At 45.0% G+C, this 140,073-nt stretch overlaps 13 protein-coding genes and 1 long non-coding RNA gene across 20 annotated transcripts in view; 7 read left to right on the top strand and 7 right to left on the bottom strand.

Moving 5' to 3' along the window:
• Positions 1–3,688: 3,688 nt before the first annotated feature.
• LOC131207518 (probable G-protein coupled receptor No18) lies at positions 3,689–9,037 on the bottom strand. The gene is made up of 5 exons (XM_058200134.1): positions 8,650–9,037; positions 7,375–7,477; positions 7,160–7,285; positions 5,392–5,569; positions 3,689–4,381 (listed from the first exon to the last, which is right to left on the bottom strand). Exons 1-5 carry the CDS (start codon positions 9,035–9,037, stop codon positions 3,689–3,691), a joined length of 1,488 nt encoding a protein of 495 aa, XP_058056117.1.
• A 10,969-nt stretch (positions 9,038–20,006) lies between these two features.
• Positions 20,007–44,730, bottom strand: LOC131211936 (serine/arginine repetitive matrix protein 1). The gene is made up of 16 exons (XM_058205625.1): positions 44,615–44,730; positions 44,393–44,509; positions 41,602–41,692; positions 40,286–40,348; positions 37,210–37,352; positions 35,016–35,162; positions 33,873–34,173; positions 31,161–31,242; positions 30,875–31,049; positions 30,699–30,814; positions 30,237–30,628; positions 29,931–30,167; positions 26,878–27,327; positions 25,448–25,675; positions 25,261–25,374; positions 20,007–24,434 (listed from the first exon to the last, which is right to left on the bottom strand). The coding sequence occupies exons 2-16, from the start codon at positions 44,447–44,449 to the stop codon at positions 23,998–24,000; spliced, it is 3,033 nt and encodes a 1,010-aa protein (XP_058061608.1). The 5' UTR covers positions 44,450–44,509; positions 44,615–44,730; the 3' UTR covers positions 20,007–23,997.
• A 7,300-nt stretch (positions 44,731–52,030) lies between these two features.
• On the top strand, positions 52,031–54,082 carry LOC131210241 (uncharacterized). The gene has a single exon (XM_058203454.1). The coding sequence runs from the start codon at positions 52,031–52,033 to the stop codon at positions 52,880–52,882; it is 852 nt and encodes a 283-aa protein (XP_058059437.1). The 3' UTR covers positions 52,883–54,082.
• A 17,744-nt stretch (positions 54,083–71,826) lies between these two features.
• On the bottom strand, positions 71,827–75,601 carry LOC131207517 (uncharacterized). The gene is made up of 5 exons (XM_058200133.1): positions 75,542–75,601; positions 75,347–75,465; positions 72,635–75,125; positions 72,464–72,567; positions 71,827–72,382 (listed from the first exon to the last, which is right to left on the bottom strand). Exons 1-5 carry the CDS (start codon positions 75,599–75,601, stop codon positions 71,827–71,829), a joined length of 3,330 nt encoding a protein of 1,109 aa, XP_058056116.1.
• Positions 75,602–78,219: 2,618 nt separating this feature from the next.
• On the top strand, positions 78,220–79,312 carry LOC131207516 (L-dopachrome tautomerase yellow-f2-like). Its single transcript, XM_058200132.1, has 3 exons — positions 78,220–78,258; positions 78,319–79,095; positions 79,172–79,312. The coding sequence occupies exons 1-3, from the start codon at positions 78,220–78,222 to the stop codon at positions 79,310–79,312; spliced, it is 957 nt and encodes a 318-aa protein (XP_058056115.1).
• Positions 79,313–80,363: 1,051 nt separating this feature from the next.
• Positions 80,364–94,849, bottom strand: LOC131207515 (mucin-5AC). The gene is made up of 7 exons (XM_058200131.1): positions 94,676–94,849; positions 87,651–88,965; positions 84,994–85,264; positions 81,449–83,105; positions 81,224–81,382; positions 81,008–81,142; positions 80,364–80,917 (listed from the first exon to the last, which is right to left on the bottom strand). The coding sequence occupies exons 1-7, from the start codon at positions 94,847–94,849 to the stop codon at positions 80,837–80,839; spliced, it is 3,792 nt and encodes a 1,263-aa protein (XP_058056114.1). The 3' UTR covers positions 80,364–80,836.
• Positions 94,850–96,328: 1,479 nt separating this feature from the next.
• LOC131212849 (protein penguin) lies at positions 96,329–98,515 on the top strand. The gene is made up of 3 exons (XM_058206897.1): positions 96,329–97,772; positions 97,852–98,054; positions 98,125–98,515. The coding sequence occupies exons 1-3, from the start codon at positions 96,329–96,331 to the stop codon at positions 98,479–98,481; spliced, it is 2,004 nt and encodes a 667-aa protein (XP_058062880.1). The 3' UTR covers positions 98,482–98,515.
• Positions 98,046–99,377, bottom strand: LOC131212851 (putative peptidyl-prolyl cis-trans isomerase dodo). Its single transcript, XM_058206898.1, has 3 exons — positions 99,200–99,377; positions 99,048–99,130; positions 98,046–98,952 (listed from the first exon to the last, which is right to left on the bottom strand). The coding sequence occupies exons 1-3, from the start codon at positions 99,255–99,257 to the stop codon at positions 98,611–98,613; spliced, it is 483 nt and encodes a 160-aa protein (XP_058062881.1). The 5' UTR covers positions 99,258–99,377; the 3' UTR covers positions 98,046–98,610.
• A 348-nt stretch (positions 99,378–99,725) lies between these two features.
• LOC131210963 (uncharacterized) lies at positions 99,726–115,697 on the top strand. The gene is made up of 3 exons (XR_009156877.1): positions 99,726–99,832; positions 100,793–101,415; positions 115,178–115,697. It is a non-coding gene; the product is annotated as an uncharacterized LOC131210963 (long non-coding RNA).
• Positions 115,698–116,122: 425 nt separating this feature from the next.
• Positions 116,123–126,913, top strand: LOC131211836 (ecotropic viral integration site 5 ortholog). 5 transcript variants are annotated; one of them, XM_058205470.1, is made up of 10 exons: positions 116,123–117,273; positions 117,356–117,715; positions 117,814–117,972; positions 118,063–118,299; positions 118,532–118,546; positions 119,000–119,173; positions 119,254–119,844; positions 119,915–120,013; positions 121,640–121,732; positions 126,887–126,913. In XM_058205470.1, the coding sequence occupies exons 1-10, from the start codon at positions 116,671–116,673 to the stop codon at positions 126,911–126,913; spliced, it is 2,358 nt and encodes a 785-aa protein (XP_058061453.1). In that variant the 5' UTR covers positions 116,123–116,670. The 5 variants fall into 5 exon arrangements, with proteins under 5 accessions (XP_058061453.1, XP_058061452.1, XP_058061450.1 ...); XM_058205469.1 differs by lacking the exon at positions 118,532–118,546; XM_058205467.1 differs by lacking the exon at positions 126,887–126,913 and having other exon boundaries at positions 118,523–118,546; positions 121,640–124,161.
• Positions 126,914–129,811: 2,898 nt separating this feature from the next.
• On the top strand, positions 129,812–135,368 carry LOC131210803 (glutamine synthetase 2 cytoplasmic). Of its 2 annotated transcripts, none has more exons than XM_058204095.1 (5): positions 129,812–129,994; positions 132,759–132,940; positions 133,018–133,550; positions 133,637–133,880; positions 133,989–135,356. In XM_058204095.1, exons 2-5 carry the CDS (start codon positions 132,760–132,762, stop codon positions 134,135–134,137), a joined length of 1,107 nt encoding a protein of 368 aa, XP_058060078.1. In that variant the 5' UTR covers positions 129,812–129,994; position 132,759; the 3' UTR covers positions 134,138–135,356. The 2 variants fall into 2 exon arrangements, with proteins under 2 accessions (XP_058060078.1, XP_058060079.1); XM_058204096.1 differs by lacking the exon at positions 129,812–129,994 and adding an exon at positions 132,575–132,582 and having other exon boundaries at positions 133,989–135,368.
• Positions 135,369–135,436: 68 nt separating this feature from the next.
• Positions 135,437–137,258, bottom strand: LOC131210802 (beta-parvin). Its single transcript, XM_058204093.1, has 4 exons — positions 137,114–137,258; positions 136,418–136,779; positions 135,637–136,342; positions 135,437–135,563 (listed from the first exon to the last, which is right to left on the bottom strand). Exons 1-3 carry the CDS (start codon positions 137,229–137,231, stop codon positions 135,725–135,727), a joined length of 1,098 nt encoding a protein of 365 aa, XP_058060076.1. The 5' UTR covers positions 137,232–137,258; the 3' UTR covers positions 135,437–135,563; positions 135,637–135,724.
• A 329-nt stretch (positions 137,259–137,587) lies between these two features.
• Positions 137,588–139,477, top strand: LOC131211075 (vesicle transport protein GOT1B). Its single transcript, XM_058204425.1, has 4 exons — positions 137,588–137,909; positions 137,977–138,068; positions 138,144–138,443; positions 139,181–139,477. The coding sequence occupies exons 1-4, from the start codon at positions 137,885–137,887 to the stop codon at positions 139,199–139,201; spliced, it is 438 nt and encodes a 145-aa protein (XP_058060408.1). The 5' UTR covers positions 137,588–137,884; the 3' UTR covers positions 139,202–139,477.
• Positions 139,478–139,833: 356 nt separating this feature from the next.
• Positions 139,834–140,073, bottom strand: part of LOC131211073 (ADP,ATP carrier protein 2) — a 3,597-nt gene continuing 3,357 nt past the window's right edge. For both annotated transcript variants that reach the window (XM_058204423.1, XM_058204424.1), the window contains exon 4: positions 139,834–140,073. This exon is cut by the window's right edge and continues 381 nt beyond it. The gene's annotated coding sequence lies outside the window, so the exon portion shown is untranslated.

Below are 140,073 nucleotides of genomic sequence, written 5' to 3'. Positions count from 1 at the left end.
TATTCGAACAATTAAAGCCAAATGGTTCCGTTTGTCATTTTCCTTCAAAGTGGTAGCATTTTATGTGCTGCGTTTTTTCAACAATGTTGCAAAAATGTATGTATCACTTAACCTAGCTATGCCTTCGGCTCCACAATAGCAATCATCTGAAAAGCTTTGACGTTGGTGGCACAATATTGAGTGTGATTGTTTATGGTTGACTTGGGAATAAAACTAGAAATGGCTGTGCAGAAGTTTTCCAGCAGTTTTCCGTACCGGAAGATTAGTCTTTAGTTGGTGGCATTTGTTGTTGAGTTGCGCATGAAAAGTACGTTTCACTCATTTCTTAGATTAGATATAGAAATTTGTTTGTCTGATACTCTTGTTGTGTTATATTAAATAAATTTCTTGTTTTCTAGTCTCCAATCCAATCACATCCATCCTAAGATGGCAGGATAACACAACATGAGTTATCAAACATGAGTTAACAAACATGAGTCGTTGTATATGGAAAACAAAACTGAATAAAATGCTATGTTCGTAAGATAATTTTTGTTTTTACATTTCGTTAGCCATCGATTATCTGATTTTCATTTTTTTCTGAACCCTATGACCTGCTAATTATTGTTTACCATCAACCTGTTCCTTAGGCACGACTCTTGCGCTTTCCAACAATCACCGATCAGTAACAGGATAGGAATGCCCAGCCGTGCACCTAACAACAGCAAAGTGTAATAGCCAAGATGGAAGTTTTATTATGATTGATTATCGTGTTCCGAGTTTTCTATCGGGTCACCCCGTAAGGTGTTTCCGGCTCCATGTCATGTTGCCTATCGTGGGCGGCGGCCACCAAAGGGCATATCCGCTGTTCCGCCGCAGTACGTCACGCAGCTTCGACCTGTTTGACGACGGAAAACTAATGCAATAAAACTATAATGAGGTTATGGAAGAGTCATGTTTTTTCATTGAAATGAAATGAACAGAATCCATTCCAAGTCTTACCTTGACCACGGTCGAAGTTTAGTGCACTCAGTCTATAGACATGCAGCAGATGAATCACCAGTAGTTACTGCAAACCATTGGCCCTGAACATGCTAAGAAGAAGCAAACGCTTTGATACTACTTTTTTAGTTGTACAAATAAACATTTGTTGTTGTTTTTTCGTTGTTGGCGATACATAAAAAATCTCAAGCCATTAAGAAAACCTTAAGCAATTTAAGTAAATGCAAATTTCTCGCACGTGATTCAGCATTCCGAAAGTTATTTATTTGAACTTCATTACATTATACCGAATCACGGAGATGTAGATGTTTCATCATGGAAGAGTTTCGCTTCTTCAAATACGGAGATGAGTTATAGAAAAAGTCAATGGTTCTTTACAGTCAGCACGCTTCCGTCTCGTTGCGAGTTCATTTATTGATAAATTAACCGTGAACGGTTCCGAGAACTATCTCGCTTCGTGACAAACTTCGCGAGTACAATGAAACCCTTTAATTACATGGCCACAAAGTGGAGTATGGCGGCTAATAAATTTATAATTTGATTGCCTGAAATTGATTACCACCTTACAGTGATCCTATCTGCCAGTAAATGAATTATGTGCTATAGATATCACAGCTGTTGGGTTTTTCACAGGCAGACTTACTCACGAGCCACGTTTTGCTGCAAGAAAAAGTACAAAATGTTAGAAAATATTCCTAACGATGATCGAGTAAACCTCCTGGGGAGCACCAAACAGGAGAATGACTGAGTTGAGAGGAAAAATTACAGACCATTGTAAAACCCATACGCAACTGCAGTGTAGGTGAAAGTTGCCTGTTGGTTCGGCATTTTTCACTCCATCATTACTTTTTTCGTTTTTCGTTATTTCGGTAATTAAAAAGACATTTTGCAGCAGCAGAAGCCTCTTTGTACAAATGTACAAAACATTCTTCAAAAGTAGCTGGCGCGAAATTTCATATTTTTGCGATTGATCCACTGACTGATTGGTCTACACTAATTGGGTTGATTGCCGATGCAAAAAACACACATTTCGCCAACAGTATTGGTAGAATGAAATGGAAAAATCATAAATGCAAGCAACAATGGGCTAATGAACAAGTGTTTATCAAAGTTCGTCGAGAACAAGGAAATTTATTGTGATGGTTGTTGTTCTCTGCTTAAAACAAACTTACGTCATTGTTCTATTGTCCGCTGATGTTGAAACATAACTTTATTGTGGTTTCTGCTGTATACAACATTGGTCAAACATAACTCGGATTGGCATTTGGTATGTTTGGGAACATTTTTTTATACCTGTCACGTTACTTGTTTACGGTACAGTAAAGTTTCGATGAAATTTTACCGTGATTACAATAACAAGCTTTTCAACAGGGTTCTTGTCAACGGTCCTCTGCTAAGATCCCTTCCATGTCGTCAGACGTACTGGATTGTTACCATTGTTTGCCGCGAAGTTTTTGCTGTTGGTGTAATGAAAGAGTAATTAAAACTTTGACTTTTTCTGTTCAATTCAACTTACCTTCCCGATTGGTGTTGGCAAACATACCGTAATGTCAAAGCAAAATATGAACTCTAGTTAAATGATAAAGGTCCTCAATGGTAGACAGTCGTCGTTCCGGTAAGTTTCCGAGAAATGAAGATAACTGAAAAATTAGGCTGGATTTTCTTTTACGGAAATGTTATAACTCATCAATATTTCTATTTTTTATACATATTTAGTTTGAGATACTTTAGTGCAACAACCAAATAAAACTGTTCCAAGTTTGTCTAACTTCTTCAAAGATTTGATACTCACTAGGAATATTGAGTGGAAAATCATCCAACTTACCCTTATATTTCACGTGTTGCCATCTCTTACCTAACAAGCAATCAAAGACCGCATTGTTTGCTTTCAGTCCATATTGTTTTCTTGTGTTTAAATAATGACCACATAATTTTCGATCCTTTTAAACTGAAACAATTGTGGTCTGTGGGAGCTATTGGTTGCCACGAGCAACCAGGCGCCTCCATCAAAAGCGTGATGCTTGGGCGCGCAATATTTTTGTTATTTATGGCACTTGTACACAAGTTCAATGAGTCGCATGAAAGTCGCATGAGCTTTCGAAAAATCTGAGCTTTTGGTGCGGCAAAATGATTTATGAGTGATGTGTGGCACACCGTGACGGAGTGAAATCGTGATTTCGATTAGTTTTCATTTTCTTATTGTGAATCAGAAGATAATATAAAAAAGGCGAATGTCGATGTCGAAAATCAGGGCAACATACACATGATCAGTTTTGGCTTCTAATACAGCCCGAAGCTAGTACAGAATACCATTCAATGAATAACCTTTTTTTTGATAGAAGAGCAGCCGTAGAAGGGTAACCTAAAGATGGTCTTTCTTAGAGGCTAAAACCCTGTTGTACTCTGTTGCACTCGAACAAGGAGCGTGTCAACCGATTGGAATTGCTGTAACAGGTCTTTATTATTTTAAAGATGTTTCGATCCATGCAATACATTCTCGCACTCGTGGACTGCTAGTATGATCATATCAGACCAATGTCTGAACGGTCCGCGACTAGTTGGTACTGGTAGTTGCAGCAACGCAAGCAGCTGAACCAACTTCCGAAACAACATCCCAGATAAAGAAACATGCCACTGCTGGTTGAATGTGTTTGGTGGATGGGATGTCTTTTAAATTTATTTTAATTTTTAATCTGTGACCGGAAGTCTACGACTTGATAAAGGTCAGGTTGTGCTTGTTCTTGAAAAATTTCCGTAAAGTCAAGCGCCAGAACGCAACCCGGAAGTCGACGTTGTAGAATGCGTAGATGAACGGGTTGATGGCGCTATTAATCCATCCGAGCCACGTCAGGAACTCCATCAGGTCGTCACTCTTCGACTCGTCCGGCAAGAACGGCATCAGCAGGTAGTAGACAAAGAACGGTAGCCAGCAGGCGATAAAGCCCCCGACGACCATGCTGAGCGTCTGGGCGGTCTTGGTTTCGCGCTTCAGCGACGAGATGCGAATCGGGATCCGCTTCCCGTGCAGCCGCACCTTGGTGGTGTTGGTCGTCACGTTCGAGGCACACGACTCCGAGAGCGATATCTGGCTCGCGCTGAACTGCACCGTGTTGATGGGCCGCAGCTCGAAGGTGGCTCCGGAGAATCGGGACATTCCGCTGGCATTGCTGCCATTGCGGGTCGTGGTCTGCGTGCGTGACAGCGCGTTCGGAGTGTTGCGTGCGGAACTGAGGAACTCGTACAGTGTCTGGTGGGAGTTGTTGTTGCTACTGCTGCCGTTCGTGTAGTGTGCGGTGGTAAGCTGTCGGCCTCCGTAGGCACCGGCCACGATCTGCCGCGGGCTGCTGTCGACATCCGAGGTACAGTTGTCCACTTCGATGTCGCAGCTCTTCTCCGTGGCCTGTAAGGTAATACGAAAGGGAAAGCGCAAAGGCAGGTTAGCGTGAGAACCAACCATCGGGGCAGCTTCAATAGCAAGAAAAACTCCTTAAAAAGGCCCCCAAAATCATGGTTCAAGCTTTCCACAAACACACCCTGGGAACCAGCAATCCTAAGCTAATATTGAATGAAGATGGCAAGTGTCAGATAATGAGCGTTGTTAATAGCTGCCTTCAAGGGCCGTCACTGTCTATCAGCGAACCACCTAGAGCAACAGAACGCTTAATTTGGATGGACAGCAGTAGCTAGGTAGGCTGACCGTTTACTGACACCACCGCGGCGGCAGTCGGCCCCCAAAAGGATGACACTAATTTGAGCTGTGATGGTTCATTTTAATGTTTAGAATGTACAAAAAACGAATTATATACCGGATTCACTTACAGAGACCGCTCTTTGCGGTCGGCGTGCGCCCTTCAAATTAGCGGGAAAATTAACAAATGGAATCGTGTTTTCGCCAAACTCCGTCGCAGCTTCTAAGGCGGTTTACTTGGGGGCCACGCTGAGCTTTAACCGTAAGAGTGCCGTGACGTCAGTGGTGATGAATAATTTTGATCGGTGTTCTGGGCGGGCACAATGTAGCGAAACACGCAAATAATTAGAGATGATTTGGAATGCTCCACGCGTGGTCTGCGTTTCCTGGCGCCACTTCGCTTTCCAACAACCGAGCTAAAAGCAGACTCGTTCTCGAACCGTTCATCCATCGAAAGCCACTGTGAACGTAAGCCGTTCCTAAGGACACCGAGTTACGGAGGGATTGAAGGTTACATTCTTTAGGATTAAATTCATCGCAGAATTCGGAGAAACGACGTTCCATCCACCCCAGCTGTTTAATCAAAGACAAACAAAACCCATCGGCCGACAGGGGAGCACAGACCTATCGCGAGTGGTTTGTAACGGTCGAATAAATGAATCAATCATTTATTACCGCACGCAAATTAACATAGCAAAACTGACTAATCGATGACCACTTACCTCGGTTTTGGTGATTCGATTTTGGCGCGATGTAAGCACGCAGCATATCTTGGAGTAGACGTACAGCATGACGGTCATCGGGATGAAGAAGGAGCCCATGGCGGAGAACACCACGTAACCCTTGTTTTGGTTGTAATGGCACTCGTAGCTCTGCAGTGTCCTTCGGTCCTGATCGTACCTGTAGCATGAAGGCATTCGAATGAATTACTACGACCGGCCGTCGTGGTTAAACAAAGCCCCCCGCCGGGTCGGACACCAAAGTTGGGTGTATAATGTTTAAATTATGAATCTCTCTCCTAAACCGCCGGTGCCGGTGATTACGGCACGGAAGGGATCACTTGCGGCACACACATCGATGTCGCTGCCGGAACCAAGCCGTAAAAACCGGCCGGCCGGCTTTTACGCCCGCAGGGATAATTGATTTTGTTCAGATTAAATTTTCAAAGTGAATATTTATCTCCCAGCCACCGTCGGCCCTCCCGCGGGGGCTGTCGGGATTCCGGTTTATGAGTCCGGCTCCACCGAGTTACTTTTGAACTTTTGAGCAAACATTCAACATTTTTGCGGAGTTTGTTTGCCCGCGTCCAGCGCTGTCAATAAACGCGGGCATCACGTTTGGCGGAACGCAAACATTGGAGAAACGAAACGAAAAAGGCGGTCGAACCACCGGGCCAGCGACACCGAACCAAACTTATGTGCTGGTGTAATGGCAAAGTTTTAAGTTGCTGGTTGCGGCACCGAAATCAATGGAAGCCAATATTGTGCGTAATTCGGTTTTTAACGGTTCACGGGAACCCATTTCGGTGTCCGTCAAACTCCGGCCGTCTGACGACGTGAGACGACGGACTACGCGTTGGCTCGGGCCCGGGGAACCGTGACACGATCCTTCGGGCGCCAAACAACGGGACCCACAACTTACCTCCGAGTTGCTGGCTCGAAACGGACATCTTATTACATTTTTCTGCACGTCCGCCCATCGTTAAAGCGGGTCGTGTGAGACCACAGGACGGACCACTTTCCCACGAACACACTGGGGCAATGATAGATTTCTGGGAAGGCAAGTTCTTTGATTTCCTAGCGATGGTTGCTAATTTTGTTAAAAGGGTGTTCCGCTTCCAGCTCGCAACGGTTGGCTGGAACGGACCCACGGCAAATTCCTGTTTGGTTGTAGTAATTGCTATCAGCAAGGACCCGTGTCGCCAGACAAAAAAAAACGAGGGCCCGGTTCAATTCTCCGAACGGACGGATTCTCCGATGACTGAGGTCATGGATTTATGAACGGTATGGATTCGAAATCGTACTCTCAGACAAACGGATCAAACCGGAAGTCTAGACTGGCAAGCAATGGCTTAGGGTCAACCCAAACAAACCCAATAGTTGTGCTGTGCCATTAACTATTAAGTATAATTTTTATTTTCAGCATCTGCTTACGGCCAGACGGCCGATTTGCGCTGCGAATGGGTCGCGTAGGACACCTTCGAGCACCACGGCTGACGATCTCGTCAGCCGTGACGCTTGCCATTTTGTGACCACGTGCCCACCGACGCGTAACGACCGCTAGCGAAGCCTGTTCTAGATCGTGCTCCCGTTCTCGGCACTTTTCGCCGGCTCATCAGTGTATCGCGCCACCTAGACTGAAGCTAATGCGACTGAAATAAAAACAAACGACACGACAGACGGCGAACGTGGTGACATCAGCCGGGCCCGGACCGAGCCCACGGTGAGCCTAATTGTCTTCGACCATCATCCGGGTGCCGGAAATACCTACCAGCCGAGAATCGGTGGGCAAGTGATGGCCAGCGCGACCAGCCAGACGATAAAGATCATCACCAGCGCTAGGCGCTTCGAACGCCGGCGCTTGGAGTAGGTCAGTGGCTGTGTGACCGCCAGGTACCTGCAAAGACAGAGACAGAGAGAGGCGAATCTTGAAAGCCACCCGTGCTCCTTCGGAAGGTCCTACACGCCCTACCCCACAAGCCATACCTGTCGACGCTGATGGCGCAGAGGCTAAGTATCGAGGCCGTGCAGAGCAGCACATCGAGCGATATCCAAATGTCGCACAGTATCCACCCGAGCTGCCAGGACTCTGCGAATGGTAGCGAGGTGTCAGAGGGCATATGTGGAAATGGGAAAGTGTGGCGAGTGAAAGTGTTTTTAGAGGGTTACGCGAACCAGCCAATAAATTCGCTCTGTTTATTCGTTGGATTGTTTTTAATTCCACCACTCCGACTCACAGGCTCAGGACGGGACGGAACGCGAAGGTTGAGCCAATTTGCGCAACGTCGTAGCCGGCGTAGAATTTCCCGCTAATTTTGTTTGCTCCTCGAGTAATGAACTTTTGCGAGAATGGTGGAAGGTTCGAACGGCCCAACGGTTTCATTGCCGGAGTCGCCGGAGAGCAAATATGGCGGATGCGATGGACCGCGGATGAGCTTCCCACATTTGCGCCCAAAAGATTGGGGCCATGTTTGCTTCTCGTAGGATGGGAAACAACGATGTACAAATAGATACACAGATTCGGATTGGTCTCTTCAGGCGAAGGCGAAGTTCTTCGTTCCCATTAAAGAACCGTCCGCAGAAAGGAACACATAGAATGTTGGCTGCATTCGGAAGTAATTGAATGTTACCCGCGAACCGAATCGCATGTAGGCGCTGCGCAATCGGCATAAGTGCGCGTAGATGGACCACGGGCGCGGGAGCTGTGAAACAAGGAACGAGGGCATGGAGCGCAGGATTTCTGGAAGATATGGCAGGCGTACGACGATTCCTACCCACTGCCAGTGATCACGATTTCGGAAAATCGGAACCCTGCGGGACGAAAACCGGGTTGACAGTATCGCTATCGCTTGTCAGCCGCTCGCCGTAAATGCGCCCAGGAAGTAATCCGATACACTTCAAGCGTGTCGAAAATAGACCGAACGATCGTGTGTGCGTGTCGCTTTTGGTCCCATTTTCGGTCGGTATTTTCGTGAAAAAGAAAACAGCATGTCGTTCTTAACAACAACAAGCTCGAAAGCGATGGATCGTTGTTTTGGGGGTTTACAAACCGGTTCCGGTACCGAAATTGCTCGGCGGAGCGGAAAATCTACGCCGGTTTGGATGTTTATGCCGTCCATACAGCAGCAGCATAACGCAAATGGCAACATTTTCGTGGAGGCACCGCGAAATATCGCAGTGTCGCGAGCGTGTGTCCAGGGAAGGAAGCGGATCTGGATGGAAGTCTGGTGAGGAGCACGGGGCGTACCCGGTTGGACGTACCGACGACGAACACGATAACGGCCGGGGGCATCACGAAGATGCCGACGAGCCAGTCGGCCACGGCCAGACTCATCACGAAGCAGTTGGTAACGGTCCGGAGCCGACGCGTCGTCACCACGGACAGTATCACCAGCGTGTTGCCGACGACGGTGATGACGATCAGCAGACAGAACAGGGCCACCAGAATCAGCTTCTTCCAGGACAGGCAGGCACGGGCACAGCCGGGCGACGCCGCGGGCCCCGGACGCTCGTCCAGGGCCGGACGCTCGAAGCCATCGCTGAACTGCACGCTGACGTACTGCTCCTGGTAGCTGGTGGCCAGCGATGCCGTACAGTTGATCACTATCGACGCCGCAGTCGTGGCCGCAGCACCACCATTGATGGCCATATTTTTTGTTTTCCAACGGATTTCGGTTGTGGATCGGTCCCGCTTCGGTGAACTGAGCCGGTCTCCCTCGCTCTATCACACAAACACACACTTCCTTAAATTATGTCCCTCTCGTACTTTGCGTCCTTTTACGTCTGTACGTTCTCCAGCGATGTAAGTGACGACACCTACCAACGTTGCCTCTGCACAGTGTGGGAGAGTTATTTCGTTTCAGTTTGATTAAACAAATTCTAAGCCATAAACCGAAACGAACGGCCATCGCTCGCCACCATAGTTGGGGCCGGGAACGTAATCTCACGGCTCAGCGATCCGCGTGGGTTCGGGGAAAAACGGTCGCTCGCCGAATAATGAGGAAGTGTGCTACTTTCCAACCAGACCACACGCTCATATGCTGCTTCCGCATTCCTTTCGCGTCATATCGCTCGCTGACCTCGGACGGCTACTTTGGTGACTATGCTGGATGCTGAGGCGCGGTGCGGGTTAATTAAACGGACGTTTCCGCGACCGCTCGGGATATCCTTTCGGGTGGTGGGCGAGGCAAGTCTGTCAATAATCAGAGTGCAATAGGAGAGACAGGACATTAGACACCAGAAATTAAACTCACTTTGCAGGGAATGTAATAAAAACGGTCGTTTTTGAATGTGGCTGAGGTGGTTGCCTGTGGACGTTAAATTATGCATCGTTCGCTATACATATCGCTACATAGCCCGTAGTTTAAAGACACCGATCAGCAGTACGATCAATTTCGTTTTCAGTACTTCTCGGCTCGTATTGGTTTAAAAGATTTAACGAGACATATTGTCGTTATCTTTTATCATTTCTGTATGAACCATATGTTGATGTTGACCGTCACAGTACGTTGCAGAACAGAAAATCGAGCACATCCCGTGCGGATTGCTTCTAGCACCGCGAGACAAAAAACTGCCCATGTTTTCGGCGATACCATTAATTAACTACAAACCCACCGTCGGTAATGGTCAGCGTGGCTATCCATCGGCAGTTTTGGCCACATCAACGATCTGTAGCCCACTCGACAGGAAATACCCAAGGTGGCCCAAAGCGAGCATCATTAAATCCCACTGATCCAGCTAAGACCCGGTGGGAAAATCTATCTCTTCTTGACCATACAATATGGCCACCCATGTTACTTTCCCGTGCATTTGTGTGACCAAACAACATCTCACCGCCTACTGACAGATTGTTGCTTACTTTTTTCGTCGTGCAACGGTTAAGCCTGAGCCAATCAACGTATGCTCCGCAATAATAATAATAATGATAACGACCAGACTGCTCTGCTTTGCTCATCTGCGCGGCCCTTATTAATAGCCGCCGGAATGGAATGTAAGATTAATCATGTACGATGATTCCGAGGGCATTACATTCCGCCGTCCATTACTAACATATTTTGACAGACTAAACTGCGGTGCGCTGGAATGGGAGAGGATATGGTCGCTGCTAAGCCGAGCAATGGCGGTACCGGGCCATTTTTATCGGTCCGTCAAGACGCGTAATCTGCCCGTCTTATGCCGTTAATGGTACAGTTTTCGACAGTTTCATTTGCTCAAACGCTGCAGTTAAGCTTTATGCTCACGAGGACAACGACGGTGACGACTGACGACTGACGACTGATATTGAATGTGGTCGGTTTCGAGTTCTGTTTCTTTTTCCGATCCTCCAGCTTCTCGATGCCTATTGCGCCTCGTAGGGATAGTACTTCACCCGAGGATGCTTGTCAAGAGCCTTACGACGACGAAGGCTAAATTTACATAAAACCACTATTGTGGGGTTTAATTCTGCCGCCTGCCGCCTTGGGACAGCCTGATTGCCTGATGGTCCTTCTTTCTGACACACAGCGCAGGAAATCCCGCTTGACGTTACATGGCAGCAATCAGCGCAATTGTCACATGGCTGTTAATGGTGATAAGGAGAGCTCGGTTTTTCACAGCCGTTGCCAGGTTTTTATCGCTCGGTTCCTTTGTCGTGTGTTTACACGCAGCGTAAGACACGGCCGCCGGGTGTCTTGTTTCTGAAGGATGCCAGGATAACAGCTTGCCAAAATGACTGCGCTGTCGGGCCAGATCTCATATCTGGTGCCCGTGTTAATTGCACTGCGGTTTTGTTCGATACCCTCACATGTTGACGACATGGGACAACTTGGAAAGAATTGTCTGTTCCTTTTAAATCAGCCCGAATACTTCTCTGTGGGCTCGTAGGTTGGCGCGCTCACATGTGGATATTATCCAATTTTAAATTGTAGTTTCATCTGAAACGAATAGAGGAAAACGTTGACTACGACATTGGAGAAGGATTTTCATGTTTTACAGTACATTTTGCGTTCAACAGGATGCCAGATAATGGGCCAAAGTTAGTTCACAACAAACACTGACTTTCGCCCAGTTCACTTATTCATCATCCTTTCGCTGCCGGAGCAGTACCCCCTGGAGTGCCACCCAAGGGAACGCTACACAGAACGGTTGTTTTCAGCCAGCGCCTCCACAGCGCCTTCAGCAACAAAGGAGTGCCCGTGGTGCTTCTTATGCATTGCCCAGTAATAAAGGTGTGACATCGACACACCACCCTTGTCAACGGTCGCTACCCGCGGGCGAAGTCATTAATCGATGTTAAAATACGCGATGCAAGAATTGAATTTGCGGTTTGGCCTTCCGGCAGCTCCCGTTGGCGTGTTCCGCACCGAAACGTGTAGGTGTGCAAGCACAATCGATTAGATTGATGGCCGCCGTTTTTCCTTCACCCGAACTGCCCTTTCTCACCAATTAATTAGCCCTTCCGTCTTATCCGATCCGAACAGCGCCTGTTTGCCAGTGGGTGCTCCACCCAGAAGCATAGCAAAACCACATTAAACGAATGCTGTTGGCGACAGCGTTAGAATTTGGAAGGCCTTTCTATTTTCTCGTTTCCCTTGATGTGTCTTCCAACATTGGCATTCTCTGGCGCCAGTTGGCTGTATGTATCGTCGCGCTTTGTTTACGATTCTTGGTCGTTTTGCCCAATTTCGATCGTGCTTATGGTCTTCCAAATGGGTCAATCTACTGGGAGTCATCGCCCCACACGTTCGCGTTGATAACTGGCACATAAAAAACATTCGAACCCTGTATATGTCATACCTCACCTAATGGATCACACCTAAGCGTGATCGACGCTATCACCTGGCAACCTAACGTTGCCTGTCGCAGGAGCTCTGAAGTGGGCAGTGGGAAAAGTGGCTGAAAGAAATGGCTTATTTTTTCATTAATCACATTCTAATCCACTCTTCAAATCTGCGTACTAACTACCAGGACAGACGCCAGAAGTGACAGGAAGAATGGCCAAACGAAAGACTAACGGCATGGTTTTCTTCATTGACCGAAAGCTAAGACGGAAGGAAGAAGCGTTCTGATAAGTCACCTTGAAAGAGAATGGACAGATGATGGTAACAATAGAACAAGAATGATGATGGCGGTGCATAAGACCATCCTGAGAATGTTAATTAATGTTTCTTCTTCAAACGCTGCCGGTCTTATGCATCATTTTTGCATAATTACAATATCTTCAATACAATGGGAGTAATTTGATGTGTTGCACCCGAGCGAATGAACTAAGTAGAACATAAACCAGCCCTTGTTGGCAAGTTTAGGCGCTGCTCGGTGCGGCTGACATTATCATTTCATCGTCTGGCCTCTTATTTGAATGCTTCTCAAAAACGGCACAAATTTGATAGCTTTCCCGTTTTTGCGGTGCACTGCTAGGCGTTTCTTTTTCATCACGTTTTGCTTTTTATGTACTGTAAAACGGTTCCGAAAAGCGCAAGGCTTGTTTCCTTCTTCTTTAGAACGTGATAATAAATTCCAAACCATCACCCCTTTTTCTCCGAAAACTCAATTCTTCTCGATTCCTTTCTGGAGGCAATTTGCATCGAGCCCTGTCGCGAATCACCTATTTCCCATGCTTCACGGACAATTGGAGAGGTTGAATAAAAGGCTCGCTTAAGTAGCACTCATTCGAGTATGATGTAATGGATACATTCTGCGAAAGGAAAACGAAACATCGGGTTACTATCGGGCGAAGCATCATTCAAATTTTCAAATGTCATCAAAAACACCACCTCATCGTCGGTTGGGCGACCCAACCCGACCCCTGGACCATGGGGCCGAAAATTCGCTCAGTTTTACGCGCTTCAAAGGCCCGATGGAGACGCATGGTGATTTTCAAACTTAAATGTTAATTATGTCAGCAAACACTAGACTGTGTTGTGCTCTGGTGGCAATCGGTGGGGCTGCTCTCGAAAATAATTGTGAACAACTTTGGGAAAGACCCTTTGGCTTTAAGTTTAAAATTTATCTTACCGCACATGGTTCCATCGTCGGATCCCTAGAGTGTTGTTTTCTGCGGTTCCATATGCTCAGTACATTCGTTTTCCAAAGCCTGGCGGCTGCAGAACCGTTACGGTGAGTGAACTTAATTTCCTGTCATAATTCACTAATATAATTACCAACAACAGCACGGCGCTCCTGTGAAGCTCATAAACGGTAAAAGAAAGCCGCCAAAGAACTAAGAAAAACAATTTTCTCGAAATTGAATAGAGTCCTGGTCCTGGTTTCTGGACAAGACAGTCAGTGGAATCCAGGAGACATGTGTTACCATCGCGCCAGTGATCAGGCGGATTGTGCAAGTTAAAGTTTCAGCGTCTGTTGTCAGTTGTAATAACATCTCCTCAAACGGAAAGGACAGATGGATACTTTTTTGGTCTCGTTCTCGTTCTCGCTCTCTTTTCCGCTTCTTATTGACCTTAGCTTAAGATGTTTTTTTTCTGGCGGCTGAAAAGTAGAAAAACACTCAAAGAAAATAATACGAAAGCCTTCTCAAGGACAAAGCAAACGGGAAATGGAAACAAGACATTAGGGCAGCAGAATGTCACTGTAAGCACCTTAACGGTACTTGTGAGTTCGGTGCACGGAGTTGGAAAAGCTCTCTTGGCGCTCCTTGTCGGACAGTCCACTCCACGGTTCCGGTCGACCTCTTCCGCTGGAAGTGCGACAGTCAGTCAGCCTGCGAAGAAACCCGTCGGGAATTGGCTCATTTTAGCGCGCCACTTTTATCGCATCGATAGCAATAAATGTCCTGGTGGCCTGGGGTTGGTAAAGTAATAAAGTCTTCCAGCGCCATCAATGGCCACCTTCGGTTGCCGGGCGCTGCGAGAAGTGAATAAAATTATTCGCTTCCATCCACTGCCGCGGTGACTGGCAATGAACCACTTCCCGTTCCAGTGGGTCGCATGTGCAGCGGATGTTATTCATGGATGAAATAGGTCAAACTGCTATCGAAAACTAGTACTTCCGATTCGTTCGGCTATTTACCGAAGGTCGCTTGACGGAGACTTATGGAAGGCGACAATGCATCATGTCCACCTGAATTACGGTATCGTTTAGCGAACGCCGGCCCCAAAAGTACACACGTAGAGTGAAAACACACAATAAAGGCAAAGGCACCACACCTTTATGAATGTGTTCCATTCAATGTTCCGTAACAATCCTTTGGCCATCTTTGCTTGGAAATAGAAACCGTTTTGACTGTCTGACTACTAAAATGCAATGCCCCACACGACGTATGTAAGCAGCGTCAAGGGACGACAACGGACGACTACCTCGGGTGGCAGCGATTACATGGTCTTTCCTGCGAGATATCACGTCATTCGCAAATCGATCCAATCTTGCCAATCAGGACGGGGCTTAAATTTTCACCATGGCGAGCGTTGCACGTGCCTCATGAGCGTTTCTGATAAGCGACCATACACTTAATTGCGACCATACACCACGCGTACCAAGCAGGAATCAAAGGCTAATAAAGTGAATAAACGCAGGGGAGCGTACAACGTGTTAATTTGTAAACAATGTTTATTAAACGTATCGAGCGACGTTGCCGATGTTAGAAAGTTCCGCTTCGTCGCAAATCAGCTGCTTAATGGTTTCAACATGTCTGGATGCCTTCTGATTACCGAAAATGAAACCAACAAACAAGAAGAGAGTAGAGAGTTTGACTTGTGTAACGGTTAGTTTCACAAACATACCAGGCGTCGTTAGTCGATCTGTTTTCTGGACAGAAAATTTAGCGAAAGGGACTAAATCCCCATGATTTTTGCAGCTCCCTTCACTGAATAATTAATGCACTGGTCAAAATATTTCAGATATCCAGTTCAAGCACAATCCATTGAATATTCAAGATTAGCTACGAACGAACAGAGCTCGGCGTTTGGGTTTATTTGAGTTGCTTTTCGAAGATTGAGCGAATTCAAGCAAAAGGTGGTAACAGGAAAAAGAAAATCTTCGATCTGTAATCAGAGATAATCTATTTTAGGCTTCGCCGAAAGTTTGTCCATGTAATTGATGTTTGTTTAACGTTTGTGCTCTCGCTCTACCGAACGGAGAAAGGGCACCGAACAATCTAAAGTATGTCTCCTGCGGACGTGACAAATCAAGACACAGTACAACGATTCGTTGGACATTTTGATAACTTGTTTTAATTTATTTCAATTTAGTACTTTGCAGAGAACAAAACACATCGAGCGAAAAGGCAAGGCCGGGTTCACCAGAGAAGAAACACGTACGTCTAAACTCTCATACCTTTCTGGTAATCGATATTTCTTTTCCAATAAAAGTGACGGTCATCCCAAAAGAAAGAAAGGTCGTGATCCGGGTCGGTTTCGACTATCGTGAACATGTGGGAAACCTTTTGCATTTCATTATTTGCTTTCATAGAATTTTCTTACACTTGATTTATGGTAGTTTAATATCAAACGAAACCCGTCGGGCAAACTCAGAGATTAGAAGCAAATATCTGTTCATTTCTGTAGGCTAAATTGCACAATGGTGAATGGAAAATACCACGCTTGGATTCCGGTGCACAAAATGTGCAAAAACAAGTATGTTAAGATTCGATGTAGTTTAGTAGGAAGCGGAAACTAGAGTTTGTTCTATATTGTACACTTGAACTTTTATGCACGTCACCCTATATGACAATAAGTATGTCAACAACAAAAGATTTTTCCACCCAGAGCCAATAAATGAGATTGACAGAAGGCGCTATAAAGGGGCCAACATTAGGCTGATTAAAACAACTAAGACCCGTTGCTAAGACTACATGTATAAATATTGGGTCCAAAGAGTAACATAAAAGTATGTTGAAAGGGTTTCATTTAGAATATTGTCTAAGGTAACGAAACTTGCCTTCAAGAAAGACACCGGAAAGAGAAATATTTCATGCAATTACTAAAAATGAATCAAAGCTCTTGACGATGGGCAGATTCGGCTTGGTAGGGATAAAGTATCCATTTTATGTCGCAATTAACATAATTAAAAAGATATAACGAACACACACGAATTGATTTTCTTTCTAACGTTGAGAGATTTTTGCTGCTATGGGGACAATCTAATTGAACACTAAACGTTTTCATGGCACTCATCTATAGTTTATTGCAACTTCGAATACTAAATTACTTTTAATGAAACCAATAAAAGGTAGAACAACATCCGTTGGAAGGGATGTTCCAAAGTGTGATACTCTCGGTGCGTTGTGTGCGGCGTGGCGGCAGGACACGTTGCTTTATTGCCTAGGGGTTTTCATATGAGCATTTAGGATTACGCCCCTGGTGAAAGTATCCGGCCAACTGCACACCAAAGGTCACAGCAGCAGTGACGAACGTTTTGCTTTCGAAGAAAGCTCTTTAGCGCTGTTTTATTGTTTTCCCACAAAATCTGCGAGTTATTTCGAATCCTTCGGTGCTACGTGTTTCGTCTAGCTTTGTTTTATGTTTTCTTTTCGCTTCACGCGTGAAATGTTTTATTCAGCACGAACGAGTGTGTAAGCAATCTTTATTTCTTTCCCAATAAAAATTAAACAGAGCTTTCGAGTGCACAACTCAATGGTCAAATGCAATGCGCAAAAAATCCTTATAACCCAATAAAATTTTTCAGAATTTTTCTTTATAATCCTATAGTACAATAACTTTTACTATCGTTTGTGCGATGGAACCGAAAATCGGGTATTATTTTTTACAGAACCATCCACGTGGACAGGCTGGTCGACGCTTCCGCTGTGTATTCCATCGATTTTTTTAAATTAAAATAGGTTCTCCATTTCCATATTCATAAATTCAAATACTCACCCAAACGGTTAGTCCCAATGTGTTTGAATCCATGTTTGGTATTTCGGATGCGTTGCTGAAGTGGGGCACTGTGACCAATATTTTTCACACGGCCAACGTCTTACGTTTCTCGCATGAGCACTTCCCAATTCCGTCGGTCGGCCGGTTCGTCGTTTTTTTTTCTTCTCGCTTTCGCCAGGAAATAAAACGACCCAACATTCGGATTCGACCTCACCGCACCAGCAATGCTAATAACAAGCAATAACGGTTATGAGTTTATCAAAACCTCATCTCATCCGTATCGCCAGATCATTGGGATTCGCGGCAGGTACCGTCGGTGCTTTCTACTCTCCGCTTCGTGGTGAACTATTGTTTTTGATCCGTGTTCAGGACATCCTGCTGACAGCGAATCGATGCGATGGGATTAACTAGGCTAACAATGTCGTTCATTACACACCCGGTGGCCGACCATCGTTAGGCTTAGCTTGGCACCGCTCAACGAATCACCAGCATCAGTTTTCGGAGGTTGGTCGTTAAAACTGACGGCTCCCGCTCCACCCCCAAACACACACACACCACTCAGGTTGCCACTAATAACATTTGCCAGCAGCCACAAACAAGCTGCCACAACATGATTAACTCTTGCGTGCCCCAGCCCGCTCAATTCGCTTCCTCGCGCTGTGGGTGTTCATTTTTTGTGGCGCGATAACGAGCCCGGCACGGTGTAATTGCGATCGCCTAATGTCACCACATCAATCGGGCCGATCCCGAAGATCCATTGCCAGGTCCGCGCACACACAACCGGAAGCCGGATCCGGATCCGGAAGGCGACCTGTTCAGTAGCCTGGCCAACGACGGACTGACAATCCCGACTCGCGGTCCGAGGTCCGATGCACGGTCACCGGCGCGCGCCAAACTCCCGCGGTCGAGTAGTTCAGAAATTCGAGCTCGAACGGAGCGAACGCTTCCTGCGAAAGCTTGCGCACTCGACGGGCCAGGCCGCAGAATGCGACTATCTCCCTCTCGCACGGTCGGGCAAGGAATGGGCAATCTCAACTTTTCATTCATTATCGTGCCGCGGTGAATGAACGTTACGGCACTTTACGGTCCGGAACCGGCGGCGCCAATGGCGGGCTGATCCGCTGGTTCCAATAACTTCGCATATTTGGCCTATTTTAATTTGGACCAACATTTACCAACCCGATCCCGCACAAGCCGCCGAGGAACGCTGAGACTATTACTTTATTGGCGTGTCGAGAAAATCATCGTTAATTAACTTTCAATGAACGTACGGCGCGGGGAGACCGGCAAGTTCGCAAGGGCAGGTGGAGGGCAGATTGGTTAAAAAGTTAAGACCCGGGTTTCGCTTACCAGCGCCGCCAGGGATCCTTTGGCGGTGGTCGAAGGGTGCACGGCCACGATGCCACGGACGATGGGTGGTAGTTAATAATTGATCACTTGAGAATGGATGATAGCCATCCGGGGGGTGCCGGAACCTGGTGAGACTGGTCTTGGAAGAACTTCAAGTGTTCCCCATCCCTCGGCAACATGGTGCGCTGGTTGTTCGTCAATTTTGAATGTCGGTCTGTCCTGCTTTTCATGTTACTCCTTAGAAGCTCCGGTCTCTGTTCGGTCTGGAATCAGTAGTCTGGAATGTTCGCCATAGTCTGCACTGTGCTGATACGTGAGGAATCATCGCTTCGCAGTCGATCGATAGTGATTGACATTATTTTATCGCTAGCAACATTCAAAAAGGAAATTGTAGTCTCAAAGGCTTGGCACTTTCGCATAGTTATCATTTATCTTATTAACCGTGAACGGCAAGGTTTAGCGATTTGCACCTAACGCACACACCTAACTACTTTCCTATTGGTCGAAAATATCGCTTCGTTGGCTTCAAGCTCATTATGCGAGACTTAGAACACCGAGCGAGATCATGGGAAAGTAAGCCGCTGCCAATGAAAAACGGTTTTCTTCGGCTTCGTCCGCACCCAGAAAAAAGCCCTTCATCAAGTGGCGGCTTTCCACAAACCGCAGCCCTCAATTACGCTGAGAAAAGGTTTCCCAAGCGTCTCGACGGTGCGTGGACTTTCGACGGTGGTTTTGTGCTGGAAATAGCGTCCCAAAGCATGCGCCACGTTCCGGTAACCGGTGCTAAATTCTCATGCCGGCAATACGCCGGTAGAAATCCTTCGGCCCTCCGTGCCCCATCGACAGTCAATCATCATCGGTTTTGGGTATTGGTTGGCGAAAGTTGGCGAATCCCATTTCCGCCAAAGCGGCTTCGGTTCGCGAAATGCGGCCCAACCGGTGCCGGCACCCGGGAGTGTGAGCCTCATAAAGAAAGTTAGGCCGCAGCGCAGCGAAGGGCAGAAAGTGAGCGAGAGAAGAAAAACCGTCCCCCCACAAGGTGTGAGCAAATCATCGTTTCTTTCATCCTGCGGATGCTGATTGTGTTAAACGGTGTTACGTTGCACGCATACGCAACCATATTACGGAACCCCCGCATTGGGGGTGTGTATGGGTGTGATCTGATTGCCGGATTCCACGTTACATGATCCAGTGTCTGGCGGTTTCCAAAGTTGATTTATTTTTAAACCAAACATGTAATAACTTGATGATGTCCGCATTGTGCGATTGAATTAAAGTAGGAACTTGCCGCAGAACTCAGATCGGCAGATCTTGGCTCTCTTCAATAATTTCGCTTTGAGCGAAAAACGCGAGGATGCGAGTGACTTTCGGATGTGTTTCTCCAACGCAGAGAGAGGCACAGTTTTATGTATTTTTTTCTTCTTTTTCATACTTGGTTCAGTTTTCCTTTAATATTTTGTATTGAATTTTAAAATCTAGACTTGACATAATCGTAACTCCGGTTCTGTGAATTTGGTTTGCAATGTTATGACGATGACGATTTTCGTTTTGTTTTATTTGCTCCATATATTCGTGTCTCGTCAGTGATGCCTCCGGACTGTGTATGGTAAATTGAAGTGTTTCTGCTGCATTCTGTGTGTTATGGTAATTCGTTTGCGCTGCCTTTATTTTAAATAGTTCTCACTCGTTCTACTGCCGATGGCTTCGTAAGCAGAACGGTGTAATTTCATTGTTCGGTCCAAGGGGCTATCGTAAAACAATATCGTGTCGGCCATCAAATTTGACATAGTTTCACTCCTTTGTTTCCCGATCCACAAACGGTGTTTCGTGTCACGAATTAGCTGAATTGTTTTTGTGTAGTTGTCTGTGTATGTGTTTTGTTTTTGTGGTTTCTTATGCGCATCTATCACACCGGTACTACGGTGCATCGGCACGGGTTCCCCTATCGTTGCACTAGCCATGGTCACCTTTTCCCTCTAATTTTCCGTTAAGCATCGTAAAGAGAGTATTAGTGTTTATTTCATAATCAATATTGTATCCATTACGTTGCATAACTGGCATTACACGTCCACTAAATTGTTAAACCCCACCGAGAACTGTCCGGAATACCTTCCACCAAGCCAATATAAAACCGATAACATAGACAACCGAACCGGTTACACTCCGGCAAACTAGCTGCAGCACGCACGATTATCGATCAATCCCTGTTCTCAACATAATCGTCTATCAAAAGAACGGTTCCGTTGTAAAATTTCGTATAAATTTTCCCCATACCAAATCACAATCGTTCCTATCAGCATCATCATTCCTAGCAATTTTCGTTTGTGTGTTATCGTCTTCGTTAGCGTTTTGTAATACCCTCTAACCATTCTCGCAACCGGCAAGTCTATCTGTGTTGGAAAACCGGTCGTAAACGTAATTGTCGCACAAAGTAGAAGCATTTAGCTTTTTGTAATCGCTTGCAGCAGTTTATAGCATGAAGTTTATGACATAACTGCCACCCCGGGTCTCCTCCGGGTGGCCCTTGGTAGTAATGCTAGGTTTCCTCTATACATCACTAAGGACGCGCGCGGCCAGTTGAGCTGCGTTTCCTCTCTACTCACAGTTCGAACAGTTCAAGTATCTCAAGTAACAAAACTACCTTTTGCTTCGCACCTAAGCGTCGCGGCAACGCATTCCTAAACCATCAAGCGCGATGAGAAGCGGCGAACGAGATGCAGATTGTTGCACAATGTGTGTTCATCGTAACCAATTGGCAGAAAACAGTAAACACAGGCGGTACGCAACACAGCAACAATCGGATAAATAGAGCTTATACATAGAGCGGTTTTTACGTGTGTGTTACATTTTTGTTTGTTTGTAAGTGTTTCAGTTTCTCTTCTCTTATCGAGTAGTAATCAGCACTGCCCCTAGTAGTGTAGTGTGTTGTTGTTTGTGTTAAATACTTTGTTATTAGTTCGTCCATAATTTCGCAGCAGTTCTGTCGTCGGTTGCGACAAAACCCAGTCCCAGTCCCCAGGTCCTTTCGTAGGTACCGGTACCATTCGTTTCATTTTTTTCTGTTAAGTCAAAGCCATGGTCTAGCCGCGCATCAACTAACGGAATCGATTCGTTGCGTTGACTTCCGGCGCAACATGGCGCATGGCAATGGTACGAAAAGTGTTCTGGTTAAAAGTGGCTAACAAGGTGCCTTGCAATTTGCTAGAATGTTTATGTATGGGCCTCACTTCATCGTGTCCTAATCGTGGGTGTGTGGTGAAAGCTGTGGTTGTGTGTTTAAGTTATGGTGGCGTACATCACGTGCGTGACAATTATCCTCGTTCGGTTTACACTATATATGCTTGTTGTTGGGTCTTGTTCGCCCCTTTTGCGGCCAATCGGGACATCACAGCTTATCTGAGCGTCCCGTCTTCAGCAAGTAAACGCTGGCCCAGCTCCGACCGTTTGTCCTTAATTGGTAGGTCAATACACGCGTTTGTAAAGAGGTTTCGTGAGAGCCGCATCTCTATCGCCTTGCGTTCGTCCTTCGAGAGAGCTTATATCGTCTAATCGTGAAAATGTTTCCCGAAAAATAAAGATGGCACGGTTTGCGATGCTGTTTTGTTGTTGTGGATGTGGAACAAATTTCTTCGGCGAGACACCGGCACTAGCCATTCGGTCTCGTGGTCCGATTGAACTACATGGCCAACGCCTGTGGCGGAAACTAATAGTGTGTCTCTATAGCGCCTAGCCTACCCCAAAGATGTCTGAATGGTTATGTTGCAAAATCATGGACGGCCCGGGGTCAGATCAGTCCCGGGTTTTGTGGTTCGGTCCAGTGGTGTTTAGTTTTGTAGTTTGTTCTTTTTGTCGCTTTCCACCGACTCTGTTCGTCTACGTACGTCTACGAGGGTTGTTGATGATCTGCTGCTCTATGCTGGTATCATGCTACTAACCATGCTACCGTATGCTCCTCACGACGAAACAGGAAACCCATTTCAGACCACTTACGGCTCGGCTAGTAACTGAGTGACGCCGAAAGCGACATCAAGCGAATGAATACCTCACAAATCTAATCTGGCGAAAAAGCGCGAAAAAGCGATTGACCCAAAATACTGCGGGCGCGCGATCAAATGTTGTAAAACATTGCAGACGGATGATGATTTGTTGATCTGAGACGGTTCGGCTGCACTACTTCGGTTGCCCCACTGGGCCCACTGTGGTGCCCGTGAATGAAAACTAAAGCAATGAATGGTGGTGGCGCTGGCTGCCATCGGGAATCCAGCGTTGCGGTCGCGTACGAGAAACTGCGCAGTTTGGTAGCGCTCGTTGCTAAGCCCACTGCAGGCTGTTTACACATGGGCGCAATTAATAGCTCTATTTATTGATGCAATTATCGTGGCGGGGTCCGGTCCATGTCACGGGCATCGCGTAGGTTTGTTTACCGAGAGCATGGCGTGACGCCGACGGCCTCGTATCCATGCTGCGTGTTAACGAGAGCGCCCAGCTGACGCTGACAGTGGCATTTCCTGTCCATTTTAATTTTCACCACTCGAACGCACCACTCAAGAATAGGGGAAGGGCAGACCATTGCCTACTAATCGCGTCCCGGCTGGGATTTGACATAAAAATAATCCTACAAAGCTGCCGTCACCTCTTTCGTTGATTACCTAACGTTCCCCCAGTTCGTTATACAGTTTGTCTACGACGGCACGAGAAACCTCCCGAACACGCTGAAACGTACTCTTACGGCTTCCCTGAGAGAGATAGAGTGAGAGACTGAGTGAGTTGGTGTATGTCTGATGTTGATGTTTGCTAACTGCTATCGGTGCTAGCGGAGCACCCCGCGGACCTTCTCGAAGGATTGGCCCACCTAGTGGCGCGCGATTGCCATAAGGATGCTGCGGTGGCTGCGGTTCGGTACGGAACGGCCACACTATGGTACGGGTAGTATAGGCGCATAAGATGAAGACAGACGAGGAAAGCCCCGCCCTGCAGACGGCGCACCGGAATGCTGGACCGATGCATTTTACTGCCCCATTAAACATTAAATAACAATACTATTCTGTATGTATGTGGCTATTTTTCCTTTCTTTTTGTTGTGTTCGGCCGAGGTCGGCGACGATCCGACCAACACGTCGTCGACGAAGGTTTCAAGAGAAAGCACAGAAACAACGGAAAAACAATCGTTATGGAACGTTTAGACCCTTTGATAAGTATCCTTCGACCACTCTCTGTTCGCCACTACCCTGTCAAGTTTTCTATGATTTTGTCGCCCTTTATCGCTGTTTATGTGTGTGTGTGTGGTTTAGGTTCCGTTACGGCCGCGTTGGATTGACGAAAGGCTCACCCGTGCGTGCCACCCATCGAATACATTCGACCTTCGACGTCTTTGCGCGGCAGGAGTCCGAAATGCCAAAGGAGCGACAACGTAGACTTTCCTCTCCCGGCTGGTTCCTGATCCATTGACCCCTTACGGTTCGTCCGGCTTCTCGTTCGGATTGCCCCAGAAGCGATCGAACCGATCGCGGGCCTTGTCCAACACTTCCGTGGCGACGCTTCGATTGCCTAGTGGTGAGTTGATGTCCGACTCGAACGCCGGATCGTCCAAACAGCGAAGGGTCGATCCCGGTACGGGTTTGTCGAAGCGAGCCGTAGACTCTGTGGCCGGAACGCTGGCAGCTGCTGCCGACTCCGGGACGCCCGATGGCGGTGCGTCAGCCAGTGCCTTCTTCGGCCCATCATCAGCCACGGCTGATGGTGGCGGTGGTGGCGGCTGCGAAACCGTCATCGGTTCCGAGATGGCGACCGACGTTGGGTTGATCGACGAAGCAACGGATGATTTCGATCTCGGCAAATCATCGTCTTCATCTTCCGACTCCTTGATCGAGCTGGGCTCCAGTTTGGTGTCTAAAACGGCAATGCACAAAGATCATTGGGGTACAACGGTAACTGCCAGCTAGTAAATATCTTAAATTGTTTCGAGTCAGAATTGACCCTTAAGCTGAGGCCTAGGTTCCAAAACTGTATACAAACATCGCACACTTGCTTCGGTTGGCATCAGGTTCTTTAGGTGGTGGTCCATCTAGTGATTGGATTCCAAAGAAACAATCAGACTAAATTTCCTACATTTTCTATAGGCATTTTCCTCAAAACAAATTATCGGTAGCTTACGCCATCGGTTACGGCGGCTCCTTTTGCATTTTCGAAGAAAAATGGCCCGATAATGCCGCCAGACCAAAATCGGCACCAAACGATCAATTGTTGTGTGTGCATTGGGTTTTCTGTACGACGTGTGGGGTTTACGTGCCTCAAATACGATAATTCTACTTACTTACACAACCATCGAGTTGGAAATAAGCTTTTCAAATAGCGTAAAGTTTGAGTTGAAGACTAATTTCTTCAATATTTCCCAAATTTCTACCAACGTATAACGCCTCGCATTTTGTAAATATCAATGTTTTTAACAAATGTTTGCCATTTCCAGAATGAAGTTTGACGTTTTAAAAGTCAAGTAAGCGGTAGTTTAAAATCCATAAACACTTGATCATTCACGCTGCTTTAATCATTGTCAACTCAGCCTCATTAGGCTTTACAGATAAACGTGAATGAATCTTTAAAACTAAAAAAACCTAACGTCCTCGATGCGATATTCGTTTGCCACGACCTTCACGTTCTCTCGTCTGCTCCGTAATGTCCGTCTGTAAAACGCTCCAAATACTACGGGACAACTTACTGGGCATTTTCGATTGCTCCGAAAGCTCTGGAGGTGCCGACTGTGGCGGTGGTGGCGGCTGGTCCACTGGTGTTGACGCCTTGATTTCACTGTGCGGACGAATCATCGGATCGCCTGAAAAGGGGACAGCGCAAAATGGGTGTCGCTGGCGTGGCGTATTCGGTTTCCCAGAGAGCCCATCCCATACCTTCCCGAACGTTTTGGGTGACGGTGAACGTTTTCCCAGTATCGAGCGGCACCGTCCAGTTGACCGGGTCCGGCGAACGCATAATGATCTGCTCCGGTGACTTGACGCGCGTCGGTTCCGGCGGCGATTTGATTATCTGCTCCAGGATCTCTGGTGGCGGCGGCAGCGCGCTCGGTGTGGTACCGGCAACCGCCGGAACGACACTGTCCTTGTCGGCATCCTCGACATCTACACGGACACACGGCGCACCATGAAGCATGAGGACAAGTGCACGTGCGGATGAAAACACGTCAAACGGGACGAAACGAAAAGGACAAAAGGTGACGTTAGTAGCGATCGGCGAGATCGTCATCGGTGCTACCGGCTACTTCACGACTACAGTCTCTAACTGAAACCGGAAAACAACGGAAAAGCACGTGATCACCAACGGAAGAGACAAACGGAACCAAAACGAAGAGACGGAACGGAAGAAAAACAAACACCACGAAGCGCCTCTACGGCTCCACTCCAAGACTTCGGTACCGGGAAAAGGAGCTATTACGCTACCGATGCTATCAACAGAGAGAAAGAGAGAGAGAGAGATGGGGACAGAGACAGAGATACAGAGAGACAGAGAGAGAGAGAGAGAGAGAGAGAGTACACACACTAATGAAAGTAGTTTCAAATGAGGAGCAACCAATGAAACAAACAAAACAGAGCTTGAAACCACACACAACACTACACGAACGAATACAAATCACACACATATAAACACGTCTAGTGGAGAATGGAAAGAGAGAAAGAAGAAGTATTAGTTTTCAAAATACACACGAGCACGAGCATTAGTTGATACAGAGCATCCGTCTAAGTGTAATCTAAGTCAGCTACGATGAGGATCGAAAACCAAAGCAACCATCTAAGAAGGCGTCTGACAGATATGTACAACATCGATGCGAGCCTAGTGCGCGCCTCCGGAAGCTGAGTGACCGGCTGAGTGGCGGGCGTTCACACGGCCGCCCGTGTGAACACCCGGCAGCTAGTATACTCGAATACTCGTTTGATGGTGAGCGCGCGATCGCGATCGTGAGTGGCTTAGAGTAAGTCGGAAGCAAAGCATCTGGCCCAATCTGCCCGTCAGACGGTGGGTCATTGGCCCCGCCTAGGGGGCTCGGAAGGGAAACAATAGAAGAAAAGAACAAACAAAACGATTGTGGCCGGAAAAGGAAAAGAGCGCCAAAGAAACAGAGAGCGATACAGACAGAAAGATAGAAAGAGAGAGCGAGAGTGAGAGTTAGAGAGGCACGCGCGCGAGAGAAAGAGAGAAACATAGGACTGTGGCTCGCAAAACGACGACAAAATATTGAGGGAAAAAAACAAAAACAAACAAGAAAACGTTCACGACGAATGGCACACGACCCCCGGTTGGGTCTGGTCCTGCTGCGCTTACTTACTTCCGGTGGGCAATTTTGTTTTGTCCGCTTCGACCGATCTGGCGGCGGTGCCGCCGCTGCCCCGGCCACCAGCGCCCACGCCGCCTCCGCCAGCGGCGGCCACCCGCGCCCGCTTCCTTAGCGTGCTGGACGCGGAAGAAGGGGCGGAGGAGTCGCTGGCCAGGCTGGTGGGTTTCGTTGGCCGCGCCCCGGCCGGCCCGCCACCCATCGCCGCCTGCTGCCTTCTACCGCCAGGCCCACCACCCGTGGCCAGGGAGAGCTTGGCGCGGGCGGCAGCGCTCGCTACCGGGGCACTGATGGCGACGGCAGCGGATGATGATGGTGATGCATTGGGAAGATGATTGTTGTTGGTGAGGTTCGTGAGAATGCCGGTGGTATGCGGAGGGTGGAGGCGGCTCGCGGGCAGCGTGCTGCTTTTCGAGCGAGAATGATTGGTGGTGGAAAGGGACGCTGAAGGATATTAAAGAGAAAAATAGAAACAGATAGAAAGATAGAGAGAGAGAAACAGAGAGAGAGAGAGAGAGAGAGAGAGAGAGAGAGAAATAGAGAGAACGAGAGAACGAGAGAGAGAGAGAGACAATGAGAGAGTAAGAGAGACGGTGATATGGTGAAACAAGGTCCGACCAGGACAGGGCAGTCCGGGACAGGGGTGGACGGACACCGAGACCGAACCGAAAACCGGGTACGCGGTGTGGGGGTCAGTCAGTGTGGGTGGATGGTGTGCGGGGTACGTGTGACCACCAGTACCAAGAACAGAAACGGATCACAGCGAGGAAGAGAAAGAAAAGAATGATATCGAAAGATTAATGATGTGATGAGCTGCGGTCCTTGGTCCGGTGGGCTGTGACTGTAGCGTGTAGCGGGGAGCTAAACATCAAACGAATGGACCCAAGCCAAACCCAAGGACCCCAAGGACGAGAGAGCGAAAGAGAAAGCGAGAGAGACCGAGCGTGTAATGGAAGTAGATTGGGAAGTAATCAGCCGCCAGCATTGTCTTCATCGGACGTGGTTGGATTAGCATGGCTTTGTACCGTTCCTGTGATGGAGGCGCCTGGTACCGTGTAAATGATTTGCGCCAAAGATGAAGTATCCGAGCGTTTCTTTATGCCAAATGAGGACTTCTGAGACGGATTGTATTTCCGACTATCCGGTGGTGGTTAGCGAAACAAAGTTCATCATTTGAGCATTTGCGTAATATATGTGAAAATATCGGTATCCGTTTTAGGAATTTTGTGGACGCTTCTAACAGTATGATTTTGATTTAATTCCGTGTTGGTCGAAGTGTTTGCCGCCATAGATGCGTTCGAGCGACGCAAAACAAAGTTTGGAACATAACCTTTTCGGGTTTTCTCATCCAATTCGTTCTATTTGCTTGGTTTTAAGGCAACCAGAGTAGCCTTAGTAGTTTAACAGTAATAATAACGTAAAGTAAACAATTCCCAAGTTTTGTTGAAGTTGAAAGATTTCTTATCCTGGGTAAAAGAGCTCTGAACTGAAGAGTTCTTGGTAAGACGCCTATGAAACTGGCGAAACAGTTACTTTTCTGGGTCATGTTGACTCAAGAGCTTACCAAAACCTGATTCAATAAGCTATCATTCCTGAAGGAGGAAGTCTTATTGGCCAGGACTTTACCCTACAACAGCTTTACCGTTTGGACTATCCAGCACAATACCCAGAGCGGCCCGCAACAATATTTGAGATCTTTAGCATAGCACATTGCTTCGCAATATTCAACCTCAAAAAGGAAGAATTATGTAATGTATTATATACGCGACTTACTCGATGTTTTTGAAATAATTTTGATAGATTAAAAGCAAATTTTCTCTTCATATTTCATAAAATCGTTTCACTAGCCACCGTACATTTCACGCGCACAAAGTGCGATAATACAACAGTTATGGCAAAAAGTACCGTAACATTGAAAATCGAGCACGGCTAAGAAGAAGGGATAGTTACGGGGAGTTACCGGCTTAGTTACAGCCAAATTGCAAATTGTGAGAAGCGAATCAGAAAGAAATTCTCCAACAACAGTTTCCGGCGGACGTTTCAAGATTGTGGCACATCGTGTCTTCGAAAGTCTATTCTAGATACAGCAATCGGGAAGGGCAGCGTTTCGCCGGCAGACGTTTCAAATTACCAATCAAACAAAATGAATTAAAAAGCATCCAAGAGAAAGTAATGGGAAATTTTGACAGAATTCTCACGATATTGTTCAGCCTCCTGTTAGGATTTTACCCGTTCCGAGATTCTCGTTAGGAAAAGTCAACCGCTTCAGGCACTCGCCGTTTCATCAAACGAGCCGCCACGAGCGATCAGTGTGGTGTGTGTGTCTGTACGAGTATGTGGGCATTCTATTCTAAAACTCCGATCCACCAACGTCAGCTACGGAACATTACACAACATCGATCAGGTGGTGGTGTCTAGTACTACCTAAACGAGGAAACTCATCTGTTCTAGAGGGCTTTTGGAGCATTCGACGGCGACAACTACAACCACGAACTACACCCATACAACGAGCAGCGCTACGCGGCCAATGACCCGCCGGAGGACAAACGGTAGGCGAAACAGCGTCACGCCAGCATGTTCGTCCTGCGGCAAGCGTTCGGGTTTCGGACCAGTGTGTGGTGGTTTCTCTGTTTTCTCGCCACTCTTTGCTCTATTGGTCTATGCTACAAGTATGCTAAGGACTTCCTGCGCCTTGGGGCCATGATCCTGACCACTGTTTGCCAGCGACCGGCGTGACACAGAAATACATGGCACAGAAAGATAGGGTAACAACACGGAGCGGGATAGCAATAGGGTACGAGGGTACTTAGAACGGACGAACAACAGCGAAAGAACGGGGCTACTCCTAAAACGGAGGGGAGGTGGTCAGGGGGTGTCTAGCGCCCGAAACTGACGGACCGAATGGTAGCAACAAACGGAACGGAAAGGAACGCAGCTAGCAGAACAAGGAAACAGAACGGTAATAACGGAACGCAAAACCTAGCACAGAACGTCCTCGCTCGCGTCCTCGTCCGCTGCAACCGCCCCCCGCGGGGGGCGCTACTCACTCGGGCGGGGTCTACGTTCCGGTTGCGCGCCGGCGTGCGGGGGATTGTGCGCGATGGCCGGCGCGGTCGCCGACGTCGGGGTCTTCTTGTGCGTTTTCGCGGAGGAAGCGGCCGTCGCGGACGCCACCGTGCTGCCGGAGCGGATCTGCCGCTTGGGTGATCCCGGTGCCGGGGCGGTGACACCACCCTCCCCGGCCGTGCCCCCGGCTACGGCCGGTCCGACGGATTGCGATCGACCTGCGGACAGGATAGGACAGAGTAAAGGTACCGGGCGCGCGGATTACATGGCTTTGACCGGCCACTTACCCTTGCCGGACACCTTCTTGGGGCTGCTCTTCTGCGGGCTCCCCTTCTGCGGGCTTCCGTGCCGCGAGAGGGCCGTCTTCGAGGGGCTGCCCCGCTGCGGGCTGTCGGCCTTCGAGCGCGGTATCGTCGGCATCAGCTTCTCGCGGGTCGGCGATGGCAACAGGGCCCCGTCCTCGACGTCGGGCCCTGTCGTGCGTTCCAAGTGATGGCGGATTGCTTCCTTGCGGCTGCGGCTGCCGGCCACACCGCCGGCACCGGAGAAGTTCAGCCCGTCCGGCAGCACCTTCTCGACCGGCCGTGCCCCGCCAGGGACCGGGGCACGACGAGTGGCCGGTTTGGTCGGCGAGCTCTTTTTGTTGTTTTCCTTCTCTTTCTCTTCCTTCGTGATTGGCCTGCGGCGGGATTACGATACGGATTACTCACCCGGTCGCCACCCTGGGCCCCCCGAGCCCCCGTACTTACCGTACGCTGGATGCCAACGAGAGGGCGCTCAGGGAGCTGCGGCGGGACACCTGGTCCCACAGCTCGACCTGCTTGTTGAAGAGATCCGGATTCATCTCGACGCCCCAACCACGGTTCTGTGGAACGCAAACGGGAGTGAGCACTCGAGGGGAGTCGTGGGCAACGGAACGCCTTACCCGGTACTCGCCGGCCTTCTTCCGCAGCTCCAGCACCTCCTTATACCAGGCGTTGTCGATGCCAGAGTTGGCCTGGGCCCTAGCCCGCTCGCCCCCTTCCGGCTCGAAACCAAACTTCTCCTTCTCGATGCGCAGCGCCCGCACCTTCTGCTCGACCACACGCGCCATGTCGCGCCTGCCATGGGAAACAATAGACAGCGAACCAACGTTAGGGACCTCATCGACATGGGGTTGTGGGGGTCATGGAATGGGGGCTGAGGAATGCAATGGCTGCAAAGGACATTACTTTTCGGTATGCTGCTGCTGCTGTTGCTTCTCCATCGCTGGCTCGCAGTCATTGAACAGGGGCTCGAGCTCGGTCGCGGTGGCTGAACGCGGTGGAAGGTGGCCCGTTGCGGCATGAAAAGGAAATTCATTGAGACGCGTGCGGTCAAGACACGGACACGAGAACGGAACGGAAATGGGCGGAAGAGAATCGAGAGAGAGAGAGAGAGAGAGAGAGAGAGAGAGAGAGAGAGAGAGAAAAGGGGAGAGAAACAATATAACATCATTACTCTGCGGGCCTCGTACGGGTGGCTCGTGGCTTTCTTCCGGTTTCTGTGTGGTGGGGTGGTGGGGGGTGGGGCGAGGGCTAGGGGGGCGACAGGGTCTTAAGTAATGAGTGTTGGTGTGTGTGAGTCTGGCGTTTGCCGAAGGCAACCGGTATCGATCGACAGCCGAAACCGGAACCGGACCCAGAACGTCTCACGAACGGGCTGCTTCTTTCCGGGCTCCGGGCTCCGGGCTTAAGCACTTGCCGTCGGCTACGAGTGGCCACCGCATTCTCGGCGCCCAGGAATGCACTCTATTTCAAACGAACAAAATGGCTGCCCTCGAGTTTTCTCCCTCGGCTCGGTTCGGACATCAAACAAGGATGGCAAGCAAACGCCCAAAACCCCGGAAGTGGTTGGCGCGAGTGTTACGAGTGGATGTGGATGAATGTGGCTGGATGAATGATGGTTAACGGTTGTGTGGATATACATGTACCACGTCACGCCGAACAAACCCGGTACCGAAAGGAAACAAACGATTGAGAAGATACGAGCGTCAAACGGGGAGTACGTACGCAGTTGGTGGCGGAATTTATGGAAAACGAGAAATCATTAGCTACGACAACAAGAGCGCCAACAAGGATGCAAGGGTGCGTGGTTTGGGGTGCCGTCGTTGAACTGCGGGACGGTCTCGTGGACCACTTTACCCTTTATTGCTAAACCCTTTTCCCAGGGTGCATAACACTGTGGCCGAAACGAAACGGGAACTTCATTTCTAAGATGGCAACCCTGAAACAAACTTCTATGCTTTCTATTGGTGTTTGCGATACGGGTCCTTTTGTAAGGAGTTAAAAGTGAATTTCGAATTACCTTGAGGTTTATACATTTAAAAAGATGACTATGGCTGTCAACTGGGACCACCTATTTTGGTAACATTAACTTGTTTTAGCACCAGGTAAATGATTTCAGGTAAAAATATGATTGAAAGGTTTGAACCATGCCAACTTTTGTGCCTGAAAATGACGGCATGCGGGGATTATGATTTTGCTGTTACCTCTTGAAGAAAACTGTTTCAGAATCGCATGAAATGCTTGTTGAAGCTTGTTTTTGGAATTTCGCAGTGCTTTAAGCGGTTTGAAAAACTTAAAAAGTAAAAAGCGTCGGAGGACTCCAAAAAGGGTCGAAGACGCTGAACTACAAGAACTTTTGTTCGAAAATGATACGCAAACGCTACAGCAGATCGCCGATTAGAAAACTGTGGCCAAACAAGCCATATCCCTACGTTTAAAGAACCTCGGAAAGTTCCAGTTCCTTCCATATTCCAACGAAATCGAAAAACCAAACCTGCTCTCCAGGTATACAAAGAAGTCATTTTTTCATCCGTCCGTGATTGGGGATGGAAAGTGGAATCATTTAAGGAATCCAAAAAAGAAAAAATAAGTCCAGGAAAACCATCAACTTTGTCTGCAAACCCAGATCTATTTGTCAAAAATATAATGCTTTATGTCTGATGAGACCACAAAGGTGTGGTGTATCACAAGTTCGTAAAACCTGATGAAACAGTTAATTCAGATTGCTAATGACAACAAATGATCAACTGATGAACTTGTCCGGAATCAAATGATCTTGTCCGAAATGGAGGCGCCAGATGGGGCTTAACGTCCACTGTACCTGGCGCCTCCATGACAAAGCAAAACTGGTTCGGGATACTATCAAATCATTTGGATGGGAGCTATTATCTCCCTCCGCCATTTTTTTGGTAGCTTTCTTTGGATCTTTAGAGGAGATAGAAACCGAAATGAAGAACCCATTGAAAGCTGTACCGGAAGAAGACTTTATCGCTTCCGAGGAAATTACTTTGAGGGGGATTAAATTAATTTGCCAGTATAAATAAAGAGTTTGTGAGCTATGAGCAAGTTCCCGCTACGTTTTGGCCACAGCAGTAGGCCAACGACAGCACGTATCTTGGCGTGATGTTTGAAGGTAGAATCGTTCACTACTATTACTCAATGTACTGCATAAGGCGAGAAGCGGCTCTAGGACTCTAGAATGTGCGGCAAGTTGCATGCAACCCATTCGCAGCGCAGATCGTGGATGGTGAGCACCAGGACCACGACTCCACTTTGGGATTTAAGCTGCAGATAGCAAAGGAGCGTTCGGAGAAGGATGGAGAGAGATCCAGCAAGTAAGCAGATCCCGCGCAACGGAGTACTGGTAATAGCAGTGGGTTTTCTATGCGTTTCTCCCAAATCGGGAAAGGACCGACCTGGGGCAAACGAAAACGGGACGCAAAACGCGTACTAGGAAGAAGGAGCACAAGTGAGATAGAGCGAGAGAGAGAGAGAGAGAGGGCGAATGGGAGAGAGAAGCACGAATGAAAAGCGTTGGAAAGAACGGAACGAAACGAATCGAAATCGAAATCCATGGCAACAACGGAAATGTAAACGCGCGCGCCCACGCGATCGCACCTTCTCGCTCGTTAGTCGTTCGTTTTTTGTGTACGGAAGCGATGGTGCCGCCACCAGCGGTTCCGGTCTGAGCCGCCCGGAGGGCCCCCATCGAGAGGGACTTGCGCGGCGGCGCATCGACTGCGTCCGCACCGTCAGCATCGCCTCCGCCGTGGACCGCTGTCGGGGCGCCGCCACCGCCGCCGACGGGACCGCCCTTGATCGCGCGGCGCACGTGTGGCCACACGAACTGAAGCCGATACTCTGTGCTCAGTTTGGTAATGGTTTTTTTGAAAAGTCCACTAGTAGAAGACTCACCCGCCTGCAACGACACAATCGAGGAAGAGAGAGAGAAGAGAAGAGAGAGAGAGAGAAAAGATCATTAGTACGGGTAGCTACCCGACACGGTCGTGGAGATGTATGTGACATTGATTTTGATCATTTCCTGGTCTGAAAAGGGAAAACCCAACATAAACGCCGGATACACAGAACCGAAAATCCCAAACCGGAAACAAACACAAGTGTAACGCAAAAACTAGAGAGAGAGAGAGAGAAAGAGAGAGTGAGAGAGCGAGGGAGAGCGAGAGCGAAATGGTGACAGCTGATGTGGCGAAACGGAACAGATCGAACGACGTAAACGGAAGAAATTTGTTGATGTTGATGAAGGCCTTAAGTAAATCGTTGAGCGGTCAGTCTTGGCCATGGCTGCGATAGCCGAAGCCGGTCCTGTCGGTCAATCATATATGTACACTGTCCAACTGCGTGTGTGTGTGTGTGTGTGGGTGTGTGAGGACGAAAACGAAACGGAAGCTCGTGAGCTTTGCACGCGCTTTCCAATTCAGGCCGAGGCTCGTGATCGCCCGATCGTGGGGCAATGCACGAGAAGTCCTTGGAGTGTAACGGAACGTAAATGTGTTGGTCTTTGGGTGTGCGATCCGTGTGACAGCAGTTTGTGAGAGACAGAGAGAGAGAGAGAGAGAGAGCTAACGCAAGCGATAACGGTGGTGCCAATAACACCTACACACGCGCACACACTTGCGCTACACTGAGTAAAGAAAGGAAAGAGTAAAATAATGCGCACACACACACGAACAAAGGTGCACTCGCAAACACGCACACACACGCGCACACGCACACAGTTGCACGATGAAAGCGCCACGTTACCTGTTCCAGTGCCCTGCGCTCGCTCGAGACCGGCGGCTCGGCGGTTCCGTTCACGTATCCCGTCCCGGTCGGAAGCCTTCCATTGGCGACTCCTGCCGGCGGTCCTTCCGATTTACTGCGACGGGAAGGTGTTCCACGCTCTTCAGACTGTAATTAAAATGAATACATTGTTTCTCGTTGGCACGCTGGCATGTGATGCGTTAGAATTTGTCTCTCGTCCCTAACCATCTTGGCCTTTTAATGCTTTTTTCTCGCTCATCAGCTATCGGCAATTTTTGGCAATCTGGTACTCTGTCCTGTTAACCTTCAAAGGCATCGATTGGCCTCCGGAAATGGAGACCCTAATTCACATGAAACAATTTGCGCTGGCGAGACCAGTCGGAGCCGGTACCATAAATCATAAAACGTGTGTGACAAAATAAGCTCGGCTTGCCAACTGCTCAGGGATTGTACTTTACTCTGGGGAAAGCGGTAAGCTGCACCATACGGAGACGATATGGGTTGATAAGCATTCGTTTGGCCAACGTGTGGAGCGTACTTTTTCTATCTCATTCCATTGAGACGATATGGAGACGAGGGCCTTCGAAAAGCTGATCGTGAAAAGCTGATCGGAAATGTTGTTATCGTAACGAAAGCAACATCCGTAACGAATGAGAGAGAAAGAGAAAGAGAGAGAGAGAGAGAGGGAAGGACGAGCACAACTAAAAGACAACTTCTAAACGAGTGTAATTTAAGAAGAAGAACCAAAGAACCACCGTTCGCCAGTCCTACATCGCATGCATGTACGCTCACGGGACGAGGACTTCTGCTTCATATTGAGCCGAAAGAAAGGAAGAAACCAGCACGGCACCGGGAGCACCGGCTGAGTGGGAGAGGACGGGGACGGTGCATATGGCACGTGGCGAAAGGGAACGGACCCGGGTCGCGCGTTCCGTGGAAGAGTCGGTCCCACCTCGAACGCGGGGATGTGGAGGATCCCTTTTGCTTTCTCGCTTCAATATGAAATCCAATCGAAATCAATCAACGTAACGTATTCATTTTAATTAACATCTTCTACCGACGGGGTGTTGCATCAAGCATCTACTGCTAATCGGGCCATTCCGTTAGCTTCCTACTGGCTGCATTACGCTCTAAACTACTGCAAGCACTATTCTAGAGGGTCTAGAGCTAGTTATAAAAAAATACGAACAAACCAGTAAACCAGCTCCAGTTACACATACTCGTGGATGCTATCAAGTACCTCAAACGCGAGTGAAGTTAAGCGCAAATAAAAACTACAAGCAATCAACACAATCCAACACGGTATTGGGTAGACAAGAAAATGCATTAAGTGGCTTAGTAATAACACCGAGTGTCTTCCTAACGGAGGGCTAATGTGTGGAATGGTAGTATACTTATATTATGGCCTTCATCGATAAGTATATTTACAACGTTGTCGGAACAACTGGTCCGTGTTGTGTAAAGATTGTTGAAGTAGATTAGCAAGCTAATGATGGAATTTCGATTTAGTTTGCGCAGGTCATTAGGCAGGTTCAGTTGCGTGTGGGAAAAATCACCATCACGAACCGCACCAGGCGTCTCCATTGAAGGACAAACAGTTGGGTTCAGTTCATCGTCCTATGAATAATTAAATATTTTGGCCATATGGTAAAAGACGCCAACACGAAAGTCGCACGTTTGTGGTGGTCAGTGGCCAATTCTGTTTCGCAAAGTCCACAGTGATTAATAGAGCTGGCACATTGTAGTTACCAGACGCGCGCGCGTTTGTTTAATCGTGTAGCCGCTCGTGGCCATAACGCCATACCCACGGCTGGCACGATGTACTAATTGTATTGATCTTAGAGAATAATCCTTGCTGCACACACCGGTAAGCTATCGTAAACTATTGACTGTGCGAAAACACCAACCAGAATCGGAAATCGAACACATCAAAACTTCTTATTTTGAACAAAAACAACATCTAACACAACAGAAGCGATAGAGTTAACAAAACTAAACCAAAATCTCTTCCCAGCACCGTTCGGGGATTGCTTAACGGAAACGGAAAGATTGAATTGGACGTTGAAGACGTGAGCGAGAGAGTGAGAGAACAGAGAAAACAGAGTAAGAAAACGAAAGCTTCCTGACAGGTCCCTGACAGTCAGAGAAATTCCCTGCGAGGGGCCCTTCCCCCAACCGGGGGAACCGTACTTACCCTTGCTCTATTCTGGGTCGCCGTATCGGTACGATCGTGGCCCGCGGCATTATTTTGAGCACGAGTAGCCAGAAACTCGTTCGTCCGATAGGCAAGCTCGGGACACTTTTTCCTCCTCGGCAAGGGCGGTTCGTTGATCGAAGCTGGATCGTTTTTTTGTTTTTCGTTACCGGGAATATAGAGAATAACAAAAGGAATGAAGTGAGAATGGCGAATAAAAACCATGGGGAAATATTCAACATCTAACTGTTACTTGAGTACGAACGTTAACTATGGCGACAATAAAAGAGCGTCCGCTAGAAATACTACGATACTCTACGAAAGCCACTCGGGCAACGGGTTCACTTGGAAAGGGTCCGCTCATGCTCACACACTTGTCCAATTCGCCAAAGTTTGTTTTCCCAGAGTGAAAGCCGCCCGCTACGAGGCATCACCCCGAATTTCCGGGTACAAGTATTTGACGTGAAACGGACCCTCAAGTGATGAATGCAAAAACATAAACGAATCAGACGAAGCAACCATCACAATGCTCGCTCACTCACTCGCGTGCTTGGCAGCCTCTTCTATTAGATTTATTTTCTCCCCTTTCGAGAGATTCTTTCGGGAGGTTGGGGCCAATTCTTCTTAAATTGCATTTATGTTTTCCCCCATCTCGGGAAGCAAATTGGGAGATTTCGCTTGTAATTTGGGTCAAATTTGAGTCTAATCTAGAAGGACACGGCAGCGCTGTCCGCGGGCCGGCACAGGCTTAGGAGTGAGTCGAGCTCTAACACTGACGATACGATCTAAGCTATGTACTCTAGAACACGTGCGCAAGGTCAGCTATGCACAGAATAGAAACCAATGCTACCCGAACAAGTGCCCGGTGAGCGGGCGTGATGATAATAACTAGTGTGTCCCGAGAGGAAACAATCCACAAAACGCAACTCTAGAGCCGCCTGCCTGAGGAATGCCGCAGCATAATTTCTATGTTGCTGTTTCGCAATTCTGCCGATAACAGCCCTGGCTGGGGTTGCGAACTGATGAATTTAGGCGTTATCTTTCCACACGACCAGACAAGCGGCCCGTTGGCACGGTTAGCGTTTTGCATTTGATTTCGTGGCTCTCCAGTCAGACATACTCATTTTGGCTGTACAAGTACGGTGTGAAAATGATGATGAGAACCAAGCGAATGGTGTTGCTGTCATGCAGAAACGACGGATAGCGCACTGCCCTGAGTTCAGCAGCATCGACATTAGGTGGATTGAATGAGTCACTCGGTCGCACGTCCCTTTGTTCACTTGTACTTACCCACCCACGGTCAAGGACTCGTCACGCTTCACTGACTACCAGAAATCTGCCCGCCCCGTCATCAGAAGTGAAACGACTTGTAAGCTTTGCCGGAAGGAGCTCCAAAAACAAACCGCTCGACAGACCGCCCATCAGACGGCTAAAAACGCCTGGGGTATGCATATTTCAGTGCTGGCCGTAAGCCGTGTAGACGGAATAAAACTCTTCGCATCGGAATCTATTGAACCCACCGATCCAACTGATCGATTTTTCCTGGGCCGATGGCTCAATCTTGACGGGTCGTCAAACCGTTCACCGAGGATTACATCATCCCGGCGGCGGGTTTCGAGCACGAAAGGCGGACAGCCCTCCAGCCAGAGATGCCGGATCATTTCCACCGCCAGCACCAGCCGACCGTCCGAGTGTCAGACGTTAACATCACTGCACCTAAGCGTTGCTGATGTGGCGGAAGGAATTGGATATTTATATGTAAGGTCCGACGATTCGGAGAGCAATAACGGGTCGCGTGATATAGAATGTGGTTGCTTGCTAACGAGGGAGCAAAGTGTGGGGCTTCCACAAACATGACCTTAATTGCTATTTAAATCTTCTCTCGGGCCAGCCGGTTCAAAATGTCGGTCCCTCGCGGCTTGGTCCGGATTGTTGGACCAGCATATGAGCATAAAAAGATGGATTATCATAATTTGCCATTCCGGCACATGTGTCCAATAAAAGTCTCAGTTCGTCGTCGCGCGTGTTTTCGGCTGATTTTGCTACACTTTTTGAACGATAAGCTTTACGGGCTCCGTGCGGAAGTAGGAACACAATTTATCGAAGCACAGGCTAAACAACGAATCGGACCAGTGGACCGGATGAATATTTTACGATCAATCCGTGGTTCACCCGTGCACACACGGAAAGGAACGGGCTGATCGTGGCTCACTGCGCCCTCGTTGTGTGTGCTTGCGTCATGCCGAATCCTTTATGTGCGGAAAGCGAAAGTATCACTGCAGCACCGGAACACAGGAGCGCGTCTGGAAGTGTCTATCGATCGAAATGCTCGGGCACCGTGGGCCGGTTCCTGGAAAACGCGAGCTTCTGCAGCGCGCCCCGAAAGGGGCCACCAATTTTCATCGAGAAACAAAACCGTCGCATAATTGATGACCTGGCGGAGATAAAAATAATGCGCGCCCAAGCTGAAACGGCTATAAAGTTTGAACTCAACATTTGGGCTGAAGTCAGCGCGTTTGTCCCAGGCGCCCGAGGGGTTGCTCTTCTTGTGGACGTTCCAATTTAAACTTTGCCAACTTGATGGTGGTGATTGGATTTGAAGGCTTAGGTAAAGTGTTAAGCTGCAGCCAACGCCTAACATGCTGGACTTTTGAATCGTACGTACTAATCGTGTTCATTAGATTTTTTGGGCCATCCTTTGGGCGCCGTGCGGGCCGTGTGCCAGGTACATTGCTGGTACTGACATCAACGCAATGCTGCTCACCCTGAAGGTGTGTTTTGGGCAGGCTGTGTACATGTGAACGGCGAACGGCGACCGTGCGACCAGAGTGCTTGGGCATGGCTTAAGAGAATGAGGTCATTTCTGCATTGGGCATCGATTGGAGCGCAAGGATACGGCGGGGTAGGAACAGGTAGGCACACTCGAACAGCAATGACTCGATAGAGAAATAGGGCACGGCCGATACGCGAAGAGCACAAGCCAAAAAACCACTATGAGCCAAATCGACGGCAAAGGAAGCCACAGCCACAGTGGGGGTACGGGGTACGGACTTGGCAGCGAGCGGAAGCAAATCACCTTCGATAAACTTTTCGTCCTCCGTTGATTTCGAGAAAAAGTGATCCGCCTTCGAGCTGGCTGCTTGGAAGAAGAGATAGTACATGTAACATGAAAGGTTAACGGTTGCGGCTCGTGAGCGAAATCTCTCGATTCCAAACGGGAACGAACGTTACGCCGAACACCGCTCCGGTCGTTTGGAGCGAAATGTTACGGCCATTTCGGTCACCCGACCATCGGACCGCTAATCGTTGTGAGACGTTGTAAGTGGACTTTGACGGTTTATTCAACCCACAGCTGGTAGCCGCTAACTAACGGGATAACCAACCTCCGCGACGTAACCTCCGCGTCCTACGCTCTGATGTCCAACAAACGCTAATAATACATGAAGGAAACGTTGGGATCGCTTTTCGTGTTTGGGACTCGTTTCAATTAATTATGGGTCGCGTTTGGTTTGGACGTGTTGAACGATTTTATGGACCACCGAAAGGGAGTCTTCGGTCGCACCGAGACCACTAATTGGATAAAAATGCATTGAAAAACTCACGATCTTTGTTGGTGAGTCTTGTTGGCTATCACTGTACCAAGCCAAAAGTACAGTTATAAAGAGACACGACTTTGAAAAATTAACTAAATTACATTCTTGGCCATTTGAAACGGTACAGACCGTAAAAATCGTGAAACAATGCTTAAAGCTTTCCAGGCACAACTGGAAAGATTTCTCAACAAAAAACACTCAAAGCAATATACATCACTGCTTTGTAGGAACATTACAAACTCAAACCTAAACGAGTTCCCGATAAATTCAATTTTAATCAGATTATTAGGTCGAAAGAAAATTAGACGCTGATAAGCAAGACCGGTGTTAGCAAGAAGCGAATTGATTTCACTGCACGAACCACCAACAGGATGTGTTGGACCACGTTTGGACCACGGACCCGATGGGAAGTTTTACGAATCTTTGCGAAATTCCGTAGAGTCGTAGGCTTCGGTGCGTGACTTCGGAAAATACGTCAGCACGCCATTCGGGCGGCGGACTCTTACGCTAATTGACCACACTACGCACTACGCACATAGAACAAAAAGTGGAAGTGATGAGTGCTATTGATGAAGTGAAAAGTTTGCTCTAATTTGTCTGCTTTCGCGGTTTGTGTCGTTACGTTTATGGCGATTCTGCCCCAGCTAAGTCAATGGCAAGGCATCGAAAAGGGTGATAAGCCGCGAAGAAAACGTATCTATTTGCTGACTAGAGACAGGTTTGAGTTGAGGAAAACATTTTCCCAACTGGAATGGATAAGTAAAGAAGCGATGCGTTTGTGTCAGTGGTCCATAATTACCGAATTGATTTGGCACAGGTGGTTTTCTTACGACATCGGGACCTCCGGTGTATTCGTGCCATCGATAGGTACTTCTATATTCCGAATGGAGCTGCAACGAAAAGAGAAAAAACACAGTTGTAATTTAAAGAATGCACACTCAGGATCACTACACGGAAGGGTACTGCCGGCTGTGCCAGCCACGCTGAACCTCTTCCATTCATTAGGAAACTTTCAGAATGGAAAATGAGCAGCACAATGAGTTATATCATTTTAATGTTAATGACATTGTTTCCCGCACACTCAAAACTGTAGCGCATTGATAAGTGCTTCTTATGAAACTCAATTCAATCCACGGCAACTCTTCCCAGCTTCATGCCCGGCATTGGTAATGCGATGTTGCACCATGTGCTGCAAGCAATGGGGCGTTTCATAACCAGCAGCCCGGGTTCTGCAGACCGTTGGACCGTCGGCCCCATTCCGTCGGGCTGCGGTGCGTGCACCTGTGAGTGGTACCGGCAAATCATATAAGCCACCGCACACCATACAACCACCACACACAATGGCCCGAGACTGGGCGCTTTACAAACACCAGCATAAAATAAGCCACGGCTCCGTGCAGTCGCGCGCGTTCCGATTCACTTCGGCTCAATGCGGATGTTTTCCTTTTGATTTTGCGGCCCAAGGAAAGGCCGCCCGCGGAAAAGCCCTACGGCCAGAGGCCCGGCCGGCGATGGCGTGTCGGCTGACTTTTAAAAGCATGCAACCATTCTGTGAAAAGCGGAGCTTTTTCCTTTCTCTGTTTGTTCCTCTTGCGCCTATTTTCATTCCCCGCCAGGTTTACGAGCGGGAAGGATATTGTTGGAATTTATGTTTCCTCCTTAACAGCTGTGCTTGTGCGGCCGTAATTGCTTTATTGAGCGCTGGAGAGAAACCGAACGCCGCTTTTGTGGCCACGACACACGATACCGGCGGGCCGGCAATGCAACGAACGACCGAAAGTCTGCGATATCCAATGTCTGTGGTCTGTGTTCCGGTTCAGCATTACGTCATTTCGGGGACGGGGAATCAAGTAAATCCTCCCGCTACGCGAGAACACCGAAATGTTGGCGCGAGGAGCTGGCGGGTCCTCGGCGAGAAGTTCAACATGTGTCCCACATCGTACACCACCCGGAACCGGTTCGGGGAGTCAGTATGATTTGCTCATCTTTCTGGCGACGATTACCACCAACAGCCTGAGGGAGCGTAAATGTCACCGCAAGGACATCGGACTCCTGTCTGCATGCGAGGGGCACGTTCATGTCTATGAATAATCTTCGGGCCGGCACCTGCTGAACGGCTGATGGGGCGGCGCTGGAACGGAACTTTGCACGTCCTTACACCGCACCCCTCGCAGACAGACAACCCTTGCCAGCGCACGCCAGCCCGACAGAGGGCAATTTATTTGAGGAACGCGATCAATATTTGTCTTCCATCCACCTTCGCGGCATGCGCCGAGGTTTGGGGTCCCCGGTAAAAATTGTTCCACAATGTCCACTGCCGCCCGAGTAATGGTAGCGCTCGGCAAGGCTTTGGACCACGGCTGATGCTATCTTCTGCCGGCAAGGATCGATGACAGTAGGAAACTGTCTAGGACAGTGATTGATGAAAACTCACTATCCACCGGATTCGGGTGCTTCCGAATGGATGTACGAGTTTATCTGAAATGTTCCGCTCGAAATAGTCCCGTTGGCAACGGTGCCATGTCCGGTTCGGTCGACAACACACTCGAAGCTGAACCACTATTGTGCCACCTGAGTGAAGGACAGCCCATTTAATTGAAATTTCTAAAAGAAGTTTACTACCTGAATTAAGGTAATTAAGGTTCAATAAATAATGATTTTTTTTTAATATTCTTCCTCTTTCGAATGAATCCTATTTCATACCAATCGGATGAAAAATTAAGCGGTTGAGCGCGTTTATGCGTCAGTAGATTTCGGTCCGTGTTAAAGCCACTTGAATCGTTGGAATGTTGTCATAAAATGACCGTTGCATGGCCAATTTGAGCTTAGGGAATAGACACTGGTCATACGGTGACAAATCTCGCAAATACGGAGGACTGTGGACTTTTGGGTGGTTTTAAACATGTCTTTCGAATGTGTTACACGAATATCCTTTTGGTCGTCTGTTAATTTATGCGGACCAAAACGAGCACAAGTATTGCTTTTCTTCGAATCATTAAGTAAAATTGTCTAAATAGTGTCTTTACTTGTATTGCACTCTTCAGCCAACATCCTTGTAATGAAATTGTGGTCTTGTGGACGTCCAGGCCTTCCATCGTCTTCCAAGTCCTCACGATTCTCTTGTTTACTTTTTTATAACATGGGTACTAAACCTATTGACGTATAAACTCGCATAACGTTTTATTCCATCATCCGATTTGTATGAAAGAGGAAAACTGTACCTTGCCAACTATATTACTAATAAATGTGTACAAACCTAATAATATCTAGCTAAGGGGCAAGTTTAACGTGAGGCACAAAGTTTCTCTAATTCAATAACAGCTGACAACAAGGACAACGACAACTTTACATAAAAAGCCAAGCCATGCTTCTCTCGACATGAAAATACTAGGAAGTTCTCCGCAAGTAAAAAAAAAAGAAAACCAGATTTTCGTTTCCATTCGTTTGTGCGTTGCCAAAAGACCTTCTCAATCGATCATTGGATGTCGTTCGATACCTCACCACGCTTGTCACACGCTGGTGGGCGATAGAAAACCAATATCAACTCAAAACCCTCCGGCGGGGGACTCGCTCGCTAGCGACCCACTTACCTTATCTACAGGCATTGATGGGCACGCTCTACAAAGGTTCCAAAATGAGCCGATCATGAAGCCGGGTTTTGGCTGGGATGACCGCCGGTACACTGAAGAAGTACTAAAACTGTCTGTCTGAAAGCGAGAGAGAGAGAGAGAAAGAATGGGTGAAGAAAGGGCAGCATGAGTGATGGGCCTCTGCGAAGGATTCGGACTCGAGTGGGCTGTAACATTGCTTACCGTGCGTTGGTCCCCGGCCGGGCAACCCAACGACCAGCACGTAACGCACACGGGCGGTAAACAAACAACGGAAGGGGGATCGCGGCTACTAACCGGTGGCTCGGCTAGGTGGTACGCTGACCGGTGCCTGAGTGTCTTAAGCCACTCCCGTTGGACTCTCGGCCTGGCTCGGAGGGGTCACCTAATTTACGCTGCCGCTCGCACTGGCACTTGCCGAACGAACACACCCACACGCACACTTTCACGACAGCACACACTAACACAGCGGCTGTGGACGTAGTGAGATACACTTTTGTACTTGTTTTTTTTTGTTGGGTTTCCTTCTTCTTACTGCGGCTCCTGCGGCTCCTGCGGCTTGGGCTATCGATTTTCGGCCCCGGTCGTGTCAATCAGACACCGAAATGGGTGCCAGCGTTGGAGCGATCCAGCGGGCCACTCATGTTCACGATGCGGGACTTCAGCTGCGCAACACTTCGCCGTTTGCACCTCCAAAAACAGCTGGCCGGCGGTTCGTGGGCGTAGGGGAGCGTGTGAGAGTGGGGGGGACCGGGTAATGGGAGCGGAGTGCACAGACGGCGGCGACGGCGTAGTCAGACCACCAGCACAACCTGCCACACCACGCTACACGCGCACGCACAGGTATCTGGCGAGACGGACCGGCAGACTAACGCCACTCGGACTCTAGGAACCGCAGCTGCGAACTGGGAAGGCAAAAAGGGAGCAAACACGGGTCCGTTAAATTAAATTAATTATCCTTCCGGCCGATCCGTGAAACGTGACTCAATGCGGTGCGCCAAGCCCCAACGGAAAAGGAGGAAAAACTCCGCAAGGAGACCACCTTGTGAAAGTGAAATCTTTTCCGAAGATAAAGAAAGAATGGGAGAGAGAACGAGAGAGACAGAGAGAGCGGTCGTCAGTGCTCAACAAAAAGGAAAACTCAGAGCACGAGAGAGAGAGAGAGAAAGAGAGAGAGAGTTCCCAATGAGAGTGCCCGAACGGTTGTGTGCGTATGTTCCGGGATGTGGAACAAATGAGAGTCGGCTCTCCTTGCAGCAGCAAAAGGATACTCAGGAAAAATTTGGTCAAGCAGGCCAACTGCATGAAGAAGAAGCCGTGGAATAGGTGAAAAATCCTGATCCGCAGCGAACGAATCGATGTAAGCTCGAACCTTCGAACATCACCTAGTTTGCTCGGACCCTTTGCTGGTTGGCCAACTTCCCATTTCTTCCCTGGGGCTTCCCCACTATGTTCCGATCCACTTCACTGAACTGTCGAACAAAGCACCAAGGGCCAAAAGGTGTCGAAGCCTACTCTGGCGCCTGGTCCTCCAAAGGTCCTCGTTTCGCGTTTCGCTTAGGTAACGGGAACAACGAAAGGCCCAAGGCTCACTTGGATGCAGAGTCTGCTAGGGCACCAGGAAGGGGAGAGAACTAAAGTAGAACGAACGGTCGACGGTCACACACTGCGCTGCTGTCTGGTCCACTGCTGCACACCGAGCGTAATGACTGCCGAGAACTGTACCACCGCCGAGCAAGTCCTGGCCATGGGGAAAATGACGAAGGAAAATGGAATCCTCGAAAATGACGTTTCCATTTCCGTACGCTCGCGACACTCGGTGTGTCTCTGTCTCTGTTGCGCTGTCTGTCGGGGTCGGAAAAATCGGCACCACTTTCCCGAGAGAGCAACAGGAGTCTTCGCGCTCTGAGAGAGCCGCCATTTCCGTTATTCGCTCTCGCACTTCCCATTGCAATGCGCAATTTGGAGGAGAACTACACCTATGGGAAAAAAGGCGGTCATCAACCAACTTTAAAAAGTGACGGTTTGTACAAAATATTTTCCTAAAAGGGATAAGTTAGCTATGACCAATGCGAAATTTTAGCCTTCTGCATTGCTTAGATTCCGAGAATTCATCTTTCAAAGTCGAAAGAGTGATAAAAATTACTCTCTAAATCCAACTTTTATCAGCTATTATAACGCGATCGTTAGCACAGCTCTGCAACGGTAATGAACCTGTATTACTAGGGGACTACACGAAGCATGAAAACTAGCGTAAAATTAATTTGTAATGTCAAAACGTTTACGCTTCGTGTGGCAGCAAAAATATAAAAACGAAACGTGAAACGTGTTTACGTTCGTGTTTTTGGTCCAAGAAAATAGAAATAGAAGAGAAATTAATTGATTTCTGAATTTTTTTATCTGTTTTTTCTGATTTTGTTGCTATACCAGCAAATAAGAACTTAAATTATCCTCTGTTTGTAAGCAAAGCGTATGAAAAAAATAATTACGCTCGGGTTTACGGCTCGCGCGAGGCGTAAACGTTTTGACAGAGGCGCAGCAGTTTGGCATTAATCGTTAACGTCAAACTTGTTACGTTACGCATCGTGTGTCCCCGCAGTTACGCTTGATGTAGCCCCACAGTTATACATAATTAGAAAAATAATGGACCATTCTTTGATATGAAATAATAAAAAATTCACGTTTGGCATTTTCATCGGGAATTTTTATAGAAAACAACGAAAACATACAGTTTTTCAACTTTGGTAATGTAGCAAAATTTTGGCGTGACCCTAGGCTTTGCAATTAAAATGTAGGCAATTTTAAATTATTTACAGTATATTGTGCATCCGTCTCAGTCCATCCATGTTCGGTAGAATTATTTTGGAAAACACTTCTATGCATCAGGAGGCGCCTTGTCATATTGTCTTTATAAACTTTATGCTTTTTCTATTATTTAGCTAAACTTGATGAAAGAATATTCGAATGTACCCTTTGCATGTAATGATAACATGACTCAATGCCACGTGGCATGTAATTTAAATAGATTTTAATCGAAATATTTTCATTTCAATCATTTTGATACCTTAGAATTATTAAATAGCTGCAATCCCAATGTGGAATATCTCTGTACTCTTGCAAATGTTGCACTCTCCACTCTATATAATCAAGCATTTATGTATAATAAAGATCCAAAAAATCCTTTTAAAAAAACCGAATATGTGTTTCATTTAGGACGTTAAGGTAGTTAAATCTTAATCGTGCAAGTACTGTTCTTAATGTAGAGAAGGATTTGATGGAAAGGTTTTTTTTTTTATTTTGCAAGTAGGGGAATGCATTTACGCACGCCGTGTGGGACTCACCCTCGCTGCCGAGGTCCTACCCACTAAAACCCTCCTTGGTTCTCCATCCTACCCCTTCCGGGACTACCGTATGGAAAGGTTTAGGAATATATTAACAACCATTAGTTGCCAGAGGAGGAAAAGGATCACTTTTATGGCATCCTCCAAAAGGAACTAGATGCCCTAGATATGACGTCAGAACCTTTCGAGGGGCCAACATCGACTCAGATCACTACCTAGTTGGCGCAGTGATCCGCTGTAGAATAACTCTCCCAAGTTCAACAGGCGGGCAGACTCCCTGAAACAAGAACGGTTGCAAACGGTTGAATGGACAAAGAAGGTTAATGAGGTTCCTCATCCTTCTTGTGTATCTTGGAATGACGTAGCAGATTGCATAATGCGCTGAACGCTTTGTCACAGACTTTACACTGGTATGGCTTTTCGCCGGTGTGCGAGCGGATGTGAATCTTTAGGTTGGATGAGTGTGCGAACTTTGATGAACAATTAGGACACTGATGCTGTTTGTCCTTATAGTGAATTTTGGAATGTTCCGCCAGATTTTTCGATGAGTAGAAGGCTTTGTCACACACTTTACACTGGTATGGCTTTTCGCCGGTGTGAGAGCGGATGTGAGTCTCTAGGCTAGACAACCATGGAAAACTTGAAGTGCAATGAGGACACTGATGATGTTGGTCCTTATTGTGAATTTTCGAATGTACTGCCACATTGGCTGATGAATAGAAGGCTTTATCACACACTTTACACTGGTATGGCCTTTCGCCAGTGTGAGTGCGTATATGAACTTTTAACTTGCTTAATGCTGAATATGTTGCGGCACAATGCGGACAGCGGTGCTTTCGTTTTTTGCGACGGCTTTTGGGGTTAGCCTGTTTACCCTCATTGACCTCTTCGTACTCTCTTCAAATGTCCTGTTCGCTTGATGAGCAGTACACCTTTCCTGGTTCAAGTGCAAATCCTTCGCTGCATCCGGTGAAAAAACTTCGGTTTTAATTGACGATCTTCTGCCAACCGTTTGTTCGGCAGAGTTGTCTTGAGTGATTTGTAATTCGCTCTTCGTTCTGTTCTGTTGTTGGATAAATCTATCGACCATATCATTCTTTTCATTGCATCGCCAGCGAAACCGATCCATCTTTTTCAAACGTGACACGCACATCGTGCACAAATACGATGGAGCTCCAGGTAACAAATCAATCTGTAAAATGAAAGTTTCTTAGACCAGTTTTTCTTGTGGAACAAGGTGAGCTATCTGTTTTTACAATTTTACTACCTGTAGACCGGTAAAGTCGAAGATTTTTTGCACTTTGTATTGTCCAGAATCGTCCCGCGTTAGAGCCTCCAAAGCATTATCGGCCGACAGACCCCACCGACATATTTTAGCGATTCTGGAAAATAATTCGCTATCATACCTTTGCATCCTTATTGAACACCAACTTACTCAACACCATCCCTTTTCTTAATCAATGTCTTAGGCCCCATTTTGACTGCAATCGTTTGTTTCAGTACTTTTGTTAAAGCGCGGACTTCGTATTTATTGTTGTTTCACAATCGGTCGGTTTTTGACAGCGCGCGCTTGTGAGTGAGCCGCCGCTATGAGAGAGCCGCCGCTCTTTTAAAACTACAAAAATCAGTTACAGGGTGTATCAAGTTTTTTTGAATTTAAATAATGGTTTCGAATAATGATAAATCATCATCTAGTGTGTAAATAACTTTAAAAATAACTTTATTCAATCAAAAATGCATCAAAAACAAGCGTAAATGATAGTTTTTCTATAGTCTGAGAAACTATTTCGCTCACATTTCGTATCGCGACAGGAGCACATTTCGGAGGATCACAGGAGCATTTTCATAGGGGCAAACTTTTCTCTCTCTCTCTCTCTCTCTCTCTCTCTGCGTTCCTAGTCTCTGTTCCTTCCTCGGCGTTCCTAGTCTCTGTTACCAAATCTGGCAGCACCAGAAACATCGTAAAAAGAAGAAAAAGAAGTAGAAGTAGAGGCCTCAGGCTCAAAATAATCCGTAGATGACGATAATACAAAACACTAGACGTGAAAAGTCGGATCGCTAAAGCGGGAGTGGATCGTGCGGTTTTACACTGACGACGAGAGCGAGAGCGAAGAAGAGATTGGTCGGAAGGAGTGGAGTGCGAGTGAGATAGTACGTACGAGTGCAGTGGCACATTAATCCAGAGGTTTTGCGGAAAAACCAAGCAGCCGTTCGTATTGGAATGATACCTTTTTTCCGTAAGTATAAATCCGAAGTAGGTAAATCGTGGAAAATAGTTTCATGACGTAAGAAACTCCATTAGATTGTGCCTAGCCAACGCAGTCGAGGTCGTTACATGAGCCATATCCTGCGTGGTTACCGTTTTTCCCTTGGGGCCTTGGAATGCGTCAGACTATGCTACTCGATTTCTCTCGCTGCGAAAAAGTGTAGCAATATGTGACCCTGAGGAGGGCGACGTGAGCAGCTAGGCTTTTCTCTTTTACATGATTCACATTGCTTGAACCCTTTCGTATCGTGGTGATTATCGTTAGTATTCTTAAAACTTTAATCTGATTTTATTTGAAATGCTGGCTTCAAAATACTGTTTGTGGACAGTATGGTGCACATAACATATCTCATTGGTCGATGGCCGCCATCTTGTGTGTTTCGATTGCCGTACGAAAACCTAAAGGGGGTTGCGTCGAAGTGTTGGTGTAATGTGCACGAAACGCCAGCCAGTGCTGCCAGATAGTTCAGCATTTTGGTGCTATATTTATGTTAGGACCATCAAAAGCCCTTTAGTGGATGCCATTGGAGTTGAAAATTCATTTTCCCCAACTATTTTCTCATTCGCAGAGTTACAATACGGCCCCGTTATACACCAACATCTATATTAATATTATTACTTCAAATAACTGCGTTAGATGCGAAAGCACAAGCACGCAACCTTTTGTCCTCGGTTCGGCGTCAATGATTATCGCAAGGGACGGAATCATTTGCGAAGTGTGCAGTGCGCGAATATTCGAGAAATGGTGATTGTGTGACGACGATTTATCAAAACAAGAGCCTGGTTCGCGTGTGCTGTGTGCGGGCAAACGATTCACGTAAGAAAATTACTTTCCTTTCCATGGAGCTGGATTTTATTGGTGATAATCTATATATAGGGAAAAAAACTTGTTTATCATTGTATGATGCGACGGTTTTAACCATTGATCTGGGGTACCGAACTGTGGCAGAATGTGAGCACGAACACATGGGCAATGGTTTTTTTTTGGTGAAACTACACGGAGCAATAGGGGTAAAGTAGCATAGCACAGACGAACGAGGAATAGCGAAAGAGAAACAAAGAGAGGACAGAGAACATAGACGGCAGCTGCACATAGCAACATACAAAACGTCGAACGGAGAGAAAGAGCGAGGAGTGGTCGAGCAGTGTGTGTTGCTTTGTGCTGTATCGCCTTTGTCGGTTGCTCCGTTGTATTGCAGGCAAAGCGTTACACATAGTAACCAAAGGTCTGGCTTTCATGAAACTCAGCGAGCAAAGTCCCCCTCAGTCGCTTTGTTACAGTCGGAGCATAAAGCATAACGATCTCTCCCTCATCGACGTGACGTGTGCGTGGAGTGTTTGAGTGAATGCTGTTCGCGTTTACCAATAGCTTGCGCTCGCGGAGCCCGATGTGTTGTGAAGAGAAAGCAGTTACAGAAAAAGCGAAAGGCATGTAATAAACAGCGTTGCTTTGGCTCGCTGATATTGAACATTTAACGGTGTTTATGGCATGTTACAATGGAGAGCCAGAGAGATATATGTATTCTGTGCGACATTGTGCCGTTAGACAGCTGATTGTTAACATTGTGGAAAACAGGATTAGGCTGTGTTACTGGCGTTTGGTGTTAACTGTTGTTTTATTTTATTTTCAAGGCGATAGAAAAATTCAGCTGCCTCCAGGCGTGTCGACGAGTGCGCTGAGTAGCTGAATAAACGGCGAGTGAATCTGACGAGACAATACAGTGGTAGCAGCAGCATCAGCAGAAACAGTGTGTGCAGCGCTGAAAGAGTGGTTCTGTTCTCATCTTTTGTTGTTCTTCGAAAGAGAGAATTAGACAAGAACACGGCACAATCGACGCGAGAGTGTAACGAAAAGGCTGCTGCATTTTTTGCCGTGGAATGCGTACGTGATAATTCTGTAAATAGTGTTACGTGTTAGTTAAGAAGGTATAGGTGAAAAAGAGTCCAAGGAAGGGGAAGTTACTCTATTGCTGCGCTGCAACGTTTGCGAGTGAAACGGTTGAAGACGGCGCGATGACGAATTCGCACATTAAAAACGGGCGAAATGCTGGCAGTAACGCCGAGCGGTACTTCAGCAACCACAGTCCACAGTCGAGTGCTCAACAGCAGCACGCTGGAGGCGGTGGCAAGCGAGGAGGTGGCAACAGCAATACGAACGGGGCTGGTAGCCGTAGCCAACGGTCGCCCAGCTCGAACTACTTCCGTAGTATTTTTTCGTCGAGCGCTATACCCATAGTACAACAACCGCGACTGCCGTCGTCGTCACCAACTGGTGTCCGAGTATCCGGCGGTCGCCATAACAACTACAACTGTGGTAGCAGTGGCAGCAACGGCTCAAACAGCTTTAATCAACGATCCAGCCCGAGTGGCAATGGAGCGGGAGGAGGAGGTTATTCCATTTCCTCACCAGCGTACTCGTCGTCGTTGGGCGGACCTGTATCAGGTTCCCCGCCGAACTTTTCCCACTTTGCCGGAAGCAAGTGCTACGATGCTCCCGCACCCACCGCCCTACCGAAACCACCGGTACACTGGACGGCCAAAAACGGATCGACCTCCGCATCGGCGACCGGTGGTACCAGTTCCTTATCAACAATGATGGCTGCGGCCGAACGTGGCCAGCAGAACAACACCGCCAGCAAAAAGGTGGCAGGATCCTCCGGCAACAACGTCAATGGCGGCGGCGTGAAGCAACAACTTCAGCTCCATTTTCATCATCAGTCCCAGCAAAATCAGCAGCCGTCGCAACAGTCACGTCTCCGGACGAAGGCGATGAAATCGTGTGCTTCGGCAGCAGCAAAAGCCAACAACCGTCACGCTGCCATGTTTACGCATAATCTAAAAACGATCCTCAACGTTCAAGCCTAACAACGCGAAGCAATACGCAACGCAAACAGAAGCAGCTTCGATCGAGTGCTCTCGGGCAAGAAGCTGGTGGCACGAGCGGGGTCGATCACTTCGATTATTGCAACGGAAACATGTCAAAGCACAGCAACAAACAGGGCGTTACGAACAGCATCTAGAGAAGCATTACCAGCAGCAGAACGAAGTTGTGAGAAGGCTAAATTGACACCTCCACCAACACCGATGGCATCTTCACACCAACAACAGCATCTTCGACGTAAGCACAAGAAAACCCAACAGCAGTAGAGCGACATCGTGCCACACGGCATTCAACGGGTTGTAGTGAAAACCCCTACGAAAACTGTCAACAGTGCGCAGAATGCAGCATAGGAAGAAACGCGAGAGTCTGAGATGGTTAGAAACAAGAGAAGAAAATGAAGCATTCGAGAGAACAGTCTAAATGGAGTTGGGATCCAAGCACCATCGACCCTTTCCTTCTCAGCAAGACGGCGATGCGGTCAAACGGCGCACCTGGGATATTATGTTCCTTTTCCACAAAAGTCGTCAAAGCAAAACTGAGAAGGATCGTACAGATAAGAGATGGGAAGCAGGATCGTATAGATAAGAGTAGATAACGATGGTTTCGGCTGTTTCTCAAACAACATCCTGTTTGCTGCCTGCTCAAACGACACTCGAGGAAACTTTCTGTGAGAGGAACACCGATGCTCTGGAATCTTTCTAATCTGATCTGTTGAAAAAAAGCAGATGCTAGAGTCTTCAAATCTCGGTTGTCGGTTCTCACATCCGTGTGCTTTCGACCGTTCGACCGGGTTGATTGCTGATAGATATTTCTCTACCTGTTGTTGGAAGAAGTTTGCAAGACAGAAATTGTTCGTCACCATCGTTTATATGACTGTCTCCGAGACTGTGAATTGCCTAAACCGTGTGTGACCGTCATCCTAATGGTTCCATCCTGTCGCCTTCATCGTGTGTGTGGTGGTGAGCGTCTTTGGATACTGCTGCTGTAATGGCTGGAAAGCGAAAGTATAAAGCATAGTCACCGGTGGAAAAGAGTAGCTGCACAACATCCGGTCGACCGTACGTGTACGTATGTAAAGAAAAATATGTAACTATATTTTATGTTCGGAACGTTCTGTTTTTGTATAATCGACAAGTTATCACTTTTATTTCAAAGATTCTTTATTAATGTATAAAAAAATAAGACCAGGGAGGGAGAAGAACCAGTAGCATTCTGGAAAAAGGACTGTAGGAGTCAAGAGACATAGCGGAAGATACAAAAAGCAAAGGGTACCTTTGCGATTGGTGACAGTTATCAAGTTTGATAGAAGATTCGAGGCCAGATGAGACAGGCGCATTTTAGTTTCATTGGAGCATAGGACAGACAGAGAGCTGAATTCTCGATTATGACTAAAGCTGTCTCAAAAAGAGTAAGCGACATAGGGGTGTTTGTGTGTGTGAGTGCCGATTCGAATGACGTGCATTTTCAAACGCGCTCAATCACATCCCATATCCCATCCTCTTGAGTATCACGAGAACGCTTGAGCGTTTTTCTTTCGTTTTTGCCATACTTGAAATGCTTGCCAACTAGTAGGCATTGAACATTTGTTGATTTGTATCTCGATCAATGAGATATTTGCTACGTTTTTATCATTTTACTTTATTCACGCCAAATTGAATAAGATGTGATTTTTCCTACACGGGCTCAATAGCTTAATTCTTGACTATACTGATTTGCTTCGTTCTTCCGTATAATTTCCGTTCTGTCCACATGGCGGAACTATTCCAAAGAAACAATTCAGACAATTTCAACAAAACAAAGGTTGAATAGATTTACATAGCCACCGCCAAGATATTCCTTCTGTAGACACATTGGCCAACCGGAATTAAAGCGTTTTTGGAATCTTAAAGCTCATCGTATACTTGTTGCAATACTTTCACTATACTCATTACATTTCTATAAGTATAATAATTTTTCAATATTCCTTGCAACTACACCAGATTTTAGTTTCCCTTACAATAGAATGGGAAAGTTCCACCTATTTCATATGGTCTATAACACTAAGAATGCAGCAACGTTGCAGCAAGTCATGGGAAATTGTTTATTTTCATTTTTTAAAAACGTGATACAAATTTGAATTTTAAGAAAACAGAAAACTACACAAAAGGTACAATTCTCGCATATGTGTCTAATATAAGAGTGAAGAGAAACCGAGCCAAGGACACAGGAACAGGGTTAGTGCATGCGTGTGTTTGCCCAGGGCCAGGGTATGTCTTTGTGCTCCTTCGCAGCCACACGGGTGTAAACGCAATTAAAAAACAAATTCAACTAAATTTGGAAATGAAACGACACTTTCTTTCGATCGTATTACAAAATTTGCACACATCTTTGGGCAACTCCAATCGAACAGGATAACGATCAAGTATTATGTGGCGTTTTGTTATGCATCGAAAGAGAAAAAATCCGCTGCTTATTGTTTAAATTTTTTTGATACTATTTGTTTTTGTTCCATGTCCATTGGCAGAATCGTACTTTATTTTTCGTGAATCTGTTCTGTAACGTAGAACTCATTGTTCAAACGACGGGAAGGTAAATGTGTTGCACACTGAGCGCTTTCTTCCGTCGATTATACACTGCGCTCAGTACACTGACTTGCCTATGAAACTATTTTTCCGTATGCACCTTCAAACACAGTACACTACTGTTCCAGCTGCGTCGAGAATACTTGCGCGTTAGTACACAAGCACGTGAGGCGCGCTACTTTCGAGAAATGACTTTCTGCCTATTATCATGCTTCTTGAAAGACGTTTATGGTGTTTGCTGAATACAACGATATCTACATCCACCATTCAACTTCATGTTAATTTTTTTTTATAGACAATAGATTTCCCCAAATCTGAAAATGGTATCAAATAATGGTGTACTAGGAAGTGTGAAGAATGCAATCGGTTGAATTATAAATAGAACGGTCAGTGTCATTGTGAACGCAAATGCAGTACAAAGTTCGAAGTATGAAAATGATTTATCTGATTTGAAACGTCTGCCGAGGAGCGGTACTATGAAATCGTTGGTATGAGGATGAGAATCGCGTGGGTTAGAAGGAATTACAGGCAAGCTGTAGAGACCTGGCTATCAAAATATGTTTGGTTAGATTTATCTTTGGCAAAAATCAAACACCTTGCATTGACACTAAGTGTTGTGATTTCTAATTGCTTGGTGTCTGTGTATGTACGTGTGTGAGGTATGTGTTCAAATTACACAAAACAGCAGGAGATCAAGGAACTAAAGATTAAGTGGCCATGTTTCTAGGAGAAAAATGTGTGATGTAGAGAATATCATATTTTTCACTTGGCAAACCAACAAGCAAGGGAAGTTCGTTTTTTGTATATCGGGTGGCGATGCTGATGAAACACAAAGACGACAAGTGAGGGTTGTCCAATACGCGTTCGTGGATGCTGGAAATCGCACTAGTAGTTTTCCCTTCTTATTATTAACCACTAATTACAATTATGCATGTTGAGAGTTTTTTAATTTGTCAATTGTTGGCTTATTTCTGTAATTCCAAGTGTCCTGCAAATTCTGCCTTTCCATCATTCCCATTTCCAGTGATTGGGCGATTCTCGTAGTAATTAATTTTAAGTCACTTTCGACGGTGCAATGGTCATTGTGAAGGATAACGCGTTTCGTAAAACCTTCCCACTCTACCCTGGATGTGTGATAACATAAGTTTTTTCTCTTTCTACATTAGGATTTATCTTTGGTTGCAATACTTTCCTTACAATTTATCTTCATTATTTGTAGTCTACCTCTGAAGTCGTGTTTTTGCTGATCTCAAATGAGTAATATGTGATTTAGTATGGGTACCTGACAACGTCACGTATCCTGAGCAGAATCAACCAAATTCAACATACGAATCAAGTCATATCAGTTCCACACCACACATACACAGACCGTGTTTTTTTACATTTTGTCGATCACATTTTAGATGACCTTAGGACAGCTACATTTCAATAACTTGCATCCTCTATCCTGTCACGTTTCCTTTTCGATAAATTGCGGAACAAACGACGCAATATAAAACACTCCAACGCACTTGACAAACTCGATTATGTGCACTGAGCATACGAATCATATTTTGGACATACTACTACAAATCTTGCATAGCCTGTGTCCTGCTTATCTAAAATGTGTACCACTGTGTGTGCGTGTGTGTGTCTGTGTTTATTGCTTGCGCATTAACCATCGAATTCTTCCGCAGAGAGTTGCTCTCGATGCTTTCCTCGATGTTTGTTTGATTTTTAAGGAAATTTGTTAGTCAAACTATAAATCCTTACATGCCACACCAATCCCAAATAGTTAGATGCCATTATTACTGTAGAGCGATAGTTTCCTTGGAAGATTAAAGTATCAAAAAGGCAAAGGTAAAAAGAATTTGCGTATGTCTATTTCTATATTTTGGATTGCTTTGCTTTGTTCGTCATTTATGATAAAGTTTAGTTTTTTAAACAGTTTCCAACCCTTAAACGACAGCGGGTCTGACCCATGTTTACTTGCTATTTCAGTGTTTTCCTCAACCAACAACTTTCAACCCTAGAAATAAAACAATAAACGCTATTTGCATCCAACTTTCTACAGTAATAGGGGCATGTATAACGGAAGTTGGTGGACGGCAAACAGATTTTCTGAATGATTTCTAAAGTCTAGGTCCTCTAATTTGCGGTGCAAAAAAGAGTTATCCCCTAGCGTATTGTGCATAACATCAGGACGTAATCTTTTGTTCACGCTGTATTCTAAACCTTTTTTTCGAACTTGTGTAGTCATTAAAGAAAGGCATGTATTGGCAATGTGTCGGAAGAAAAAGAGTGGGCCAAACGCACGTACCAATGCGACACAACAGGGTTAAAGTGGACAGTGCATATAAGTCAATGGAATCGAATACACTTGGAAAAGTTACAATATTAGATATGTAAACCAGGCATCTGTTTTTCGGCGGAGAAGCTACCAGGAATAACATAAGGTTGAATAGAACGAAATTTGGCTAAATAGTCTTTCAACATGTACTACTTCGAAGCGCGACATCCAAGTTCATGTAACATTGCTAACAGATTGCTGGGAACACGACCAACGAAAGGAACTCCCGGCGTGCTCGTTACAATTGACGTCATCACGCGATTATCAAGAGTCGTGTAGGCAGGCAATAGTCAGCTAGTGTGAACCTAGGATAAACAACAACCCACCAAACTACCACAGCAAGGGTATGCGATAAATTGCTATTGCTGTTTTGTTAATGCCTTTATGACACTCTCTAACCACAAAGCGAGACGTAACATGGAAACGGTACGTTTTTAAAGAAGCGAGCGAAACATGCACTGTTCTAAACATTCTACCGCCTCTGTAATCTAACTGCCCAGAAAAGATGGGTATTGTGTAAGCTTTGTTGGGGCCGGAGACAAAGGGAAAATTGTCATGTCAAGTATTAGCACCAATTCGACACATGTGCACGCGGGATACGCGTAACGTGGTTGACGAGGTGCGTATGGTCAATGTGTGTTGCATTTCATTGTTCGAAGTTCGATTGACTATAAGACGAAGTTGTTTAGGCATTGAGTGCATTGTAGCATGCCGTTTCGTGTCTGCGGAGAACCTACTGCTTGGGCCGAATGTAATGACCAAATGAGACTTTGCACACCATGTGAAACAAACCCCTGAGAAAGAGCAATTAAACCGTGGAGCCTTGGAACACAGGTCAAACGACGCCCTCACACACAACACCCACTTTTTAACAAGTCAAGTCAAGAAATAGACGTATGAAATCAGTGCGAGAGTGCGAAGGTCCTGAGAATAAAATAGCAAAATGGATACTGAAGAAGTGGAACACAACTTGTATGATGTGAAGCAAAGGAGGCAAACAAGCAAACAAGTCTTAGAGGTATAATATAAATATTAAATGGACAAAGCTAGTGTTTAAAAGTAAGCATACAAACCGATGAAGTGACGAAGATATAGAAGAGATGAAGAAGATGATGCTGAAGGGAGTCATTGGAAACAATGCATGAAGATACAAGTCCGAGTGGGAGAAAGAGGTATTGAAGAAGATGAAATCAATATTTGCAGTAAACAGAATTAAGAATCGAGCAAGACAACAAAATGAAACAACACTGACACAATGGTAGAAAATGTTTGTAATTGTTCTGTGATCCTCCCTTGAATGATTTAGGGTTTGCTGTCCTTTTTACGGCCATAACACGTGGCGTTGGTCCTCGGTGATCGTTGCCAATTCCACGAACAAGCGCAATGTTGGAGAAGCCTAGGTAACAGCATAGAGTAAGTGAGGATTTTAAGGTTCGTTCGACAAACAGATAAACATCATCACATTTAGAGCAATTGTGGCGAAACAGATGCAAAAATTTAGAAAAAACGCACTGCTTTCTCCATAAAACTCTGATGCGATGTTGACAGTTGGATGACACAAAGAGCGAAAAGTACGAAAGCGAGTGAGAGTGATAGAGAGAAAGAGGAGTATGATATTACTGCTAACGGCAAAAAGGTAAAGGCAAACATGGAACCACGCATTTTCGGCATCAAAAAGGCAGCATTCGTTTCAAATTCTGAATATATGAGAAGAAGGAAAACCAACACAAACAACACCGGAACTTACAATAGATCATCATTGCAATCATATATTTTATATAAAACCTGAGCAAGGGACACTTAGGGACTGTGCTTTGAATGATGAACAGCAGCATGTCTAAGCATAACATTTTAGGGGGCACTGCATTGCTCGCAAAAAGCAATGTGCACAAATTGGGCAGCAAAATTATACAAAACTACAACAGTACTCACACACAACTCTGATATCTTAGCATACACAACCGCATTCTTTGGTACACGACGAAAATTCTACATCATTGATTTAATTGATAAAATACAGTACAGTAGTAGTTAACCCTAAAGGTATCTGAAGTAATGTGCGGATGCAGTAAAATGATTAGATTCCAAACGCAATCAAGGCAAAGTAGTATTTTGTTTTCCTTGATAAAATATTCGAGTAGATGATTAACAAAAATCAAGCAAAATTCAATTCAAACACTTACGTACAAAATTTAAAGTGTTTACATTCAGCAGTAAAAGAAAGTATTCAGCGTTTCCATTAATGAAAATGGCTCAATTTGTGTGCGCTAAAACGCAGATACCAAATAGTAGCTCGTGGGATAGGATTGGCACTATTTTAAACATATTTCTGACTACATTCTAAAACAACCACTAACAATTTCAGACAACTTTCAAAATCATACTCTTCAGGACACCTTTCACCAAAAACTGTTTAAAAGAATTTCTCAATAATCTATCACTACCCCGTCTGTGCTTGCAACGCATGGCGCATAACATGTCAAGTGAATCTTGAGACAGTGGAATACAACGAAATGAAGGAAAGATCATGCATTTTGTAGTTGTTTTTTTGTATTAGACGGACGCTTTCGCAATTGAGACGAGAAACGCTTCTTCGAAAATCCTGGCACCCCATTCAAACAATTGAGAAAGATGGGTGGAAATTAAATTTTCTTTTCTTTCTTTCAACAACAATCGCTTCCGTTGGCGGTATCCGCGCCAGCTGGAAGAACGTCATTATTCCTGTATACATCTAGACACATATATTGGAGATAGCAATTTGACGGATCACGACTACTGATACGTTTTCATTGAACAATACAGCAACCAGCCGGACCGACCGAAAATTAAAAGAACCGCCAATTCGCCATTTGCAAAACTGTTGGTGAAACGAAGATGTAGAAGCGAGCCGTTAACAAAGTAATAACGAGGAAAATATGGCAATCTTTTGGGCTTTCGTATTCGATATACAATGAGTTGTTCCGTCGTATAAAACCACAGAGACAATTACGGACAGGAAAACTAACAACTCTTGTCCGATAAAGTCTGCATTTAGACTTGACACAATTTACATCAAACGCACTCGCGGTTCCTGGATCGAGCACTCAGAATTTGTCGTTCGAGAGCCACCCGTGAATACTGTGCACGTGTTTTTTGAGAGATTCTTTCGACACACTCCGCAAAAACGCAACAAACGTCAAAACCTCGTGCATTTTGTGAACAAAACAAATTGAGTGGGAGCGGTTTGGACTTTCGGAGCTGATGGAGCGTGTTTCGAATTTGTGTGTTTCCAGAGACACTTGTGGAAATTGTGTCAATTGTAAACGCAGAGTCAAATATTATGTTCTTTAATTGTTTTGTTAAGTAAACCCTTATTAATGCCCTAAAACTGAAACAAAATCCGGCAATGCAACAGCAACTGCATTTCATTTTCACAGCCATGTTTGGCAAGTTCTTACTACCTATCGCTTATCGTCTACTGCGAATGTGCGAATTATTTAGAAAGGTTGATGATGGCACAAAACTTCTGCGCTCTGTCCACAGCTTCGCTGTATTTCGGCAATGAACATATATCATCAAATTTGATCCGGAACGGTGCTCATTAGTGTCTGCAGAAACAAACAAGTCAGGCCCAGCCAATCATAATGTTGTAACAAACCACCATCACTCAAACGTTCCGATAAGCACATAGTCTGTATACTTAAAGTTCATAAAAGACGGAAGAATGCAACAACCGATTATCTCGCAATATTGGACAGGCTCGAGAGAGAACAGCACACAAATCGCAATTCAGAGAGAGTGACAAACGACACAGAGAAGATATAGATTGTAGCAGGGAAAAGGATACAATGTAAGATTCAGTTGTAATATTTCCATTTTCAATTTTGTACGAAAAGATCGAAGTAGAGTGCGAAACAAAAATAAAACAAAAAATAGCAGATTATGCTCTACTTCGCAAACACATACAATCAAAAACAATCCCATTCCGTGTTGTGTCACGCCACCAGGGAGCCCCCAAGCGCGCGCGCACCTAGAGGAGCGGAATACCCGTCCCTTTTCCTTGCCCTCGTTCCGGTTGCAGCGATGGGTGGCAGTGGTGGTGTGAACCGCATGGAAAGCGTAAAAAAGAAGCCGCCAAAGGGGCCACAATCGAAAAAAAGAAAAACGATCGATTAGTTTTACGCGATCATCTTACCCTTCACTCCGATCAAATTCTCCAAGTCCCGTAATCCTTGATCCCTCCCCGTACCCGTTTCCCCTCCCGGACCACAATGAAAGAGAAAGCATACCTTCCCCCCTATCGCCGCTTCTTCTCTTCTCCCCACACACATTGAGGTCCAACCCCAAATGTCTCAAGAAAAGAGTCGCACTTCTCGAAGCTTCTGAATTGCATTACGCAATAAACAATAAACATGTGCAACGTCACACTGAACGGGACTGTCACCACCGGCAGCGCGCCGTCGTCAACTCACTCGCAGCTCGCCCCAAGGACGATGGACTTCAAAGCAGTGCGCTATTTTGGTGGAACTTCTAGGACACAGGAAGACTTCGAGAGGATACTTGGCGGTGGCGTGTTCGTTCCTTGTAATTTTCTGTCGGTAAGTAAAGTAACACATGGCGAATCTTTGGCGTGGAACATTTGCTCATATTGCTATTATTTAATGTACACTTGAATTAGTAGTCTCTCCAGCTCATGTATCACCGATTAAGCGCTGATTGTTGGTCATCTGATGTTTACCCGTAAGTTTGTAATGGATAACTACAAGCCGATCGACCAAATCACGTTCGTCCTTCTGGAGTAAGAACTCATCAATACTTTGCTTTTGTCGAGTAAGGTTTAACTCTTTTAAACAAGCCTGTAAATTGAGAGATATTTTCAATGATAGCTACTTCACGGGTGGTTTTTTTGTTTGCTGTGAAAGCAAAAGGACCATCGCACTTTATTTTGTTACGATATCCTATCCTAGGCCAAAGGAATTCTAGGCTGCTCTTTGCCTGTTCTTGGATAATGTTGTTTGAACCGCAGCGCAATAAGTCAAACCTGTCTTCATAAGTCAACGTTCTCGTCGGAGGCCACAGAATGCTGCGAACTGTCTCTCTCTCTCTTTCTCTCTCTGTTAGGGGCTAACTCTAAATCTAAGACACATTGTTGTAAGAAACCATCGATGACCTTCGAAGGCGCATGCGTGAGTTGCGTGGTTGGTAAACGCTAAACACAGAACCATGTGGAGTGGGTTTTTACCGACGGCACAGACAGACCGGGTCGAGGTTTGGTGCACATTTGCTGGGCAGATTAATGGATCAGTTTCGCCACTGTATGCATGGAAGTTGCGATGGCCACTCTCCGAGTTCCAAAGGCCTAAACAACGTGGCGAACTGCTCAGGAGGTCAGTGGAGGTGAAATCGACATCGCGCTACTAGCACTGAACCACGTCGAGCGAGAGGCACCCGTTGTGTGCAGCTTCTCTGTTGTGTACGATTTATAAAACGTTCGGCGAGCTAGCTTACATTATACAATGTTTCTTTAATAGGCACGGTCAAGCGAACGATAATAAGTGTCCCTCATAGCAGCGCGAATGAACTGAAGGAGAAAAACGTGAAAGTTTCTCGGCATGTTATGCACATGGCAATGGGGTTTGTGGCTCTGTGGCTTCAAACTTTGGCAACGATTCTCTTAAACTCGTGCCGTCGCGCATAGAGTTGCCTGATGACGGGCACTGGCATCTATCTGCCATGTGGCACGAAATCGATCGGATCACGGAGTCACGTTTTAAATACATACATTCACCAACCAGACGACTAGCGTACCGTGTGACTGGCCTGGTGTTTGGTTGATTGGTTCCCTGGCATTCCCTTTGTTCGCGTGCTGTGTCCAGATTGTTGAGGAACAACAAGTAGAACAAGTTGCAGACGAATATGTATTCGTGGGCCGCCGTGGTGGCTTACACACCAACACCTACAGGCATTGGCCGTTGTTTCGATCGTAAGTCACCTTGAACATTCGTGTTTCGAAAATATCCCTGGCTCCGTTACACTACCTCTACGCAAGAGCAACATGTAAACTTTGGACGGCAACGTGCGTTCGAAAGGAGAGGCAGGCTCATCAAGGAGTTGCGGCAGTCATGGGTTTCGTACCTAGCATGGCTTGTATCGATTGTGCCCTTCGCCAGGTGTTAGAACTCATAAATTCATATAAACGAAGAACATATAAATCCCATCGGCTGTAAAGAACCGGAAACTCCAACCGAGAGCACAGAGCGAGTCAGTTGCCAAAACCAGACACCTGCGCGTTTTAAAGCGTGAAGGTTGTGAAGGGAACATTCTTTAAAAGGGATCTTTCTACCTGTTTCCCCTAGCCCTAAGACTCTAGGAAAAAATAGGTCCTTTCTAATGGTGTCCACCAACCGGGGAGGGATTAGCTTGGCTAACCTTTCTTAGACCAGCGTCAAAGAATTACCAGGACTGTTGTATAGTCAATGTTCTGGATACTTGGAACGACATGAAGAACTGTATCGAGCTTCTCAACAGGGGCACCTCACAATAACACAACAGTAACCGGCCACCAACCGCTTATGCTGAAGCGGCTCAAATCATTTAATCATTTCCATTATGCGACTCTGTTCGACTCTGAGATTTGTAGCGTAGTGTAACAGGCCACATATCTATCTCATGTAAGCGGTGTCTTACAGTGTTCCATTTTAAAAGCTAATAGCGTGAAGCCTTGGGGTTCGATTTCCTGGCCGATATTGCTTCATAGCGATTCACTCGAAATCACAGTTTTGAGCGGTTCTAATCATGCTCACACTGTCACACTAACTCTTCGGTGGGTGGAATTTTCCGTTGAACTCTAAAAACAAAACCGATTCCACTACCACCATCTATCGGGGTTTCGATCGTCTGCTTTTGAAAAGCGGCCACACGGTGCTTGTGTTCAATTTGTTTAAACCTAAACCAAAGCAAACCGTTTGTTTACCGAAAGCAGTAGACGTTTATCCGTTGGCGAGATAAACGTCTAAGAACAGAAAATAGTTTTCCTATCGTCTCTCTGGCTGGCCAAGAAAAGTGCGTTGGTCGTTGGGGTGCCTTAGCACGGCCGGGGGCAGCAGAAGTCTTAGGCGTGGAAGTTTTAGTAGTTTACGCTTGTCTCGCTGTGACGAAGTGTTTTATTTTTAGACGATCACTTGTTTAAAGTAGGGCCCCCTCGACGATCATCAAAGCGGCACGAGAGAGAGGCCCCACGGTTGTGGTTTCCGCTTGCCGATGATCTGTCACGTCGAAAATTCAAGCGGCACCACACTCCTTAGCTCGAAGCCGACCATATCTGGTGCGAGCGATGCGAGACGACGAATCGTTGTTTACGAATTATGCAGCACTTCCGTTGGATCGCCACAGTTTTTCCGGAATATTAAACTTTTCTACATGAATGATCGAGCCAGCTGATAAGTAGACAATAATCAGTAAATGCTCACCACAATGTGTCTTTCGATTCGGAAGTGTTTTTGAATGTCTCTCTTCCCGTGCAGCTTATCACGAACAACAACGTTCTTATCGTGATGGTACCACTCGCGACCTTTCGGATTTATTGACCTTGGGGGCCATGTTACATGGGGCGCACTGATACTCGGTGCTGGTGCTTGGTGATAGATTATTCAATCTCGTTGTAAGCAACAGGCCCCCTGTTTTGCTAAAACATAATAATATAAGCTTAGAGATAGGCACGAGAGAAGAGCCGTGCCGTGTGTTGTGATAATTCTTGTTTGCGCCACAATGGTCAATGTGAGGCGGCGTCGTTCGGAACGGGGCAAGTTTGTTGACCGTTTACGGAAGAGGTAAACCGTCAGTAGTAAATCAGTACGTCATAACCTGCGTACTGTGCTCGTCAGGAAGTGAATATCGCTGTTCGATCACTCACGGAAGTGTCGCGATTGGAATTGAAAAAATAGCTATCTACAGTGTTGTTTGTGTCGTAGCTGTAGGCCAGATGGAACGCAAAGGAATTTACCACTGTGTACCGCACGTGTGGGTGTATCGTATTTTTAGTAGCAAACAGTCGTTCCTTCGCACGTAAGCGAGTGAGGGAAGCCTTTCATTTCTCGGACAGCAGCAACTTTCTACGCACTAAACATGAACATAAATTTTCAATTGCCCCATTTGTTGCCCAGAAGTTAATCTTCGAACGGTGCAGGTGCTCTATCAAATGGAATGTTGAGCTCACTGTCTGGTCTCGTATCTATTTCTCTCTCTCCCTCTATCTCGCTTTTAATGTATGCCTGAACTAGGATAAGTTGTCAATTTCTACGACATTCTTCTTCACGACCCCAGCAAAGCAATCCATGTCTGAAGAGCGACCGTTACTGCACGACCACATAAAGCGAAAATAAACGATCTGACATTTCCGATAAATGCCAAACTGTTTGCGCTTATGTCGAAACGTTCAACCCTCAGCCGACACGCAACCGTTAGCAAACGCTTTGTTTACAAACAGAGGATAATGTAAGTTCTTATTTGCTGGTACAGCAACAAAATGAAAAAAAACAGAAAAAAAAAATTCAAAAATCAATTTATTTCTCTTCGATTTCTGTTTTCTCGGACCAAAACATTCCGTTTGACATTTCGGTTTTATATTTGCAACCTTCCACGCGAAGCGTAAACGATCTGACATTTTTACGGTCCGATTTACGGTTCATGTGGTCGAGCCGTTAGAAGTAGCATCCTTGTACAACAAAAACACTACTACAACGACAGCAGAGTATTCCCTTCGTAAACATTATCGCGTCTCGAACAAAATAAACAGATCTACCAAAAGTTATTTTGGGCGCTAGCTCTCCAGCGACGCGCTGGTCTCGCACCAACACATCGGTCTGCCGCTATTAAAAGCCTTAACACCACGACAAGAATTGAGTCCTTTTCGATTTCGACGGGCTCACACAAATCCCCTGCGGCCCACGGGAGCGTAATTGAATCGATTGTGCCTTGCGTGTTTGGTACTGGAGCACAACCTTTATTTTATCGACCCAGGACAACCGCGGCAGCAACTCTCTGCACGGGGTCCGATTGCGCAGCAACGATTTGCGAAAACCAGACGCTCTCGAGAGCATAGGACGTGATTTTTTCATTATTATTAATGCCTCCTTGTCCCGCATTGGAACGGATTTTTCCACCGCCCAGAGAGCGCAGCGTAGTCATGAGAACTCGTATTGCGCAGTTGGTTTCGTTTTGGGACTTCGAATTCAGCTGGCGAGTCCAGGCTGAAGTACGATACGCTGTGTTGGCTCGAGAACGACCCCAGTCACGATTTGTCCCCGAGAGCGCCGCTGGTGTTTGTGCGTCGAAAGTCACCCCTGCGTTGTTAATGCGCACATTAGGTTTCTACCGCATTCGAGTCCGCTTCGACACCCGGCATAGCATATGCACAGTTTTGAATGACGCTCACACACGTCGTTGGAGGAATTAAAGATGCCAATTTGTGCAGCATAACCGGCACTCCGTGATGCATTGAGAGAGTGAGTTGGGCAGAACAAAGGCCATCAGGAGCATCATAAATATGGGGAGAACAAGGCATCAGCTAGTCAAAAAAGTTCAGCAAGCAGTTCGTCGATATCAGTCTGATTCGTTCGATTTGATACTGAAATATGTATAACATATAAACATGATAGCTAAGCATGATAAGGATCATGTGTGATATAGCAGCAAATGGGTTTGGCCAGCAAAACCTTTTGGTCTGCAGCCAGCAATTTTCATAGCGGTTTATATCGAAGATTTCTGCATTATTTCGCTCTACGACTCTGACGTTACGATAAAAGTCGTTTTAATAGTTCTGTTTCGTCTTTGTAATGTGCCGACTAACCGGGATTAACATGCTATAGTTATATTACAAGCATATCTGTGTTTTTATAGTACAAAACTAGACCTGTAAGAATGTATTGAACGTGACCCAGCCGTTAGTTTATGTATAACCGATGATGATGTAGTATCATGACAAAATAGATAAATCAAACTTTCAGGAATGTCGACACGCCTTCCATTACTTTCGGTATGCGTGTATCTTTTCGTCCACAGTACGCAATGCGGATAACGATGATGAAATTACGACAATTAACTTAGCCAAACATTACACTTTTGTAATATAAATAGCAACTTTCGATTTCTTTTTCTTTCGTGTGGGATTGAAAACCAATGACTAGAGTGTTTCTTAAAGAAATGACTCGTTCGCACTGATCTCGAAAACAGTTACAACCAATCGATCATAGTTTCTCAACAACGGACGGACATCATCAACTGTACGTGAACATCGTAATGCATCATCGTGGCTGCGGGTGAAGCATCGAATCGAAGAAGACTCCCTCTCCTCCAGCATCATTGCGCAGCACTTTGCAGAGATCATTAAACACAGAAACCCAAACACTCCGTTGGAATCCACAGCCACCATCCGCGCACCGTGGAAAAGCAAAAATTGAGAGAAAGCGGTTCGGCACGATCCAATTGGGTCAACACACCACCACCAACATCACCGTTAGTACGGGCGATCGTGAAGGGAGAGAAAATCGCTCGTTGAAGACCGTTGGCAACGTGGAGTGTGTTATTTATCGAGTTGAATCCGTTCACTTCAAGTGGGAGTACGTACTACATTTGGTTGAAGATTGTACTCTTTCGAAGTGGTTTCAGCTGCACAGAAACCACAGACACAGATTGGGGCTACGTGAGTGTGATGGAGGGGCGAGTGGAAATTACATGATTTACATTTGATACAAAGACTAGTCAGTATGACGCCGTGTAAACTGCCTTCTTCCAAAGCTACACGGTGCACGGTGGTGTTGAACGTCGTGTTGAGATGATTGCTAGTTTTTGTTTCGTCTCAACTCCGGGACGTTTTTACGTTTCCTTATTAGTCACTCGACAGCTGCATACGCCATCCGCTCAGAAATCTGGCTCCTTCGGAGAAGTTGCCAAATCTAGCTTGTGGCGATCGATCCGCAAACCGGTCTTTGTCTGGACCCCTCCACTGCGTTGGTCACGGTGATTTTCGATGCTCGTGCTTCTCGTACATTGCGCCAAGCTTTCGACATCGATTTCGACGAGTTACGAGAGACACAATTCACCATCATCGAACCACCACCACAAGGATCCGTGACTCAGCCTCGATCAATCGGCGTAGTTTCGTTGAGTAGTTTGCGCAAAACTATGAACGTCTTGCGCAAACACGAATCTGATTTGCAAGCTTGTTTCCTCTTCCTGGGTTGCAACGATGACCGTTGTTTGGTCGTCGACCGGAACACGTGAATGAACGGATTGACGCATATGACTATTCTCCGTCTCCATCAGTGACGTGCGTTTTTGTTCTTATAATCCCTTTGTCGTATTGTTTGTCAGTATCTTGTCCCGCCGTTCAGCCAACCCTAGTAGAAACTTGCTCTATAGTGAAACAAACAAAGTATGTGCAAAGTTATGCATAGTTTACAATATGTAATGATATGATTATGCGCCAAATATTACTTTACATTTGACGAACAAACATTTCCATAATCTAACACGAGTGGAAATATATTCGCGTACAAGAAACGCGTTGAAAGAACAAAACCTAAAGATTTAGAAAACGAGTAACTTTCGAAAACTTAGCAACAAAAAAGATTCAAGTGCATCTTTGCACCTCAAAACGGCGTTGTTCAAGTGTCGTTCTCTCTTTCGGTTGCATGTAGCACTTATAAACTTGTCTCGCTTGCTCCACCTTACAACGTATTGTATGACGGTTGATCTTTCATGCAAGAAGCGGCAGTTTTGTGTGCACCGTTCTGTAGCGCACTCTATCGGCGAGTAGTGAAAGTAGAGCAGGCCGCCGCACATTCAATACAGTTGGTTCGTTTTTCTGCAAATTAAAATCTGCATTCTCACGTAAAATAACATTCCTTCTCATACTACTTCTACTTATACTTCTCTGTGGCTCACGTTTTTACGGAACCACATTTTTCCCCTTTCTCTCAGCGGTCTACGTGTCTAATCCGTTAAACCTTATCAGTCACTTCCGCAAGCAAGGTAGGAAGCGAATGTCAGTGTTCGTCCAGAAAACGCTTAGTACCACTCAGCAGTCAGCTTGCTACCAGTTCCGTGCAGACCTTTACAAAGAGTAGAATGATAGTGCCTAGAGTGCTCCTGCTTAAAGTGATTTTTCTTCAAGTGATACTGGCACGAAGTGCAGCAATTGATCGTCCTTTCCTACCTAGGTACCGATTACAGAAAGTATGGAAAAAAGGACATTTTAGTTTTAATAAGTCCCAGTATGAACCAACTCGTTGGGAGTGGGAAAAAGCTAAAACTTGTCGCTATGCGTCTGAATTGCGTAGAAAGCCTCCAACACCATACGAACCGTTGAACGAGATCAAACCAAGACTTTTATGGAACCCGTACGAAAGTTGCGAAGACTACGATTCAATAATGGAAGTGGAAGATGATACCGCACAAGTGACTCACAAATCAGTTTTGGAAAGACACTTCGAACACCATCATACTTTAATGAAATCATTGTGTTCACGTTCACAACATGCATCACATTTGGCGATGCATGGAAATAGGCAGAGGAACGAGGTGGAACCGATGGAAGAAAGCTGGGACAATGCTTGTAGTTGCGGAAGAGAAAATTTAGTGCAACCTCAATCAATCTTCAAGGAACGTAAAATTTTTGGAGATGTCACTAATGCCCCGCTAATGGTGATAACGTTTCGTTCGCCGTCGTCATCGTTGTCAATTGAGGATATACCTGGAAATCAAAGAGCAGAATCTAGCAATCAAATATTTTCGTATGAAGCGCATCCTGACAGTTTTTTATCACAAGAAGATAAGCACCAGAGAGTAGCACAAATGACTTCGTTAAACTGCAATGAAGCATCCTTAGACCGATGCTGTCCAACCGATATGTCGTGTAACGAACCACATAATCAACTACCAGTTCTCCAAAGACTAGTGTCAGCCAACGAAAAAGATGAGCTAGGTATTACAACAATAAATGTATTTCCAAAGCTCAGACTAAGTACTATAAATACTACCTTAAAACCGATGAAATCACCGATTTTGCTAGAGTGCACCACGAAACCTGCAGACAGGACAACATGCTTGACAACAAGCGATGGATTCATGCCTGATGAAACAACCGAATTGGCCACTTTTTCGGACAATTCACTACATACTGAGGATACGCCAGCAACACCCTTGAGCACATCCTTCACTCACACCAAGCAAGAAACTGGGATCAGCTTTAACTCAAAAGTGAACGCCACGCCGTGCAGCACACAACAATACGACACAACTGTGACGACTTCCAAGCCGGACATGGGTTCAACAACGATTGTTACGAAGCTTTCAAAGAGTGTGCCAACTACTCATGTAATGTCCATAACAAAGTTGGCGAAAAAAAGACACAAAACGTCATCATCTCCGCAAGCGATCTCATCCTCCATATGCAACGCAAGTCCTACCAAACCGATTGCCCGAATCAATGCAACTACTCTATCCGCCATGACCACAAGTGTGTCCACGTATCCACCTAAGCACAACGTAACGATTGTTCACAGTTCCAATATCCATATGGATTTATTCCATGAATTGACTACAGTTTCAACTCCGGTATTGCCAACTCCTCTTCTGGAAACCCTTCCACAGCTTCCCACAGTTGATCTGACGACCGACGACGACGATATGCTCGAATTTCAAAGCCTTCTTTCGCGTATTATGAGTGCCATTCACGCAGTCTTACTGTCGCTGTTTGATGCTATCATTCGCTGTTTCACTTCATAATCGATTAGCAAGACAAGATTGGCTGGTGTAAACAATACTTCCTTCTTGAGCAAAGTGTACACACGAAAAATATACGATTTATTGGTTCACATCTACAAGAGAAATGTTTTTCACTAACCTAACATCACAAAATGACCAAATGCACTCTTTAGTTTGTGTCACGTTTTTTCCAGCAGATGGGAGCTGACCACAGAACGATCGTGACCCGTAACAGGAAGGCAAAAGCTATGCGAAAACATCACGTGTTGATAGTTGCAAACACTGTCGCAACTCCTTAAATCACTAATACGTCCGATATGGTGGACACGTTGTCGCCAGTCATGTTATGCTCGTCCTGGAAACGCGCATAGCGCACGTGGGGGGATTGCGTGCGAGTGCGATTTGGTACGGTGTGCAGTTCGTCGGCAAGGCGCAGTACAGACTTCTGTCGCCGGTATATCACCATCAGCGTCATCGTAAGCAGGGTGCTGATTGCTAGCGCACCCATTATGATGTAACCGATGGATGACGCTTGCAAAGTGTCTTTGTGTACTGCTGATGAAGATACGTTCTCTATGGCTGTCGCCTCGGAGGGCTTAATGGACCCGTGGTCGGGTGATGAAGAGGTCTTTGAAGCCGCGAACGTGACCATATCACTGTCAGTAGTTTTGATAAAGTCGAACTGGGATTTCGGGCTCACATGGATTGCACTCGTCACTGGCTTTGCTGAGCTGCTTTCGGCATCCTGAAGCGTTGAGGCTCTCAGTGTTTTTGTGGTTTCTGGTGGGTTGGCCGTCTCGGATGTTTCGTCAGTGTAAACCTGCACTTCTGTTGCTGTATCATTTGTTATTCTTCGAAATACCAAAACAAATAAGATTTGAATTTTAGAACAGGTCTCTTAGGCTCGATATCGTCGAAGGAGTTTCAGGTACCTTAAGTATGCAATTCTCGTGCAGTTGCAAAGAACCTCAACGTCATCAGTTTCTACAGTGATACAGTCACGATCACTCCATTCGTTTCCGTACCATAGTTGACACTGAAATGAATATCGTTTTCAAACATTCGTTTGGCATTTTGGGCACTTTCCTACAACGATGTCTTACCGTCACATTTGGAAGTCTACGGCCATCCAGCGACCAAAGGAAGTAGTCGTTGTTCCATTCCATCAGCGTCCAAATGCCGGTTTTCTCGACGGACAGCAGAAACACTTCGTAGAACCCCAAATCTAGTTCGTGCAATTCTCGTGGGATGAACAGGTCGCGAGCGTAGTAAACACGGCCTAGACAAAAGTACTCTGTTTCCGGAAAAGCATCCCCAAACTGCGACCGTCCAGATGTCAGTACGACCCTGTTTGGACCCTCCACTCGATTCAAGCCAGCTGCTTGAAGAGTCCTATAGCGGTTTACATCGATCATTATGAGCTGCCCCGCGTAAACATAGCGAGACTCGAGTGAGCAATAATCTTTCGCAGCTTGATGCACGTAGTTCAATAAATTTGTCCGTGCTTGTTCCGCGACGGATGTATTTTTCGACACGGTCAAACTCTCCATCAAGGACAGCTTCGTATCAATCTTTGTTAAGCCTTCCGGGCCGGGCGGTGGGCTTGATCGTTTCGATCGCGACCGAACCGGATGGGTGGATTTTTCGAGCAGGTCCAAAAGGAGCTGAAACGTCTCGTGGTTCGTCGATTCCTGCAGATCAAGGATGGGTTTGGCTTGTGCAACGAACTCCTGGATTGCGGCCTCCGAAAGATAGGTCGTTTCCTCGCACACCTTGCCGATGTGCTCGATGGATGATTGTAATAGTTTGACAAATCGCTCGTAACTTTCACCGTATCGTTGGGAATTTTGGTTCCGCAGTGTGAGCAACAGTTCATAAGCCGTCTTCAGGGCTTGCCGAAGGTTTAGTCTATTGAAAATTGCTTCGATGGATTCGAACGCGAATGTGATTTCCTCCACCGACGGTTCACTGCCCGGCAAAACGTTTATCTCAGGACCAACGATTCGCGAACATGCTTCGCGTGAATCGCACACCACCGCATACGTCTGCACGGTCTTATTCCGTGTGTAGGGAAACACCGTTTCCGCCGAAGTTACTTCGTAGTATGAGCCAACGTTGATGGAAACTCCATCGGCCACGTACCAAAAGCTATATCGTAACGGGTAGTCCATTTCTGAATCTTGCGCAATTCCTGTGCTCATTTTGAAAACCGTTCCGAGTGCCGTTCCGTTTACTGTAGGCGATACTTCTAGCGGAAGCCCACGAGGGGCGCCATTCGTTTCAAGCTCAAACGTCCAATGGCTCTTTACAAATGATCGTTCCCTCGGTTTCTTCGGTTCGGAAGTATCATCGATTGGTTCTGGGCAGAGAGTTTCTAGGCTGAACTTGTAGCGCGCATCTGCTTCTAAACCGGGCCACTGTCCGGGTAAATTCGTCGCTTCCGGGATAGTGAGTGCGATGTCTCTCTCGATCGTATCGTTGCCATAATCCACCAGCTCGGAGAGGAAATTTTCCTCGACATCACGGATGAAAAATCCTCCCAAACCGCCAATCTGTTTTGGGTCGAAATAGGCAAATCCTTCCTCCTGAAGAACAGTCCAGTTCGAGACACAATTCGGTACGAGCCCTGACACGGTAACAAGCATTTCGAACCGCTGGCCCGCTATTGCCGGATAGTGGGACCATTCTCGGACTTGTACCGAGACCGTCACTTTTGGATGGACGTTTAAGGAACTTTTTGCCGTCTCGTTGCCCATCGATCCGCTTATCGTGTACTGTCCTTCTACATGCAACGTTGCTACAGCCTCGGAAACCGATTCGATAAGATTGCAGGTTGAATCTTGCCCCGGACCTCGACAGGACCAGTTCAGTTCACGCGAGAGGTGGCCGAAAACGGCTAGTGCACGAACGTGCGTCGCCTGACCAACTCCCACGACAGTTTCCGTGGGCAGTAGAACAAGTTTCGGTTGCCTGTCCAGTACAGCAACCTTTACGCGTGCCTTTGTCAGTGTTTCGTCCACGTTGGACGATGAGTATACGAGCGCCTGGATCTCGTAAATCTGCCCCGGTGTCAGGCTTCCCGCAGGAATACGCAGCAAATTCGACCACTCCATGGCCACCGGAACAAATTCTTCGTCTAACCCGTTGACGAACCAACGGAACGAGTAATTGTTTCTGGGGCGACAGAAAATAAGCTTGGCCGTTACACTGTAGTCCACATCGGCGTACGTCATCTCTGCACCGAGTAGCAGCAACGATACATCGTGTCCCCGCGCAGAAGAACCTTCTTGTTCGAAGGATGTAGCTCCAGCGCTTCGATAGGTCATGGTGAAGTTTTGGGGCTCACTTTCTTGACCATCCTCGGCGATACCGACGACACCGAAGGAATAGACCGCGCCAGGCAGCAGCTCGCTGGTGGCGATCGTTAATTGGCCACTTTCTGCGATCATCTCCCGTTCACTCCAAACACGCCGTTCCAGCAGTCGGACCGATCGCCACAGACCCACGGTGTGTCGCTGACTGACAAACCCATCCAGCAGCCGAAAGTACGCTGTCAACCGATACTGCAACCGTTGACCCGCTTTGGTTTGAAACCTGCATTGCCAGGGGAAGAGATGGCCATGGGCGTAGCGATCGATAATGATAAAATGCAGTTGATACGGAGAAGCAAACCAATCACAAAATTCTAACCGTTCTTCGGTGTTGTAGGGAAATCGATAATGTATGCGCTTCTGCGCTTCTGTTAGCTACTTTCTTGGTGAGTGAAAAAACTGGATAAACATGGAGATGGACGGGAAAGTGACTTTCGTTCTTACCCGATCGTGAACGTTGTAGCTTCCTTATTGGCGATGCTACCGTTGGCGGTGGGCACGCTTCCGGTCACTTCAGAATTGCAGATAAATTTGGGTGCGATGATACGGAATGTTGGAGTATCCTGTGAACGATTGGGCCGCCAGGGCGAGATCAACAATGACGTTATTTAGCTTTCTATGAAAACGGCTTAAACTTACCGCAAATACTGCACTGCTCATGGCAAAGAGAACGAACGACAGAACCAGGAACAATGCCATCGTACCGTTGTGTTAAGTACTTGCTCTGTTGAAAGCTCTTTCCGGGCTTGGCCAACAATTACTTCACTACTCGAGCTCTACCAAGACCCGCGGGACCCCCGTACACGTCGCGGTTTTGCGTGCGACTAATTTTCCGGTCAAACGACACCGGCGGGACTTCGGGTTTCTCACGGAGGACTCATAACAGCAACAAAGTGAAACCACGCCAACGATGACGACTGTTGGACAACAAATTGTAGCACGATGTGTGCGATTGCGACCTGTTGTTCGCCGCCGGTTGATCGATTGCCTGGAACACTGGCAAGGACGACGCTCAACGTTTGTTGACCGACTGACCGGACCGGCCAAACTCACACGCGGATTGGAAAGAAGCGTTCGTGCTTCACTCTTCGTCCTCGGCCGTTACCAGGATCACAAGGCACGAAACGGCACGCACATACAAATCACACTTTGGTCTAATGCCTGTTGGAATGTTTCCATCAACTCGATACCATTCCTGTGGTGGTACCTGGTAGGTACATTTTGTCCCGGCGTTCTTTCCCCTGTCCGGTGCGTCTTGAGGCCTTACTGTTCTAATCCTAGTTTTATTCGTTCCGTTTCCTTCCGAACCTAACCGTCACGTTGCACGACCGTTCAGCAACTGATCCGAAATTTATTCTAACGGCCTCGGGTTCCGTCCTAGGATGGTGATGAGGAGTTGCACTGATTTTTCAAATGAATCGTTCTGTGCCCTGAACCGTTGCTACGCTACGGGTCCCGTTCGAGTCTTGGTGTGTACAAGTTATTTTCAGTGTTTTGGGTTTGTTTGGCTCTTCTCTTCGCATCTTGTGCCCTTTTGGGCTTCTTTTTCTTTCCTCATCCTTTAGCCAGGACTCGCCCAGCAGAGCATGCTGGTGTGCTGTGGCGAGGCCTACACACCCGTTGCACTTTTATCCTTTAGGATTTTCGGTGGATTTAACGGTCCTTCGCAGGCACCCTCACGAACACAACCAGCTCCTGAGGACAAATTCGGCCCCGAGATGGAATACGAGATACAACATGCGGGAGTTAGCTTTTCTTCTTTCTTCATTACTTCGAGTATTTAGAAACCGCCGTCTCGCCTATCGCTTTTTCCTCTTATGTGGCTCATGCTCGGGGCAGCAACCGAACCCGAACGTGGGCAAACGAAGGTGCAACAGAGAACAGGGAGAGGAAAGCAAAATCTCCACAATGCAAAAATGTAAAGTAAACATTGGCAAAGAATCGACGACGACAGAGGATCCTTTGAGGAGGCCTCTCAGGACGTAGATGGGTGTTCTGCTAGCGGGCGAAACTTATCTCTCCATCGACAACACGGCAGGGTTTTTTGTTTGCTCGTGTCCAGTGTGTAACTACCAAAAAGAGCCCTCCGTAGCAACGTCTGGCGAGCAGATGAGGATAAAAATCGAATCGAAAACAAATCAGTGCACAACGTTAAAGGTTATGGTGGCGAGCAGTATAAAGCCGGAAACGGCTGCCTGATGCAAACGGGTTGATAATATGCTGTATTAAGCTGTTTGTAGCGTTCGACGGAATGAAACCATACCTAGGACTTACTTCGTTAGCATGTCCTCGTTGGACTTGGATTGCAGAATGTTCCATGGCGAATCCGTCACTTCTATCCGTTCCTCCCAGTACACCAAAACGGTAGATCAAACGGCGAAAAATATATATTTAATTTAACAATGATTTTTCAATAGGCAAAGCTACATTGATGAATACGAGACTGTATCGTGCTTTGAAAAGAAATACGTTCAGTAAAAAACAGCTCAAATCAAGTAGCGAAATCCTGTAACAATCTTAATAAGCTTTTTCGCCAGATAAACCCAATAAACATTAGATATTTATAAACATTTTACTGCCGGTTTTCCGCAATATGAATAAGTGAGAGAGCTCGACGGGTCGTGCATGTTGGTGCGATATTACGAATTTCTATAATCAGTTGCCTTGGTGCAATGGATTTCCCTTTCTTTTGCACATACCCTCTGTTGGTGAATCGGTAATCTTTCCAGCGCCGGTAACAAGGTCATGACTCATTACCTTCTTATTTGTGAACTTCTCTTTTTTCGCACGCGTTTTGATAAGCCCATATATAAGATGCACGTCCTAATTTGAATCGCGCCAGTATCTATACTGATGTCTTTCGCTCCGACTGTGTCTCGCTGATCGACTGTTCGAAAGAAGCATTGAATAATAAAAAAATGGTCCGTAGGCTGATCATTATTTTAGTGTGGGCGTTGGTGTGTTTATTCGATTCAGGATTACGAATCGTGGCGGGAGAAAAGCTTCAGCTTGTCTACCAGTGGTCGCAATTGGGAACCGGTGGAAATATTTCACAATCAGGTAAGAAGCAAAAAGAACTGCCTCGACGGTACTGTTGGTGTCTTTTATATTCATGCTTAGGATTGCCACGAGTAACGTTCGCTTCAAACATTGTGGAAGTCAGTGACGAGCGGTTCAACTCCTACGGAAACATCCCAATGGGAGCAACACACCACAAGGGGTTTTTGTACGTGACAATACCTCGTCGACGCTCCGGAATTCCGGCTACGTTGAATGTAATTGAATTGGCACGCAATCCATCAGTAAACAACCCAGTGATGGAAGCTTACCCTAATTTGCTCGTCAACACGTTGCATGTATGTGGTCCGTTGCCATTTTGCATTTCCAATCTGAACCGTCAGAATTCTCCATTTCAGCGGGATTATGCGGCTGATCCGAAGAGAATTGTTTCCGTCTACCGTACTCAGGTGGATCGGTGCGATCGTCTTTGGTTCGTTGACACTGGCTATCTAGAGTATCCGGGCACTGCCCGCCGCCAAGTACAACGACCTGCTCTGTGGGTTATCAATCTGAACACAACCCGCAGTGTCCGACGATTCGAGATTCCTCCTGAGATGGCTGAATTCGGGTACGGCATTCCGAACGTCGAGGTCGACGTCGATCCTAGCGACTGCGAGCGAACTTACGCTTACATGCCGGACTACGAGTGGCAGCGATTGTACGTGTACGGATTAGTCGAGAACCGGATGTGGCGCTTCGAGCACAACTACTTCTCGTTCGAACCGCGGGGTGGTGATTTTAACATAGCCGGCCAACAGTTCGTGTGGCGAGATGGTCTTTTTTCAGTCGCGGTCGGTGGCTTACGGAACGAGAATTCGACCGAAAAATTAGTCTATTTACATTCAATGTCATCCGTTAGCGAGATGGCGGTCTCGAACCGAGTGCTGCAGAACGAAACACTAGCTCGTCTCGGAAACCACGCGTATGTAAGAGCTTTCCAGCATCTGGGAGAGCGGGGACCGAATACGCAAAGTTCAAGCCACGCTTACGATACGCGAACCGGAGTGTTGTTCTACGCAGAAATTAACCGCAACTCGATCGGATGCTGGAACACCAGTAAACCGTTTTCCTCGGAAAATCACGGTATCGTGCATCTGGACAATGAGGAAATGATTTATCCGGCCGATTTGAAGGTAACAGCGGAAGGTTTTTACAAACATTGTCCTTTGGCGCAGCTGTGTTAAACTGTGCTTTACTTTTTCTCGCCAGGTCGACATTAACGGTGAACTTTGGGTCATCTCTAATCGGTTGCCTATCTGGATCTATGCCCAGCTGAATGTAACAGACGTGAACTTTCGCATTTGGCGCCAGACGGCATCACGCGCCATTGCGGGTACAATTTGCAGTTAAGAAAACGAAACGTTGCGACAGGAGTAGATAAAATGCACGTGAGACACAGGTGCAAAACGAAAGCCATGGTCGTCTTTATTCAATAACATTCTACCTACTAGTGCCGAATGTTACAGGAACCAACTATACGTGTTTTACCAACATGACTACAAAAACAGAAAAACAAACACGCAATAATATCATCACTTTTCTAAAAAAAAACATTCTAATTTCTCTAAGTGTTACACAATCCTAAACACTGTTTTGTCACAATTACAGTTTTGGGTACAATGCAGAATTGTTTTGCGTTTTTCAAATGTGTTCAATATAAAAAGATTTCCGCAAAATGTACGGATCCATGGTTTGTTCTACAACATTCGTTCAGACTTTTAAGTTCAATAGGGTACGATAAGTTCGCTCAAGCTATTCTCTAAAATGATGCATTCGTTTTATATGCTTTCTAGCTGTGACCTGGTGTGCGATATGTTGTATTTAATGTTTATAAGATATAAAAGATAAGTGGAGCATCGTTTATAATGACTATCGTTTTGTTCATAGTTATCTATTTTGATCGGCAATGCAATATCACTGGGTAGTTTGTATTAGTTTTGTATTATCATCAATAAACAAGATCAATTCTAACCATACCCAAGCAGTTTGTGATACAAATGTAAGAGACGCGAATTTTCGACCGCAGAAAGCACGGTACGTTTGTATCAATAATTACAGCCTTTTTAGTTTTGTTTATCAAGTCTCACGGTCCAGTTGAGAAATTTTGTTTGTGTCACGACGGATGGATATTGACGGAAGCACCGTTAGTCAAGGAACCAAAGAAGTGCTGTTAGAATCATTTTCTCCTGTTTCTATAAATGTAGTGTAGCAAAGCGCCGAAACGCTGCACTATTGGTTGTACTATCGTATTTTGTTTTTCTGTAAAATTCAATTTTACTAAAACTGGTATCCTTTCGCTGTCAGATACCAAACTAGCTGTTCACTCAATAGCAAACGCATAGCACTCAACGGCACCTTTCCTACTCAATGTGTATGATGAAAGTGATGTAGAGTTCAATATGTGTGGTCTCAATTATTACAAATTCTAGTTGCATAAATTTGAACTAACCATTCACCGAAGAATGTAGAAAGCTTGGAATTGCCTCCGACATCCTTCAATTTAAAATTTTCCAACACATTTCTAATTTTTTCATTTGAAATATTTTTATACATGCAATTCACGCTCATTCCCTCACTGGTAGTACACGCTACATTCATGCTCCTGATCCACTTTAGTATTTTTTATATATTCTATATCCAAGATAGTATAAGTAATACCACATTTTACTGTTCCTGCAGTAACAGCCAGTAAGACTCACGGAAAACTATAGCGTTCACACCTTCCTACATTACTTAATAAATTTTTTCTAAAAGCCAAATCTCGCAAACGTTTTTGTTTCGCTGTTTCGTACACATCATGCTACGCATTTCTTCCACTACTTTCATGTGGTCACTAGTACACAGCTGACACTTCAACGCGACTCGGTTAGCCTTCTATTGCACAATAAAATCCTTGTGGCCGCGTAATGATTTCAGCTGCTTTTTCAACTTTGTTATTAAATCAGCTGGTTGCACCTGTAAAGATACATTTTCATGTAAATTGAGCAACATTTATCAATTATAATTTCCTTTTGTCTTCTATGGGATTGCATTTCCCACACATACCAATATAGAAATGTCCCGTCCGACGGCGTTCAGCCGATCACGAATTTCGTGTTCCTTAAAGAACAAATTCAATGGACGCCCATTGATTTCTGTCAACACCCAAAATGTCAGTGACAGTCCATCACAAGATTTTGCCTGTGAAAAATGGAAGTGTAATTTTAGTGTCGAAATAGTCGAAGATGAATCATTGAACGACGTTTGCTATCGTCACAGTACCTTTGGTGGTAACCCATGCCGGGCAGCTAAACTGTTTGGAACCACATCAACGATAGTGGCCGTGTTACCATCGCGAATCAAACCCAAACACTGACCGTCTAGCTCGCGCCGTATAGCGTAGACACGCCCGAAAGGAATTCTTCGAATAATCAGCTCCACCTGCAAGGGAAAGAATAATTCGAAAAATCTACGACACAATATCGCCCAACTCTACCTTGAACTTACAAATAAACCTGGAGCTGCTCGGATGGTCTTATGCGCGTCGACCGCACATGAGATCGCTACGCCGGCCACGCTAATCAACTGATCGCCTATATGCAGGGCATTGTAGAGAACCGGATGTTCTTTTTGTTTCCATCCAGCTACCCATACGCCCCCAAATGCATCCACGAGCCCGATCGAGTTGATGCAATCCTTGCGCCGCAATTGCAACCTAACGCCACCCGGATGCATCATTTCACGCCGCAGCTGAAACACTTGCTGTTCGCGAAGCGTTAGTTTCCGATTGCCCCCAGCACTCCCGGCGACTGCGTTTACACCTTCTGTCATATTGATCAGTGGATGATGCGGACGGAACGGCTGTGGAGGTGATTGCAAACGGCTTACACCACCGGCAGCGCCCGAGACAACTACGCGAGAAACCGCTTCCTGACGAGCATCCGAAGTTGACGAACTGCGGCGACGCTGTTCCGGAGGAAGTTGATCTTGACGTATCTTGTTCTCGATCGGGGCCGCTCTACGGCTGCGTCCGTTCATAACAGGAGGATCTGCACTTGCACCTCCAACCACCGTAGGCGAAGATCGGGTGCTCAACACAAGTTCGGTAAGCCCTCGCTGTAAGAGAGGAGCGCGTTGGGGGTGCGGGGTGTAAATGTTCCTATCGACAGCAGGACGCTTCGAGGGGCTTCCACCTGCCAGGTGCACCGGTACTGCTGGGCTGCTGGCGGAAGGAAGTACTCCTTGTTTGGAAGAGGACGGTCCGCTCGGTACATGATGGACATGATTCTCCTTATCGCTACTCCCGCCACCGAGCAGACCTCCGCTGTTTTTCATCGCTCGTCCACCGGCAGGAGTGAGCACGATTTCGGAATGACTAGACGAACGCTGCTGTTTACTCAGCAGCAAAACTTTGCTACTCTTTCCTGCCGCAGCCAGTTTATTGTTACTGCTTGCCACCGGAACAACGGAAGGTATGTCTACCGATGATGAAGGGTTCCCTGTACGCGCCACACCAGTCGTCACCTGTACGGTAGAGCTGCTAAGAAACACCTGCTCATAGTGCTGAGGTGCAGACGGAGGATTTCGTTTTGCCGCAACACTTCCGCCATGTGCTGGTATTGAATTGACGGAAATCTGCGTCACGGTACCGAAGTTATTTTCCGGTCCTTTAATGGGTGTTGACGAAGTTGCCACCGCAATTTGTACCGTAGGCGGGGGAGCTTGACCAATCGTTGCGGGCGTGGCCGGGCTAGGTCGAACATTGGGTACGGTTACGGTAGTGATCTGCTGCTCGTTGATTGATGCAATGATCGACGGTTGCATTAGATGGTCCTCATTCAACGAATTCGGCTGCTCGTACTCAACATTGGACGGAATGATTTGCACGTTGCTTTTGTAATTATTGTCCCCTCGTCCGTCATCATCCGTTACGGTTGTGGCAACGGTTGCGATTGGCGATGGTTTCGCTTTCAGAAAGTTAAACCGAGGCATCGGTTTCGGAGAGGATGTCGTGATCGTTGGTGAGGGAGTTGTAGCCGATGTGCTACTGTTGGATACTTGTATGATCGTTACGTTTGTTACCTGTTCCACATGCAATGCTGCCGGTGGGGAAGATTGCACTGCCAGTGGAGAGATTTTCCGACTCGATCGTTTTGGGTCGATCCTAAAAAACACATAAACAAACATGTAAGTAGTTTTAAGTACATTGGCAGATAACTTCGTAGATCAATGAACTATAGATAATATAATCAAATATCGAACATAGTCACCATTGAATATGGGCACTAATGGCGATATAATTTTGCTGCTCAAATAACATCTCAGTAGCCCTAGCTATTAGTTTCAAACGTTAGCTAACGACGAGTCGAAACCAGTCCTATTTTGATACTTTTACTCATTTATTTTTTTTAAAAACCATGAATTTGGAGAGTCCAGTGAATCAGAATGAGCAAAAGCTTGACGAAGAATACGCCACACAGCTGCAGATACTTCGGGCACTCATTCTAAACCTCCAGGAGCTGACTGATGTAAAAAGAACTGTCCAGTGGATTGAGCGCTTCGCACAAGTGAAACCGAATGAAAAGGTTCTTCGAAACCGTTGCGCAGCATTGCTAGTGAAACAATTGCGCGAAGATAATCTGACGCATCCCTTCATATTTACGCGCTTTTTAATCGAACCACTAGAAGTGCTGCTCGAAAATGATCCCGAAATCGTTGGAGATGGCATTCTTGAACCGTTGCAAATGGTTCATACAGAAAAGAGTTCGTTAGCTGCCGACCACCAAACAATCAATTCAGCCGAGTACCGGAAGCGGCTAGAAAATGCCTTACGCTCAGCTTTGTTGGTTGCAGTGCCGGATATCATTGACAATCCTGATTCAGAGATTGAGAATCTCCCCGAAGACCTGCGCAAGGATGACCGCGAATGGCTGAGGGTGGTGCTAGACGGAATCAGAGCGCACATAAATTGTTGGCGAGCGATGGAACAGAAGCCGCCTACCAGTACTGTCCATTCGCAAACGATTGACTCACAACCGCAGAAGATGCAAGCCGCCGGTGGGGTCCCGAGCACCGGGCGTGACGAGGTTGAAAGTTACCTCGAGCGAAAGTTCTCGAAACTCTACGCTAACTTTCGAGTACGCGAGAAAGCACTCGAAATTCAAGCACAATCCGCCAGTGGAATGCATTTAATCGATATGTCGCAACGTTTTGTTCGGCAATTTCGAAACGCTGTAAAGCCACGTCAAGAGGATTTGGCGAAAAAAGAGAGAGACTCATTCAATGCTTCAACTTCAATTCCATCGTGTCGGCGATCGGCAAATTAATATGGAGAGTTGCAAACATCCCACAGACCAAAAGCAACCGATCTCTCTGATATTGATGGGAATAAGATTAAATTAAATACTTTTTTGGTTTAGTTGAGAAAATATGAAAAAATTGAACGTGCAGGATAAAAACAATGAAATGGCCATGATAGTGCATACGCTATGGGTTCTCCATTAACCCCTATGAAGTAACGACTGACAAGGAGGTTATGAAATCGGCAATGTTAGATGATCGAAGCCTATCCAGCAACATCTATGCCATGTAATGTTTCGATACGAAGCTCCTTTGAATGAAATCGATAAATTTGGACAAAAACTGCTCATAAGTAAATTGCTACAAGATTCAAATTAATACACATTCATAGACAACATTTACAATGTACCAGTTTCGACCAACAATATACAATGGAATGAATGGATGGGTATTAGTGATTGATTATCTTAATGCGTTGTGATTTTGGCAAAAATTTGTAGATCATCGCGCAATGGGTGTTATTTGTTGAGAGATGCCGATGAATCGATGTTTTTACATAGGCAGAACAGGCTATAGTTGCGTTTATTGAAAGAAAACTGATTTTGTATAGTCCCATCACTTGTGGAGACTGCAATGTGCGTGTTCTATAAGTTTTACACAACGTTTTCGATGGAACGAACATCTAGAGATTTCTTCATGAACGAAAAAACTGCTATACCGTAGAGATCATTGTTGCAAGGAGAAGATATTACCTCGAACCAGATACTGTTGCAGGTGACACGATGCTGCTGGGTTGCATTCCACTGCAGTTGGAGGCCATTGTTGGTGATTCACTGCTGACGACAACATCGTTGTTACTGCTTGGGTAAAGTGGTTCCGAACCGTTGGATATGCAGACACTGCGGCAATCATTGATTCCTTTTTGGGAGGTTTCTGCAAATGCGTGTTGCAGATGTCGCTGATGCAATGATTGCTGTTCTTCTCCGCTCTCCGAGCTGCCGTCGTTTCCGGCACTGACAACGACTGTAATGAAGAAAATAAATAGAAATAGAGATTATACACAACTGACCAAGTGTGTCTTCCTCGTCACAGGTGTAGAGATAGATAAACTCAACACTTCGGCAACAACTTTATGTTTTGAAGGTCCATAGGAAAAGGTCAAAATTGGAAGGAAATGAGAAATGCTAGATTTAATTAGGATTTTTCTTCTTCCATTTTTAAGGGTAGTAGAGAAGAAAAACTGCGAGACGTACAGAAATATTGCCTGCTATAAACCAATGATTAACTGGAATGGAGCGGTGAACATTTCGTTTACGATAGATAAATCGTTTCGTTCGTTCCTTTAGTAAAAGAAACGTTTCGAGCATTCTAGTGGTGCTGGCTTATATTGTAATTTACCTATCGGGATCCTATACCCATAACAAAAGGTTTCCCTAGGGGCCTTGTGTACAATTGGTTGTTTGCTATAACCATTATTTGTGAAATCAAACTTAATACATGAGTATTTTTTACTTTTTTTAATTTTATTTCCTTTTACTATGGAAGTTTTTGTATCGGAAAGATTTTTTGGTGGAAAAGATTCCCCTATTTTATTACGTTAAGTTGTTTCCCTCGATAGCACATATAAAATCTATGCCAGTAAAGTAATCCTATCCATTTGGTGGTTATTATCGGGACCGTTGGATGCTCAATGCATACCATTACGATCAACAATTGATACATTTGCCGTAAGTGATGAAAAGAGAGAAGACAAAGTATGCAAGAATCAGTCTGCAGCACGATCACATGAACCAACATGTTTTTTTTTATCTTAGAAGAACGGACCTTGCCAACTTTTCTGATGAACAGTCAAATCTTTATCGTCAAATTTGACAAATATCTACATGGTATTATTTAGTACTATTAGTATTAGTATACAGTAAAGAGGTTCTTTCAATGTGTTCGCATTCATTACATTCCAAGTTGTAATATTGTTTTGAAAATGTGCGAAAAAACTTTTCCCAGCGATTCCGATTTCAAATAAAATATTCAAAACTTTCTCATCAGTCAGAAAAGGGTAATCATTGACGACGACATGTAATTTCAGTAATGGCGAAAAATGATCGTACAACTGTAAAAGGTTCGTTTCTTCGTCCGCGGCGTGCCTTGAGCAACAGAAGATGAGAAAATTTTATGCAAATATTGACCATTGCCTACGGGCAGAATTGGGGACTATCCGTAACGGGCATTGCCATTTCCGGTATAGAATCGTAGTCCGAACATGTCACCGCCACCACCAAGATGGACACAGTCGATCCACCGTTTGCGCTCCGGCAAGAAGCCTGTTCTAAAAAAAAAAGAGTCCAACGATGCCCAACAACAACCGGTCAGCCAATTCATACGAGAAGGAATTTTATTTTGTCATGAAACTTAGGGAAATCACACGTAGCTGCTCGATCGCGGATCTTTAGTCAACGGTGGAGCAATATAGAAACACATCAACATCAAAGGTATTCTTTCGCCGAAACTGTTCAATCGGACGTGTCCTTTTGCGTCTTACCGATGAAAGTATGTGTCTGCTTTTCTAATGACGAAAGTTAACGCGAAGCCAAGTAGGAGATCGTAGCCAACTTCGCGTTCTCTACCTCACGACATTAATGACATGTAGATTGGTTTATGAGATTCGCAACTTGAAAAAACGCAGTTGAAAGAAAAATATACAACTTTAAGCGAAGCTGCTTGAATGTAACAGTTCTCTGTATTTTACTCTATATTATTTGTATTTTGTAATTTTCTCTAACTACCAAAGTACCAAAAATGAGCACTACAATAATGGCTATTGTTAAGACATTTGGTGCTGTTAAGTTAAGTGATAAAATAAAAAATAAATAAAAAAGAAGTAAATAAGTAATAGTTCCACAACAACGTCTCGTTGGCCAGCGTGAAGAAATTTCGTTCCGCAAAACATATTGTGATTCACAAATCTCGGACATACCGTCTTCGGCCTTATAAAAAAAATCTTTGTTTACTAAAGTTGCACAATGCACGTTAGAAATGGCAACGGTATCTAGCAGGGCGGGGGAAGGTGAGTCACTCGAGCCATAGCCCGTGAGTAATGCACCCAACCCATCACCGCTACGTAGACAAACAGTAGTGCGTGGAACGCACTCTCTTTCCTTCAGGGCTGTTAGCGGCCAACTGGTAAACTGATGGTATGTGGATACATTAGTAAGGAAGGCGCTATATGGCAGAGGCAGAGGCGATTGTCGCCACAATGTCATCAAAAAGCTTCAATCAAATGACCGTGGGTTTTCCGGTGCCTTTGCCTTGTGACGGTCTGCGCCCAATTGAGAGCAATTAGACGCCCTGCGAGGGAGGGATGATCTGTTCACAGTAACGGTTCTGACCAGTACGGAATTCCGTCACTTACCATCGTGGTTATCGTGATCGTTGTCGCGAGCAAGCATTCCGTCCCCTTCGGCGACGTGCTCATCATCACAGGCGTTTGTTTCGTCACTTCCTCCAGCGCGTACATCCAACAGGAGCTTATCAGTTCGCTTGAGCGAAGCAACCGCTCCTGACGGGTCTGCCAGGACGTTATTCACGAATGTTGTCGCTAGCGAAGAACTAGCAACTGATGATGTTGCAGACTGATGATGTTGCTGTTGACCACCATTGGCTCCATTATGGTTCGCTGTAGGGTTGGGGCCATTTTCTCTGGTAATTATTTTTTGTGGTTTCGGCAGGTTCGATGAGGACGCAGGAGTATTTCCGCCGCCACCACCCAAGCGTTTGAGCAAATCGTCTGGGAACTCGTGGTGTTCTGCGGAGACCACCGATGAAGCGTCCGCTGAAGGGTGGGGCGGATATTGCATAGATTTGCTTTGAGCGTTAATACTGCTGACCGCTTGCAGCGGATTCGACAGAAGGTTCATGAGATTCTGTGTAGAGGTGTTGGACATAGCAGGAGGGTTGATGCCAACATTGGGGCAGGACGATATTGACGTCAGTGTAGAAGAGTAACTGCCCGATGACGATGACGATGACGATGACGACGATGATGACGACGAGGCTGAGGAGAATGATGATGAGGATGACGTAGAGCTAGCGGTGCCTGTGTTAGTGGTCGGTAAGCTAACACTAGAACTACATCCAGGCGTCTGAATGGCCGATGCCGGAAGGGATGCAGATTGACCCGTTGCTGTAGAAGTACATAGTCCCACTGTAGGGAAAGAATTTGATCCGCTCGGGCCTGCCACGACCGCCTGGTGACTCTGAGAGTGATTAAATTCAACTAAACTTTGCTGAAGTGGCAGTTGGGAGGAAGTTTGAACACGTTCAATCCCTGGAACGATGGCTGCCGGAACCGGCGGAGTGGCTGGTAGCGGTGAGGTTGGGTCGCGTGTCGGCGCCAGTGGTGGCCTAACCTCTGGTAGACGGGAGTAGAGATTCTCTTTCGGCGACAGAAGCTTCATTTCACGAAGTTTTGAACGCAAGCAATCCACCCATTCCTGCATGCACTCCCAGGTGTTGGCATTGAAGCGAGCTACCTCGCTTCCCAGCGTTATCACAAATTCAAATTCCTGCTCCACCGAGACCAGGGCGTGCGAGATGTGTTGTACGGTCTGCAGCGAAAGCGACCACTCGGGAGCGTGAGATGGCGCCTGCCGAGGGTCGCTGAAGCCTTCCAAGAACGCCTCGCAGTCATCATGAACGCAGAACACCACCCAGTATCGATCAGGTTTCTAAAACGAGAAAATGAATAAACCAGATTTAATAGTTGTGTTGAGCAAGTGTTTTGAAATGTAAATGTTTTGAAAATAATTTTTGCAACTCGGTCTGAAAACCAAGGAAGCTGATTTTTGTTCGAACCATATCAGGACATCCGTACAATAAATTCACAAGCATGGCATTTAATTGCACCACAATCTGCTTGCAATTGGCCTAAGAAGATCCGCTACACGCCTGAATCCGATATTATTTTCGATAGCGATGAAAAGCCAGAGATGATAATCAATTCGCAGTTTTATACTTTTATACCTTTTTCAATTGTTTTATTTTAAAGTGCTGCGACGATAAGGGTTTGCTGCACGACCCCCTTTATTTCCCTTGTCTTGATCACGATACCTTCAACGTAGATCGTTTTCTCTGGACAACATCTTGATCCAGCATTTACGCAGTGAGAAAGCTGAGCAGATGTTTCAGCTTCCATCCTCCCGACCATTTAGTTGGGACCGTGAAAGCCATCTGGTGTGTTAGTCACCTTAGCATGCGCAGCCCACCTTTACAGAGTTGCTTTTGTGTTGGTGGTATACGGCATTCACCACCTGTTGGGTGTGCAGTTGTTGGCATTCTACTTCCTTGACTTTCGATATTCGTAATGCACCATACTACAGTCAATCTCTACTTTGTTCCTAACAGTTTGAGGTGTCTACGTCTCTTGATTATTGCACGCTGACCGGTTACAAGTTCAGTTATGTTTCAGTTATATCGGCAGCAAAACTTGTAAACGGAGCAAAAATACATCGAAATTGTCGTTAAAGTAAACAGAATCCCATTAGTCCTTCATCCTGGGCTTAAAAAATTTCTTAGCGAAGAATTGCACTTGAGATGGCAGCTGTGTTTTCATTGACCACCCTTCCTGGCGGTCATTGAGGAGATCAACAATTTCTATATTTTAAATGTTTTCTTCACGCTACGCACTCAACCCCCGGATTGGCATTTAGTGTCGCGTCTCGTGGTTTTGTTTCATTATTGTTGTTCACGCTTTTTGCGGTTGCAATTTGTTTTGCTGTCACGGGCAGAGAACGGTTATGCAGCATAGCGACCCGTCATGCCACATCCGTTGTCTCTATTGTGAAAATAAGCAGTCAGGCAAACCCACGGTTGCGTGGAAAAGACAAAAGCAACTTAAAAATCTCTTAAATCGCAATTTTACCCATTAAGCAAGCGTCAGTGACGGTACTGTGGTCGTGAGCATGCGTGAGGCGGGTGTAACATAAGGTCGAACTTGCGATTTTACGCTTCGTGGGATGTTTTTCAAACGTTCACACGCAGCGATTATGTTTGAATAGCAAATTATGAAAATAGTTTATGTTTCAGCGAATTAAACCCAACGTGATCGTTTCGAGTCGTGACATTATTAGAAAGGTATATATAATGCAAAGTGGTATGATTGATTGGAATTATTGAAATAAATATTTTTGTTTTATTTTTGATAACATTCCCAGTTAAGAGGATGTTTCGCAATGTTCGCAATTCGCAATGTTTATTGCTCATTGGATCCTATTTAACCTCGTTTTAACGATCACGTTTCAGAAGCGTGGAAACGGATCATTGTTAATCCCGATCAACAAAGACGACGCCAAACCAACATAAACCAATATGGAGACACCTCTTTGATGTGCGCTGTCATTAATTTTGTAAAGCAAGTTAGGTTATATGTCATAGTTAGTTAGTTAGTTAAATTGTATCAACTTGATGAACATGAATATTACAGTTCTGGTGGGTTATTTATTGTCTGACGAGATTTAAAATCAGTAAGGTGTTCCGCAACGCAGTAACCTCGAAACTATTCTGATTTAGTGTTCAGCAATGTCTTTCTTTGATTACCACTCGATTATTACCCCATTGCCTAATCAATACTTGAATGTGCAAGTGTGGTTTGACCCATTGACCATCTGACTAGTGTTATGTTAGACGTATTTAATCAATTAAAAAAATTCAAGGTTTGCTATTAGATGTTTTGGATGGAACGTTGAACTGGAATCGAAGTTTCCGACCTCAAGGGTATCAATTGAACAGAACTCGTTGGGCCATAACCATAAACGTAAGGTAGCCAGGCTTAGTTTTTTCAAACGTCTAACTAACCACATCAACGCTTCCTCTCAAAGGAAATGATTCCCATGCTCTTCTATACACTAGTTCGCTTAGAAACAACACAGTTTTTTAATTCAAAATTAGAAGAAAAGCATGTCGGTATAGATGAAAGAAGCTCAAAATCTCATAAATGATAATAACATGATGGTTCGCTGGACCTATAATGGATGCTACTTTACCAAATATTTTGATACAAGTTACATCACTCAATGTAGGTGCGGCGACTCACAAGAGCGGCGACTAATTATTAGTGGCAGAAAATTAAATGATATCTTATTCGATCGTTATGTTTTTAATGTGTGGCGAAACAAACGAAATGTATTTAATTTTTAATTTTTATTTTTAATCGGTTATCAATTTGTACAAGATATGCGTATTAAGGAACGTTTAATAACCCTTCACAAACTATAAAAACAAAGGCAACCAACACTAAGTACAAACATATTGTATTATATTGAGGTGTTATGAAACGTTAATATTAACACTCTATTACTAAAACAGCTCTCAGTTAAAGTGCAAAGAAATCAATTTAGTCTGCAAACGACATACTACTGACGACGAGTCTTATCAAATAAGAGATGCCGCGTGTCTTGTTGTCTGTGGGTTTCGTTTTGTTGCTACGTTTATTAATCCGCTTCCGTGCCTAACCTTGACAGGAAATCAAGACATGAACCCGGCGAGGCAAACGGATTAAATTTAACGAAAGAGAAGAGAACCCCAAAGTCATCTCACTCAGGCAGTGGCTTTTTTAAGGGAACGGCTTTTTGCCCACGAAATTGGAGGCCGAAATGTGTGGGAACGTCTTTTAGTGCCACCGCCATCAACAATCGTGTAACAAGCACGCCGAACTTAATAAAAAAGACAGAAAACGAACCCGACGTATAAGTATCGAACGTGTACACTGCGGCCAGAAATCGTTCAGTTCGGTGCTGTTGCAAAAATACCACTAAAACTGGTTTCAGCTGAAGCAACATTCATGTTTTGCGAACAACTTGCCCTGCTGTGGGTGTGATTGAACTAAATCTGAAAACTATTACACGAATCTTTCGCTAATAGCTTTGTAGCTTCGCTTGTGGCCGTGTCTGTGATTTTCTAACAGTAGCATGGCCATAGCTTCAGTAAAACTAGAACCAATAAAACGTACCTTTGGCTATGATTAGCGAAATGAAGGTTCATATTTCAATTGTGTTATTGGACAGATTTAGGTAAAAAATGAAACTTCTCTTCAAAAATTGGATCACTTTCAACACCACCAACACCATACCGCGGAGCTGAATAAACATGTTTTTCTAAGCTAAACGTTTGCAAAATGCCGAAATTCAAGAAATGATCAAATGTTGAAGTTTGCCAATAGTCAGGTTGCTATGGTTTTTTTTGCTTCCGCCCATCACACCCTATCCTTCGTGGCTTCAAGAAGGGGCTATTTTAGTATTGATTAAAGGGAATTGAAAAAAGTGATTGATTGAAGGGAATCGTAGAAACGCGAACCGAGGACTATCGTTGACCATGTCTCTATCGTTGCATGAGAAACAGTCAATGCATTTCTGCATATTGTGTCATGTTCGTCTATCGTGAAAATCAAGTACGGTGTCACGCCAAGAAAAATCAGCAAAACGAATTTATTGCATTTCTATTCCCTAGGTAAGCAAATACTGCAAATACATCAATTAATATTCATGTCGATAACTGATCTTTGATTAAAAAAACATCAATTTAACAATACCAAATTGTGGTAGCAACAGAACAAAAATATACTTTAAAAATTTGCTAAACCATTACGTACAGTAGAATCATTTACAACAGTCGATTCAATTTAAAACAAAGTTTAAATGAAATTTGTTACTAATTACTGTGATATGAATTCGATATTGAAACTGTCTTGTTCTACAGTGAAAAACAGAAGACTAACCTTAATCGATATTGCAGCTGTAATATATTTAACTAATGTTCGTGTTTTTTAAATTGAATTGAAGCTAAAATGCCATTTAGCTTAGTTGGATGGTGTGCAAGCCGAACGTGGAGACTTTAACGCACGTATGACTTCTTTATCATTAATAATCATCCAATAAAATATTCATAAAACCCTTATCGACTTTTGAGATAAAAATGCATTACAAATATCTTTAAACAATATCAAGAGACAGCATAAGACAAAAGATTTTAAAACAAATATGCCAAAATCATACACCAATGGGATGAGAATTCAACTGAAGGTCGTTCCAAGAAACTCGGTCGCTAAAGTACTCTCGGCAGCTGCAGATTACTCGTAAAATCTGCTATACAAAGACAACTCTCACTTCCATTTCATTCCTGGTGTGTGAGGTCAAATGCTGTCAAAAAACACAATGCTGGTAACATTACACGTCAACCGATCTTATGGTGGGAGACCCTTCAAGGGAGCTTTTACTAATGTGAATATTGTTTAGTTTGTCCTTCCGCAGGCCAACAATGCCTACTTTCTCACATATCTTGGAAACAATCGGTACCAACAGCACAAGAAAACCATAATGGTAGTCAGTCCACGCTATACAGTTCACGTTCTGCAGCCATCAAACGAAACCAGCTCCGGTTCCCTACAAACCTACAAAACACTAGATGATTGCGGCAGCCGGACGTGACATTGGATGGAACAGAGGTACTGTTTAAGGGGCGACCATGGTCAAAAGATGCGAAAAGCAAGACTTTAACTCTTTTTGCACTCTGTGACCAACTATTTATCCATTCCTTTAGCTAACACCACCGAATTGGTGAAGTGCACTACAATGGCCAGCAGACTGTTCCTGTCATATTTGAACTATTGGACTCGTAATGACTAAAGTGGAGGTTAAAGATCTAAGATCAGATCAGATTTATTTAAGAATCATGAGAAAAAAACTGGGTCCAACAGCAATGGACGCAACACGATCATCTACTGACAAGCTCATTTGTGGGTAGAAAGTGAAATTAAACAAGCGTTGGGTTGGAAAATGGTGTAAAAATACAATAACTATCGTTTTATAACAATTCGATGTTCCAAAGTGCCAATTTGTTGTGTAATTCTCTAATATTATATCAAGCAAACCAAATGTACCAATTCCTTAATTGTTCATTCGATTCTGTTCAGTCTACCGTCGAACTTTACCTCAGTAAAATGATAAGCAGGATAACCCCAAAAACTGAAAATTATACAAAAAGCGGTTGTTGAACAGTGCTCTGTACAAGTAGCTTACTCAATGCATTCAATCTTCTTTCTGGATCGACCGAATTTTCGGTTATTTAATACGTTTACACAACCCACAACCTGCGAAGTTTGATCCAGATAAGTGTTGCATTGCCATCATTGCATCGCGCATATGCTTCCTACGAGGCAATGGGTAAAGAAAAACGAAAACAAAGCATGGCGGTTTTATAATTCGATCTATTCTATTTGCCTCTGCTCGATTTGCGTTATGTTGCCGTTGTTGAAGAAATAAACTCGAGTAAAAGTGTCCAAAAACATACACCCTTTGAGTAATAGTGCACCACTCCCATTGTGTATTCAAGTTGCATGGTTTGTCCATAACTCCCTCCCGCCGACCATTGCGGTTGTATACACACCTTATTCAGCACGGATGGTCGCCTGCTGTCACTATTGAGCCGTCGAAGCCAGCTATTTTTGTGAATTTCACGGAACAACGCCGTCAGCGGGGGACGCATGACGACGCTGGTAGATGCGTTCCCGCCACTATTGCTGGTCGAGGAGGTAACGGTAGTGGCCGTTCCCGGTTCCATTCTGGAACCTCGCTCAAACTTCTTATCACACACTGAAGCCTCCCACACGAACGATCACTTTTTTATCGTCTAGCAACGACCACGGCACAGACCGCCAGTGATCGACAGTATCACATTTCATTGCACCACCGCACGGCCATTTCGCAGATGCTGCTGTGCCGCATACCTGCAAGATCCTTTCACGTTTTGCTCAATCCCTTGCAGATATACAGGCGGAAAAGTGAACACACACTTCCTATACTTTAGGCGAGACACTATGACAATGCTACGATTGCGGAGCGTAGGTCACGGCAAGTTTGTTCGAGCCGCTAAACTCCACTTTCGATACGGATGTGAGCTGACCTGAATTACATATTATAATTGACATTATTCCAGTGATCAATTTCTGGCGATTCGCTCTTTCAACTGGCCAAAGCACAAAGCGACCAGGAACTTGGTTTGTGCAGGATCGGGTTACTTTGTTTGCGTTTCATATTTCATCCTCTTTAGGACACTTGCAGAGAATGCCTTGTTTACTTCCGAACTCTTTTCCACATATCGCACTTTATCTTTTTTAGAACAATTTCACCTATTCGCATTTTACATTTGCCCCGAGAACCTGGTAATTCTTGCATCTGAAGATGCTCAATGCTGCACGACAAAAACAGGAATTTGCAATAGACTCGACGATCCTGATTTGATAATTTTGAGCGCCCATTAAATCGTTAGTACACGAAATATCTTACACAGATTCGCAATTTTAACGAAGCTCTGAAAACAATAAAACACAATGCCTGATTAAAAGCACTAAGCAGAATCGTGAATACACGACGTACGACGGAACAGATGCAGAAATCGAAAAAGACATTGAACTGACCCGAACACAACTAACTTTACGAACTGACTGTGAAACAAAATGCAAAAGGAAAAAGTCAAAGTCATCGACGAAAAACTCCGGCATTCAACGATACCAGCACTCATGTTTATACCAGCTAGCCCATACTCAGAACGCAACACAAGACGTCGTTTCACTGTGTAATTGATGGTATAGTATTTTTCGTCGAATCGATAGTTAGATCAAATGTGTCTTGCAGAGACATGCTGCAACTTAGCTATTAAGCTGGACATACGGTTGTAGCCTCCAAATCGATGAAGATAGCATTGGATCAGCCCTATTGTTATATTTTTTATCTCCTACCAAAAACCTTTTTCAAGATCGGTGGTGTGTGTTCATCAAATGCTTCGTAATAATTTATTCTTGCCGAAATGAACACTTAAAACCGTCTGTTCGTGTAATTGTTGGTTCTCCAAAACGGTCGAATTGAGATTGTGGTCTAACGATTAGATCATTAGAAGAACGTCAGACCATTGCTGTCAAAGAGCCCGTTCGTTTCAGCAACAAAACGTGCTTTTGTTGATTGTGCTCTTTGGTAATCCACCGATGCGCGGTGTGCTCATATTTGAAATATTCATATTAGTTAAACAATTCAACTAATAAAAATGATACAAACTAAAAAGCGTACGTTGTCTTCGTCAGCAAACAACGACTCAGTGACAGGCGCGAACAAACCAGCGAAAAAGTTCAAGAAACAGGATAACACCAAGGCGGGTCTTAGAAAGCCGGCAGCGTTTCAGAAAAAGATCACATCGAAAGGCAAACCTGTTGAACAGCCAGAAAAAAAACCGTTCGTTGCCAACACACCGGAATCGAAAAAGGAGTACTGGAATGGACTGAAAGCGAAGCAGAAAGAGCTGCGTCAACAGCGTCGCCAAAATAGGTCGAAAGAATTGTACGAGTTGAGCGTGGCTTCGAAGAAGATCTACGAGAAGCTGAAGCGCAAAACTGCCGAAAACAAGGATGATCTCGTCCAGAAGCTGCACGATATGCTTGGAAAGGAGAACGCGTATGCGAAGATAGCAACTTCGCACGACACTGCTCGTGTCATCCAGTGCATGATCAAGAATGCATCTGAAAGATGCATGGAGGAGATTGCAGTAAATCTGTTACCAACCGTCTACGAGCTAGCAACGTCGAAGTATGGTCGTCACTGCATAACGAGCCTTTTTAAGCACGGATCGAAGCCACTGTGGCACCGTGCCGTCGATGCGATTCTCAAGAATGTAGTTAAGATGGTAAATCATGCGTTCTCGGGTGCAATTGTCGATGCCGCATATAACGAGTATGCAACGAACGAGCAGCGCACGTTCATGCGACAAGCATTCTACTCCGAGCTATACCAGATCGAGAAGGACAGCAAAATTCAAACGATGAAGGACTGTTGGAAGACCAATGGATACATGAAAAAGAACGTACTGACCACTGTGAAGGGCCATCTGGTACAGGCCGCTAATAAGAAGCTGACTGACAACAGTTTGATCCACGCGCTGCTGGCTGAGTTTTTGCCAGAAGCTGGGCAGGTAGAAAAAACGGAGGTGATCGAGCTGTACTTGCCTCTACTGGCATCGATCTCGAGTACGAAAGATGGAACGGAATCGGCCATCTATTGTTTCGTAAACTCCGTGGCCAAGGAACGACGGGCGGCTTTGAAAGCGCTAAAAGTGTACATCGAAAAGCTTTCCATCCATGAGCACGGTCATCGGTTAATAATGTGCATTCTGAACTGTTATGACGATACAGTCGGTCTCGGCAAACAGGTTGTCGGTCCGATCATAAAGCAAATCGATCACATTGTCGGCAGTGGGGAGTGGGGTAGGAAAGTGGTCGGTTGGATATTTTCTCCCGCCGATACACAACTACTACATCCAGCACAAATTGAACTGTTGGACAGCTATCTAGAACATAGCAAGAAAGACAAAGACGTTCGTAGGAAAGAGGTGTTTGCATCGGCAGCTGAAAGTTTCTGCGCTGAGGTTGAAAAGAATACCAGCTTTTGGTTGCGCGGTGGCCACACGGCTCTGCTTACTGCCGTCATTTTAAAGAATTGTATGTATTGACTTCGGTTGAGGGATGAAATTGTGGGTAATTAGTTTCCAATTTCTCGTGCGTTCCGTTTTTTATCTAGTCGGAGGAGAGCAGCTTGCGCGTTTGCATCGGGCGTTAGCGAAGGTAGTTTGTGATCCCGAGTGGCAAGTGCACCAGCAGGAAATCAATCTGGACGGATCTATACTTGCAGTCGAGGCAGACAAAAAACCACCGAAAGAAAACGGAAAACTCCTTGAGCGTAAAATTAAGAAAGTTAAGAAAAGTCCGTTTGAAGAAGAGAAAGTGAGTATGTTTATTGCTGATGCCTTTTCATTAAACCGAAACTAAAATGAATGATTCATTGGATTTGTAGGCTGCTTCTCGCGAAAAACTACTGTCTACCAACCCGCTGGTGAATGGAATAGAGCATCCCGGTATACATATTGCTCTTAAGAAGATCATTAAACAGGATCGGGAAAAGCGCCAAGAGAACCCCGAATCTAATGATGTTCCACAGTTCGGCTATGCTATCATCGAAGAATTGTCTAAGGAGCAGCTGAAAGCGTGGATTGCCCAAAATCGTCCTTGTTTTCTGCTACTGCTAGTATTTGAAAATGCAACGCAAAATGTGCAGCAATTGCTAAAACAAAAACTGCTATCCTTGAAAAAGGAACTGAAGGCACAAAAGCACACTGGAGGAAAATTGTTGGCCGAGAAATTGAAGCTGTAATAATTTTTGAGTTGAACCAGAAGAAAATAATAAATAATACACAATGAAAATTAGAGAAGATCAAAGTTCACGTTGTTTCCCCGTTTAGGCTAATATAACATTGGCCACGCTAAGGTGAGTTTCGCTCCTCTACTTTAGCCGTAGTATCAAATGAACACCAGAATCAGTGTCGACAATGTCGGACATATCACCCACTTTTAGGGCAAATGCGGCCTCTTCAAACGGTTTCTGCATCATACCGCGCTTAAACTTGCCCAAATCCCCGCCCCGCTTCGCTGAGCTACAATCCGAGAATCGTTGAGCAAGTTCCTGCAGAGTGGCTTCGTTGGACTGGATCTTTTTGCGATAGCACTCTAGGATTTCGATCGCCTCGTCCTTGCTACGGGTAATGTCCTCTTCTCGCCACGAGCTAGGCCGCCTCGATTGCTTGTGCTTCACCAGCAGATGCGCGCACTGCACTTCCGAAGGTTCCTATACAAAAAAATATATATATATATATAAAAAAAAATACAAAAAATGATCTTTCATTGTGAGGTTGCCGAAAAGCAAGGTAGCCATTCGATTACATTGGAGTTCGCCGGTTCAGCCGGCGACGTGGGATTCGACCATTGCGATTCTTTGGTGTAGATGTTCAGATAATAGGTCATTCCTGAAACATTGTGCAAAGCCAGAATGAGAAAATTTGCAACACTTTAGCGCTTTGCTAACCTTTGCTTACCTGTGGACCGGCTAGTGCGTTTTTCCCAACCTTCTGGAACGGTTTCCTGACCATCCATTCTGTTTTTCTCAGTAATTTACGTATCGCACAGGAATATCAATACGCGAAAAAGGTAAAATTTACGATTTTTCTACAAGCTGAGCTATGTAAAAGCAATTTTCGTAGACGGCAAGGCGCGCAGTTGCAACAACAATTGTGACAGCAGGGTTTATTTTTTTGACACTTGCTAACCGTTTTTCGGTGACAGGATTATGCGGAAGAAGATTGAAGTTTTCAGTGTCACGAAACTGCATGATATATAAATAATAATAATAATGCAATAATAATAATGCATTGCACGAATATGCATTTTGGATTCATTGTTTTGTATTGTTATTGAATTAATAATATGCAGAAAAGTCAACCAACCCTTTATTTGCAGTTTCTGATCAACTGTGGCCCGTGCGAGCTGTCAAAAACCTTTGCATGGGTTGGTGAGCGAAGCAAGTTTCCTTTTGTGTGGAAAAGTAAACTCCACAGAAACGGACGGATCAGCAGCAGCGAAGTTGTGTTGGATTCGTTCGTTCTGTGTGGAATGTGAAACAGTGAAGAAAAGGCAGTGCTAGTTTGGCGGAGCTTGTCCAACAGAAAACGGTAAACCATGCGCAATTCGGTGCTTTTTTGGGGTGGATAACAGTACACCGCAAACCACGGGGAATCAGGACGATATGCATTGCGCTGTAACGGAGGAAAATAAGGGTCGCCCGTTACTGGTGTTGGCAGGCGCAATGTCCACAAGGTGCATCGAGGAGAACAAGTGAAAGGGGCTGGCAAAAGAAAATCGCCAATTTCCACTTTTCCACTGCTGCTTGTTCGAGTCGCGCTTCTGTTGGGTGGGTGTTGTCAAAATATGTGTGCATGTGTGTGATCGAGGGGAAAAGTTTATCTCCGTTCCCAGAAGAGAGTGAACAAGTGTATTTTATCGCCTGTGAGAGCAAGTGCTTAGCCTGCCAAGAGAACAAATGCTGAAACGTTTGTTTTAATGTTTGTTGCTTACGTGCTTCAATAACATTAATTGTTTCACGTGCTCTATGTGTAGTATTTTTGCTAAGGCTTAATGAAAGATAATTCATTGTTGTGAGGGTGTGGAATGGTGCTGCGCGGAATGTACCACGAAAACTACCTGTCACATATTCGATCAGTACATTGAAAATTGAAACACCATAGAACAATAGAAATCTTCTTTGCCTTAATAGTTTGGGCATCAAGTTCAATACTTTCCTTTGCAAAGCATGCAAAAGTTTCCATTTCCACCGTGTAGTGTGTTTGAAAAAGTAGCGATAGTTTTAAAGCGCAAACGGTATCCGGCGACGGAGAGCAAAAGTGAGGCTCGCCCTTTGCGCTGCCACTGGCCGTTCCACAGTGAGTGAAGTGTTTGGAGTGCACACTCCAACTGCGGCAGTAGTGCAGCAACCGTGCAGCGCGTGCTTTCTTCGCGCACAGCAGCCAAACGCAACAGTGGAACCTAAACTGACTTTGGCTGAAAGTGGCCCCCAACGGCTGTTTCGGTGCATCATCATCCCAATAAAAAGTTTCTTTCCTTCCTAATCGTAGAGCGACAGAAGAAAGAGAAAGCTGCGAGATCCACCACACGTACACACGTGAAGCAGAAGCCAGAGGAAATCGGTTATGTGTACGAATGTGCAGTTTATCGATGTGGAAATATTGAAAAGATCAGCTGTGTCGTGTATGACGATCGTGTTTGATCGGCAGCGTGTGCTTACGTGTGCAGTAACCAGCTAGCCAGCTGCGCGAGCGACACATTATTTGTTAGTCATTCGTCGATCGTTCATGGTCCCAGTGGGTGGAGAGAAACGGCCGGGTGATGATCCGCAACACGCTGCTCTCAAACGTGGCTTGATCGTGGCATCATATCGAGTGCTGGAAACAGAGAAAAAAGCGTGATAGGTGAGAGAGAGTGAGTGGTAAAGCCGAAACAGAAGAGAAAAAGAAGTAAACAAAAGTGCGTACATACGCTTCTGTTCTACTACTACTACTGTGCACAACTACTACCACCATCTGTACCACTACTTAGGCACAAAAGAGTCGTGAAAGGAACGTCGTGGCATTGAAACGCAAGTTTCACTTCATCAAATCGAAATAATACAAAGTATTTCGAAAGTGATGCAAAACATAGACACGTTTTAAAGGAATCGTATGCTCAACTACAGAAAAAGGTAAGTCTTCGCTGCATTTTGTAACGTATTTTTTACATTAGCGGTTACATACACTTTACAAAGGAGATGTTTGAGAAATACGGCCCGGACCGTTCTTCTAAGATTAAAAAAAGGAGATGTTTGACGCAAAGGAGCTTACAAGGAGCTCTACCTGTAGTGTAATAATTCTTATTGTTCTTTAAAGTATGGCATCCGCCTTTTGTAAGGTGTTTGTGATCCTTTTTTGGAAAAAAAATAGTCGTACTATGGAAGACCATTTATGAAACTTTAATTCAACTGAATGAAGCGCGATTTCGATACGAATGTGTACGTTCATGTTGAAGGTTTGGTTTAAAAACACATTAATGAAAGCGGGCAATGTTCTGAATGATCGACGGTAAAGGTTTCAAGCAAATGCACTATGTTTACTATTGGGTTGGTCCACAAAATCGGCAATAGGAGTAGCCTTCGTACAAATCTAAAAACTATCAAACAAGGTTACAATACTGTTCGATTAATCATTCAGTACTTTACAGTTATTAAACATTTACACAGTTATAAGACAGGTTGAAAAAAATGAATTTTTAGCCTTTTCGTTTGTCGTTTTTTTCATTTTTCAGCCAGTCGACTGAAAACTGTTCATTGATGTCTGACGACAATGGTTAAACTTTTATTTTCTCCAACGTGCCGTTTTCATTTTTCGTCTCCATTTTCTCAAATAGCGTTTAGTGAAAACAAACTTTCCTGTTCCGAGACCAACTCAGAAATTGATTTTAAAGGCAGGAAAGCGTTTGATGAACAAAATATCCCAAAATTATAACCACCGTGACACCGTTACAGCTGTATAAGAATCTTCTTGTACAATTCCTTCAAGGCAGATACTGTGTGGTTAATAAGTTCTTTTTTTGGGATATGTGTAACAGAAACTACTACTTTTTACGGTTTTTTTATCGATTAGAAATGCTCAAAATGGGCAAATGGATACTGGGTACTAAGGATACTGTGTACTAAGGGTGGTGGGTACTAAGTCGTAATGTACTGCATTCGATGTGTTTGCTTCAGTAGCACACAATATATCAATCGTTTTAGCGGCTGTACTCAACTTGTCTTAAGACGAACTTAATATATTGCACTGTCTAGTCGATACACACTGAGAACTCTTCCAACGTGGTGTTTACTTTTGCCGGTACTCGGTTTAAGACTACGTTCAGTAAAAACTGGTAATACAGTTTTTACAAACAATAACAATATAGGAAATAAACAGCAGTAGATGCGTCGGTTGTTGTTTATCATACGTGCTTGATGCTTGTTTAGTTCTCTACAGACTTCCCGGAGTCGCGAGGGGCCCGGCTCTATAAATCGGCATGTCTACGTAAACAAGGTGAAACTACTCTGCATATGCGTTTCTTGCATCATCAAATGTTTGTAGCTAGTTGATTCGAATATTTAGTCCGATTTACAAACATTAAACACAGTAGAGTTTTGGACACTTTTTAAACCTCTTTTCATACGTCATTGGGGATTCTCCGTTTTATTTAATCACTTTTGCTTGCCTTTTGTATTACTTTGCTATACAGAAGGGGTCTTTCCCAGACTGCTACCTGTTTGTTTTGAGTAGTGTTGTAAATTGTAATTTGCTAATATTATAGATAGCAAATCCTTGTTTAGTTTATGTTTTCAAGATAAAGTATGTACGGTGTGAATCTCAAACAAAGAGGTAAGGGCTAAAAAGATTCAGAAAAGATAGGAACCAAAAAAAAAACTAAAACATTAATAACGGAATGAGTAGTTCTTTTATTTTACTCATGTAATTTTCTTACATAACATTGCACCCGAATGTTGTTATCATATCGTATCGTATCATGCCAATAAAATTTGTCTTCGTGGATCATCTGTCGGACATGCTTGAAACGTTCACTAATGGTTGAAGAAAACCGACCTAACAGGGAATGCTATTATTTAGGTCAATATTTGCCATGCTGCGCTGTTCTGATCGATGGATGGGGGAATTTATTCGAAAGCTTCAACACGAGCACAGGTTATGGTGTAGAGGACTCTTTTGGTGGCTTCGAAAAGTTCTGGCTTATGCCATTCATTGCGTCAGCGTCCGTTCTTGTAGGAGATTTGTGGCAAGTACCCCAATCTGCAGGAGAATAGGCCATATGCACAAAACAACATAAGAGGCTAAACATGTGGCCTAACACAATCAGGAGAAAGAAAACCCGGCTTTTTAAGGAATGTTTTTTCTATTTCATCGAGCCAAGAATTTAGCTACGCTAACCACTAATCAGTCGATCGATTTACTTTAAATGCTTTTGAAGTGCTGCATTTTGTGGAATCGTGGTCACAGAGGGAAGGCTTCATTTGTGCCCAAGTGCGATATTAGAAGAGGTGGACCTAGAGTCCTAAGGATAGATGTGAGATTATAAGGGAGCGTTCCAAGTGGCCTTCGTGTACTGTGCTATGGTATAGTGCGTTTTGGGGATCTAAAATCAACTGGTCTGGCACCAGCTCTTCTATCGTGCAGTGTTTGATCATGTTTATCGGCTGAAATACGTTTCCCAAGCTTCTGGCAATGTGATGCTTGGCGTACGGTTCGCGCAGCATCATCGACTGGCGTCGACCGCCTTGATGATGTCTCGTGTTGTAGCCGCTTTTTCATTCTGTTTTCCCGTCTTTTACCATTAAATCCGTGCTGCGGCGCGCTCTGGCGGCAAGCTGTAATTACGAGCCGGGCGATGATGCGTCTGCAGCAGCATCAGCTCTACTTTAGCGATTTCTTCCGGCACTTAATCTTTGAAATTACTTCCCAGTCCGCTCAGCTTTCCATTCGCCGTGCCGGCGCTCTCCGACTGTGTGCTGTCGCGCCCTCCTTCTCACATCGGGCTGATTTTGGGTCGTATGGTAAATTGATGTACCGTCATATATCGTCCTACCCTCGCCCCGGAAAGACATTCTTTCCCGGCCGGTGATTGACGAGCATTTTGCTTCGGAGGAATAACTGCACACATCGTTGAATTCGCTATGTGTTAAACTTTACCGCGAAAATTGCACAGGCGCTGAGCACGCCATTATAGGTTTCTCCCTGCTATCCTAACGGCGGTTTCCTCCCGAAAATGCTTTCCAACTGTAGTGCGTTAATTCAGGCGCAATGTAGGACCTATGGGACTCATTCACGGGACTCAGCGATGGCTGTCGATGCCTAATGTTAGGTTGCAATTTGCCCAAAAGAACTGAAACAAATCATGTTCATTTTTGAGACAGATTCTTGGTACTAAAGCTAGCGATACTTCATCATAAGCCATTGCTCATTGAAGAAAGTTTCCTAATTTTATGTCTGCTTAGTTTTCAAAACACCAATGCTCAAAATTGCATAAATCAATATCAATTTATATCAAGCTACAATGTTTTGAGTATTTTTTCTTCAATTGTGCCGTTATGTATTATTGTGTGCAGGTTATTTTGTAACCATTAGGTCTGCTTCAAACTGTCGCTCTATCCAACACGTACGGCAAACGCATGAATGAACCGTTTCCAACCTAACTGATCTTATATACGAAAACGTTATCTTGATGGCGTAATTTCTGTGATATCACCGTTTTACCCCCAATGGGTGCTGCGTAAACTTTCTGTCGGTCCACTCTTGCCAGCCCCAAGCGTTTGACCTAATTTTACTTACCAATACTTGAGCTACAATCTCAGATGTCGAATTTCGATCATTTCCTAAACAGCTCCGTACGGCAATCAAGGAACAGTGACACTATCCAGTCGGCAGTTCGTGCATTAGTTTAACACACTACACGCACCGCCGACAAAATGATTTGTTTCGTTGGTTTTGTCTAATTTTTGGTCTCGAAATGCATTGTGAAGTTAAGAGCTGTTCTTTTTACTGATTTTTGCTTTCCGCACAATCGAACTTGGTTTAAATTAGGGCATGTTATAATATCATCTAGAATGTATTACAAGAAAGCAACATAACATGTACACTCACCGCGAGTGACTCGTCCGTAGATCATCGGTCTGTCCGTCTGCAGCGAATAATCGGCTTCTATGCAAAAGACATCAGTTCAAACTACACCAACATGAGTGCAACATTTTAAGTTGGTAGTGGTCATATTATTATTATGATCACCGCTTCAAGTGGGGTTATTCAACTAAGTACATTCGCCGAGTTGTTTCTAAACCTACACGAATTTGATATTCATTTGCACACTGGTATTCACTAAAGGAAGCTGGCACAACTTCTAAATAAACCTCCCTCGGCACATGTTGCTTTTGTCTCAACTTTCAACTCCCATCAGGCTGAAGTTGTTTTCCTTTATTGGTTCACTAGACTCTGACGTTGAACAGATGCCTGAGTTAAAGGTGCGTGCGACATCTATCTTGCGTAGTCGATGATGACGGCAAGTGGGTTGTGCTACCTACGTTGTCTGTCCACAGGCCACAGCCAGATAAAGAACCAACATACGTGCATATAGTATGTCCCAGAACGGGTAGCTGAATTATACTTATGGGTCGATCGGTGGGTCGTGTTTTGGTTGAAAGAAAAACGTTTATATTCCATTCACATAGCATTCCGTTTTCGACAGTATTTTTGGCGATGTGAGTTTTACGGGATGGCTAGGGTTTAGAGCTTTACGGGATTCGTGGGGGCAAGGTGCATTTTAAATAAATATTGTACAAATTAGACGACTAAAAAGAGCTTCCTTTTTCACGCAGATAATCTTGATTCTTCTACAGTTCTGCGATGCTTTAGCTCTCGTAGTAAATTGTGCACCAAACGTGTGTGCTTCTTCGGCGAAACCATACATCGAAAGATAGATAGAATCGTTATACATGTGCGTGCTCTACAATGTATGTATTGGGATTACTGCCTACGAATACCCAACCAGTTAACCAGTTTCGTAGCACAGGGTGTAGGTTCTGTGGCCTCAGTTCAGCTCTCTTTGGCTACAACAATCTTAATGGGTGCCCTTTTTCATTGTAGAACTTCTTCGTTTCATTCAACGACTTAGTCTGCCAGCCCTGGAGCATTCCACCTTTGTGAGCTCATTTATTGATGAACAATTAATCAGAACATAATCACTAAACAGTTCTAAACAGTTCTTAACAGATTATATGAACAGCGTAATTAAACAAACTTAATAAACAATAGAATCAACCTAATAAATGTACCTGCACAACAGTTCAACTTGTCCATTTTTTTTGGCGAAACTGTATTCAGGGTCTTGTACTTCCGTATTCGGGAACATCAAAGCCTATCCTTCGTCAACGGTAACAGTTTTTCATGAATACATTAAATGTGATATGACAGGCGGAGCATTATGATCGATCTTTTTCGTGAATCTGAGCATCAATTTTTTTGCTCAAAATCCATAGGCTATCGTAATGAATCTGAATAATTTTCTAAACATTTTTATTTTTGTCATAACATTTTTATCATTCGTTTTATATTTTAGTTTTTATCTTTACCTGTTTTTAAAATCAAGTACCTCAATACTTATCAATCTCGTTTTCGCGAGATCTCGTATCAAGTCGCGTGAAACCCTTAAGATATATGGCGCAAATAAATGTCAATGCATACGCATAATAATCGATGACACGTACTGGACAGAGGGCCGCCGGTCCCCCACATTGGAGGAAGGAAAACGTAGGGAAAGGGAAAGTCCTCGAGAAGTCAGTACTCGAAACTTCTCTCGAAGGTTACGGTTTCTCGTGCACGTTCTCGTTCGTTGCAAAACAATGCTCACTCGTACTTTTTATGGGAACCGATTGATAAAGAAATGGGTTCTTATCAGCAGTTTAACCCATAAGAATGTCAACCTGTACTTCAAATGCTGCACGGTTCGACGGAGTTGGAACGAAAGCGTTTCAAAGCGCCCATTTACGACCGTGGTAGACGGTCACGGCCATGTGTTTCCAGAACAATGACAACAGAAGCTTGAAATAACAGCGCGTGGTGGGGGTCTTCGACGATTCCCCAAAGTTGAGCTATTCCTGGTTGGGGGTCGATGACGACAACCGCTTAGTACCGTTTCAATGTTTATGGTCCTAGAATTTTACAATCCTTTTTGCCAAGGCCCGTCGACACTGCAGGGACGTCTGTCAAGTCTGCCTAACAAGGGACCAAGCCGTCCGAAAGTAAAAAATAGTACAATAATGACCTCCATGCTGCTTCGAACGCCCTGTGGCCGCGAACCGCCAACACGCGAAACGCGGAGTGACTTCCGTGACATCATTTTCCATGACAGCAGCGGGTGGGCAAGAAGGTGGTAAGGTTCGTCAAGTTTTATACGAGACCGGCACTAGTACCGGTGCTGTGTATGGGTCAAGGAGAGTGCTCTTTTGGGGCGGAACACAACAGCGACACACGCCTCTAAGCTGACTCAATCCCTCCAGAGAGTAATTGGGGTTTAATGCTCGATATTTTTATTCCAACAGAGGCCTGGGTAGAGCAAACATCTCCGGAGGAGCAAGGGTCCAACCTTATGGCCATCGTGTTCCATTTGCTATAAATTGTAAATCAATGCATACAAAGGGTGAGCCTACATTCAACGAGAGTACTGGGGAGGAATCGGGTCCCATGCTAGGGACATCTCGAATCGATAGTATTGATATTTGTTTTTCGCAGTTTCTGCTCCAGCTTAAGATCTAGGAAGCTAGAACCAATGGAGTGTAGGACCGCTTCACTGACTATCCATTTTTGCGAGAAACGAAAAACAACCCCAAAGGTTTACTTTCATCGGTTCCTTTAAGTTTGGTTGGCCCACGGACCGGTTAGAAAGGACCGGTTGAAGTGACAAAACTGCTAAATAAATAACGCTCGCAAAACCTTTTCCTAAAACCCAACACATTTGGGACTCTAAATGTGTGCACACCACATCGCCCTTCATTCCCCCACAGAACTCGAACGGCAGAACAGTGTAGGGACAGTTTTGGTACGTGAACTGGGGCTTGTGGGATTTGACCTCAATTGAGGGCTGTTGTGCGGATAAACCAACTCATTTTTTTTTAAATAGTTAGATGATCATTAGAAGATGCGATGAAGTTGTAGTGGTGATAGCTTAGATAGCTTCTCGTTGTCTGGGCTCGTTTAGGGAAAAATCGATTTCGACGCGGTTTTCTTAATGTAAACGAAATGCACGTTGCGCTTGACACGTGTCGATAATTATCGTCGTTTTGTGGGTTCTGTTTCCTTTGCTGATGGACGCATGTTGGGGAAACGTCGTGTTTGGATCATTGGTGTTTTTAAATGGGTGTTAGTGGGAAACGTTCTGAAATGTTTACAGAATCACTTAATTGCGAGTAGAGTTGCTGATATTGTAGAATATCCATTTTAGTGTGGGCATAGCTAATGTTTATTTTAAACAAATGGTATTTTTTCTACACGACTCACAATAATTTTCGGAAAAAATAACCAGTTTTTTTAAGACTGGCTGGACCAGATGTAGAATTTACCCAGGTATTTATAATCAACTGATGATATGAACAGAAAGTTTAAAGGAGGACGTACGTTTTAGACTTTCACTTTCAAATGGCAATTTTTTTTTTCAAATGAATGTTAACTTTTAGTTTCAGCGTTGTGAAGAGCTGTTGTGAAGTTAAACTGTAAAAGTAATTGTTTTTTCGCTTTTTACTGTGGAACGTTTTATTCCCGAAAAGAACGGGGTTTTTCGTGAAATTTTTCACGCCAACTGAAATTCATAGCATGATGAGCGAGGACGTGGTGGTGAATTCTAGCTCCAGGACCAGGAGCGCGAATGAGTGGTTTTTGATGGACCAACACGGAGTTATTTAATACGAACTAGTGGACAATCAAGAGACGGCACGTTGATGTTGAAACCAATCAATGTGTTTGTACAAAGCTAGACGAGAAAACAGCTAAACAGTTTTCAAACTGAATTGGACATAGAATAACTGAGCCCGTAAACAAAGAAAAATGTTCTAGTGTTGTTATTTTTCATCACAACGACCATCACATCACATCTCCAGGACTTGAAATTTCACATAGATTCGGCACCGTTTCCATCTCGCGTCTTTACACTGTCGTTAGAGTAACAATTTACCATTAACATCCTTGATTAGAACCACTCCCTTGCACACCATAAACAGTAAGGTGTTGCCGGAAAGCTTTAACAACGACAAAGAACCGTTATGGACCCTTAACCAGCCATGGGCGGCATGCGAATTGCTGAAGCGTGTCTTAAATTTTTCAAACATTACATTATTCCGGACTACTATGTTGAAAGAGCACCGACCGACCTGTACCATGAGGTGGTTCACATGTAGACGCCATATTACATTACACGAGCGAGCATCGGAGTAAAAGAACGCACCTGTTTTTGCTTGTTTGCCCTTCAATGTTCCACGTGCTGGCTGCGGTAGCCGGTCAGACCAAAGTTGAGGGAAATCGCTAAGATGAGGGACCAACGGCAGGAAAAATCGCTGCTGATGAGTGCTGCTAAAATGCACACATGCATAAAGAGCGACAAGGCACGAAGTGGAGTGATAACTTTTTATTCATAATACACCGTGTGCTGCGGACAGACGAAGCGAACCAGTGAGGTAATGAAGCAGATATTACGGCCAACATGAACCCTTTAGTAAAGAGATAGTTCTGCTACGAGAACTTTGAGCAAATAAGTTAAGATATTAGTGTTTTACAACAGAAAGCATACTTATGCTAGACATGACAGTGGAGGTCACCAAAGGTTTACTAATATAGCCAAGGTATATGAAGACGTAGAAAGTACACGTCGGTTGGGATCGTACCACATTAGCAACTGATCGAATCTCAAACCTCGCTCTCAAATTATATTTGTTTTTAGTTATATTTTCTTCAACCATATTTGTTGTCCGTGTATAAGCTTGCATCACTTTGTGAGGTCGTTGATGCCAGTCCAAAAAGTAAAACTCGGGTGAAACTTACCACGGCGTTTAGGGGCAAGTCCCAACCATAACCTTACACACGTGAGGACACGCACTAGCGCACGTCGCCCCGCCGGAGGAGTTTATTTTTTGGTCTCCCAAGAGTTTGAAAGCCCGACGGGGCCGAAGCGGACACGTATGGGCGCTGCAGCTAACACTGACTGTGCCGGCCAGGCCACAGTTCTCGAGCAGACCTGGTAGTTGGCGGGTGTAGTGGAAAATGGAGGAAGTAACCTTTTTCGCTAATTATTTTACACGCGATATGTACGCTATGCCTTGCCTCGAGCACGTTCTGTGTCTTCTTGTACGTCGGAACGGTCGAATTGTGGTGGCCAAAGGTGCCAAGCGAAAGCGAATGAGCAAAAGGGCAGAGCGGTGTTGTAATGTTGTACTGTTTCAGTGTTGCTTATCGTGGCCGCAACTACTGCTCTGCTCTTCCTTGTTGAATGGTCTCGTCGGACCGAAATTTTCACGGTAGTTCCAGTTTTACGCTCTGCACAAGAATCACGTTCGCGGAGCAAACATTAGGCATTCCCACTTTTATGATACATCCATGATTATTTAATGTTTCCGGTCGATTAGTGCTTCATGCTACAAGAATTTTGAGACGGATGGTTTTATATAAAAAATAAATAGCAAAAGTTGCGGCAAGAAAACTACAGTCCATTGCGTCCAAAGTGACGCAAGTCCGAGAATGATAGAAGTTTAAAAGTAAAAGTCCATGTCGAAATTTGTTTCCTTTCAAATCTAGACGAGACCACTCTCAATCTCTCAATTTTTATATTTTTTAAACGAACAATAGTGTAGTGCGATGTTATGTTTTGAAAGGTGCAAAATTTGTGAACTCTTTCTGACGCAAAACGCTTTTTGATTAAACGATTTATTTACACTCTAACTTTATCAGCGCCCCACCTAGTTGCTTTCCCTTTCAGCATAATCGAATTGGTTAGTAGTGGCACGAAGTGTTTCGGTTAATAAAAGCAGTTTGCCGGACATAATCATTTCTAATTCTCATCTTACTTTCGTTATGACCAGAAAAGGTTAGGCTTAACAAATAGCCCAACCCAGCTGAAATGAAATTTGAGTCTCTCGGCCGGCCGGCCGTGTTGTATATGGCCTTTGGTAGGTTGGCCTTGGTGTGTAGTATGCAAACAAGTGTCATTCAAGATGGCGATAACTTTGCACTTGCCGAAATGGCTGCTGACGCATCGACGTCCACAACAGCGATGGCAAAGAGTAGAAAAGTCATAATGCAAATTATGAAATGGAAATTATTCTTTCGGGAGTTTGCTCCTCTTTCTTTTTTGATTTTTGCTACGGTCCGCGTCGTGTGCCGTCTGTTATGTACTGTCTGTTATGTGCTTCATCGCCATGTCCCGTGGGCGTTAATTATTAACCTTGTTTTTTCTACTCAACGACCTTTTTGCCGAACACGCCATTGAGCACGAATTCGTCATCGTGCAGAGTGTTGGCTGCTCAACGGCGATGGTTTAGAATTTATGTTAATTGTCTTTTTAATGTAATCATATCATGACTTAGATTTTAATCAAATATTAGACGTACGGCTAAGTTTTAAACCTTCGCTGGCATTTAAATAGCGCTAGTTTTAGTGGTAATTCATTTATTGCGATTAATAATCGATCACTGTGTAGGGTAATTTGACAGTTTTAAGCCTCAGTTGCTGTTTTGATATCAAACTGTAGAAATAATTATTTTTTCTGCTCTTTAATGCAGAACGTTTTATCTTCGAAAAAGTGGAAATTGAAACAGTCCTATTAGTTAACACCACGTTTGCTTAACGCACACATGCGTTGGTCTTGTTATGAAACCGTTTGATAGTTTCACGATAGGTAGGGTGTAAAATTGACAACACTCAGAATGAGGGTCACAGTTTATTGATCGTCAAACACGCCTTTTCCTACATTCGGTTGATTGCTGCCCAACAAAATCATCACGACCGTTATGATGATCACGATCATCACGCTCTCTTGCACCACGAGCACAAACAACGTGGCCGCCTTTCGCTGAGCACGGTGCGCTGTGGAAAATGTAACGAAACGAATTGGTGGTAGAGGTTGTTGGGTAAAAAAGTAAGTCCTGCGAATATGATCCTTTCGCATGAGTGAGCATCACTGCGTGGCCAGCAAACAGACCGACAGCCAACAAAAAGAGAAGAAAAATAATACGAGAATGAAGATGTGCATGCCACCGACCAACCACCACCCGCCGGCGTGAACATGGATGTAGCAAGAAGCCCCACGGGCGGGTGAGTGGGGGCGAGGTGGAAACATACACATCAGCACCGCACAGGTGCGTGCACGGATACCAATAGAGCGATATGCACAAGAGTGTGGCGCGAATTCGGTTCGCTGCCTGAGTAACGAGTGGCCGACCGTTCCATGGGGTAATTGGTGCTAATTAACCCATCGCAGCGATTCATCAAGCACCGTTCGGGGGCGGCTAGCTGCACTCAGAAGTTTGGTATTTGGTTAGAGGGAAAAAGAGAATCCGATCGTACAACCGTCGATAATGGGGAGGATCTATGTTTATGTTTATTTTAAGTAGGTTTGGCTAGGATTGGCACAAAAAATCTTTTGCTACCTTTGATCAAATTTTGTGACTCTTTAAATAATTTTTAACTGTTTATGCAATGATTTAAAAATTCCAAAAACCTTATGAAACATTGAGATTATCGTTTTAACGCAACAAAGTCTGCACTGCATGCATTAACTCTGCGAAAGTATGATGTAATTATATTGTTACTAATTAGGTTATTATGCGTCACTCATCTCATGCCCATGCCTCTCAGCGTCATGCCTAGAAATAACTCAGCACATAAAAATGTACGCCATAATGGATTTCAAATTAAACAGAAAAGGCACCTAGCGGATCCCTGAGTTTCCTCGCGGATCCTGAGATATTCTACACCAAACTGACAGTTTCTTCTGGGAATTGGTTGTTTTGTTTGGACATGGCTCTAGCATTACTTTCGAGGAGCTTCTTCGCGTGGCCTCCGGCGTGCTGGTGATTCCAATGCGATACCAGCACATCTGCCACACACATTCATGCATTCACCTCTAATGATCAACGGTGCGTAAAAATGACCACTGGCCCGGGCAAGCAATAGAGGCAAGCTTACAAAACCCACACGAAACAGACAGGGGAAGCGTTACGATGACCGGCAGTAGTGGCTCTGGTTGGCTAGACGTGTCCATGAGCACACACCGGTTATGAAATAATGCTGATCCCTAACAGAGAACAACAGTGCGCACTGCATTGTGCCACTATCAAACAAACTCATTTTTGGCTGACCGTCAGTGCGAACTTCCGTTCGTAGTGATGATTGCATATTCAACTTTAGACGATTGTTTTTACCAAAGTGTTTTTTGTTACTTCTTTTCCATGATGGAATAGCCGAAAAGTTGGAATATAATAGCGCGGAATCGTTAGTTACATATGTGACGCACAACACTCGGTGAAACGGACAGCCATGCCATTTGTTGGATGATGCTAGGAATTGCAAGGCAACACCTGCTCACGGTACGAAATAATGGTTGCAACGAAAAAAAGAGGAATATGCATTCAATAAAACTTGCACGTGCTGCAATTCATTATCATTGTGGCGACGTTGATTCTCGCTGTTCTCCTGCATCAAGCCCTGTCGTAGTCCAGTGATAAAACACACCATAGCCCAGCTAGCAAGCATGAAAGGACAACAATTACGCAATTTTTCTACAATACAACTCCAAAAATGAAAGCATAACACCTTCAAATGGTGATGTAAAGAAAGAGACGCTTTGATCGTGTTGTGAATTCCGCAAGGATGCGAAGCGTCTTCATGTTGTGTTTCTGATAGTCTATCTGCTTTATTGCGGCGTTGCGTTGCCACAATCGTGTCTACTTTACGTTGCCGTCGTAGCGTCGGTATTCGAAGCCGAGCCGCCACCACTCTCCTTTTGACCGGCTGCTTACTCAAAATGTTGTTCTCTTTTCTGCTCTTGCGTACTATCCGGTTACCCACGGCAATGCATTACAGCAGCGCGGCGACAGAAAAACAACGTCACATTCGCGGCAGAAATGGGTAGATTTTTAAAACGATGCTGCCATTGACGGCGCAGCAAACGTGGCTAATGTTTCAATCGAGTGTGTTTACCTGAATTGATATGTTACTGGAACCAAACGTAAACGGGCTGCCACGTGTTTGTTGCAAGGCAGCAGTGTAACAGCAAGAATCTCCGTCCACATTTAGATTTGGTATTCCTGGAGTCGATGTAGTTTTCAATCAAAATAATTTCATTGTTACATTTAATGCTGTTTACTGTACTGACCACGGGGTAATCGAAATATAGAGTTAATGGAAACGTATCATGCACTCCACAGTGCAACAAGTGGAACCATTAGCTGTAATGGTGGCGAAACGGTAGAGATAGTTGCGCTTTCTTTGGCAGGAAACATTTCTTTCGTCATTGTTGATGTTGTGATTATAGTGATAGGTACATGGATGCAGCAAACCTGCCAGTTGGGTATTATGTTCTGTAGATTGTTTCGTTGTATGATGATTACTGACCCTAAGTAATCTGGATTCGAAAAAGCCACATTTCGGATATGCAAATTACCGACTCTTTAAACATAACGTTACAGCAAACAACAGAGAACACATTGCCTCTTTGGCATGCTAAGACCCCTCGACGGTTGTAATTCCTGGCACAAGAAATAAGCTGCCAAAGAAATAAGTGGATTACTCCATATCGCTGCAGCAATTTCACATGCCTTTATTCTCTTCATTGTTTTTTAAATAATTCTCAGCTGAAATCCTAACTACATCGCATTTTTTGTTTTCTTATTTCAATTACAGGGCGCTGCTACGTCGCGACGAAAGGATATAAACGCAGTTGTTTAGAACTGTCCACCACGAACATCTTTCTACTATCGTCCCCTGCTTACGTGTACATTAGTAAGACAAGGAACTGTGCATCTTCTTCATCCACAACAACAAATCGCAAACTCACGTAAAAACTACCGTCGGACCGTACATTGAAAAACAATTAAAAGCGAGAGGCAAACATCGACAGTGCAGCATAAACGATCGGCCACGAAACATAGCCAGTCAGTCCACCACCTTCTTCTTACAATCACCACCAACGACCGTCAACTGAAGAAACAGAAACACAAGATTTGTGTGTACCAAATTTTGTCAATCCGTCTAAAATATTCCTCTCCGTAGAGGCTTTCGGGGGCTCCCGATCCACAAACGCTTTCTGTTGCTCATACCGCCCCTAGCTCCTCTCCTGCTGCTCACGACCCTTGCAACACTGCATCACGACGAAGCTTCGTTTGGTGGTACTGATGCTAAAAGTATTAAATATTCGAATTGCTGTATTTTAGTTGACTCATCTAAGCGTTTTTATGTTGTTGTTGTGAGCTTCGCTTCGTAGTGTTACTTAAGTACACACCCATTGGAAGTGTAGCGAGTTCAACCGCGTACGCACTCCCCATCAATTACGCTTTGCTAGAGTATTTCTGTTTGTTTCGTTATTTATTAATGTCATAGATGAGACGTCCTTACTCGAGAGTATTAAACTAATATACAGTTAGATTCGGAAGTTCCGAAACGGCGGATATATTTATTCATTTTGTTACTACACGCCTACCTGCGCATCAAGTGATACATTATATTATTTTATTTATACAAAAAAGCCTTATGGATGTTTAATTTAAATTATTTAAAAAAGATATTTAACTTCTCGGTGGTGCTGTAGCTTCAAGTGTTGCGAATCGTGAGCGCAGACAGCGAGTGTGTTCATTCTTCGGCTTGGGGCGGTTTGTCTTAATTTGGTTTTGCTTTGTTTTGTAAGTTTTGTGTTTCAAGCAATGCTCGAATGCTGTTTTTGTCGTGTAATTTTGTCCTGTGATCGATTGGCAAAGCACTAGCGATCTCGTTCCCCACATTCCTTGTTTACATCAGCCCACCGAATGATACCACGGTGGGAGGATACGTAGTTGTCCTGACGTTACTCTCTCTCTCTCTCCGACTAACGAGGGTGTTAGCGAGAACGAAGATTAAATTTGTAGTGAAACGACATCCATTTTGGATGTAAGGTCAGTAATGAATTGACAGCCTTGGGCGCAAGTTAATCCCATGTTGTAGGGATTGTTCGTATGAAGAAACAGGAAAAGAGTCCGTAACGCACAACACGTTGGGTACATACTGTGGTTATCTGCCGTATAAAAAAACACACACACATACACGCATACACACAACCGAAAAAACCAAAGCCATCACTTCCCACCGCATCACAAGGCTCCATTCATCCTGTCGCGTGTTCCTCCTGCCCTCGCTCCGCTAGTATGACCCTCACGGTGTCGGAATCGGACAGCAATAGTCTAAGAAATCCGAGCATGACCGAAACTCTACCCAGCTCTGAACTATCCTTACTAGCCAAACTGGAGGCCGCCAACAAGCTGATCGAGAGTGACTCGAAGAGTCTAAACTCACTCCAAAGCTCGGCGCACAGCCGCAAAAGCTCCGACACGAGCCAAATAAGTCTGAATTCGGGCGCTTCGTCCGTCGGCGAAGAAGATGTGTGGTCGACTTGGGCCAGCATCGTCACGGACTGGGAGGCCAGCCAGAAGCGTAAAGGCCCCACAGTGCGGGAACTGGTGCGCAAAGGCATACCACACCACTTCCGAGCGATCGTATGGCAGCTGCTGTGCGGGGCATCTGACGCTGATAAGAAGCAGTACGCCGAGTACATAAAGGCGACGAGCGCCTGTGAGAAGGTGATCCGGCGAGACATTGCCCGCACCTACCCGGAGCATGACTTCTTCAAGGAGAAGGATGGGCTCGGCCAAGAGGCACTGTTCAACGTGATGAAGGCGTACTCGTTGCACGATCGCGAGGTTGGTTACTGCCAGGGTTCTGGCTTTATTGTCGGATTGTTGTTAATGCAGGTAAAGCCTTTTCTCTCCTTTTTGCGTCGTGTGTTTCCCTCTCAAACATTGTTACTTTCGATGTTCTTTGTCGGAACTGCAGATGCCAGAGGAGGAAGCGTTCGCGGTGTTGGTGCAAATAATGCAGCAGTATCGTATGCGCGACATGTTCAAACCATCTATGGCCGAGCTGGGCTTGTGCATGTACCAGCTGGAAAATATCGTACAGGAGCAAATACCCGAGCTACATCTACACTTCCAATCGCAAAGCTTCCAAACATCCATGTATGCCTCGAGCTGGTTCCTTACGCTGTACACCACCGCCCTCAATCTCACGCTCAGCTGCCGTATCATGGACGTGTTCCTATCCGAGGGTATGGAGTTCATTTTTAAGGTTGCCATCGCGCTGCTGACCATCGGCAAGGACACGCTGCTTTCACTGGATATGGAGGCAATGCTAAAGGTGAGCGCTATTTTTGCTGTCTGCTCAAAGGCAAACAGTTGTTTTTCTTCTAAGTAACATTAGTGAATCTGTTGTTATCTCACTTGGTTCCACTGCAGTACTTCCAAAAGGAGCTTCCACAGAAGGTAGAAAACGATGCTGACGGGCTGTTCAATCTCGCGTTTCAAGTGAAGATCAATACGAAAAAGATGAAAAAAATGGAAAAGGAGTACGCTGACTTGCGAAAGAAAGAACAGGAAGAAATGGTGGAGCTGAGAGTAAGTTAACTGGGAAAGCCTTTTTACGGCAATCTGTGACGATCCTATTCCCTTCACAATGACCTGTTCCTTACTGTGTGCTTACTTCAGCGGCTAAGGAGCGAGAATCGTTTGCTCAAGAAACGGAACGAGCTGCTCGAGGCCGAAAGTGCGGAACTCGCGGATCGACTCGTGCGGGGACAGGTATCGAGGGCAGAAGAGGAGGAAACCAGTTATGCGATTCAATCCGAGCTACTGGCACTGCGGCGAACTCATCTCGAAGTGTCACATCAACTGGAAACTGCCAACGAGGAAGTGCGGGCACTCAGTTTGAGATTGCAAGAGAATGTAAGTCAATTTGCAACATCAGTTTAGCTTTATCGAGGCTGAACTTGGATACTTTTCCCAATAACTGATCGATGATTGGTAGTGGTGATGGATAACCTGGTGGTGCCGGTGGATGAATTGGGCATTGAATCTGAGGCTGCGAAAGCAGGATCATTGTACTCAATAATGTTTTCTCTTTTCTTCCTATTTGCGTAATTTTGATGTAAAATTCCGCGCATTATAGAATCCCGAGAATTCTCTCGAATCCGTAAGTTTCAAAAATACAATGAGGCGCGTATGTTTCTGTTTGAAGTGCTTATGGATTATTGTTTGAAAATGACTCCAATGCGACTTGTAACTTCCTCATTTTTCCGATACTGTCCAAAATTCTTTTACCAGCTAATATCGTTGCCCTTATTTGTTTTACTGTCATAAGTTGATGAGTCAATCCATCATTCAAACGAGCCACGCATTAATAATCAAAAAAGCAACAAGCTTACGTCATATCATACCTTACGTGCTGCCTCGAAAGAGGAATTCATGCGCATGATGCTTTGAATTCATTGCTATTTTCTATTCATATATTTTTGAAAAGTCATTCTTTTAGCTATTTTGGATGCATTTAGCGCTCTTATTCGTTTGCATGCGAGATCGCTTGTTCTTGAACCAGGTGAAATGCTTTCTTTTGGTTTCTTATGTTTTTCTTCGATTTTTCGTTCAGAACAACTCTCGCCAGAACTCATTTGACGAGCTGATTATGAAGGAAGAGGCACTGAAACAGCGCGACGAAATGGTTTCTTGCTTGCTGGAAGAGTTGGTTAAGGTGCGACAGGGGCTGGCCGAGAGCGAAGATGTGATTCGCAATTTAAAGACCAAAATTCAGGAACTGGAAGAGGTAAGCATTGATGAAAATAATCACGCCGATGCAGGATGAAGACACATACAAATTTTTGTTTTTGGTTTGCCGGTTGGTAGGACAAGAAAAGATTGCGTGAAACGACCACGGACAACTCGGTGGCTCATCTGCAGGACGAGCTGATTGCAAGTAAACTTCGTGAAGCGGAGGCAAGTCTGTCGCTGAAAGATCTTAAGCAACGCGTGCAAGAACTCAGCAGTCAGTGGCAGCGGCAGTTATCCGAGCAGCGCAATGATCCGACTCAGAGCAGCGATTCAGGGGCGAAAAAGTTGTTGTTCTGGGAATCGGGTCGTTCACAGGACTTGCAGAAGCTTGAAGAGGAACTCATGACCACACGGATACGGGAGATGGAAACGTTGACCGAGCTGAAAGAGCTACGACTGAAAGTGATGGAGCTGGAGACGCAGGTCCAGGTATCGACTAACCAATTGCGACGACAAGATGAGGAGAGTAAGAAGCTGAAGGAAGAGTTAGAGGAAGCATTGGTTCGCGAGCGCGAGTTGGCCAACAAGGCAAGGGAACAACAGCACCGTTACTCCGATCTCGAATCTCGCATGAAAGACGAGTTGATGAATGTGAAGATTAAGTTTACTGAGCAAAGTCAAACAGTGGCGGAGCTGAAGCAGGAAATTTCAAGACTGGAAACTAAGGTAGGTAACATTTTTATTTCAATACCGTTCGGGCAAGAGGAAGTTACATCCATTTTCATCGTACCCTTAGAACTCGGAAATGTTAGCTGAGGGTGAGCTGCGATCTAATTTGGACGAGTCGGATCGCGTCCGTGATCTGCAAGACAAAGTCGCAGAGCTAAAGGCTGAGGTAAGAGCTAAGTATTAATGTTGCCTAGTTAAAGCACATGTAAATACACTTCTGCCGTGCTTTGAAGCTACACGGCACTTCTCGACATACAATAATTAAAAAACAACAACTACTAATATTTAGAGGTGTCTGCTATTGTGCAGTTTATTTGTTTTAAAATAATGGCCACAGAATCCGTACACGAGGTGCATGTACACTAATGATAATGGCTACAAATTTTTGGTGCAAAAAAACTACATACCTTGATTAATATCGCGTAAAAGATTTTTCCCGGATTTATCAAAATAGAAGCTACACAAAGATCAAGTACACATCTTCTAAAAACACTCTAAGCTGCTTTTCTGTGTTCAAGTTACTAACCAGTGCGCGAATCTGTATTAAATGCACACAAACACTGTTTTAACAATAATCGTAACACTTGTACACAATCGACTCACCTGTAAATACGAATCGAAAGTTAAACAAGTTGCCTTTCTTTTTGAATTTTTCTTTTTTAAACTACCATCACTTTCACGCCACGTTACATACGATAACGCGACTCGCCGCCGATCGGAAACCTAACATTCGCTTGTACTCACCATCTGTGGAACAAAATCGGGTTGCCCGTTTTGTAGTTCCCAACACCTATTACCAGTCCGGAGACTGAACCGTGGAAGTGGATAGCGTAAGAATCGAGACCACACAAAGTATTACCGTAGTTCGTTCGGAAAGATTTCTAATAACGCAAAGCGAGTCTGCCGACTGTACCGCGAACCAGCGAAAGGACACTTCCAACGGGTCTGACGGCGTAACCGACGACGCACAAAACTCATGCAAGCAAGCACATTTTCACTAGAATTAATGTTCACCATAGTTCCGTATCGGGTACCGGCGGGCGTCGATATAGTGCGCCAATAATTAATACTATAAAATTCTTCAGTAGTAATTAAAATTACTCATCGATCACAACATCAACCCGTACAGAATCATCATAGATGCACTTATGTTGTGTATTATCCAGTCGTTGGATGTTACTGGGCACAAACACATCAAAACGGAAGGAGTATTCATGTGATCCGTATAAGCCAAAAGGAAGTGGGGAAATCTATTATTTGTCATCCATCCTCACAGGATTGGGTGGTATGAACGATTGGAAAATTCAGTATTTCAAGGTACTTTTATATTAACATTGGACATCCGGACCACCCGCTTTCATCACACCCAGCGAGTATCTTACACGATCGGGCGAAGGCAGAGTACAGAAAAAGAAAAAAATACGGAACGGAACAAGCGGATTGCCAATGGGAAGGTGTGGAAAGTCGGAAGCTCTATAAGCAAAAGGTTAACAGCACTATATATAACAGCATCGGAAGCCCTCTGTACTTTTGATTTCATGATTGGTCAGCCCCATTCCTTCGAGCATGCATTTTCGACAACCACTCCAAGCACATTGGTAGTTTAACAGGCTTATTGTTTACGTCACCATTCTCTGTTGTGTAGATGTAGTCTTAAGTTGCTGCGCAGTGTTTTTCGTTTGAGTTGCATGCTACTCACAATTGGTGTTGGATCCTTTTCCCATTAGTTGTAAGCCGAAAAAATGTTGCAAACTTAATTATATTGGTTTGTTTTATCCATTCGACAATCCAGCTAACTGCCATCAAGAGCCGTGGGACGGCGTTAAACCTGCGGAAAATTAAAAGTACCTCGATACAATCGATTGATTCGAACGAGATTGATTTTGCCGAGATTCAGCTTTCATCCAAAATGCACATTCCTGGGCCAGCAGCCAGCAGTTCCGGTTCCCCATCATGAGGGGAAAACGCACAAATAGAGCTGGGCTCTCACAAAGCATCAACGTTTCGACGAGGAGCTATCGAAATTGGAATGTCGAAATGTATATGGTCCTTCCGATCAAAGGAAATGTATTCTTGGCGTAAAACAAATTCCGTTACTGCTTTTGTGTAGCCTCCAGCGAACAACTATAATGCGCATCAATTACTATGAGTGCAACTACGATTGCAATGTGTACTGATTTGAACAATATTAGTTCCCAATATTAAAAGGGAATGATTGTCGGCTTGTTAAGGCGTTTTGTTTACATATGTGAAAAAAAATGGTTCAGATAAAAAGGGGAAGCTTTTTGAAGTAAATGTATCCGGCAATGGCACTACTACACTACCGCAATGGCCAGACTGCCAACGGACACATTTATTGACAACTATTCTCCGAAACGATTTTACATTTCCAATAGTTTCTCAACGAACTGCTGCAATTATTCTTGACCTAGTGTTGGCATTGTGAATGCCATTTTTAGTGTAAATGTTACTTTTTGTTTTAATCTATTCCCTCTGGTCTATTCGCCGGTCCGTGTTTCACATTCTTTGCTACAGTATTGCGTGAAAAGTTCTAAACAGTTGTGTGCAATTCATCATATTTTGTTGTCTCAATTTTTGAAACTTCTATTCCTTATTCCATATATTTCACTTTTTGGAAAAAAAAAACTGTTTTATACTAGAATCACAATAGCGCACGCGTGGCTGTTGTTTTATGCTTAGCCTAAGTTATAAAGAGGTTGTTTATTTACTCGTTTTGTTGGTTTTCGTTTTTCATCAGTACATGAATTTCAGGGAATGAATCTTCCTCGCTGCAATGACCACATTCGCATGTGAAGTAAAGTTGCCGCAAGGAACGAATTACTTGTAAAGATAGTTCGATGCATAGTAAATCCATTGGCGAAAGTTACGAAGCCAAATTCGTATCGTTTTTTTTGAAGACTACGCTACATCAATCGATGACTGGCGACAAACTGATGTTTAGTGCAAGTGGTGCGGTTTTCTCGTGTACGGTAATGAGCTAATGTGCACCGAACTAACGAGAATCCGGTACAGTCTAGTGATAGTAGTTTGTAACAATGTGAATGTATGGCTAGGATGATAATCTACTTTAAAATATTTACTTAAGACAAACTACGGAAACCAATAGGAATCGACCGGAGCCGGACGTATTTTAGCGCATCAAACAAGACGAAACGCAGGTTAATGGGTGCCAAAACAATACAGAAATCCGCAAATAAAATGAAACAAAACTTTCAATGGTAAAACGATGCATAAACTGTATACAGCGATGAAAAACAAACTCAAAAAACAAGCAAAGATAACATTTACCATAGGTTGTTCTTAAATCTGCTTGGTATTCCTTAGCTGATGTTTCCCGATTTGTTTGATGCAATGCTGCATTATGTAACGTGACTTTGCCGTTATTCTAAAATTGAGGACAAGAAAACAAGAAGTTGGCAACATGCTTTAGTTTTTTTTTGTTAAAAGTTATGCAAATTAGCTAAGGAATGGTTGGTAGAGAAATTCATCGCCGAATCGATTTACTTCCTCTAACTAACTGATACCAAAACTAAACTATCCGTTACGTGCTTCTCAAAATACAGAATAAAACTAGCAGTAGATGTACTTAAAACTCTTATTACACGCAGCATAGTTGAAAGACAAACGACAACGAGATTTACTTTCGCACAGTTGATAAAATTATTTGATATTTGTTTCCAATCAGAAGTTCACGCAAATGGGGTGAAATGAACAAGTCATCAATTTTCAGTGTGCAAACTGAACGTAAACGAAGCACATAAATAAGCCAACAACAACATGCATACACAACTACTTCATCACACGTTAAAACAGGGTAAAAGCAACACATGATCACCGGGAAAAGGCAAGTTACGGCGAGATTAATCCATTACCGAAAACTGCGGCGGCGTCCTTTATTGGGGAGCAATCGATGGAGAAGAACTCAAACAGAAGGAAATTTGAATTTATCATGCGAGTAATAACAATAACAGTGCATAAAATATCAATTTTTACAACAAAAAGACAAGAGGACACTCACAATATTCCATGTACGATCCGGAAAACTTTATGTCAAAAAATTTTGTCACAATTTATGAGATTTTGAACATACCGTGTCCGTAAGTTAAGGGATGGATCACGATTCAGCGTTGCGTATAATGAGGAAGTAAAATACATGCATTGTGTCATAAAACCGAATCGTTCACTTCGTTTGCTGATAAACTAAAAACTGTTACAAAGGAAAGCAGTTTTGTTTCTATATAACAACTCAGTAGCGAAATAATTCATACCTTGCAGTGGTAATCGAAACGTGTGTTGACATATAGAAAATGAAAAAAGATTCCAATAAAGCTGGATAATGGAATGATGTTTTACTTACCATGGTTTTATTTTATATGAGGCGATGTTTTCACGCAATTTTCTTCATCTGCTATTGGCACGCCCGAGACGGTAGATATTCCTTTTGTTTCAATTTATCTGACTAGTGACTACCTTAGTAGGAAATTTGGAGTCGCAATTTTATCATCTTCAACTATAGCATTCCCACTGGCACTCCGGCAGCTGATGCCCACGGAACTTTGGGCCTCGCTGTTACCGGTCCATCTGCATGCGACAGTGATCGCATACCGAGCGGAGAAAATTAGAGTAGCCGATTCCCTGAACTCGAACTCGAATCTCGAAGAACTCGCCGTCCGCATGAACGCACCCGCCACAGCCGTGCAATCGGAAAACCTATTGGTCAAATTGGCGCACAAGGAGAGGTCGATTCCACAATTAAAATCGTCTCCGTCATTCCTCGTTCATCTAGTTTGTTCGCCACAAATGAGACACCGATTGAGGTGATGATCAAACCCTTCGCAGTCTAGATCTAAATCTTCGGCGCAATTTCTTGTGGGATTTCAATTGCATTGGTCTTCATCAGATCGTCAATGATCAAGAACTTAACGAGGTTCATCGACTCGAAACGATCGAGAAATGTTCCGACCTCGCTATCCGACATTACCGATACAAGCTGGAGGTCACACGCTTCACATCGGTCGCACGTACCGACCAAGCATCGCCTAGACAGGCACGTCGGTTAGATTTTATTGCTCAACTCACCACCGGCATTTGTCACATTGATGGGAAGAACAACGTAACTTCGGCTTGACTTTCACGCATCCATTAAATTCGGTCCACATCAACCGTCGTCTACGAAAAGGTAGTAGAAGATCAGACACGCGACCCGCGACATACTCAGCGGAAACGTTGCAACAAGCTTGGTACTACAGCGCATTACCATTCCTGGTAGCACTCGGGAATTTTATTGCAACTGTCCTACTTGGCGGAAAAGGCCAGTGATGGATGGTCACATCCGACCATTAATTACCCGGTCTCTCCGCCAACGCCTTCTGCAGGCCACGCACAACTTATATTCTTCAGAAGCACGTACCACCCCCAAACCGACCCCTGAGTGATTCGGTTGGAGTGATATTCCTAAGGACAACATTTGTCCGTATCAATGTATCAACTGTCAGCCCGATGCAAGATCGAGCGACATACGCAGAGTATGTAGCCAGATTATTCAATTCCGAAACACAGGTTCGGCCAGAATAACACGGACATTGTGTGTTCATTTCCGCCTAAGAACGGACATCGATATTGGCTCTACATTATTTACCGTTTTACGCGCTCACCAAAAGCCAATCCGCTTTCGGATATGAGAGCAGCCAACGTCGTACCGTACCTCACCTGTTGGATTTCGCGATTCGGAATACCTGCAATACTCACCAACGACCAAGGAAGAATAGAAGGAAGGCCCTAGAACACTGAAAGCAGCTATCATGTGTAAGGATACAACACGCAGGGTGGAACACCTTCTTCCGATGTTATTGAGCCTGCGTACTTCCTTTAAAGAAGACATCAAGGTATTCAGGCAAAGCTTGTGTAACAACTCTGCGCATTCTCATCTAATTTTTCTGCGACAACCCGGTAGAGCCGCGATCACGCGTAATACACACAGGCCATGAAAAAAGGGCCATGAACACCATTCGACCAGCTCAAACATCATGGTAGATTTTTCGATTGGCGTCACACGTTCCCAGTGTCCTCCGTTACCGTTGATGGCCAGTCTGCCCACCAACATGCAACACAACCAACCATGCGTACTGACAGGTTTTAAAATCGCTACGATCAAAGTAGTCTGTGCACTAAAAACCTGTTAGTTGGCGGTTACACCTCGCGGAAAGAAGTCAAGATTTGGGGAGGCCATTTTCTATCAGCACGGCGATTATAGAAAATATCATAGGATATGCATAGGAGTCCAAAGGAGTATTTTGTATAAGCAAGTAGAATAAAACGAAGTATGTATTTCATGTATGTTGTTTTAGATTTTAGTTCATAGATTTTTCGCAACACATCAAATATAATAAAAATCTGTCCCATGTCTCGCACATCCGAGTGGGATTTTATGTATATTTAGAGATTAATTTACAATCAGTGAGTGCTTTAAATTTTAAGGTCCCACAATAACTCCCTCCTGATTTAACCAGATAAATCTTACTCTGGTTTTGCTTCTTTGGCGTTACAAGCGCTGTGCGGTCTTGGCCTGCACCAGAGACATTGTTAATATCTCTGGTGCTATTTGTAATAATTCGTTTTTACGGGCGAGGTTATTAGCCCCGCACCAAACCCCCCCTCTATCTCACGCCGGTATCGGGAATCGAAACCATGGCCGGCTGCGTGACAACCGGTCCCGGGATTCGAACCCAGGCCAGCTGCGTGACAGCCCCTACTGTTATTGCTGTTCATGAAATACTCCGTGGACTTGCGTGATCAGTAGAGTGTTACTTTATTAGATAAACATTTCAGCATTCGCGAATCTTAGATTGTCCCCAACACGTGATCCGTTCCATGCCACAACAATTAACATCCATGCCTTGCCAAGGCAATGGGATGAATGGGGGTAAGCGGCATCGTCAATGAACGGAACGCTGCGTAATTAGAACTGATCTACACGATCGCAAACGCCCATGCAGTATCTGATCGGCCAGCCGGCTAGAGCGATCTGAACCTGCTCCAACGCTAGTTGTCCACCTGCCGTTCATACAGATGGGTGCACTAAACTAGACGCGCGGCACGTCGCGTGATCTGCGCCATAAATTGAATCTTCGTACGACCCGAGAACGGCCACGCCATGGCTTGCGACTCGACTTGCGGCTTAGAGTGAATAACACACAGTTTAGCGGTCGTGGAACCGCCAAAGCGTCATGGCCTATCACACAGGGTGTTGCGTGCGGAATGACGTGTTCAACGGGGTGCAGCGTGCGGTAGATTACTTCCGGCATGGTCAGCCAGCTGTGCCGCGCGGTTTGTAAAACAACACTGAATTGCTACCAATTTTAAGCAATTGCTACCATCTTCAACGGCCAGGCTCTCGCTGTCGGGTAAACGGGTTCCGTCGCGCTGTTGTCACTCTGGTCGTGCATTAATCGCATCCATCGCATGACGCGGAAAACCCGAAACACTGTTGCCATGGAATGTTGGTTAAGTTTTGTCGGGTCCGAACGCTTAAGTACACGCACAGGAAGGGCCTTGAAATGGAACAACAACATACGCCACCCTTGACGCTACGCGTTGAAGGACTAGGACAAAGGACTAAATATCACCACATAAGCAAAATAAATCCAATAGCAACAAAATGGCAACCAAAAGTTCGCGGTCAACGCAGCCAATCCCCCAAAAGAAACCATAATCAGCGCGTGGGTCAATGTGAACGATCCCATAAATAATGCGCCAATCCACGCTGACAACTAACGGACGCACCCGCAGAGCATAATCCAACCGAAAACAAATCGCACATAATCAGGGTTCCCGGTAAGGGGAAATGCACAATTTACCAATTGTTTCTATGCAGCGTCCCTGGACATTTTCGGGCAGTTAAAGCTAGTTCCCATCGGACCTCCGGATGGGTAATCTAGCTGATAGGTGCTCCTGAGAGAAGTGTTATTGCAAATGAAATTAGCTTTGTTTGATCGTTTTTACGACCCTGAATATGTGGGCGACATTTGCATCAATTTGCAAAGAGCGTTCACTTTCATTTTAACAAACCTGTGCCAAAAAATACACTATGCCATTACTAAATCTTTTCTATTGCCAGCCATTTAGTTAGTCTTTTACCCTTCGCTTATCTGAAGTACATTTGAAAAAAAGATTGCAAATACCGGGCTGCATGTAGCTCTGAATGAAATTTAACATGAAACTCATAGCTTAACATTTGGTATATTAAGAATCATAAGAATGGTTGTTTGGAAATGATGTACAAATATTTTGTTCGTTGAAATAGATCAACAGATAGGATCAATTGCCGTAACTGTCCATAAAAGTTCAGTGCAAACGGAAGGAACTTAAAATAGCTTCCAAAATATTACTTCAATTTAACAACATAATTTACCGTATATAATTTATCGTTCACAAGACACATTTTAATCGAAGAACAACCCGAACCTGTGACAAATTCTTTCTTAAACACGCCTTATACTTTTAAATTACGAAACGAGCAAACGAATTATAAATTAAATGAAAACAAACCTTACAGAAATATTACAGGGAAAAATAAAGACCATGTAAGTTGAGAATTAAAAAGTCGGTCCAAATATGCAATCCATGTGCAGTTCCAACGCTGATGTTCTAGCTCCGAAAAGCTTCATTTTCATGACTCATCCCGAAGAATAATTGATCAACCATATACAAAACAGTGATAAAATGCTGATAACATCCCACTCACGCTAGCAATCCGACGAAAGTCTTAGATAATTTGATCATTGCACGTGCTGGGATTTCTAAGGTTATCTTCTTCCGACTCTCCTGGTGCAGTAGTTTTCAACGAAAGCCGTGTTCCGGCACCCAGCCTCGCAACTTGTTGAACTCCCGCTGTGACGACGTGACTCAACAACGCTCGCTGCATATGGCTAGCGGGTAAAGTCGTCAGGGCTTGCGATTGCTTGTTTTAAGCACCTTGTTGGTGGCTCGATAAGCCCAACGGTCGACCAGTTAGTTCCGGAAGCAACCAAGGTTCCCCCTATTGGGAACCAAACGAACCGATAGTTCATGCGATAGAATCGTCCATGAATGCAAATATCATACTGCTAGAACCCTGGCCAACACCTCTTGTTAGAATATCATCCTTCGTCTGGCGCCGCACGTTTATCGTAAATTGCTTAATTAAAGCGAACCCAGTCGCCAAGGCTTTTTTACGCGCGCAAATCTTGAATCTTGTAATTGAAAATACACTTCGATCAAAACTGGTACTAGTATATTCTAAGTGCGTAGACGTGTAATAAACCGACCGTGCTAGACGATACGCCGCAAATAAAAAAAAAGCCTATCTTTCGTTGTTTTTAACTAGACGACGACGGCTTACACTTCTTCGAAATAATGTAACCTTACAATTCTAACACGTACAACTGAAATTCCTTTCAGAGTCGTACGTCTACTAGAGAAAAGATCGTCCGGCTACATCCTGACATACAATAGGTGGCGGAGAGGAAGATCTCGTTGGTAAGTGATGATCGGAAACACCACCGTAAGTAATGAGTTATTAGTTGTCGTAATATTAGTTATTAGTCACATTAATATTAGTTATTATTTTTGAGGTGTTACGATTACGATTGATAAACAACGAGCCTCAGCCAACCATCGGCAATTAAACCCTTGCGTATCGATCGCGTTCTAGGCGGCTCCGCCACCACCACCTTTGTTATTGTTGCGTGCCTGAGCTGACAATGCGTGCAAATGCTGCTGGGCGGCGTTGCTGTAAGGCGCCGGCTGCCCTTGGTGGGATTTTTGTTTTGAATCGTCCCGGTCATCTGGCCACTTGCCGGGGGAACACTCGTGGGGTGGGGTGCATGACGAAGGCTTCGGCGGCATTGTGACAAGTTCATCATGAACATCGATATAAAGGTACCGGCCGCCGACCGGTCCGGTACCAGTCTACCGTAGCATCAGCTGCCGTGCACACGTGCGCTTTCGGGTTCTGTGAGTTCTGCAAGTGGCTTCCTTGTTCCGCTTCGTCGGTAGTGTTTCCGTTGTGTTGTGGGAAACCGGCCAAGCAGTGAGTGTCGTTCGAGGGATTTATTGAAACCGGTACAACAACAACACGACACTTCAAGTGAGTTTTCCATTGTGGGACAGAACGCTGAAGGCGAACCAGACGGTACAGAAAAGGACGACGACGCGGTTGGGTATGCAGGCTATTGTTATCACGCCGTAAACCAATGTTTGTAATCGTTTTCTTGAAGAACCATCATACCATTTGTCCAATCGGGCGGGAACCCCTTGTGGCGAGCCATCAGTTATCTGAGCTGTTTGCATGGTTGTTTATCGTTTTTGCCGAAGAGTTTCTCCAGGAAGATCTTGGCCACTCTTGTGGTGGACCGTCCCTCGATAAGTGATACGACGGAATAAGATCGACAAAAATACAGTTCGGCAAGTGGTCGCCCGATCATACTGAGCTGGGAAATTGTTTGTCTCCCTTTTCTGCTCCGAGCGGCACGATCCGATCCGATGCCAACACACCGGCGGCAGATGCTGTGAACCGGATGTGCACCCTGAGAGTGGGTGCACTTTCGTGCAAAGGTGCTTACGTTTCGGTTGATGCATGGTCAGGGCCATACTGCTGGTTCACGTCACGTCAGCGGTCACCCGAAATAGAACGGCTAGACTAAATTTATCAACTGCCGATCGTTCGAAGTGCCCTTTGCGATTGTAGAGACACACTCCACTGATGTTACTACCAAACTCGTGATGCTGATGGAACAGGTTCCAAAATGTGGTGCAAGTACATTTTTCCTTTTCTAACCTAGATTCCTAGACCTAGATTCAAACCGTTACGGGGGTGATGCGAATGGTGCCGCTTCCGTCGATCTTTGCGCACCGCACGCACCGGCACACAGTCCGCCATTTCAACTGGTAAATGGCGTTCGAAAGTGGAGAAATTCCGTCTAATGACCGCTGAAACGTACTTATCCAATTGAGCTGTGCCGCACCCTTGCGAATTGAAAGTGATAACGGTTCATATGCATGCCGAACGACGATGGAGGCGCGTGGTGCTCGATCCATTTGGGGCACGAATGGGGTGGCACTTTTATCCACTGGTTAGTGGAACGACCCAGTAAATTGGATTGCGCATATGGAATAGCGAGAAATCGTTAACTAAACATGATGAAAACATGTTGCAGCGTGATGACGCTCGACGCTCGATGAGCGACCGGGAAGCGGATGATAAACGTGACACGCCAGCGCGAAGGTCAAGTTCACCGACCACGATGCCCACTTAGTGAGATCGCAAATTAGGGATAAATTTGTGTCGATCTAAGTAATTGTGCTTCAAATGCGTGGGTGCACCGCCCGGCTGTATGCACATTACGCGCTCCAAGTCCCTATATAGGCTAACCTGCGGTGCACTGTTGAAGGTTTTTTCTCACTTCTCGCCGATCAGCTGACAAGTGCACTCGCGTCCACACGGTACGGTGCTGACCGAGAACTTGCAACGCACATGCACCGCTCGCGTGCTAAACCCGTTGGCGACGTCAGCTGTAGAGGCCGTCGGTAGGCAGATCGGGTGCCCTTCCCTTGCCAGCGACACGTTTGATGGATGTACTACGCCAGTTGCACGGCGGTGGTGTCATTCCCCCTGACTGATCGCTAGGCCGGAGCGTTACGGGCCTCGGAAAACCTGCTACGGTCGGGGTGAAGGATGCGACGGATAGTTTGTAATCGTTGTATCCGCCGTTCGATGGAGAAGCGATTGCGTGGGAAGGTGCATGTGAGAGGAATACGTTTGTATAGAATAAATTATCGAGACGCCATAAATTGCGCTGCACTTGCCAGCTGGTGATTCCAAAAGCTACCTTTCGGGACAAAGCCTTCCCTATCGAACCAAGGTATTGAAAAAGAGGCTACAAAAGTTGAAAATCGTGTGGTCAAAACGTGCATGCGACTTCGTTCGAAATGCTCGTTAATGGTCGATTCTATGTGCAGGGCATCAAGGGTTTTGGGCGTTTTCTGATGACTGCAACGTGCGATGGTCGTACGGGTTAAACCTGCTATTGTTTCGGTACGAGGACTGTTAGTAGGGCCACATTAGCCACTAGCGACCCAGGTGACCAGGCTAGTGAAATAAATACTACGCAATAACATTGAATTCCAGGCAACTTCACGGTGCATACTGCCGTGTGCCGGGGCGCTATGGATTCGGGAGCGACGATCGACAACTAATCATACTAATAGAATCGGTTGATGGAGCACACCGGTGTTTGAATTATGATAGCAAAGGTCTCGCAGCGCTTATGACACCGATCCGGTTTGTGATACCAGATCGGTCTGCGCTGTAGTGGAAGTGTGGCTCTGAGGCTGCACGCCGGCAGGCACTGTTCCATAATGGTAACCCAATTAGCGAGTTACGGCTGGATTGATTTTCTCTAGCACCCGGGGATTCAGATCTTCTACCGCAAAGGACACAGCAATGAACACTGGACATGGGGGAAGGGATTTTAACACCTCGTCGGTGGATCGCGACGAACGGGTGATGTTCATAAAAGATGGAACAATGGTACACCGTGCGTTCAGTAAGGTCTCAGCGCTATTCGTGAATACTACTAACATTCCTGCGTCGTGAGAAATTCGTTGTTTCATTGGTTTTAAGTATTCAATACGCAGTTTTGTAAACTAACAGTGCTGTTTCTTCAAAATGGTTGGGTGAGTTTCAAAAAGTGTAAACTGCTTCAATTGTTCAAAATTGCTGAATATCAACAGTAAATGGGGTTCAGTTCATTACCACGATCGTCTCATAATGGAATCGTCAGAGGACGGTGCACATTCCGGAAGCGAAAATCTTACGTGCTGTTTTGTCCTGTAACGACTATATTTTCCAGAATGTCGCGAACGTTGGAGCTGTCGCCGAATGCGCACATCAACAAGTCGCTGCTCGACAAGTACATGGCCTTGCCGATGCCGGACGGCAAAATTCAGGCAACGTACATCTGGATCGACGGAACTGGCGAAAACGTACGCTGTAAAGATCGTACACTCGACTTTATTCCCCAGACGCCAAGTGGTAAGACTTGAGGATACAATCTGCAATCTGGCAGGTCGGTTCGTTGGATTGAAGTGCTCGGTTTCTGTGTCGCTTAGAGCTACCCATTTGGAACTACGACGGAAGCTCCACGTACCAGGCGCAGGGCTCGAACTCGGACGTCTATCTTCACCCGGTGGCCCTCTACAAGGATCCGTTTCGGCGCGGGAACAACATTCTGGTGCTGTGTGAGACGTACCGCTACGATGGTACACCCACCGAGTCCAACAAGCGCAAATCGTGCCTGGAGGTGTGCAAGCTGTCGGCAGACGAACATCCGTGGTTCGGAATAGAACAGGAATACACGCTGTTGGATGTTGACGGACGTCCGCTGGGTTGGCCGAAGAATGGCTTCCCGGGACCGCAGGGCCCGTACTACTGCGGTGTCGGGGCAGACAAGGTATACGCAAGGGATATTGTAGACGCGCACTATCGGGCTTGTTTGTACGCTGGAGTGAAGATTTGTGGCACGAATGCCGAAGTGATGCCGGCGCAGTGGGAGTATCAGGTTGGACCGTGCGAGGGTATCCAGATTGGCGACGATTTGTGGATGTCGCGCTTCTTGTTGCACCGTGTGGCTGAAGAGTTTGGTGTACGTACTGACAATGCTTTGGGCATTCCAATCTAGCAAGGGCATCCAATAATCCGTTTTGTTTCGATCCAACCCCCAATCAACAGATTGTTGCCACACTCGACCCAAAACCGATGCAGGGCGACTGGAATGGAGCCGGTGCGCATACTAACGTGTCCACGCAGACTATGCGAGAACCGGGGGGCATCGCTGAGATCGAAAAGGCCATCACTAAGTTGTCGAAGCATCACGACCGCCACATTCGTGCGTACGACCCGAACGGAGGCAAGGATAATGAGAGACGCTTGACGGGAAAACACGAAACCAGCTCGATCCACGACTTTAACGCCGGTAAATAGATTATTCATTATTGTGCTAGCAACCAAAGCGCAACTCATAGTGAAGAGTTGCGACAGAAAGTTGTTGCCGTTTCTCATCTATCTGATGGTTCTACTGCAGGTGTTGCTAACCGTGGATGCTCGATTCGTATCCCGCGCGGTGTGTCCGATCAAGGCTGCGGCTACTTCGAAGATCGCCGGCCAAGCTCGAACTGCGATCCGTACAGTGTCTCCGAGGCGATCCTGCGAACGATTTGCCTGGACGAGTGAGCGAGCAGACTGTCGTCGACAACCGCACTATCTAATTGACATTCCCGTTTATGGACATTTAAACCAGACAAAACTGGCCATCATTCAGTGTCGTTTGCATTGCTTAACGGCAACGTGTTTGTTTTACTGTTTCGTTTTCATTTTTCCTCACCATTAAACACTAATTAGCCGATACATGGGTGCAACGTGTCGTTCCGATGACAGACATTTGTTCCCTTATCGTGCACGCCTCGTGCTGGATCAAAAGAAGCCAGTTGTTCGCATCTAAGTTTGAAATAAAAGCAACATACAACGCCAATGAGTCAAGTGCCAGTTATTGTTGCTGCGAGGATTATTTGATCCCCTATCCTTTCAATAAATAAATGAGTTTTGACTCAACTGGTTAATCCGTTTCAGTTGATCTCATGTTGTATTCCCTGTCGTACGGAACAAATGGTCGTAGTTGCAATTCTAGTCGCCCATGTCACTATGGCAACCCCTTGTGTGGCATATGGTAGTGAGGCTAGATTGTTAACGCCCATATTCAACGCTTAATGAATGCAAATCATGAACACGTGTTGCACGTGATCTACAACCAGCTTAGTGGAGGCAGATCAAGCCGATTATTTAACCAGTCGAACACCAAAATGAATGATTTTTTTTTCAATTCCCATTTTTGATTTGCAAGTAGTTCTGAAAATAATCAACGCGTTTGAATACTGTTGGTGTTTATGTACGCAAACTTGCCGTCAATGAACCAACGGCACTTAGAAGCCGTCGGCTTTTTATTCTGACGCTTCATTACCTTTGATATTATCATAATTTTAACATTTTTTGAATAGTTACCATTTTGCGTCCTTTTAAGTTTTCAACTTGTGCATGTGATCGTTGATATTCGGCATGGCTGCATATTTCCCGATCGCTTTGGTCGCTGGTTCGCTATATTCATGACCATGGACTTCGATTTTAGCCAAGCAGTGCTCGTCTGAATTTGGATCTCTGAGTCCTTTGGATCAATCGAAAATATCCAAATTTCTCCCAGCCACTATGTTTTTGTGTTTAGTATATCACTTCAGTTAGTTTTTTTCTTTCAAATGCTTCTTTGCGCAATGTTTTCACTTCCAGTTTCAGTTTTGAGGTAGTGACTATCTACTGACATGTTGATCATGTAATGTATAATGTAAGGTTAAAATCACTATTTGTAAAGTAAAACGGCATCCTTTGACGAATTCATTTTCGTTGAGTTCAAATCTGTTTCACTTGTTTCACAAAATATCTAGTTTTCATCGGTAATCAAAAATAAACATGCTCGAAGGTATAGTTAGTTTATCCATGGTTTATTTCACAAACGTTAGAAACAGTGTTGTACAAAGGTAAGTATGGTATGGTTAAACTAACTCGTTTCAGCATCGTATATGGAGGTTTTAAATAAGGGTTTAGTTGTTCTCTAAAATAGAAAGAAAATAAAAACATCAGTAACCTTTGAACAGTTGGTAATCTTTACTGCACTTGATACTTACATGTTAATACTCTATACTTTTTAAAACAAAGGCACATTGGTTAGCTGTCTGGGTGGAGAACAGAAACATTTGCAAGAAACAGCTGCCCTTACGGATTGTTTCTGTACTTCGTGAAAAGCGTGTACAGTACTCGGAGTGTTGACTTCAGGTCCTTATTTACGATATCTTCCGGGCGTGCTTTCGGCTTCAAACCTTGGTCCATCATCAACTCGAAAGCGAAGGCCACATTGTGAATCATCTGATCGGCGTCCTTTGGCGTCAGGTGAAAGTCGTGTAATGGTACGAAGAACCCTCCCAGTAAACCCATCAGTAGACAAAGAAACACTCCGTCTTTGAAATCCGTGCTCAAATCGGCCGCTTCGAAGTTCAATTTGTTAAGGTGTTTGTTGACAAACGTTATCAACGAGCGCTTCACCACTGCTAGCTTGTCCGGAGCATGATCGAAAAGTGTATCGAAAGCATCACGCTCACACCGCATACCGACATCATCATACGATTGGGTAATCTGCTCCTGGAAACGTTGGCTGGTGAGCTTTCCGTTCAACTTTTGGACCATCACCACCGTCACGTAAGCATTTTCGGGTAGCCGTATCGGAGCACGATAATGACGCACCAGTGCTACTAGCAAATGCAAAATCGAAACCGTGTTCTTGGAGTGAATGCTTTCCACCGTCCATTTGGGGCTGTTGTGATGATAGCCTAGAGTCTGAAATTATCATACAAAGGAATACGGCACTCCATCAAGCACAGCATCGCCGAGAAGTTGCTAATTGATTCTTACATGATTCACGGCATTCAAAACAACGGAAAGTTTTTGACGTTGTCCTTCTGCCGACTGCGTAACTTCCGGCACATTAAGCTTGTTGTTTGACAATTTCTCCCACAGTTTCTGCAGAACCTGACCGTCGTACAAGTCTTCCTCAATGTTGCTAACGATTATGCGGTCTTCCACCAACACGTCGTTTATCCAATCGACCAGTACTTGCAATAGCTCCTTCACCTTTGGGTGCAGTAGAGATGCTGGCTGTATAATTGAACGAGACTCATTGTCCTCGAGGTTGTAATCCTCTGGTGGGATGATCGGAGCATTCGGACTGCCGGGTGAATCTATTGCGATCTTTCCCTCTTCCTGGATTTCTTGCACTGAAACGGCAGATGTTAGAACATAAACAGATGTTGATGCTGTGTTTACTCTACCCTCGCGTTCCGTTGTTTACGTCACTGATTGTTGGGGCGCATGTATTTCGCCCACACAAAACACAAAAAACTTTGTTTCCCAACTGTAATTGGGATCGTCGCATTACAGCGTGCTGATGCCATAAAATATCCTTTTCAGTTGAATTCAGGAGATAAAAAATAATCCATTGCTGCAGTTTCGGTTGCGAATGAAAATAGCTGTTTGCCTCCATATATGGACTTATCCTCACGCCCCAAGTATTCGCGTTGTTTTGAAGTCTTTTTTAACAGCATCGCTTACCTTCCTTGATTCGCTTCTTTCTTCCCAGTGTTCCGATTTTATCCCAAAAGCTTTCCTCCTTGTCTGAACGCCCAGAAGTGGGAGTCCTGGGCGATTTTGGGCGAGTTAAGGTCGACATTCCTGCGTAGAGAGCTGCACTGTTGCAATGTTTTCACTGAGTGTGTCATGAGTTAAAAATGCACTTGTTGACATACGAGTTTGACACCAGAAGCGGAGCGTAGGTAGGCAGAAGGGTCTGATTTCGGTTATTTCCAGTTGAAGCCCAAAGACAGCATATTACAAGAGCTCAGTTTTAAAATATTAGGTCTTAGATTTACTAACACAAATGAGAAGTAATTAATCGATTTATAGATCAATTCATCGGCATTGATTGCCTCTCTTTGGTTAACTGTGTCAGCAGTTCGTTGCTGAAGGGAGTTACATTTGACAGTTGTTTCTGTCTCGCCAGCAAAACATTGTCAGAATTGTCGAATCGTGATCGGTTGGTTGGAATATCAGATGTTTCTATGAATTTGTGATAAAAGCGGCAAAAATTGGGAGTTTTTATAAATTTGTGCAATACAATAAGGCAATAATAGGGCTTGTAAAACCAACTTTGTCACCTCCCGTTTGAGTGAATACTGTTTAAGAGATAGGGGCAAACATTGGTTTGGCGTGCGCGGTTCCGCGCCGAATGACGTGGAGAAAACTGTTCTGTAGCTGAATATAAAGGCGCTCGGTGCATAGTTTGCTACGAATTTAATTCGTGTGTGTCATAAGTTTGTCGTGAACATGTTTGAAATTACAGATACACAGAGTACGTAATACACTGTTGTGCGAAACCTGGCGCACCTAATCATGTTCTGTTTTGCTGTTGCTTATAGAGATCGGAGTCGGCTTAGCTGGTTTCGGAATAGCGTTTTTGTTCCTCGGCATGCTTTTACTGTTCGACAAAGGACTGCTGGCAATAGGCAATGTAAGGCCGCACACCTAACGGATGTCGCGATTGTCATCAGAAACTGTACTCATTTCCGTTTTCATTTCATTGTAGATATTTTTCGTCTGTGGCCTTGCTTGCGTGATAGGGCTGGAGCGAACGTTTAGATTTTTCTTCCAAAAACACAAAGTGAAGGCATCAATTGCATTCTTTGGAGGCATTTCTATCGTCCTGCTTGGATATCCGTTGATCGGTATGCTAATAGAGATGTACGGATTCATACTATTGTTCAGCGGATTCTTCCCGGTGGCCATAAATTTCCTGCGACGGGTACCGGTTCTTGGAACGTTCCTCAACATGCCCGGAATTAGCCGGACCGTTGATTGGTTGGCGGGCGAATCGGACAGGACAACGGTATGATAGGATTAGGAGATTAGGATCAACTCAGCAGTTTAATCTATTAAGCGGTAGACGGTGGCAGGACACGATCGATACATTTGATTAGGACCGTTAATCATCAACGGCTAAAGCAATAGAGCTCCCAATTGTAAAAACAATGTTCTGTCTGAGAAAAGAAAACGGTATGTTTAACTTATTTATGATCCAAGCTTGATCAGATTATCGTTTCCTTTTAGTTTATTTTGAGTTAATATGCTACCATTCATTATTAAATCATGTTACATGAAATTGTCTTATATTATCATCTCTTTTTCATTTGTTAGTATAAGACACTCCCTTTTCGCTTCATTTGGAAATTATTAAAATGAAAGAGACATAATTTTGTCCTGTTGCGAGTCTAGTTTTTATGATTCAGACATTTGAAAGAACTCAAAGGAAACATCTTAAGGGTAATCGTCTAGCATTAGGTCACCTTTTGTTTTGTATATAAATGAATAAATTTTGTACATCCCACACGCGAAAACTCTTAAACCATTTCGAATGCCGTTTCTTGATTCGTTTTATAAACCATAGTCATGAATATGTGATTTCAATTCGCGAAACAATAACTGCATGCTGTTATTTTAAAATGCGTAGCTTGAAACTTGGCATAATGTTAGCGAAGACAGTACTGAGCATACTAACAACCTTTAAAAGAAAAACAGTCATGTAACGCTGACTAATTCGTTTGAATGGATAAAATTTCTTTCCAGGGAAATGCATACAACAAGTAAAAACGAATCGTGTTCCAACCTTTACCTTGCATCCCGCTGATTTCCCTTGGCATGATCCGTGGAGCTAACCCCAACGTTCAGCTTCTGTAAACCGAATTCGATTCACTGAGGCCATAGGCCCTGTTTCGTTTCTGTTATTTTTAATCCTGTAATAAAAATATCGTCGCAATGTCATGGTCGTCGGTTGGTCGAAGTAGGCAGTCGAGGATTGGTTACTATATGTTTTGTAGAATTTTTATTGATATTTTTTTCCTTCAGTTTTATCGATAGTTTCGATTATCCTCCAGCCTTTAGAGCTTAATGCCGAGTTTCTCTAACTCTTGTTTATCATGCATGCACATGCATGATAACAAAGCATGAACAGTTCATGATTACGGTTTTCGTAGCCATTCGTTGAGTGGTGAATTATAATGCATTATGTGTCTATAGGTCTTTTTGGCTCATTTATCGTTCATGTCGTCGTCGATTTTCAATGTCTAGTTAGATCGTTTACGTTGCCATGTTGAACGGACTGGTTCCGGAAGATGCGCTGTAAATTAAAAGAATCGTTTCCGGCGCAACTTTTGTAGTTCAAACGAATGTGAGGTGTTCCTGCCCCCATTCCGAACATAAGTAAACACATCGAAAGAATCTCCATGGCACTAAGGCTCGACAAAATACTTTACTGGTCGTTTCTTACTTTGCTGGCCGTTACCCAAACGCAACGTAATGTTTATCGAGCTTCGTTACAGATAGTTTGAACACCAGGTTTCGAATGGTGGTAATGTTGCAGGGCGATTTTTGGAATAAACGGTAGAGAAACCAGGAATTTTACACAAGGATAGGTTTGTGTTGGGAATGGGAGGATTCGGGGTTCGGAGGTATGGAGGGTG

This window comes from Anopheles bellator, chromosome 2 (genome assembly GCF_943735745.2).
Source record: "Anopheles bellator chromosome 2, idAnoBellAS_SP24_06.2, whole genome shotgun sequence".
Classification (NCBI taxonomy): Eukaryota; Metazoa; Arthropoda; class Insecta; order Diptera; family Culicidae; genus Anopheles; species Anopheles bellator.
The sequence above is the reverse complement of the archived record's forward strand: the minus strand, read 5'-3'. Positions and strand labels throughout refer to the sequence as shown.

What these genes read in the sequence shown, in the direction of transcription:
- LOC131207518 (XM_058200134.1), bottom strand. Translation starts at nt 9,037, where the DNA reads ATGGCCATCAATGGTGGTGCTGCGGCCACGACTGCGGCGTCGATAGTG. An exon ending in CGTTATCGTGTTCGTCGTCG is followed by an intron (nt 7,478 to 8,649) that starts GTACGTCCAACC and finishes TACCATTCGCAG; the next exon opens with AGTCCTGGCAGCTCGGGTGG. An exon ending in TGCGCCATCAGCGTCGACAG is followed by an intron (nt 7,286 to 7,374) that starts GTATGGCTTGTG and finishes CTGTCTTTGCAG; the next exon opens with GTACCTGGCGGTCACACAGC.
- LOC131211936 (XM_058205625.1), bottom strand. Translation starts at nt 44,449, where the DNA reads ATGATCGGCTCATTTTGGAACCTTTGTAGAGCGTGCCCATCAATGCCT. An exon ending in ACCTGTGCCAAATCAATTCG is followed by an intron (nt 40,349 to 41,601) that starts GTAATTATGGAC and finishes TCTTCTTCCAAG; the next exon opens with CAGCCAGCTCGAAGGCGGAT. An exon ending in AGCGCAGGGCACTGGAACAG is followed by an intron (nt 34,174 to 35,015) that starts GTAACGTGGCGC and finishes GTGTCGTTGCAG; the next exon opens with GCGGGTGAGTCTTCTACTAG.
- LOC131210241 (XM_058203454.1), top strand. Translation starts at nt 52,031, where the DNA reads ATGACGAATTCGCACATTAAAAACGGGCGAAATGCTGGCAGTAACGCC.
- LOC131207517 (XM_058200133.1), bottom strand. Translation starts at nt 75,601, where the DNA reads ATGGCATTGTTCCTGGTTCTGTCGTTCGTTCTCTTTGCCATGAGCAGT. An exon ending in GTAGACTTCCAAATGTGACG is followed by an intron (nt 72,568 to 72,634) that starts GTAAGACATCGT and finishes TATTCATTTCAG; the next exon opens with TGTCAACTATGGTACGGAAA. An exon ending in ACGAGAATTGCATACTTAAG is followed by an intron (nt 72,383 to 72,463) that starts GTACCTGAAACT and finishes GGTATTTCGAAG; the next exon opens with AATAACAAATGATACAGCAA.
- LOC131207516 (XM_058200132.1), top strand. Translation starts at nt 78,220, where the DNA reads ATGGAAGCTTACCCTAATTTGCTCGTCAACACGTTGCAT. An exon ending in TGCTCGTCAACACGTTGCAT is followed by an intron (nt 78,259 to 78,318) that starts GTATGTGGTCCG and finishes TCTCCATTTCAG; the next exon opens with CGGGATTATGCGGCTGATCC. An exon ending in TTTATCCGGCCGATTTGAAG is followed by an intron (nt 79,096 to 79,171) that starts GTAACAGCGGAA and finishes TTTTCTCGCCAG; the next exon opens with GTCGACATTAACGGTGAACT.
- LOC131207515 (XM_058200131.1), bottom strand. Translation starts at nt 94,849, where the DNA reads ATGGAACCGGGAACGGCCACTACCGTTACCTCCTCGACCAGCAATAGT. An exon ending in CGATCACGATAACCACGATG is followed by an intron (nt 85,265 to 87,650) that starts GTAAGTGACGGA and finishes TCTTCATTACAG; the next exon opens with TCGTTGTCAGTGCCGGAAAC. An exon ending in GACGGGACATTTCTATATTG is followed by an intron (nt 80,918 to 81,007) that starts GTATGTGTGGGA and finishes GTATCTTTACAG; the next exon opens with GTGCAACCAGCTGATTTAAT.
- LOC131212849 (XM_058206897.1), top strand. Translation starts at nt 96,329, where the DNA reads ATGATACAAACTAAAAAGCGTACGTTGTCTTCGTCAGCAAACAACGAC. An exon ending in TGCCGTCATTTTAAAGAATT is followed by an intron (nt 97,773 to 97,851) that starts GTATGTATTGAC and finishes TTTTTTATCTAG; the next exon opens with TCGGAGGAGAGCAGCTTGCG. An exon ending in GTCCGTTTGAAGAAGAGAAA is followed by an intron (nt 98,055 to 98,124) that starts GTGAGTATGTTT and finishes TTGGATTTGTAG; the next exon opens with GCTGCTTCTCGCGAAAAACT.
- LOC131212851 (XM_058206898.1), bottom strand. Translation starts at nt 99,257, where the DNA reads ATGGATGGTCAGGAAACCGTTCCAGAAGGTTGGGAAAAACGCACTAGC. An exon ending in ACGCACTAGCCGGTCCACAG is followed by an intron (nt 99,131 to 99,199) that starts GTAAGCAAAGGT and finishes ACAATGTTTCAG; the next exon opens with GAATGACCTATTATCTGAAC. An exon ending in CTGAACCGGCGAACTCCAAT is followed by an intron (nt 98,953 to 99,047) that starts GTAATCGAATGG and finishes TTTTTTGTATAG; the next exon opens with GAACCTTCGGAAGTGCAGTG.
- LOC131211836 (XM_058205467.1), top strand. Translation starts at nt 116,671, where the DNA reads ATGACCCTCACGGTGTCGGAATCGGACAGCAATAGTCTAAGAAATCCG. An exon ending in CCGAGAATTCTCTCGAATCC is followed by an intron (nt 118,547 to 118,999) that starts GTAAGTTTCAAA and finishes TTTTTCGTTCAG; the next exon opens with AACAACTCTCGCCAGAACTC. An exon ending in TTTCAAGACTGGAAACTAAG is followed by an intron (nt 119,845 to 119,914) that starts GTAGGTAACATT and finishes TCGTACCCTTAG; the next exon opens with AACTCGGAAATGTTAGCTGA.
- LOC131210803 (XM_058204096.1), top strand. An exon ending in GTGTGGCTGAAGAGTTTGGT is followed by an intron (nt 133,551 to 133,636) that starts GTACGTACTGAC and finishes CCCAATCAACAG; the next exon opens with ATTGTTGCCACACTCGACCC. An exon ending in GATCCACGACTTTAACGCCG is followed by an intron (nt 133,881 to 133,988) that starts GTAAATAGATTA and finishes GTTCTACTGCAG; the next exon opens with GTGTTGCTAACCGTGGATGC.
- LOC131210802 (XM_058204093.1), bottom strand. Translation starts at nt 137,231, where the DNA reads ATGTCGACCTTAACTCGCCCAAAATCGCCCAGGACTCCCACTTCTGGG. An exon ending in AAAGAAGCGAATCAAGGAAG is followed by an intron (nt 136,780 to 137,113) that starts GTAAGCGATGCT and finishes CTGCCGTTTCAG; the next exon opens with TGCAAGAAATCCAGGAAGAG. An exon ending in TTTTGAATGCCGTGAATCAT is followed by an intron (nt 136,343 to 136,417) that starts GTAAGAATCAAT and finishes TGATAATTTCAG; the next exon opens with ACTCTAGGCTATCATCACAA.
- LOC131211075 (XM_058204425.1), top strand. Translation starts at nt 137,885, where the DNA reads ATGTTTGAAATTACAGATACACAGA. An exon ending in TGAAATTACAGATACACAGA is followed by an intron (nt 137,910 to 137,976) that starts GTACGTAATACA and finishes TGTTGCTTATAG; the next exon opens with AGATCGGAGTCGGCTTAGCT. An exon ending in GCGAATCGGACAGGACAACG is followed by an intron (nt 138,444 to 139,180) that starts GTATGATAGGAT and finishes ATTTCTTTCCAG; the next exon opens with GGAAATGCATACAACAAGTA.